Consider the following 120,093-nt stretch of genomic DNA (forward strand, 5'->3'; position numbering starts at 1 on the left):
TATTGATGAAGGCAGACAAGTTTTTTACAGCTAATTGAAGATGTCACCTTTATTAGTAGAAGAAAAAAAAAAGATATTGCTTTTCTATGTTTAAGCTTTACAAAATGAATGAAAATTGGCAGCATTCCTTTCTGCTGCTTCAGTTCTTCATTTCAACACCTGACAGCGGAGAGAGTGGTCAGGTGCTGTAACAGGTTGTCCACAGAGATTGTGGGTGCCCCAGCTCTGAAAGTGATTGAGGCCAGGATGGATGGAACGCTGGGCATCTGATCTAGGACTGGATCTAGCAGCTGGCAGCCCTGCCTGTGATAGGCAGGTTAGAACCTGGTGATCCTTGAGTCCCTTCTAACCTGAGCCATTCTGTGACTCTATTATTCGATTTAATAAAAGAAAACTTGAATCTGTTGAAACCAGCATTAATCCTGCCACTGCCTTCCAGAGGGATTACATTTCAGCACTGGGGTATATATTTTTAAGTGTAAGTTCAAAACAAGTAGGAGAACACATTTGGCATGCAGTAGACAGAAACTGTCTGTAAGCTGTGTTCCATGCACAGTATAATGTAATATATACTGCCTGTATGCATGCAAGTATGCAAGTCCAATTTTGTTGGTTTTTTTTCAGTAACTCATTAAATTACATGTGCTAATTAACAGAAATATAGTCTCTTCCTGACAGCTTCTACTTGCACTGCCTGAGGGAGCAAAAGCACCCCTTGGAAGTTCTAATTCTCCAAACTAAACTGAATCAAACACAAATTCTGGTCACACGACATTTGGGCCACCAGAAGCCAGGCAGGCCAGGTCTGTGTTACAGGCTGGGATCCTGCTCCAGGGCCTCTCCAAGCCTTGGACTTACTGCATCCCACTGAGGAACAAGTGCAGAATAGAGAGGGAAGGTGGTGTGCCTCGTGGAGAACTGAGCTTGTTCAACTCCCTGTGTCAGCTGTAGGTGCTGAGAACTCAGTACCAAACTCAGTAATGGAAAACGGCTGCTAATGATGGTCCAATTGCCTCTACTAGCCAATGCCTTGATTAAAGTTCCATTTTCTAAATTATAAACATTTGTGCTGAAGCTCAGAATTGGTATGCTCTTCAGAAACACTCATACTAACAAGCAGTTGAGGCTGTAATATATTTACAGAATCATCTTTCAATGGACAATAGTTAAACAGCAGAGACAGAACGCACACGGTTTTTAAAAATAACTGAAATCTAACCACACAGCCGTACACTCTTTTTCATCTCACACCAATAAGGTATGTGCGTCCAAATACGAGATCAGGGTGAGCAAAGCTACGGCATGCAAGGACCTTGCGAAGGCAGCAGAGGTGAGGCTGTCCCGCGTCTCCCACACGCACTTCTCGCAAAGACCTTTCGGCGAGTTTCGATGCGTGCGGCAGCCCTGGCCGTGGACGCGGCTGGGAGCAGCCCCTTCGCTCCGGGCCCGCTTTTTCCTTCGTTCCCTGCGGGCCATCGGGCGCAGATCCATCGGCCGGGCAGGAACGCGCCGCTCGAAGCCCGGAGGGGCCGGGCGGGAGGCGCGGCGCGGCGCGGTGCCGGACAGCGGGGCGAGGGCCTCGGGGACCGCGGGGCGGGCGCGCCGCCGCCGCCGTGAGCGGTGCCTCCGCTCGGGCGGCTCCTGGCGGCGGCGGCGCTGCGAGCCCCTCTCGGCCGGCGGGGACGGCGGCGGCGGGGCCCGATGGCGAGACCGGGTGCTGCCTGCCAGCCGCCCGCCCGCCGTGTGATGGTGGCCGCGCGGGCGCTGCTTTTCTGGGCGCTGGTGTACAGCTACTGCGGAGTATGCGCCTGCATCGCCGGGCTGCGGCTGCTATGGAGCATTGGCCGGCGACCGGGCGAGACCTTCCGCTGGGTGATGCGGGAGAACCCCCCCGCCTGCCTCAACGACCCCTCCCTGGGCACCCACTGCTACGTCCGGATCAAGGTGAAGGCTGGGGTCGGGGGGAGCGGGCCTCGCCGTGCGCACCCGTGCTCCCGTGCACGCGTCTCGGCTGCGTGCGCGCCCGCCCGCCGGTGCATGCCTGTACACGGGCACCCGTGCGTGCTCCCCTCCGGCGGTTCCCCTGCGGGTTCGCCCCGCCGCACGCACGCACAAGGAGCCGCTGCCCCGGGGGCGCCGCGGGAGGACCCCGGGCCGGGCAGCGCTGCCCGTGGGGTGCGGCCCCGCGGCCTCGCGGCGGAGCTGCAGGGGGAGCGCGGAGTGAGGCGCTTAGCCCCATCCCTGAGGCTGCGCGGTTACGGCCCGCAGGGTTGTTAAGAGACTGCTCTGGGTCTCTGCCTGCGATCTGCTCCTCCGGGAACTGCCCGGAAAGAAGTTGTTTTAGCTCGGTTTCTTCTGCAGCTGTAGGTGAGCGCTGCGATTTTCATAGCGCTATTTTTAATTGAATCAGTACTGAGAGCATTGTTCTGAGGGTTCTGTGCAGCCTTTTTTTGCCACACAGAGCTAACATAAATCGTTCAGCCTCCCAGTCCCTCACAATTTGCCTTCTTGCTTTTTTCCAACATCACCAGGAGACACGCACACACTGCTGCACTCACACGCTGTATTTGCCTCTCCCATAGCGCCAAGCAGTAATGCCGGGGTTGCTGGGAAGCGAGGGGATGGTGGGATTAAGGGAGCCTTTGGGGCAAAGCAGACTGCTTGCCAGGATGACGGTCTGCTGCTCGGTTCAGGCAGCATGAAACTCTCTGGCCGCTGGGTAACAGCAGGCTCATGTGTTACCTCCCAGACACATGCATCCTAGAGATCTGTGCAGGTTCCAGCAAAAGAAAGACAGAAGTGTGTTGCAGAGAAGATGGCAATATCTGATGCCATGTTGTTGCAGTAATAAAAAAGAGGAGACTGAAAGGAGCAGCTGAACTGGTGGAGGATGGGCTTAGTTTGGGGTATGTGACATTCAACTTGCTGCAGTACAAGAGATGATTGAATTTGCATGAGTAAAAGCCATATCCTTAAAAGCAATACATTGATTAAATAAAAACACTGAGGGTGAATCCCTAAAGGACACAAAGAGAAGCAGGATGGAGGAGGGCTAGATGACTGAAATAAGAGGAGAATCTCTGGAATAAAACTGAGAAACTTCTGTTGTGTTAAAGGGATCAAAGGCAGGGATGGTATGGAGAACAGTGGAGGTGATGTAACGGCCCTAAAATTTACTGGGAAGAGATCAGTAAATACCTAGAAACACAGAGATATTTCAACTTCACTGGCATCCCCAAAGAAAAGTATCAGTGTAATTTTTGATAGAATTGAGCAAAAATTCCTCCTGTATCTACAATGAGTACAAAAAGCAAGAAAACAGATGTGCCCTTTTCAGAGCCTTCTTAAACTCCAAGATATACGTTAATGGCTTTGTAGCTGGTTAATGACTTCACTGTGCAGAAGCATTTCAGACAGTATGAAGCACTGTGGGCAAGAAAAGCTTTCTGCACAGTTCTGACCCTTGAGGGCTCAATCGACAGCAAAGGCAGGAGTTTTGTCTTCCCTTTTTAAAATAGCAGAGACAGTTCAGGCTCTGACATTTGTTCAGGAGCAGAATGGCCTTCCATCCTGCAGTTTCCTTCAAATGACTCCTAAATAGCATGTTGTATTTTATGAGCTAAGTCCTTCCCAACTTCTGTATGCACATCTGTGTAAGAATTCAGTAAACCTGGAGGACATCATTTCAGTTTTAAATTCTGCCAGATTTGACCGAGTTAGCATAAGCTTGCACACATCCATTCATTTCAATGGCATTTCAGTATTAAGCCTCTGGACAGCTATCACTAACTTATCTGTTGGTGATAAGACTCATTTGTTTGACAGATGCAATCAGAAATAGTGACTATAGACAGGGTAGAAAGAAGATGATTATATGAAGGCTTTCTCTCCTGAAGTAAGTCTGAAGCCTTGGACAGTAAAAAAGCAAGCAGGAAGAACTTCCTTTGTAGTTAGTTACTTTTGATTGCTTTGTTGTTTGTTTGTTGTTGTTGTTGTTTTTTCCTAAGAATCCATGCAGTGCTTTATTGTGCAAGATTGTAACTTCATAGTTTTAAATAGTTGCTCAATCTTAGAAACTAAGTGAAAGATGAGAAGTGCATTAGAAGTACATTATGTCTGAAAGTCTTTCCATCAAGCACATGCTATGTCTGTAAGAAAGCAAGGTCCTTGCTTTTATAATGATCTTCATCCACCTCCTCATCCCCATGCCATGCGGTGGTCTCTCAGAACCCTGAGCATGCTCGTGGCTGAACTGCCACGCACTCGCATAGCTGGGCATGTGTCAAAGCTGGCTGTACAGGAAGGGGCTGTGGCTGCTGGGCTGTGGGATGCTCAGCATTGTCAGGGTGTAGCAGTACCTGACCTCAGCATTACAGAAGACTTCAGCTTTGAGAACTGACAGCTTGATGTGTTTTCAGGGGCAGTACCTTAGAAAGTTGTCTAAAATTACTTATTCTTGAATACCAGTACAGCAGTTATAATGCAGCAGTAAGAACACCAAACTTCTTTTTCTCTCCTTCTAGGATTCAGGATTAAGATTCCACTATGTGGCTGCTGGAGAAAGGGGTAAACCACTCATGCTGCTGCTTCATGGCTTTCCAGAATTCTGGTAAAAACTCCCTACATGCTTTTCTTGTATAAATGAGGCTGACCGAGAGAGATAATCAAAGCTTAAGTAATCTCAGAGTGAACTGTTCTGTAACCCTATGCATATTAACAGTATTAAGACCTAGTCAGGAACAAACTATTGACATTTCTAACTGCAGCAACCATAAAACATTCCTACAGGCTGACTCAACACAACTGTCTTTTTTGCACTGTCATTCTGTTCTTTCTCCAAGTATGTATTCTTTTCTTCAAACTTTGGGGAGGAACTGCTTGTTTTTAATGAACTTCCCTTTTGGAAAACATATAGCATTTTACTAACAAAGCTGAACTTCAGAACTACAGCAGGGGGTGCTGAAATGAGGATCCAATGTATGTTAAGAGCAGTATGGATCACATTGTTAAAAACACTATACATGAGTTTTAACTGGGGAAGGGAGAGAACTACAAGTTCTATAGGCTGCTTTGCAGCCTGATTTCAGAGTGCTACTTGGAGGGAAAAGGCTCTATTATTAGTTCATCATAAGATGAATGACGAATCAAAACCAAGCCTGCACATTAGTTAATAACAATGAAAAGCAGTCATGTGCCTGATGTTTAAACCAAATCGCTTGAGCTGTCGCAGCCTGGTTTAACTAGGAGGTGTGGCTTGCAGAACTTCCACATAAAAAACAATAAGTGAATAGAGGAAGTGGTGATGCCAGTAATTCAGCAAGTTCAATGATCCTTTTCCTTTCTAAACTCAGATATGGAACTGTAATCTTTCAAGCCACAGTCAAGTCATACCATGATAAATTGACCCAGGTCAATGAGAGGCCAGTTTTCTTCCCTCAGCAATATCCTGCAGATACAAAAGGCATTGAGGATGATGGTAAAGAGTCACATTTATTATTTTAAGATAAATTTTCAAATAAATATATTGTCCTAATACTAAATTGCTAATTAAAGTCTAAAAGCTGTACACACCAAATAAAAAGTCAGTTACATTGGGGGGAATGCATACCTAATGCAAACATTATGCATATCTTGCAGAATGGGTATTTAATGTGTATTCCAACACAGAAAGACAGCTGAGAATACAGCTAATTTCCACTACAGTGGAAATAATATGCAAAAATTAGCATTTCATGTATATATTCTACTGAAATTCAGTATATATCAAAATTCAGACAGCTGCTTTTACAATTTAGAATGGCGAGCCATGCTTTAAGTGACAGTTTATATATTATCTGACCATTCAAGTGGAATGGAATAATGATTAAAAAACTGCAATGTAGGTTACTGGGACCACCAATAGCACAGTTTACTATTTTTGGAAAGAAAAATACATGCTAACCATTTATAAAGCAGTCACACTACAAATATGATGCAGGCTTGTTAATTCAATCAGTGCAAAATTTTAATGCAAGGATAGAAAATGTTCTCAGAGCATGCAGTACAATAATCACAATTTAAGAGACAGTTAAATCTGCGTTAAATTTGTACTGTTCAAGTAGGAAAAAAAATGAATACAACTCACAGTTACAATTTTTAATTGCAGCAAATCCTTTGCTTTCCAATGTCTCAAGGTTATAAGTAGGACAACTATAACCAGAGAACACTGACCTTACCAAGTGACTCAGAATGTCTGAAGATGAAAGATCACTTAGGAATATAATGCACCCGACCCATTAAGAGCTTTAGATGCATAAGAACTTGATAATCAATATCAATTTCGTGGAAAGACAAAATATTTGAAAGTGAGCATGATGTGTTGAGACAGCTGGGATGTGTAAGCTGCTAAATTTTGTATAAGCTGCCTTTCAGAAATAACATGAATAAAAAGTCACAAAATAATTTCAGTTATTTAGCCTTATGATAACGAAGGCATTCACCAGCATTCCAATTCCTGCCTGCAAAGCAACTGTCTTCTGGTTATATTTCATACACAGTAAAAAGATTTCTTTGGATATGAAACGTGTTCAGTCAGACATTTGGTGGCGGATGGGCTGCTGTGGATAGCAGTTAGACATGCTCTGAAACAAACACAGATTATTTATTTATTTCTGGCCCTTTTTTCTTCTTACTGAAATATACATGATAGCTACAACAGTTACCATGGCAAATTCAGCTTCCAAATCACTGTACAATGCATTTAAAAATTTAATTCCTAGAGATCTGATAAATATTGCATTTGCATCATATAGCACTAAAATGGAAAGGTTCTGACTTCTGTTTACATGAATATAAATTTCTATAATTAATAAATATTACTGTGATATTACTTACGATATTCAGAATGCCTAGTAGGTTGGAGGCAAAGCTAAAAGTGGAATACCCAATGAACTGATATAGTTTGAATTCAGGTAGAATTCTGTGCATCTCTCATGATACCTGATGATTCTTATGCTTTGTATCATCTACCTGATGGACACAGTTGAAAAAAGAGCAGAAGAAAAAGCTAGATCCTAGCAATATGCAGTCAATGTTATCCATGTCCAGAAGGATGATGTTTTTCATGTATCTTTTTATTATAATCTTCTTGGTTCTGGCTATTCTGAAATGTAATTGGTGTGAGTAACACTCGAAGGCAGGTAGTTCTTTCAGGATCACCTCTGCCATTTTCTTGCTATTTTTGCATTACAAACATACTCATCCAGTCACTACATACTATTGCAGAATGAGGAATAGTTCAAGCCTTTGCCTTCTTCATTTTGTATGTCTTTTAAAGTATGTGATGCTCTCACTCTTTTCCACAGAAATGCAAGCAATGCAATGCTTTTTGGAGTACCAACACGCTGACAGATTGTTCTGGAACAATTCTAGCAGTAGAGTGACACAGACGAAAGTGTGCACAATATAAATCATATGGAATTCACCACATTCATTTGTTATTCATTGTATTTCTTTCTTTGGTTAATTTAGCATATGAATTGCCTGACATTCTTTTTCTGAAAAGGAAAAAAAAAATCTTTCCCTAGAGGCATATTTCCCTAGTCCATCAAAATTTGCATTTGAACAAGGGAGAAGAGAAAGCTTTTCAGACCTCACTTTTTGATGATGGAATGGTTACAAGGATAAGACAGAATACTCCAGTGTGTGCTCTGTTTTATGCCTGCTTCCTTTACAGCAAAGGGATCATGCCAGGCTCCAAGAACTGTTAAAATATCCAGGCTCTGGCCATGCTGCCTCTTCGGCAGCTGCATTTCCTTACTGTAGAATTCAAAAAGGGAGCACAGAATTGCCATAGCCACAAGGGATAAGCAACATACCATAGAAAGCAAAAAGAACCTAATTGCAAAGCCTTGTTAATGTATCCTCAACTATTTGGGAGCAAAACCATTGACTGCATTTTAGTATCATACTGCTTGACCTTATAACTCCAACTTTTTTTCCCTTTGTTAGGTACTCTTGGCGCCATCAATTGCGGGAATTTAAAAGTGAATATCGAGTGGTGGCCCTGGATTTGAGAGGTTATGGAGAAACAGATGCTCCTTCGCACAAAGAAAATTACAAATTGGATTTCCTGATAACAGATATAAAGGATATTTTGGAATCTCTAGGTGAGTTAGTAGAAGACAAACTACTCAGCTCACGGAAAAAAACCCATAAGTGTATAAATATTGATTTCAAAACAACTGCTTCTCTTTTAGATATACATATTCTAGATATGTAGAGATATAAAGCTAAGGATATTCCTAATATATGGACTATAACAGTACTAATGGAAAAGGTTTGCTTTCCACTCATGATGTATATACCAGTAGAAACAATGTATAAAGATGATTTTCCATCATGACTTTCAAAAACTCTTCTCCATGTGCTGTGAAATGCAGCAGAACAAACCTATGATATTTCCTCTAACTAAAAAGACCCTTCACTTACTCCTAACAGTTGCACTCAATAAATACTGTTATGGATTAGTCTAATAGCACTCGCAGACAAGAGAATTTCTATCACGTGAAATTCCTCTAGCACAAACAAGATAGAATAAATATTGTGGGCTTTATAGTGATGATGACAGTATATCTGATGCCTTAAGAAAAAATCCCAAAATACTACTCCTGCACATTAGTCATTTCTCAAGAGCTGAATCACTCTGTCTTACACAACAGTGAGAGGAGTGGAAGGGAGAGAAAAGGATGCATTGCTCTCTGTGGTAAAAAAAACGGTGTAGTAGATCCTGAACTGAAACATTCTGGTAAATTTTACCCCTTCAGTTCAGAAGGAAGCGCAGCTGTTCTGACAATGAAAAACATCACCTAGTGAGGGGTATTTCCTCTCTGTACAAATAGTAAGACAAAAGATTAGATTCATTTTAATTCATTAGATACTCTAGGCATAGTGAAACAACTGACTGCATTTCACATTAAAAAATAGTGCAGCAGTGGTGCCAGTTCTAAGGCTTGAATTTGGGATTTGCTTTGCTTGCAAAGCCTGAATATTGTTGAAAGGTTGGGCAGGCAGCCTCCACACTGTGCTTACATTTTCCAACCTTTGCTGGTTGTGTTAATCTCCATGGTAATGCCATGGTTATGTTTGTGAAGAGCTCTCACCATCATGTAATTTCATACAGATTTGAAAATTTCTGAAAAAAAGTATTTCTGAGACTTCCTACCTTTGTTCTAACCCTAAGTTAAATTCTTTTGGAGATGCTGATTATATCAAATGTACTTGATGAGATTTTTATTCAAGAGGGATTTTAAGATGCTTTGACAACTGCGTCCACATTTTTCAGAATTCAGAACAGTTGGGCTTTTATAAATTTTATTTGTAGCACACATGCTCAGTATTACAATCCTTAGTGAGGACTATGATAGTATCTGACACTGTAGTATGTATTTGAGGAATGGTTAAAGAAGGAATAGTTAAGCTTTCAAAAATAGGCATGACTTTTCCCCTGCCCCCCACCTTTTATTGCTGCAAAATTCCCATTTCCATCAATGAAATAGTAATTAGGTGAATGCTAAGAACTTTGAAAAATTGACATCAAAACAGCATATGGAGAAGTATTACTTCTATACTTCTAAATATTTAAATGTGCATATTCATCTATATATGTATATGGATCACCTATACGGATATTAAATATAATCTAGCACAGTGATGATACATAGTGCTTAGCTAACCTCCCATATTCAAAGCAATCAATTCAAAGCAATATTTGACTGTGCACTGGCTGATATGTGAACAGAGTGGCATTTGGATACCACATTACTTCAATTTGATATCAATGTTAAAGCGTAATTGAAGTCAAATTAACTCATTTTAATATGTATTATATTTTTAGCAATAAAAAGACATTTTTCCTGGCCATTAGTAATGGAAGCAGTGCAGTATTAAGTAGTTACATTACCTATTTTATCCAGCACTTACTGTATGTGATGATCTCTATGGAATTTCTCTGAAAAAAACTCACAAATTTGTGTTTGTGTGGTAGGATACAACAAGTGTGTGTTGATTGGCCATGACTGGGGAGGAATGATCGCTTGGTTAGTGGCTATATGTTACCCTGAAATGGTGACTAAACTAATTGTGGTTAATTTCCCTCATCCTTCAGTGTTTACAGGTGAGTTTTATCATGCTTACGATGTTCTGTATGTTAATCCAGAGTATTTGCATTAAGATTGTATTTGCGCTAAGCGATTAAAGGTGTTTGCTCTTTCAGATATTCTGTTACCTTTTACGCTTGGAATGTGTTTTATGAAGCAGTAAGGTATCCAGCATTATACTTTGGGAAATAATTTATTGTAGGGAGTGGGACTGTTTGTAAGCAAATTTACTGGGTTTTCCTCTTAATCCTTGAAGTCCAACAAACATTATTTTCATAAACATGAATCTGGCAGGATAGAATTCCCTGAACATGGCTGTATAATACCAAGATTAAGCTCTCACTGTATTATCAAAAATGCATAAGACAACCTGAGAATCAGACTTCTAGAATGTAATCCTGATTTAGGTGACAAGTGAAACTTCATCTTACACAATATTCATTGGAACAAGACAACCTTACCAGTCTATTTACCAAAAGCTCAGGAATGTGCTAGTAGTTACCACAAAAAGATATCTGGCGCACTAACAGAATTTATTGTGTGATAGGCTTCAAGCTTGCCTGCTACCCACAATTACAAAATTTCACAGGGATTGGATCTACATTCAGTAGTTACGATGAGAGTAATACCTCCCTCATTTTAGTTTCTCAAATAGCTGACCTTATGCTATTTTCATTTTTAAAGTCACCCCTAGAAATAGTTGAGAAAATTCAGCAAAGCTTTATTTTTCATCTTTGTTGAATGTAAATCTGACCTTATGACACCATGGAATCAGAACTCTTCACACATATTGTTCTCACAATGTACTTGACCACCCTTCCAAGGTATTAAAGAACATTTTGCAATGTAGTTAAGCTTCACTTACCCAAGGAAATGTCTGTTCTCCATTGGAGCAAGCAGGAGCTGCTGCAGTTCTTACATTGAGAGCAGGAGCCAGGCTGTATAGAGGCAAAATGCATATTACTATAGCCTTACTTAGTATTTGTTTGCATGTTTTTAAAGAACAAAATATGTTATGCAGCTTGATAAAGTCTCCCTGGATAAAATTTCTCCTACTGTGAATAAAATGAAAACAGAGAGCTTATACACTGAGCATTCTGCTTGCCTTTACTACTACAATCTTCACAATCATCAAAGTCTTATTTTTTAAATATTTTTGTTATTTGCACAATCAATGCCATAACAGCAGTTAAAACACTCCCAGGCACTCCTAAGGGATTTATGTATTTATGAATTCGGAATTGCTTGATCTTTGACGTTGTACCTTCCATGTCACTGCTTTAGGCACACTCTAATCACTTAGTTACTCAATGCATGCCATTCCTTGTTGCTAACTGATGGCAATTATGACACCAGATTTTTAAGAGTTCCATCTCAGGTTTCTTGACTTACCACTCACAGTGTAAGTGGATTATCATCTACAGATTTTTCTACACCTCATCTTTGATGAGAGAATTACAGGCAAAAGTAACATTTGTATTTATGCCTCTTATTCTACACCTGAAAAAATGCTTCGGACTAGCTGCACTGATAGAGCTCTTAAGTGAAAACCTCTCATGTGATTAAGCTCTTGAATGTCACTGCTCTCACCTAATCTTTGGCAGACTTCATTTTGCTGCCTGTTTCTACTAACGCACATAAAAGAAGAAATAAACTTTAATAACCACGTCATACACTTACTGCTGAAAAATTAATCATCTCTTGTCACATAATGCAGTATTTTAAAACATTCCTTTAAGTTTAACAAATAGTGATATTAACAGTAATTTTGTTTAAGTCATCAGTTTTCATTTTTAATTCATGGGCATTTTTGTTTCAGAATACATTCTACGACATCCATCACAATTGATTAAATCTGGTTACTACTTCTTTTTCCAAATGCCATGGTTTCCTGAATTCATGTTTACAGTAAATGATTTCAAGGTGAGCAAAATGAGTGCTCTTGTTTGTATATTTATCTGTGAGTGATGGAAGAATTACCATGTACATTGATCCCTTCTCATGTAGTGATAATTATTGGAAAAAATACAGAGCTTTCTGATTTTTCTTCAGTTTTATACATTTATACAAAGTAGAATAAAAGCATAAAGAATCTGTGCTTAGTTTGGGATCTCTGGCAGGCATTTGGGACACACTGTTAACCTCCAGCACTACAGTGTGTTACTCCACCTCAGAAGTCACATGCTGTGCTCTACCATAGACACATTTGGTGTCAGGGGAATTCCTGACTTAGCTGCAGCTCCTGAGAGTGGTGGGACATCCCCTCATCGTGCACTGACTGCTGCAGGATGGGCAGCCTGGCAGTTTGGATATTGCATTCTTTCAGGTGGTTAATTCTGCCTGAGAAACCAACAAGGCCAACATTTTATGTAATGTTAAACAATCAAAATGAATGTATAGAAAGAGAAAAAGCAGTATGCATTGACCCAGACCCACATATATGCAGCCCAGCACAGCACTGTCAGTGCTGCAGGCATACAGAAAAGCAAGCTGAGGGATGCTGCCTCCTTCTGCCTCCCACCTCTCAGCTGCTGGCTCCATCCTGAGGAAAAAAGTATGTGCCTACAGCCTGCCACTGCCTGTCACAGGCAAGATAACGTAACTGAGTACCTTGGCAATAGTGCCATTTGCGTGTACTCCAATTACTCTGGAGTGAGCTATGTATAAATAGGTTTTAGAAAGATGTGTCTTGTTGAAGGAAAGAAATAGCGTCTGTAGATATGTGATGGCTTTTTACTCTTCTTTTGGTAGGTTCTGAAAAGTTTGTTTACCAGCCAGACCACTGGAATCGGTAGGAAAGGATGCAGATTAACAGCAGAAGACATTGAAGCTTACCTCTATGTCTTTTCACAACCTGGAGCATTAACTGGACCTATCAACCATTACAGAAATATTTTCAGGTCAGTCTAACATTCTGAAACAAGGTAAAATATTCTAGAGCCCTCTAGAGTCCAATAGCGTTATTGTATCTTCTGCTGCTAAGGTAGTAGGGAAAAAATATATATATGTATTCCTAAAGTCCCAACAGTTAACAAAAACATTTGGTGTCAGGCAGCAAAATACATAGGAACAGGTATCCACGCAAAACAAAGTAACAACCAGAGTTTTCTCAAGCAGCCAGAATTGGCCTTAGAGGCTGACACCCTCTGCTTATCTACCAAAAACCTAACGGCCAGAATGTGTTTAAAACTTGTCATTCTCTACTCAGGACTGGTAGCCCCATGCTGCACGGATATATCAGGAGGTCTGAACTCTTTATTCCCTTAATTCCTGTTTCCAGTAGCGTTAAACCTCCTTCCCTGAACTCAGCAGAGTTTTGAAGCAGATTAACTTTCAGCTTTCCCTGTTCTAAACATAGTGCCACCCTTCCTGCTCCTCTTGTGCCTTCCTCATTGTCACTGTCAGGAAAGCAGTCAGCAGTGCAATGCTGGGAGGAAAACAGGTGTTCAAGCTAGGTGCTGTCTGCACAGCCTAAGACAAAACAGCATAGAGAGACGGCATGTTATCTTCTAAATAAACTAACACCAAGCACAGACACCAGCGGTGAATATGAGAAGCGGCTGTGCTTGTAGGAGTGTCCCTGTTTGCAGCCACACGGTGCGGCTGATAAGCAACAGCTGGGACATCCAAGGGCAACTGGAGCTGTGGAGTGTCACAGGATTCCCTGGTGCTAGAATGGCACGGCCGCAGCCTGCAGGGTATGGCTAATGAGCAGCTGGAGAGGCAGGAGGGCCCTGAGCCTTGCTCATTAGGTTTGCCACAGCACCTTGCATCAGTGAGTGCACATTAACCAGCTGCAGCAGCAGCAGTGAAGAGACTGTAGCAGCTGCATTGCTGTGGGATTTGCATGAGTAGAAGACTTGTATGTTTAAACTACCAGTTCAGGCCTTTTTCAGGCTCAAGGAGAAGAGAGGTATTAATTCCTCAGTGTGAATGTTCTTGTGCGCTGTTTGATTTACCTTTCTAATGAAAATACTCCTGCGATGAATTCACAGAATAACATTCTAGGTGGTATCAGCCACAACACAGCAGGATTTCCACTGGGGAAAAAAATATGGGTCTTCAGCTCTTTCTATTCTTGCCACCAATTCTGATGGTTACACCATCACACAAACAGGTGAATCACTAGCTATTATAACTGTATTGAAATTTTCACTTCCTCTCATATAAGCAGCACTTAGGTTCTACTGTCTTGAATTCACCATGATTCCCAACGGGCTGGCACTGGTCTCCTACATGTCAGAGGCTTCCATCTCATTGCTGTCACCCTGGAGCTCTGATTCTTAATTTTTCTGGAAGGTTATTTCCAAAGAGATGATTAAGATGAGCTACTTCCCACCCACTGTGAACACTTACTTGCATAAACAGATAAGCAAGGCAAAGAATCTTGAAAGGCTCTTAGAGATGAATCCAAACGCACTGAATTGGATCACCAGATTATCAGTTGTTAAAGATGCTACTACAAAAAATCTATGGTTCTGGGGGTTGGGCCACTTTGTTGGAAAAATGAAATCTAAATCCACTGCTACAAAAAGTCATTTTAAGAATTTTACTAGTTCATCAATTAAAATGAAATTATTATTTAACCTGATCTTTTGTTACTAATTCTCGGAATTATGTGTAAGTAGAAAGAAGGAATGTCTCCAAAGTCTCCACTTTTGTCTAACATTAAACTAATGCATAGCATCTTCCCTTTCCATTTTTAGAGTATAGTTTCTCACTTAACACCTAAGTTTGAACCTAGCAATAGATTTTTCATAAAAGCTAGTTGAGAACAAACTTTTTTTATACATGATTGGTACAGCATTATCATATTTGAGCGTTAGCATCATAATGATTTGTATCTGTGCGTATGGAATCTGTTCTGAATTGTTGCAGTTAGTCTTTTCCAAGATAGAGTCTGTTCTAAGATAAAGCAGTTCAGGAGTAAATACAGATACAATTTTCAACATCTCTGAAGTAGATAAATAATGAATTCTGATGTGTTAACATGACTCATGTTGAAACAGTCTTTCATTTCTGCCTGCTTGTCTTCTGTGTTCTAACATCTACCCTCAATGTAAGGAAACATTTATAAAATAATTACATTCAAAATAACTGTATTAAGAAAAAATAATGGAAAGTTTTTATAGAAAGTTTAAATGTGTCAATGTGGTGGTATAATTTTATTAACGTTTTACTTTCTAAGGGCTTTTCTTCAAAAAAATCAATGTCTTACAATGTGTAAATGCTTTTGAGTCTGTGTTGTGGTTCAACGCAGCGGCAGCTCAGCACCACTCAGCTGTTTTCTCACTGCCCTGCAGTGCAGTGAGGGAGAAAACTGGAGAAAGGTAAAACTTGTGGGCTGATATAAAGACAGTTTAAGTAGGACAGAAAAGGAAGGGAAAATAATAATGATAATAATGATAAAAGAATACATAAAACAAGTGATGCAGAGTGCAACCGCCTGATGAGTGATTCCAGGCAGACCCAGATCAGCTGCAGACACCACTGGCCAACTTCCCCCAGTTTTTATTGCTGAGCACAATGCTACATGGTATGGGACATGCCTGCCATTTGCTGGACAACCATTTTTGGTAACACAGTGTGGGTAGTCAGGTAGCTGGATGCTTTGAACACTATATTCCAAACATGATTCAAAGCATTGTATTTCATTGAAATCTACATACAGTAGATAAAACAGGTTCAGAAATCTGCCATATCATTCATCAACCCAGGGAAATCCATGGACAACCAGAATTCTGGGCATGTTGTTCCACATTCACTTTTATGGAGATTATGGAGCTCCTGGGCTACGCATTCTGAAGAAGCATCATTCATGCTCCAAAAATAAGACTTCTGTTGCAACCAGCTGCTGATTACAGACACGTAACTTCTCTATCCTTAACACTTTGAGCACTTTGAGTCACATGAGGGTTCTCTTCATATTGTAAAGATACCCTGGAACCTGAAAAGCTTGCAGTAAGATTATCTGTGTTGATTTAAAAAACTAAGTAAATTGAATGATGAAGTAAGTTGTTGATTATTATGAAACAAGACTAAAGTAAGCCTATTTTTTTTTTTAAAGCTGCCTACCTCTGCAGCACCATGAAGTCATCATGCCAACCCTGCTCTTATGGGGAGAAAGAGATGCATTTATGGAAGTTGAGATGGCAGAAATTACAAGGATTTATGTTAAAAATCATTTCAGATTAACTATTTTGTCTGAAGCCAGCCATTGGCTCCAGCAGGATCAACCTGACATAGTGAACAAGTTGATATGGACCTTTCTAAAGGAAGACACAACAAGAAAGAGAGAATGACTGTACATGTTCTAAGGAGTCTACGAAAAAGCTCTACAGATCTAAAAAGTAATTGTTATCAGGGCCATACTTCCAGCCTGCCTTCTATTTTGAGCTCTGTTAGAGAAAAGTGTTTTTGATGTACTGTACATTTGGACACCAATGTTTCTGCTAAAAGATGAAGTGAGTATGAGAATACCAACATTGATTTTACCTGTACACTTGTATTTTGCACATAAAACACCTGCCTTAAGATACATGTATTTGTATAGAAAGAAAATCATGGAAAATTGCTTGGTTTTGTTTTCTCCCTTGCTTTACAGTCTCTGTGTGTGGTGCCTTTATAAATTTATAATGAAATAATGGAGTGGTGCCATACAGAAGGAAGTCACAAGTTTTCATTCTCAATTTGCCTGAATTTTTTTAATGTATTTTACCATTAAAGTTATTAACTCTTTTTATTATGTATATTTTAGCATACTGGATGACTGAAAAAATTTTGGGCACATTTCTAGTCTTCAAGTGAATAATGATACATATCTTGTTGTATTGTTGAATGCAGCTGCTTTGTGCAATGTGTTTTTCTTGACTAAAAAATGGGAACCTGTACACTCAATGTCTGAACAAGAAGAGTGGGAAATCTAACATGTATCAAAACCACCTCTGTCTAATAAAATGCAACTTACATTACTCCCTTTACCTGGCTTCCCACGGAGAGGTTTCTTACGGATGCTCAGAACAAGGTTTGAACAGCTGAAGTGTCTGTGCACTTCCTCACATGATGATTTATTGGAAACAATGCCTCATTGCTGGCATCGTCCTTCCTATGTTAGCATCTACTGTTCTCATCTGTAAGAACTGCTGCCAAGTTTTTTTCCTAGTGTTTCAGATACTGATCCCACCTTTCCCACCTATGAATGGCACCTGATACTCAAGTATAATTTTCCCACCAACGTTTTCAACATTTATATACATCAGTAGTTACACGCCTTTTAAACTGAACTATAAATTGGGAAGATTCCTGTCTCAGAAGGACTGCAGCTGCAGAGCTGCTTTTACTGTTTACACAGCAGTCTTATCTCGGTACAAAAACCTTTGCCGGAAGTTGAGGACGCTCCCCCGGCTGGCTGCGCCCCTGCGCGCAGCGCTTTGCGGGAGGCTCCGCCAGGCGGCGGGGAGCGGCCGGGGCTCAGAGCCGGGACTGCGCTCCCGCCACGCCCCTCCGCGGAGGGTGGGGTCAGGCCGGAAAGCCCCGCCCCCTTCCCCGCCCCGCCCGCGGGAGGACGCTCGAGGCGCCGCGGGGAAGGGCGGGGCCGGGCGCCGCACCGCGAGCCCTCATTGGCGGAGGCGGGCGCCGGCCGCGGCCGAGCCGCGCCGAGGGGCAGCCGCATCCTATGGTGCGACGGTGCCTTGGTCCCAGTGGCGGGAAGGGCGCTGTTCTTTCTGCCTTAGGGCCAGCGGGCCGCGCTTCGGCGTCGTAGCGCGGGGCGCTGTGACTGCCGGCACATGGCGCGCTGCGGTAGCGGAGCTGCGCCAAAGGGCCCCAGCCCGGGGACGGCGGAGCGGCAGCGGCTGAAAGAGGCGCTGGCCGAGCAGCTGCGGCAGGACCTGAGCAGGTAGGTGCGGGCGGGCCGGGGCGGGCCGGCGGTGGCGGCGGTACGGGTAACGGTGCCGCTGCGCTCCCGCAGGTTGCTGGCGGAGGGGACGCACACCGACGTGACGATCCGCGTGGGCGACGCGTCGCTGCGGGCTCACCGAGCGGTGCTCCTGGCGCGGGCGCCGCGGCTGTTCAGCGGCCTGGGCGGGGGGCGGCCGCCCCGCGAGGCACTGCGACTGCACGGACCGGGGCCCGCCGAGCTCCGGCGCTTCCTGCGGTGAGTGCGCGGCTGCGGCGGGCGGGCAGTGGGCTGGAGGAGCTCCCGGGCCCTCGCCCGGCACTTCCCGGCACTAACACCTGTTGCGGAGCTTTCCCTTTCTAAGTGGTTCTTCCACAGCCTTCCCGCCTTGCAGAAGAGTTTGCTGCACCTATTTCCCACTGCACTGTCCCTCCTCTGACGGAACACAGCTACGTGCTGCTCGGTGTATTGGTATGGAATGTAGATGTTTGTGCAGTCGAAACAGAAAGGAAGCAGCGAAAGTGCTGAATGTATCCTTTAAAATTGTTTTTGGCTATCACTATGCTAATAGTAAGGCTAACTGTCAAAAGCAACAAGGAAGAATGTGCCAGTGGTATGCTGAAAAATGGTCAGTGCTGACTAGGGGAGCCAGGAGGACTTCGTGAGTGACGCACCAGGTCAGGAGCTGCATGGCCATTCCGAAAGCAGTTATGGCTGGGACTGAGCAGCACAGTTCCCTGGAGTGCTGGGTGAGGTGTGGGTGGTCTGGCAGCTGCTCAGGGACTACTGCAAGGGCCCAGCTGCCTTCCCATCACCAGCTGCTAGCAGCTCCGTGGCATCGCACTTGTCCACTCCAAGCTTTAGGCTAGTACACGAGGGTTGCTGACTGGGGTCACTACCAGGCCTCACAGTCCTCCCTGACCCATAGTACCTCCCCTCCTTCCCAAGAGCCGAGCAGTACTTGCTTTACCCTGACAAAGTCACAGTGATGCACCTACCTCCTTAGCAGTAGTGCTGACTGGCGACATGGGTGTGCATGGGAGCAGAGCAGCAGGCACTGTCACGCTTCCCAAAGAATTCCAAACGTGCCTAGAAGAGAAAATGCACTTTTAGGCTCTTGAGGGGTTGAGAGAAACGAGAAGGTGTTGCTATTCTGGAGTTAAATGCCTAAAAATAATATAGGCTGGCCTTTTGTTGTTCGTTTCACCCATTCTTTTCATAAACTTGTAAATAAGGCAGCATATGGCTGAAATATTTATTCAGGGTACAAAACTTTTAAGTATGAAATGATCTTTTTTCTATTGAGATTGATATCTAAAGCCATGTAATCAGTGTAGCTGAGCAGGCTGATAACTGGTGTTGGTCAGTTTTCTGTAGGTTTCAACCAAGCATCAGTGAAACAGTGAGAAACAGAATGCAGTTTTTGTCTCATTTTTGTCTTACATACGTTAGTGCACTTTCATTACTTTACTTTTCATTTAAGTGACAGTGCAAAAGACTTTCATGCAGAAACATGATACTGTACTTTGCTGTGCTTTGAGTTACAGTTTGTTGAGAGGAATGTATCCTAGTTCTTGGAGCACATGAATCACTGTGAGGAGTTGCATCCTAGACCTTACCAAAGATCTGGTGCTGCAATTGAGCTCCTGAGAGAAAATTATTTTCAATAAAAGTTCTAGATTTTCTGGTTATAAAATACTGTACCTCAGTAGAAGAGAAGCAGAATGCTAATATAATACTGAAGCCTTCATCAAAGCTACAAAAAATTTCGTTCCCTTTTCCTGTTTGCATTTAGCTTGTCTTTCAGCTTTCCTTGGGGATTTAGAATTTCTTTTTCTCATAAGCTATATTTGGCTTTCATCTCGGTGAGACTTCCTTTGGGCCTCTGCCCTTCTTGTGCAAGAGGGACATAGGCCACATGTTACTTGCGGACTGGAGCCTATGCAGCTCCCACAGCCAAACTTCTGTTCTTGAGCAGGTTGGAGGACATGGTGAGCTTTATGCTGGTCAGTGTGACCATACTTTTGCTTGAAATAGGTGAGCGCTGCTTTGTTTTCCCCTTTATACTTCAATGTCTCAGGACACCAGGGAGAAACTACTGGTCACAAAGAAGTGCAGCATCCATATTGCAGATGCTGATCACCCTATACATTAACACTTAAAAACACAACCAGAAATGGTCAACAGTTGCAAGCATGTCAGTGTCAGGAGATTACTGCTCACACAGGGTTCTGCAGTCTGCCTCGAGAAGTGAGAAACTCAGCATTCTGGAAGGACAACAATTTGTTGCAGGTAATTAGATCATTAATGTCTTACCCTCTGAGAGGTAAGCTGCTTTTTACCCTTTTTCCCATGAGGGGTCAGAAAGTATATGAAGTTCCATAGAATCCATACTGAATTTGACTGGTTCCTCCAGTAAGGATAGACTGTTTGTAATAAAAGATGTTCAGTGAATTTTGTTGCTGTGTATCATTATGGTGTGAGGAAAATTCTTTCTTGGATGGCCCCATCCAGCCTGGTCTCGAACTCCTCCAGGAATGGAGGCTGGGCAACCTGATCTAGTGGGAAGTGTCCCTGCCCACGGCAGGAGGTTGGAACCAGATGATCTTTGGCAAAAGCAAAATAAATTGAGTCTGCTTAGCCTTTAAGGTCCATTCCAACCCAAGCCATCTGTGATTCTACATTTTTTTTACGCAAACTGAACTATCAGAGTTTCTAAATGAGAAAATGATGCTTAGTAAATAACATGAAATCCTGAAAATCCTGATAACTGTGCTGATACATGTTAAAAATACAAATTAATTGATTGTATTTATATCATGCTTTGAGAAACAGCTGGGAAAAATATCACCTTTCCCAAAACAAATGAAATTAACAAATACTGTCCTCTAAATATGGGGAATGTGAAAAAGCTCATGCAACTACCTTTAACTTGATCAAGCAGCTAAATTTTGAATTGTGGAAGTTAAAATGTTCCATGAAGTCTCAACTTCGGTGATCAGTAAATGCTGAGAAAACTGGGAACAAATGCTTGTAAACCGAAGTGTTTTTCACCCAAATTAAGGGATTAAGGATTTTGCTCCTCTGACTCGTCTTCTAAAGACATTTGTCTATGTAACCATGTTCTGTGATCTGAGTTTGTTACTACAGCACATGAGCTTGGCTAGTCAGTGAGAATATTCAGAATTTGCTAAGCAGGGAATGTGGAATGGAGGGAAATAGGTCAGACACTACATGTGTTTTGTAGATTTTATGCCATGAATTTGTGTATCCTGTGTATTTTACACAGAAGTAAAATGTAATTCATAAGAAATAGGCAAAAACCTTTCACTTGGACATCGATTGCTTAAAAGGACAGATTGTTCTGCTGACATAATTAGCTTTCACATGGAATTGTAAAATTGAATCTGGCAGCAGTGAGGCAGCTGATGTCACATCTAATGAGAAGAAATTTACAGAAATACTGGTCACGATAAATCAATTAATTTAAAATTACCATCTCGGCTACAAAAAGCTAAGCACTATCAAGCAGATAATTCTTCTAGGAAATCTAAAGGGAAATGGAAGAATCTTAAGAGGTAAACTGAGGTTGCACATGCGACATGCCTAACCTGCGTTAACAAGGATTCGCTGCTATAGATGTACTCCTGAAATATCGTAGCAAGTCTCCCACTGTTAAGTGCAGTGCACAAAACTAGTTACTGCAGTTATGTTCACTGAAGTCTTTGTAAAAACTATGGGTGGGAAATTGTTGATGTGTTTTCTACATTCACTGTTATTTGATCACAGCAAAAGTTAATAGATCTTGATTATTTTGGCATTTCATTGTGATAATACATAGGTCTACTGTTTGAGTAACACTGTTTGATACAGTATTTTAGATATCTGCAGAGGATATTTGAGGTGAAACGAGTTACTGCTTGAAGTTCTAGCACGTTATACAAAGTTCCTATTGAAAACAACGCAAAGTTGTGTACAAGTTGTAAATAAAAAGAGAAACATAATTTGTGTCTGTGTCTGCTGATTGTATTATCCCTCACAATCCAAGTACCCCAGTTTGGCATCTACACTTGTCCTTCTTTTATAAAGTTAACATTACATTTAACTGATAATGTGCTGCCAAAAAGTAGACTTAACCCATTTCATACAGGTCAGGCTCCGGTGCTTCATGCTTACTGTGGTATTTATGATGGAGAGTTTTCTGATGGATTTTAGCATTAATATCTGTTCTGCATTGCTAACTGAACTTAGGAGGGAAAAAAAAAATCAAAATAGAAAAACAACCCTCTCTCCTACCATTGTTCTGTAATCTTTACAGATGTTCTAAGAGTCTGGACATATGTATAACATATCTGCAATGACATGTACCAGATTTTTTCTGCTTAAACACTAAGCATTTAAAAACTCAAAAGTGCTTACCTAGTGACACTTATGTATGTGTACATATAAGTATGCGTGTGTGTATACATGTTTGTAGAACTATTTATGTATCTGTATATATATTTACATACATATAAACATATATATAGGTGTATGTGTGTATATAAAAATAACTTAGTTTAAGGAGAGGGAGGCTGGTAGCTGTTTTCTCCAGAAGGGCTTTCAGTGAAGAACTCTCTCAGAGAAAGCAGAAGCTGTTGTAGGCAGGATTTAAAAGGCTGCTTCCTAAGTAGCTGAGAATATGGTTTTAGATTTGGTTAATATTTAAATCCAGTGTTCTTTCATGCAGGTTTGTAGCTGCTTTGGGACAGTAAGAGTGGCTGTCCTAATAGGTTTCAGTAAAGCTTGGTGCTAACGGTGACTTTAGGTATTCTTGGAAATAACAAAAATGAGTTCTGCATAATTTTAAATACAGATTGTTTGTTTTAAATCAAGTGTTTTTCCACCTTTTTGCTTAATTGTGTTCTTCCCATGGCTCTTAGTGGTTTGGACCATGTCACTTTGGGATTTTGTCCGTCTTGTGGACGGTGGCTGTGATTTGCAGTAAGGAGACATGCTTCCTAACTCAAAGGACAAAATAAGTAGAGCATAGAGTAACTTCTCAGATCCAGAAACCAGTTGTTTGGTTCTGGCTTAACAGCATGTCTGTTTACTTGTTTTATTTGTAGGTTTCCTAGTTGCAGCAACTGGTGCCATCTTTATTGACTTAAACTTACTGGTAATAGAACCATATTCCTGAGGTTTCCTATGTAAATTATCTGAAAATACTCTAAGGATTCCCTTTTGCCTAGTTTAGCAGATTGTCTATGGGTATGTTTTTCAGTTACTGGCAGAAAGAGAGCAAGAATATTAAAACAATTATTTTTATGACAAAGCAGTACATCTGTTAGAACCAATTCTCCCTCAGTCAAGTTGTACTGTCTTTATATGCTGAATATGCAGTGGCAACAGAATGGTGAGTACATAAGTTTGTGCTGAAACATTAACTCAACATGTTGAGAGTTAGGAATGAGGACTCAAGTCTTTTGAATACAGGAAGGTGATTTCTTTATATCTTTTCTCTGCCCCTTTAACAGCACAGTGTTGGAGCAGCATATTCCAATTACTGCTTTCACAGCGTTAACAATAAATCCTCTTCACCATGGAATGAGTGATTAACTGCAGATCTGCAAGTATCTATCCCTGGAATCCTAGGCAACTGTAGCTCTTCTGTTAAACTTTGTTAACTTCATCTATCTGGTATGAAACTGCAGATGAAACATCTTATCTGTTCACATTGACTATTTAAGGCTCTATTAAGTTGCTGAAGAGCAGCATCTTTCTTTAAACATGAGAGCTCTGCAGTCACAGACTGCAGGCTTTGTTAGCCTTTCCAGATCTTAAGCCAAAAATAAGTTGCTAAAACAGATGGGAAAGCGGGAAGCTGGAATTACTAAAGGAGAAAAATGAAAACTAGACTAATTTTAACTGAAAACTTTCATGCTTTCAAGAATTCCTTTTGAAATTATTTTTTTTTCTCTGTAAAGTTTCACATGCTTCTTGGGTTCTTGATGTTAGTAGGTTTTTTGTGTTTTTTTTTTAATTTGATATAAAGATAATGTCTTTTCTTGGTCATACTAAGATTTATAAACCTCTGATCCATCATTACTAATGCACTTCTACTTTTGACAGCACATGATGATGGCATATGAGTTACAAAGAGTAGGAAAAAATGCCTTTGTTCCTTGTAATTTACCGGTACAATTTTATTAGTAACGTTACTTGGTTCTTTTTATGGGAGGGGAGTGTTAAAGAAATGCATTTGTTTTCAGAGTTTTAAAAAGTTTTCTTGTTAATTGCTCTACAGCCCAGCCTTTTTTTTTCCTTTCAGTTCATGAACTTTGTTAAGCAAAAAATGACATTCTAGATTTTTTTTTGGGTGGTAAATTAAAAAATTGCAGGAATGAAATTCAGTATCATCTTTTAGGCTTGTATATTCATCTGATAAGAATCTTCAAGAATCTGAGGAACTGGCTATGATGAAAAAAGTTCTGGAGTCCAAATTAATACAAGAAAACAACAGTGCTGCTCTTCAGAACACTGCAACAGATGTAAGTTGTCTTGGAGATGACAGAAGTGCAGCAGCTGATCAGAATGCTCTAAGCAGAGCTGTTCAGAAAGAAACTGCTTCTTCACCTAGCAGTGAAGGTGAAATTCCCGAAGGCATTGATGCAAAAAGTAACAAAGCCATGGCAGGTAGGTTTGCTACTATATTCTCCTTGGTTTTGTTGTGTTTGTGTTTTGGTTGGTTTTTTTTTTTTTCCTTTTAATTAATTATCCAAAGGTCTCTATATACATATGTAAAAATGAGGGAAAAGATTAAAGTTTTTGTTGTAACACAACCTGCATGGATATTCTTTGCTATGGTATACCTCATTTTCACATACCCTGAAAAAATGAACTGCTGGAGAAATTTGGCAGGAACAGTTCCCTACCAGTCTGTAGTGGAAATCTGTTAGAATGTGCTAAGCACTACTCATGTACATCATCACTGTATCCTACTTTTTCTCTGTAGTGCAGCAAACTTCAGTCCTGAGCACACAACATCTCTCCCCCAAGTCCCCTACCTTTTCTTTTTTTTTTGTGATCCTACTAGTTCCACGTGTCTTATTTTATGAGGGCTTTGGAATCTCTCAGAGCTTTCCCTACTGCAGTTGTAACTGCATCCATGCTGGAGGTGGTTGCTGCTACAGCTGTGTCAGTGGGGTAGGGTCAAGCATCCCATCTGTTCAGACAAAAGCAAGTAGCTCTACGTAACCATGAACTTGTTGAAAGTCTGCTTCTCTTGAGTACTGAGGTACCAGAGCTTTGTAAAAGAAATGAACTGGCTACATGATCTTACAAAAGAGTCACTGTAGCACTCTTCTTGCATAGATACATAACGAGAAGCACTGGTCATTTTTCAGTACCTCTCCTCATGATGCCAAATAAAATGCACGTCCTACTGCTGGCTCTGAAAAACCTTTCAAGGAGAATTCTACTTTGAGTATGCAGTGTTAGAATCTGACATCTGAATTTTTTTTTCTTTCAAATATTTCAAATTGTATCCAGAAAATACTCCAGTGTACACCAGACAAAGTGAAAATGGCTACTTTTCTCCACCTGCAGGTAATTACAAGCTAGAAACAGCATCTGCATTAGGAGATGACTTATTGAGGCTGTACAAGAAACGCTGCTGTCCAGATATAAATATTTGCATAGAAGGCAAAGATTTTCAAGCTCACAGGTATATAAATGATGAGTTTCTTCTAAGTTTACCATTGTACACCCATATAATGACTATAACCTCATGAATAAATACTGTGTAAGTTTTCTTTGCTGACTTTTCAAAACTAACCTGTGTTCTCTATAGGAAAAGAAAAATCTATGAATAAACTAGTCAGCTATTGCTACTGAATAAAATTAGCATACAGATTAAAAAAAAAAACAAAACAAAACAACTGAGTTCTTTTTTCTACTCTTCAGAATCTGTGCATACAAAATTTGATTTCATGTTGATTACATCAGTCATGCCTATGTACAGACTGCTAATCTACATTCAGGAAGTCAGTGGCCTTTACTAGATCAAAAGTCCAAGACTATTTAAGAACTTTGGCCCACTTGCCTTCTGTAGGTTGGGAAAGTAAATTAAAGGGGCAGTACTATTCTTACCTTGTACATTTGATCAGTCTGTTTGCATGCAGTGTTTGCATCTGGAGTAGAAAAATGAAGAGCCTGTGTTTTGCTTGCTTTATGTACAAGTAAATAATGGGGAGATGCTCAAAAACCTCCACTACTTTCAGTATTTTCTCAACACAAAACTGGTGTACTGGTAATATAACTGGTGTTATATTACTGACACTGGAAATATTTTTACAGGAGATGTGTCGTAGTGGTGGTGGGTTGTTTGCTTGTTTGAGGTTTTCCATTTGGTTTGTTTGTTATAAGAGAATTAGGATATATACTAGATTTCCAGAATGGACTGTGGTAGGCATGTTTTTTAACTCTGGTCTATGCTGTAAGGCGTGTTCTCAGAGTGGCAACTGTTGAGAAATGAGTACTTTATTGCAAAAAAAATATTTTATTGTACAGAAGTATTCCATCATTCGAAATTCTTTAATTTAGGCCATCCACTGCCCAAAGCAATGGATCTAGTCTAACCAGCATTTAAAAAATGTGGCAGTAAATCATAGAGAAAGCAAGGAAATAGGCACAATAGTTAGTTGTTTTAACACCACATCATATGAACAGCAGGAATAAATAAAAGAAAGCTAACTTTGAGAACAATCATAATGAAAGTACCAGTGTGATTTAAATGGATTTGTTTGTTTGTTTTTAAATTCTAAGACTGAAGATAGTTGAATCATCTCAGTACTCCTTAATTTCTCACAAAGTCCGATGAACTGTTGTTAGACTTTAAACCAGAGCAGCACTCTGAGAGAGCTGAGAAGCTATACCTTACTGATGCTGTTGTATTAGAGTTCTGTGCAGCAACGCAATGTGACCAGTAATTGACTTGTGGCACAAACCACAACAGAAAAACAGATACTTTTATGTCAAGTTCATATGGTACACTGATATAGCTCATAAGGTACGCTTTTATCGATGCTGTATGTTTAGGTAGTAGGTAATTGTCAGTAGTCTGCTAATGACTAACATTCATCTGAAGCAGAACGACAAAATTAGATGTAGTGCATTTCATCTCTATGATGCTGTGAAGTGTCTTGCAATAGCAAGATAGCATGCTCAGAGCTGTGATATAATACCCATTTACAGGTGGGCATATTAAACTGCAATGTAATACATTCTGTAAAAGCTTAATTTTTGTTATTGCTCAGTATACCATTGGAGGAGTGCCCAAGAAGTTCCTAATTTTAAATATTGAGGCTCCCAAAGGAGAAAGAAGAGAGAGTTATGAGCGACTGCAGAATATCTGACTAGAAAAGAAAGCATAAATAGCATTCTTCTTACTACTTCTTCCTATGCAAAAATGAAAGTGCTATGAAACCTTTCAAGAGCCAACAAATGTTTGTTAAAAAAAAAAAAAAAAAAAAAAAAGTATTCTCATGCCAGACATAACACTTGGTTTTTCTGCCACAGGAAGTACATGACAAATAGGAGTTTTATAAATAACAGGAATCTTAGTAAGTGTTGGGGAAAGAAAACCCATACGTACAAGAATATCCTCTACTGATACCATAATCCAGATAGATACATAAAGGCCAGTGCTATAACTGGTATAAATCTGGAAGGCTGAAATCATAAAACAGTTCTCATCTATTATCTTCTCTTGCTTTCTGCCCTTTCGCTTCCACCATAAGAGGCTCCTGTTGCAAATGTTTCCTCATCTGTTCTCTGAACACCGATACAGGGAGAAATACTGCTGGCCTGGGGTTTCTTTATTGCCTTTGAAGTAGTGGTAAATTGGATGAGCCCTTTTATAGCCAGTTATGCCTTTTGAATATGCAATATGAGGTAGTAAGTCTAAACAGAACAGATAGCTCTTCACAAATAGTGCTGGAAGCACATGGCATATTGTTGGATTATGTTGTTATTAAGTTGTTTTTTTTTTTTTACTTCTAGGATGTGCTTGTAAGTGGCCAGACTATTTTGAGTAAAAAACCTTATACTTTTCATTTAAATGGAGAGACATGTTGTAGTGTAAAGAGAATTTTATGCAGAGGTTCAGGATATAATCATTTTGCCAAAATGATGCTGTACGAACAAGATAATTTACTTTATTTGGTCAATAAAACAGAAGAAATAAATGTGCAGCTTTGTATTACATAAAAGGAAAATATTTGTGACAATAGATGTCTTCTTAGTGGATGTCAATCATACTAGATGGAAGTTGTAGCAGAGAAATTTAGAGTGCTTTTGTTTTATTCTTCAGTATATTTTAAAATTCTAAATATACTGAGGGATAAGGCATGCAGTATACAGATGACACCTTAATACATAAAGGGCAAAGGTTAAAATCAGTGTTATCAAAGAGTCTCATAATAAGTATTTGTATCTAGTGAAATAATGCTTATTTTGTTCTCTCTCAGGGCCATTTTATGTGCCAGATCTAGTTACTTTGCTGCTATGCTGAGTGGAAGTTGGGCTGAAAGCTCCCAAGAGCGCATCACTCTTCAAGGGTAAGTGTTGTCTTTGCAAGCCATGTGAGAGCAAAGGTATGCAATTGAAAATCACTGCAAATATACAGCAAGTGTGGTGTGCACTGAAAGTTAATCTGCCCTGACATTTTTGTTCAACCTGATACATTTCCTGACTACTGTTTTGACTTAGGTATGAAAATGATGTATGTATATTTAACATGTCAGATGGCTCAGGGGAAGTCTTTTTTGTCAACAGAAGAGTACCAATACTTTTTTTTTTTGTAGTGTATTTTAGTATTCAGTCTATTTGTAGTACATGTCCTGAAAAGCATCACAGCTGGATGAACAGTGTATCTTCATAGCTGTTTGTACAAGCATATTTACGATGTAAAAACAAAAAATATCTATTTCTTAATTAATGTTTATTTGTTTATTAATGATATCATGTACAGTTTTGATACTGTGCTTGTTCATTGTGTGTAAGAGCTGAAAATAACTGAGCTGTCAGTGCAGGAGAAATAGTTCAGACTTTGTATCTGCAAACTGAGGGTTGCCACATTAGTTATGTTCCTATAAAGAAAGATTGAGAGATGATCTGCACTTGTTTAGCTTGGAGAAGACTCCAGGGAGACCTCATTGTGGCCTTCCAGTACTTAAAGCTTATTTCCAGGAGGGAGACCAACTTTTTACACGGGCAGATAATAACAGGACAAGGGGGAACGGTTTTAAACTAAAACAGGGAAGATGTAGGTTAGAAGTTAGGAAGAAATTTTTTTCTCAGAGGGTGGTGAGGCACAGGTTACTGAGAAAAGCTGTGGGTGCCCCACCTCTGAAATTAGTGCGTAGTAACACTGCTTGTGGCAGGGGACTGGAACTAGGTGATCCTTAAGGTCCTCTCCAACCCAATCTGTTCCATGATTTTGTGGCTACCGTGTGTGCTGCCATGTGTGTCAGTTTGTGCTTCCTAGTGTGTTACCACCATTTATATCTTTTCTTTTTAGTCAGCAATATCTGCTGCTTAAACATGTCTAACATTGTAAGGGATCTTAACTCAGTCTGCACTTCCAAGTTCCACTTACAGTAATGTACACAGCTTACAGGTTTTGAAAATTGCACACACACCTCTGTGAAGGACTTCCAGATTTCTTAATCTGAATCCAGCTGTAAAGACTTTGTCTAAATATTTTGAAATACAACATTCCTACCTCGTGTTGTAATAAAACTACTGACTCTATTTTTACTGCAGGAAAAGCTAAAATATATTTGTAAAAGTAATGAATTTAAAACATTATAAAACAATTGTGAAATGTATGCCTACTTAAAAACTGACTTATTACCACTAGTAAAGGACTTAGGAAAGATTTAAAAAAAAAATCCTTTCTGCATATTATCAGCAAAAATAATCTCAATATTTAGATAATTGTCAAATCTTACTTGTAGATAGTCTGCTTAAGACTAATAAAAAAAACTACTGAATATGAGTTCAACCAAAATATTGTCCATAGTTACACTGCAGTGATCTGGAAAATGTATGTAATATTAACAGGTGATTCCTGATAATTCCATTACCTTCCATTCACAGAATGGCTGGATGATGTATCACCCTTTTGATAAAAAAAAAAAATTTATGTGAAGAAATGTAGTTTTATCTATACTTGTTTTTCATCTCTATTTGTGTTTGGGTTTCTTCTTTATGTTTTCTCTTTGCAGCTTAAGCCATATAGAAATGAGTGTCATCTTGCATTTTATATATGGAGCTATTCTGGACTTCCCAGATGAAGTTGATGTTGGGTATATGTCAACCTTTATTACTTCCAACTGTGTTATGTGCTTGTTCCATAATTTCTCGTTTAAGAGTCTAAAGGAAATTTCCTCTTATAGAATAAATACAGAGATGTAAATATCTTGTAAATAAGACAAAGATGTCAAGGGCAAATGATTATTACACCTAAACATATTTGAGGAAATTCCTATAAAATAGCTGTTGAACAAATATTATTTATTCAGCAGCTACTGGAAAAGGTGGACCAGGTTATTACCAGGCTTTTGTAATAGTATGCAAAGACAGTGAAAAACAGGAGGATCTATAGCTGAATAATATGTGTTTGCTTGTACATTTCTTTTAGCTTTCAGAACAATACCTACAACATAGTAATAATAGCAAATATTTGGAATGTATTCTGAAACCATCACTTGATGTAACAGCTATGTAGTCTTAAATATGCCAATATAACTGTTGGCATTTTTTTCTGGTGTAATTTTTAAACCCAGTTTCATGTTGCTATTATATGATAATCCTGTTTTAGTGAAATAAATTCTGAAATGTATGAATTAGTTTCTGAAATGATTTGTTTGTTAGCTTTGGAACTCTGCCACTAAATATTAAAAAAAAAAAAAAAAAAAAAAAAAAAACCTAAAATAATATGCCCTGTAATGTCAAAATTTAGATAATTAATTGATTATTGAAAATAAAGTGCAGGCATTGATTATGATATGAAACTATTAATTTTGTAGGCACTATGGTTTTTACTATTTGGAAGGGACACAGTTTTCAGATACTGTGTAATCACTAACATTTTACGTAGTGCTTGGGAAAATTACGAAATGCCAGAACTCCACTGGCACAAGTACCTTCTTCACTTGTTACACTTCAGGTAGAGAAAACGTGAGTTCTTATAAACCGTCTCAGCCAGGAACTGAGAAATTCTGACTAAGCAAAGAGGTGAAATTAGTATGTAAATTGTCTTGTAAGCAGAATGCATATATCCCAACGATTGCTTGATTCCCATTGTTCTTACTTTCTCTTTAGTCGCATGTTGGGCATTGCAGATATGTATGGGCTAGATGGGTTGAAAGAAGTAGCTATCTACATTTTGAAGAGAGATTACTGCAATTTTTTCCAAAAGGTACGTCAGTTCTCATGCTACTTTGTCAACTACAAAGCCTAAAGGAAGAATTTTGATTCCATTACTTACAGATCATATTGATGAGATACTTAGCAGCCATGTGGTTTGTGTTTTGGCTGAAGTCAGCAGAACGTGTTCCTATGTGTGAATCTGTTAAACTCAGAAGGACTGATGATGGCAGTAAGGCCTGTGTTATCACCCACCTATTTATAGAAACTGCCGATAAAAAGCAGTATTCTACTCCACAAACTACATTAAATTACACGGAATAAAATGTAAAACATTCCATTGTATATGTAATTATTCTGAACAGTAGTAGGAATATGTAAATACCACATACTTGCGTATCAGATTTCGTCAACGTATAGTTAAAATTTATTCCTGTTCAGTAAAAGCAGTTTAAAAACAAACTGCTTAGAGTCGAGCATTTTCATGTGTTAGGCTCATTAAGCTGAGTGCTACTTTATTAACCTGCAGCAACTAACACTAGTTCCATTTGAATTTGTAGCTCTATACAGTTTCTCTACAATAACTGTGATAATTTTTTAACTTCAGCCTGTTCCTGGAAAACAGCAACCCGTATTAGAATGCATGGCTATTGCTCACTCACTGGGAGTGGAACACCTATATGCTGCCTGCATGAAGTAAGTTAAAATATGATAAATTATGATTTATGTTCTGTTTGTCTGTTTGCTTCTCTGCTTTCTATTGTACTTGAAGAGATTGGGTTTATTTTGACTTACAGAAGTTCACATTTTAAACACTTTTCCTCATAGGACTTTAGTGGAATCACTTGCACAAGAACACTTATTGTCAAGCTTACCTAAAGAAGACACTTTTTTTTTTTTTTTCAACAGATGGGTAGGAAAACATTTTGCAAAATGTTTGTCAGAAAGAAGTTTTGCCACTCTACCTACTGAACTGCAGAACAACTGTCTTGTTATGTTGATTAAGTCTTTGGTAAGTAGGGTACAGTGTGTTTTATATAAAACATAGTACTACTTTTTACAGTGTACTTAGCTTTACAATGTAATTCAAGAGAGAATTTCAGGAGTATTTTAGACCTATAGTACAGTTATACTGAGTAGAAGTTACCAGTAAAACAGCAGTGTAGGAAACAGCAGCTACATCTGCAGATTAAAATCTATGTTTGATGGAACTCAATCTAGAGAAAATCACACCCAGTATAATAATAAGAAAGAAGTCTGTGAAACACTGCTGTGACTTCAGCACAACACTGTATATTCAGAGGGTGAGCAACAGCAAATTGTTGAATCAAAGATTATGTTAGGTGGCAGCATGCACTGTCTGTGATTGCCTTCTCCTCTTTGCCTATATTCTAGTTTGGAAAACTGAACCTTTTTTTTTTCCCCCACATACTTCAGTCAATCACTGATTTTTCAAAAGTACAGTAACAGTACAGTATACCGACCTTCACAGGTGACAGTACAGAATTGGTCTCCTCAGCTCAGCATTCATGGTTTGTCATATATTTACGTTGTTCCAATTTTGATCTGCTTGATCTGATCAAACTTTATTATTGTTTATACATAAAACTACCCTCAGAGCTGTTTGAAATGGAGCTGTTATTTTAACAGGAATTTGGCCCAGTAATTAGCCTATAAATACACTGAATCGTAACACAGATGTGAAGAGTAAGTAGAGGAGCTACAGGTAAATTTGTACTGCTGTTGCCAGACATGATTGTGAACTAGCTGTGAACTAATGTGATCTAGCATACACAAAGCTGAATGTAGGCAGCTCAGATAACAGTCACAGCATGATTTTGTTTTGTGTTTGTAGTAGACAGCTGAGTATGTGAGGTCTTCAGAATGCTTTTATATCTCATGCTTAAGACTTTATTCTCGTGTCACTGGGCTGTTGTTGTCCAAGGTAACTAGCTTAGGTATGGCTACCCACACTGCCAAACATACTCCCTAATTCAAGAGATGTAAGCCAAATAATTCTGGCCAAGAACTGCCCCTCAATGAAAGGCTTCCCAGGACCTTTTTGGATGACTTAGCAAGAGAAAACTTACCTCTTCAAGTGCTGAGGCCAGTACATCAACTATAAGTGGTGACTGCTACTGCATATTCAGGTGAAAGCCTGAAAAGAGATTTCAAAACTGTATGGCTGTACTTGAAGAAGACTGTGAGTATCCACAGCTATAAAAAGCAGTCGTTCTACCAGCATGCTTTGATTTTAAACAGAATGAAGATAGTAGCTATAGCTTTCAAGATAGTACACGTGTTTTGGCACTGTATTAGATCAGTACACTCAGTTCTTCCTGCAATATTTAGGTGGCTTTGTGGTATGTCATACAATGTGTAAGTATCTGAGAAGCTTTGAGTATAGCTTTCTGGATCGTAGATCAGTGCATTGTGATCTGCACCCTTCCCTAAACTAGCTTAAATGTATTGCATAGACTAGAGTGTACTCTGACACAGCTCTAGGCTCCATTCCAGACAGTGAGACAGTAACAGGACAGCATGAAAGTGAACCCACACCACTACAGGTCTTTCTTCCCTTCTGTGCCTATTACAATAAGACAAGATGCTGTGGATGCAGTTTGTGCTGAAATTCATGATTTGTCTTTATCTATCAGCTTTTGCACAACAATTATAGACTGTGGTACTGGGTACCACTCTAGCAGTGTATCCAGCCCCTCCAGAAGATTTTGGAGTCTGGACTAAAGTGTATTTGGGTTCCTGTTCTAGAGAGTTAAATTTTGGTCAGTCTCTGCAAGACTCACCAATGTTTTATAAACTGAAGCCTATAGAACTTCTGTAATCACAAATTGGACAAACAAAAAATAAGCCTCATCTGCCCACAGAACAGTTCTGCTGAGTGATCATTTAATTCTGAGCAATTAAGACCCCATCCAAAAACTTGTATACCTCACTCTGAAGTTTTTAAGAACTCAAAATCTACAAAAATGCTTCAAGTTGCTTAAGGAAGAAAGAAGTCTAACGTGAATTTTGCAAGAACTATCCTGAGTGTTGCAATCCTCACAGTGCTCTGCTGTAGAACTTCTTAACAGTTATACTCAGTTAAACAGTATCACTTTTTTTATTCTTTCATTTATCAATATTGCGAACATAAAATCTTATAAATATGGGGCAGGCCTTAGAGAGGCAAAGAAAAGGTGAGTGAGTAGAAAATCTCTGGGAAGGCACTGCAATAAGTACAGAAATGTTAAAATGGGATTCCAACTAGATGTAAGAAAATTACCGATATTTTTTAGGTAAGTGAAGTGAATTTGATTTTAGAATGGTTAGAAAAACCATGACGAGAGAAGTCAAATTCAGCTGGAGCCCCTCCTGAGAAGCCCTGATTTGATTAGATGATTAAGCCACGTGTTAGCCAGTGGAAGCTGCCTTCAGTTAATAAATAAATGTGAATAAATACTTAATACAAGCATGAACAAAACAAAAGCACTGACCAGCAATAGATAGTAGGAAATTAATTTTCGTATTTTAAATGTATCATTTTCAGAGCTATCAAAATCAAATTTGTTTTCAAAAAGGAAATGAGCACATCACTGGATCCTTGTGCAGCATTCAGTAACTGAACAGAAGTTCTCTTACAAGCAGCAATTCTTTGGACAACAGGCTAATTTTTGCTTTTATTTTAAGAACCACAAGAACGTTGCTTCACTTTTGATGGAAAGTGACCGGCTGATCAATAGTCTTCCCCAGGTGAAGTGGACCGAGAGAGCTGTGGCCGTGGCCTCTAGGCTACAAGAAGAATGCTTAACTTTTATTGTGGCAAACTTTCTACATGTAGTACAAAGTGAAGGCTTCTATATTCTGCTGCAGGTAAAAGTGCCCTCAAGTTGCTCTGTTTCCAAATAAATTGTATGACATCACACTAGGCCAGGCTGCTAAATAATCAGAACAGGTTCAACTTTTGCTTCAACACACAATTATATGGGGAAAAAAATAGGCAATGCTAAGTTTAAGTGTCGTTAACCCATATTAAGGGTTAATACCTTTTTTGAGTGTGTGCCTCAGTTAGAGTAAGCGTTCACAGAAGAATTCAGTGAGACAATCTCTGTGTTGCATGGAGATAACTATGTACACAAGCTTCCTGAACTTCGAGCTCCTGGATTGACAGCTTGTACTTATAGGAATAACTATTGGTAGCATACTCAAACTTCCACTGATTTTTTTTGTTGCAAGAATTTGGCAATGCCACAGATCCTAGTTAGAAAATACCTGTTCATAGCAGGTAAATTCCTCCAATGGAAAAAAAAAATGTGTAAAGGGTTAAAAAAATAAATATGGAGATGTTAAAACATTTTGTCTTTGAATTTAGAGTTTTCTGTGGAGACAAATTCATCACGGCATGTTTGTTCCTAAACTCTGGATTAGCAGGAGGTCTCAACACTATTCATTAGATGCCCAGAGTGGAGCATGTATGTAATGGATGCATGGGAAAATGCTCAACTTTTGGAATGCTTCCTGCACTGACACAGCAGCAGATTCTCTCTGCTATGTAATGCTTTTGTGGATGCAAAGTACATTCTTTTGTTTTAAACATCTGCGTTCTGTTGTTTTCTCAGGCACAGGCAATGAGCAGCAAACCTGATCTCCTAGAACTAATTTTTAATGCAATTGAGAAAAATACAAATAATGAAAATAGCTGCTTTCTTCTTGTAGCTGTGGATACGTTGTTGGACTCCGCAGACGTGAAGGAGTTGGTAGGTTTTGCAACGTGCAGTGTTTGTAGAACAAAGTACTCAGGTATTTACACTTCAGAATTCCAGTTACATGATGTAGTTTGAGTTCAGGTGGCACAGTCCTGCAGTTGGGCAGAAAGGCATCTGCATAAATGCAAGGACCTGCTGGTCATCTGCCTAAGATATTGGCATTTATTTAGCGGACATCAATACTTTTTTCTTTTAAGGAGAAATACTATATATGGCAATAACAAGGTGTATTACTGAGAATGTAAGTCCCACGGGCACTACTGCTCTGCTGATCTTTACTGTTGCCTCAGATTTGTCATGAGGGAAATGTTATGAAAATGTTGCATTACGTGAAACTTACAGAGTAAGGGAGCATCATTTGACTGTGCATCTTTTACCTTTCTTTTTGTAAAAGTCCCAGCTATGATTTTTTTTGTTTCAGACTTCTGAAGCAAGGGGTGCCTGTCAACCAAGTGTGTGTTTTTTGGACTGGGGGGAGCTGTCAGTCTCTGTCTAACATGTCATGTATATTCCCACAATCTAAATAATGAACAAAGATATTTAAACTGTGGTTGGCTGGGGATAATTCATGAATAATATGACATACTGATTAAAATCCAGAATGATGCTACAAGCAAAGAATAAATGCAAAATGAATTACTGCAATCTGGTGCTATTATAGATCTTGGTAAAAGCAATGAAAATTTAATCAGATACATTATTTTTCCCTGGAGTATTTGACCTTGTTGTGACACAGCTGACAGTAAAGAACTATTAAGGGGTTCATTAAAAAAAAAAAAAAGGAAAAGAAAGAAGAAAAAAATAGGATGTAGTGTTTTCTAGTGTTTTAGTCTGCCTTGAAGAGATTTGATGTCAAAGTACTGTAAAAATTACCACGGTGGGCAACAATCCTTCAAAAACAGCATCTCTATCTACCAGGCCATTATAAAATAAAAGTGATGACATCATTGATCTAGCTTAGGGAGTAAGTAGATTCTGAAAGGAATAATGACTGGTTGCTATGACAATATGCCTCTCGCCAGCTGCTGATTTGTTACTTGAACACAGGGTTTTACGTGCAAGATCCAGGCTCTGCGTGATAAGCTCTGGGTCTTCCTGGTTCAGTCTTTTTATGCTGTTCGTCACACAGAAGGCTGGAAGCTGATGCGGCCAGACCATCAACAGAAAATACAAGCAGGTATGTCTGGCATCAACTGGCATTCGAATTTTTTTAGTAATCTGTATAGCAGATAAAATGTAGGTGATATTGTGGAGCCAGATACAAATTAAAGCACGGTTTGTCATCCTATGGGTTTCTGAAATGTTATGTTAGAATAGATGCATAACAGCACGCTTAGGTAGTTTCAAATGTAGAAATCAGAAAATCTTCCCTGCTTTTATTTTCAGGAGAGCATATGCTGGGAAGCAGAAATACCTAGATTGATTCTACTCTTGTTTACAGCTACTCTAAATCATTTAAAATACTGCAGTGGGATTAAAAGCCTTATCTGTCTCATTTTTAAGGAGATAAGCACCATGGAAATATTAAATGTACACAAAACAGAGGATCCATTCCATGAATTCTGTTTCTGTCCTTTATCTTATTCTACATAATGTATAAATTTTGCTTGTCTCTTGCATAATGCTTCTCTCGGGCTCTGGGAGTAAACGCAGCCAGCTTGCCTTCACAGTTGATTGGTATTGTGACATTGTGTGTGCTACTGCAGGGAGCCCCTAAGGAGCTGCACAGTGTTCACTAAAAATTGTAGCAGGCAGCACTCCCAACAAAAAGGAGTTTTTGTTCTGTGCGTTTCTTTGTTTTGAAGCCCACAAGTATCCTGAGGGTGCGGAACCAACCATGGAGTTTGGGCTGCGGCTGAATATTAGCTTTGACGGTACAATGCTGTAACAGGAAAGAATGTTTAAGAGCTCTTTAAAATCAAAGCATTTTTGATTCAAAGAAGGTAAACATTTCAGTGTTCTTTTTGTTAAAGACTTTAGGAGCTAGGCTGTGGGAGCTGCAGAGCTGTTCGTGCCGATAGGCTGATGAAAATTTTATTCCAGAATTACAACATGCTGAGAGAAAGATGCAGCGTCAGTCTTGGAGCGTGATTTTGGGGTGTAGTCAAATAAGAGCTCGCTGTTACTGGAGAAAACAGATTTGTGATTGTTTTTTTCTGGATTATGAAGTTCGTCTGAAGCTAAGGAGCTGGCTTCAGAAAACAGAAGGGTCTGTTTGCTTTGTTCATATGATTGTTCTCTTATTGTAAATAATGTTCAAACTGTTTTACACTAGAGCTTTCAATATGAAACAAAACACTTAAGATTGAGGTGTGCCTCAGTTGTCCAAACTCCATCTTGCCAGATACTGTTTTGCTTTCTTCTAGATTAAATTGTAATCCAGAGTTAGCATACATGTTATTTGTAAACAGCAGGGCTGCATGAATTATCTGGTTTTAATTACAGGCAAAAAAAATCACGTAATACTGGTAGACAAATTTTAATCTTCAAGTGAAATTGGGCTCAGATGATTTAAATAAACTTCTGTCTTAAAGATTTCTGGCAATGGAGGTGTGTCTTTTAGGATTTTAACCTAACCATTTATATAGAATGGGTGGGAACACTGTAACAGGAGGAAAAATGCCACAAGAAGACAGATGATATTGTGGGTTTTATCATTCACAACGTGTCTTGTGCTTTCTTAGGCACAGGTTTGCATGGATTTTATCTTAATATGTTAGTATGTATTAAAGTGCAGAGTCATTGCTGGAAAAGAATTAGGTCCCCGGGGTGCCATTTTCAGCATATCTTTTCTTCTATGATTTTTACAGCACTACAGTTAAAAATATTTTTGTTACCTTACATAAGAATTCAACAGAATTTTTGTTTCATTGTTACACATGGATACATTTTTGTGTATGTACAAATATACATCAGAGCACGAGGGACTGAATGATTAATTTTTAGTAACATTACTTAAAAGCTCTTTTTCAGCTGAAACATTTGGGAAGAAAAAAAAAGGAAACCGTATCGATTCTGGGTGCCTACATGACTATAAATATCCTTTTCTATTCTGTAAACTCAATTGATTTAAAAGCTTTATTGAAAAGCGCTTCTCTCCCAGAGTAGAACAGGCAAAAAAAAAAAAAAAAAGCATTCAATGCCTGCAAATTTCACATGACAATCACAGGGATTGCTCTCATGACATGCAGCTATATGCTATTTAGAGAGGCACCGTGACCTTACTGTGTACATTCAGATTTGACTTTGCCACTGTTGAAAATTAATATAATTTAGCTTACTGTAATCAATTTCCTATTTACATAGTATACTTTATAACTGTCAGTAAATCACTTAAAAGTCACTCTAATTCTGACAGTCTCTCTTTTTTGTAAATTTCTGTACACGTTTTGTAAGGCCTCAGTACACTTCAAGCGTTACATGAGGTCAGACTGGATCAACAAAAGTGTGTTTTCTGTTTCTCTATCTCCACAGTAAGGGTTAAACAACTTGCTTGTGGCCATGTGATGTTACAGAAATCACATTTCTCTTTCCAAACGGAAAACCATATTTTTCCATTTAACATTTTCCATGTCACCAAAATTAGCCTTCATAAAGTAAGGATGAATTGCTCTCTGATTTCAAGTGAGTGTAGTCTGAATTGTTCAGTTTTCTTTTCTGCTAAATGGTCAGTAAAGGGCTTTTCCTTCTTCCAGCCGCATTTGACAAGGGTGATGACAGAAGACTTGCCAAAAAACCTGTATTCACTAGTTCTCAGGTAAACTTCATCTCCAAATATCAGAAGTACTCAGAAGCTTGAAAACGTAACTCTTTTCATTATTTGTTTTACATTCAATATTATTTGTCTAACTTAATTAACAGATTTTCCTTTTGGAGAATTTGTATTCCATTGGTGAAATTCAGTTTCTGCACAATTAGTAATGTCCATTATTTTGAAACCTCTCAGGACTTGGCTTTATGCAGATAAGCTCAAATAAAAGATAGGAATTTGTGTTCAGAATCTCACATTCCCCTGTTGCTACGTAATGAAACTGATCTGTTTCCCAGGCCAAATGGTTTGCTCCTGAGCTAATGAATCTCTGCTGCTGTCACAGCCATGGCAGCACCGTGTCTGTTCACTCCCTGCCCTGAAAAAATGTTCCCCTGGTCTCAACAACGCTTCTGTTGAGATTTACACTCAAAGTTACATTACTGTTTATAGAAAACTAGCATGGGTTTCATATGATCTGATGGTCATGGATACAGTGTAATTACATGAAGATTCCATTTCATGTACTTAATTCTCCCATCTTTCAGAATGGCTTTGCCTGAGAGCGAGGATAATTACTGTCACTTCTCTAGTGGAGACACTGTTTGGTAATGGTTAAGAAAGAAACACATGAATTTTAAGTTAATTCTTATGTCTGTAGCAATGTATAGCCTTTATTCCTCTTTGGAAAATATGCATAAGTAGCTTCCATCATCAGGCACTGGTAATACACATAAAACAGACAAATTTGTATGAAGACTTTTTTTTTAACCTCTGAAAGGCAGCAACCTGATCTGAAAATATAGATCTTAAAAATTATTTCACTTTTGAAGCTTGTTTTAGATTCCTGTACTATTTATGAAATAGTTGATTCAGAAATTAAAGATTACCATTGCTTAGTGTGATAAATTTCTTCTGTTTTCTTTCGGATGCTTTTTCTCTAGCTAAATAAATCCATCACTGAATTTGCTGGTAAAAGGAATACTTCTTGGACAGAACACGGCAAGAAAGGTTGCTGGGGAGATTCTCCCACTAATCGGGATAAAATGAAATCTGATGGATTAGGAGCATCTGGACATGCATCGAGCACCAATAGAAACACCACTAGCAAGACTTCAAAGCATGAGGATGTAAAGGGAAAAGATGGCAAAAAAACAGTTTCCAAACTTAATAAAGATTCAAAACCTGGGGAAAAAACTACTTCACCAAAGGCTAGAGCTGTTATAAAAACAAAAATAGAAAATAATGGAAATGCAAAGGCTGAAAGCATGCTTGCCAAGCAAGATGCTGAAAAGACATCCACTTCAAGTGGACAAAAAAATTCAGGAAGTGTCAAAGGATTAAAGAACCATGAAGGAAAAACAGCAGGTGCCAGACCTAAAGTGCTGACGGTAACCTCAAGTGTGCCCAGCAAAACAAAGCCATTAAAAAAAAACACTGGGAAGGAATCTCCATCCACCGCAACTGCAGCAGGAACATCCAGCAAGTTAACAAACTCCAGCACAGATATCCAGGCTGCCAGTGAACAGACAGAAGAATCCAAAGAGGAAAAATTGGCAGAAGAAGGAAAAAAACATACTGGTAATTTTTATATATATATATATGTATAAAATTATATATTATATAAATTATATATTTATTTATTTCCCAAAAAAGTCTTCTGAGCTGTCCCAGGCCAGCCAGGCACTGAAAAACTCCCTGGGGAAACCTTAGAAGAAAACTATAGATTGATACAAGTCCCCTTTCTTTCCCTGTAAGCGAATATTAACTCTAGAAAACAGTATACTATTAAATACTTTACTAATTAGTATATTATTAGTATGCTAGTATAGTATTAAATTCATAGACTTTGTTTTTAAAAAGTCTGTCCTCTACTGATATCCATATGAAATGCTGTAAGTTTTACAGGTTTAGCATCGATCTGATTTTCAATTGCTGACCTTCATATGCTAGATATTTTTTTTAGTGATATGCACTGCATTTTATCTGATAATTAAGTTAGAATTTACTTCACAACAGTGATAACGAAGTCTTCTTTGAAGACGTCAAATGGAGTTGCCAACAAAAAAAAAAAAGCTGATCCTGAAGTTAATATCACAACAAGCAGGTTTGTTACAAATCAGCACGGTGGGTTTTGTTGGTGTGTGTGCACGCATGCTTGTGAAATGGTATTTTTTTCAGTTGAACTGTTACACTTGCTATTAAAAGTCAACCTGTCCTTTTTAACCTGAGAATATTTCAGAATGACTGTCTATCACATGTTATTAACAAAATATTGAGTTAGTGGTTGGAGCTATTTCGCAAATGAAAGATTGGCTTGTTTTTTCTATTGCTTTTTTTTAATGCTAATTGTTTGAATGTTGTTATAGGTCATTCAGAATTCTGCATACTGGAACATTTAATGTCTACCCAAGGTGTTGTAAAATTATCGTTTTGGGGATAGCTTAGACTGAGCTGCAAAAACACTGGACAGGAAGAAGTTCAAATCCTGTGAAATATTACAATGGTCATTTGTATTTTGATATATGAGTGTGTACGTGTGCCTGTATGCATATATGCACATATATAGGTGAATGTATATTTTCTTTCCAAAAGAAGTATACCTTTTAGGTTGGATTTTCAATGTTTTTATGTACGTGTATAGATTTAAACACATATACTGCTTGTTTAAATACAATCAAACATTGCTAATCTTGAAAATAATGCAAATGATTTATTTGCAGTCTAACAAAAAAAACGGCTGGAAAATTGTCCAGTGAACAGAATGCACAGGCTGTTCTAAAGAAGAAAGGGAATGGGAGTAGCAATGCTGCAGCACAGCAGAAGGCTCAGGACACACCTACCCATTCTCCTAAGAGCCAAGGTATAGTTTCACACTGCAATGAAACAGCCCTCTGTTATTTTTTTTTTTCCTTTTTACTGCAAGCATTGGCAAAATCTTGTGAGCAATTCTGTTTTCCGTATTTCACTTTTGGTGACAGCCCTAACCAGTGAAATGTATCCAAGTGTCAATTGTAAAATATTTGAAGAGACGGCCTACAGTTTCACTTGTTGTTTTCTTCTGCTTTGATCTGCTTTGCAGAGCCTTTTACTTGCAGTTACCTTGTGCCACTGCAACTACAACTAGCATTATGTTCAACCAAAATCTGTAGGTCAAGCATTTATAATCAGCACAGAAGATCAGGACTGCAGACAGCTTCTTGAAGCATCAGTTTATGCCACCCTTTTTATTGATGCCCAGAAATCACTGTACTGATGCTGACCTGCCTCAAACTAATTTCCACCACAAGTGTGGGAAATGACTTTATGAGCACAGAGAAGAAACTCAGCATTACAGAGATATAAAGCATTCAGGATGGAGCTGTTCTTAATCTCATTTGAAGCTGGCACTCACCAACAGTGGTAGGAAAGCGTGTTCAAGTTGCATTATCCTATATGTATTATACAGAAAACATAGATCCTGTCAGTTTATGGTCATTAGAGATCTTGCAGCATTGTCAGGCAGAGCAGGGATATTAATTCTGGTATTCTAATCACATTATAACTAATGTAATTATTTTCTGCCTTCTCTCATTTCCTCTACAATATAAATTACATGCAGTACTCATCACTTCCTGTGCTAAAATGCTGTGTGTGCAGTGTTTTCATCCCTATCAGATAGCTGCTGCTTTCTGCTCCAGTGATGGCTTCTTCAGCAACAGGTCAAATTCCTTTATGTCTACAAAGCGCTTTAGTTCCAAAGATGGTATGTTAAATACAAGATGCTGTTTTCATCTTGTGTTTATATTTAAGATCTCTGCTCTTTGTGCTTTAACAAGCTTTCCATTCTCTAGTTGCACAAAAACCTGAATAACCTGCTTCTCAACACAAACACACACAAATACAAATTCAGTGCATAAATGCTGACTACAATGTACAATCTTTATTTATTAACTTATTTTACTGTCTGCTAGGAACTATGGGGGAGTCACCAAATTCACTGAAATCAGGAGCGTCTCCAAAACATAATGAAGAAAGAAATGTAGCACAACATCTGGTTCAGACAACACCCCCAGAAAAACATCCTTCGGCCAAGAAGAAGAGTATTAAGCCATCACAAACACCTGTAGCAAAAGCCACTGCAAAAATCCTAACGCCCAAAGCTCAAGCTCTGTCAAAGCATGGTGAGATAACAAACAATAAAGACCCAAAACCAAAAACAGCTGGGCAATCTGTATTAAAATCTCAGTCCTCTACCCCAAAACATTCAAGGTGTGAATCTCCTGTTGTCCAGAAGAATATGCAGACCTCTGAGCACAGAAGTCCAGGACAGAAACTTGGAAAAAATGCAGCTGATGTGGCAACTGTTCAGCCTCATGACAACAACGAATGCAGTTCTGCAAAGCAAAGTGAATGTCTGAAATCTGTGATGGGAGGTAGCAGAGAAGATGAGCTCCTGGCATCTTGTCAGCCCGATAAACAAAAGTTATTGGTTCCTGAAGATGGAGAATACAAAATACAATCAAAATCTTCTTTAGTTATAGGAGAAACTGTTTCTAAATTGCATGTTTCACTGCAAAATGGAATAGAAGCAAGAGAAATCTGTGGGGATCAGGCTGAAATTAATCAGAATAAAGACAGAAATTTAGCTGATAATACTGCTGAATTTTGCTGTCACGTACAGTCTACCAGTGATGAATACTCAGACTTTTCCAAGGAAACAAATCAAAATGCTGCTACTTCAGAAGAATTGGTAGAACAGCCAAAAGCAAAAAAAGTCTGCATGGAACAAAGTGATCAATTAAGCACTGATACGGGTCTTAACCATAGTGAAAACATTTTACCAAGCTTTTCCAAAGGGATAACTAATAAAGAGGATGTAACATCACCTCCTCACACTCACATGGAGGGATTTCGTCCAGCTGATGAGTCATGTGGCGCATCAGCCTTGCCTGAATACAGATCAGGTACAGTAGATTTAGATGATGTTTCAAAACATTCCATAGAACAAACAAGAGACAAATGTTCACATAATTACACAGAGTCTATTGATCCCACAGAAATGCCAGAAAACCAGGAAAATGCAGAAATTCCCTTTGTGGACCACTGGAATACTGGTGCACTAGATCCAAAAGAGAGTCCTGAATCAGATACTGGCAGTGCAACCACATCCTCTGATGATATAAAACCAAGATCAGAAGATTATGATGCTGGAGGCTCTCAAGATGATGAAGGATCCAATGAGAGAGGGATTTCTAAATGCAGCACCATGTTATGCCATGATTTTCTTGGAAGAAGCAGCAGTGACACCAGTACACCTGAAGAATTAAAAATTTATGACAGCAGCCTTAGAATAGAAGTCAAAATGAAAAAAGAAGGCTCTGATCTCTTCCGTGTTAATTCAACAAGTGATGATGAAATACCAAGAAAAAAACCTGAAATTTGGTCTCATCAAGAAAGTGCAAGGAACAGAACCAGAGAAACTGAAAATTCTACTTTTGGCAATGCACCGTTTACTCAGGAAGCAGACCAAGTTTCTTCTTCTGCTGATGAAACAGAAGATGACAGATCTGAACCAGAAAATGTTGCAGGAAACATTCTTTCATCAAACGTTCCTGCTCAGCAGTTCCAAGGAATTGATAATTTAGCTTTCGAAGATGCAACAGAAAGTGCTACTGCAAGTCAAGAGTTTTCTAAAACTAAAAGTTTCAAACGATCTGTTTTACTTTCAGTAGATGAATGCGAAGAATTGGGATCTGATGACAGAGTGGAAACTCACACTTCATGTCAGCATTCAATAGATTCTCTTACTCCTTCAGACGTATTTGACAGTGTTTCCCAGGAGCACCATGGAAAGACTTTTTATTCAAGATACTCATTGGAAATTGAAGATGGATTCTTGGATTGCAAACAGCCTAAGGATCAAGACAACAGAATGGATGAAAGAGAAAGTTCTCTCCAACATCTTCATGGTACTGAAATCCCAGGGAAGGAGGATAAAGGTGCTTCAATGACTGAACAAAACTGTGCAGAGGAAGTACACTCAGTAGCTAGTCCTTGTCCAGGGGAAAAACTAAACACAAAGAATGAAGCGGCTACTGAATTTCAGCAGTGCAATAAATACTTAGACAATGATGCAAAATCTCAAGAAAGACCGTGTCATCTGAATCTTCATCAAAGAGAAACTAATGCTGATGTGCAAAAGAGCAACTCCGCAAAACCTGCAGAAGCCAGTAAGAATCAGATACTGACTCAGGAAGGCCAAGTGAGAGACAGTCAACCAGCACCTACAGAATACGCTAATACTGATTTACTTCCAGGTAATGTACAGAAATAGAAACATTCAGTCGTTCAAAAGCAAGTTACTAGGGAAGTCTTTGGCAATTTGTATGGGATTGAATCCTGAACTGAAGTAATTTTGGCTAAAATTACATTAAATTTAAATATTTTTAAGTATTTCACTTTGGTACAGAATGATTGTCTGAAATATCCGTAAATACTGTGCTGTTCAATGAGAAACGTTGAAAGAAATTTTAATGTAATGCTAAAAGAAAGATTGGATGCAGATTTCTGTACTTAAGTTATTTTTGATCCAATCTAACATTGACAGCATCTGATGGAAACTTAGTATTTGTTTTGTCTGCTTGACAACATATAGTATGTCTGAATGGGATGTGCAATAACTACAGTAATAACCTTAACTAAAGCGCACTGAACTGTTTACCTGCACAGCTATATGCATTACTGTTGTAATTTATTTATATATTTCACATAAATTTGGATCCTTCTCCCACTGAATAACTATTTGCCATATTCATCAGTGGGAACAGGTTTGAATTCTGACTTAGAGCTTTTGAGATGTCTACGATTCTAAATTTTACCAGTAAAAGCTTATTTCCTAAAATAGAGATTATACTTAGAACTGATGCTTACACATAGAAAAGTTCTAATTTGTTTCATGTGGCTAGATGGAATACTTGTCTAGTTGTTTTGTGTTTTGTCTTCTTTATACCAGTAACTCAGTCTGTTTATCTCATCAAAAATATACAATAGTGTTATCAACTATTGTGTATTCAAGAGTAATGAAAAACTGATGATGATCTATGTTCAGCCAGACTACATAAAAAGAAGACATTAAAAGCTGTACTTTTTTTTTTTGAAGTTTGCTTGCCCTTGCCTGCAGCTGCCCTTGCATGCGCAATGTGGAAATAAGCCTGTGGATAAACTATTTTGTTTTTAATTCTTTCCTAAGCTGACATAGCTTAAGTCACCATACAGTAATCATTCTCTATTAATTATCTCCATGCACCTCCTGGTCTAAATTTAATTTATGTAGTAAATGAGAAATTTCATGTGCATTAAGTGTGTATTTACATTGTCATTTTCTGTATCAGAAACTTAATTATGGAGGTTATTGTTAATTATCAGTGGTGATCGCTGCTTTAACTTAATTTATAAACCATACTTTGTTTTCTATATAGGAAATAAATGCCTAAAATTTTGTCAATTTTGTATAACCCTCCATCATTCCCTTTATAACCTGGTTGGATTATCTTTCCTCAATGAGTTAAGTTTTGCTCTACACAACCCTTGAGGGGAGGATCATCTGCAATTTTTACATTGTACAGTATTGTGAATTATTTCAGGAGACATAGATGATTATGACACAATGGCACAAACCTGCATGTATGAGCATCGGCCTTCAAAAACCCTTTCTCCAATATATGAGATGGATGTTGGAGAAGCAATTGAACAGAGGATGGATTCAGAAACAGCAGTTCTTGACGTGGATTTTGAAGATCAGCAGTTTGTAGAACAGGACTGGACTCTTCTCAGGCAACTGTTATCTGAACAGGACTCAAACATAGGTTTCAAAAACTCTGTTCCAGAAGACCTTAACTTAGCACAATGTCTAATCAATCAGACGCTGTTTCTGGCACGAGATGGTTCAAATCCTCAGGGTACATCACAAGTTGACACATTCAGTAGGTGGACTGAGCTTATGTCTCCACTTGATGATTCTTCAGCAAGCATTACAGTGGCAAGCTTTTCATCTGAAGACTGTTCTTCCCCTCAAGGGGAATGGACAATTCTTGAACTGGAAACTCATCATTAAGGTGATCAAATGTTTGCAACCTAACTCCAACCCGTTCCCCAAATCTATTTTTGATGTGTTGTTTCCATACAGTGAAATACTGCATCAGTCAAGAACAAGCAATTCTTGGTACTGAGGCAATCTTTCTGATATGAGGTAAATATGTTAATTTATAATCTAGATTTAATTGCAAGTACAGAAATTTTTCAAGTCTTAACCGTATGTCTTTTCTAAAATGAACTTTGAGCATGTATTTTCTAGACTTGTTAGAAAAATTAGATGACATGAAAGAAAGATCTTGGTCTCCTCTCTACTTTTATCTTCCTTTTGGCCACTTCATATGCTCATTGAGCAAGAGATTAAAGATAACTGCACCTTTAGTAGGGCTACTCCCTCCTTTTTTTCTTCTCCCTCTCTATATGGTGACTTCATTTTACAACAATAAAGATTCAGACTGGTTATGTCAAAAGGTCATGAGTGCCAACACTGCTTTTAATACTAGAAACATATTTTTGTTCACAGAAGAGGTTTCAATAGGAATCCTTTTTGGGCTTATGAATAAGAACAGATTTTCATCTGTTGCTGCCAGACTTCATATTTTACTACTTATTGTTTGCTTTGTTTACAAGTTTCTAATAATTTTTTAAATGTTATTCCCTTCAAATACTTCTATATAAAGGGTCTGTGCTAGAGGAAGGGCATCACTTCTTTCTTGAAAATGTACTTAAGTAAATATTTTTTTAATGGCATAGTACATTAATTGAGAGGAGTTGGGAGAATGCTGCTCGTGTTTGAAAAACAGCACGTCTGATATTTGTGAAAGTATACATTTCAAGACCTGGTAGAAGTTATCTAGTCTGGTGGCTCTTGTCTTTCACACAGTTGAAAACCTGAAGTATTCTATCTCCTCTTAGTCACCAAGAGGAAAAGTGCCTTCATAAGAGCCATATGGCAGTAAGAGGCTACTAATGGTTTGGGGTTTTTTTGTTAGAACTGTTTAAGATAAACATACAACGTGTGCTGACTATAACCATTGGTAATAAGGTCAGTTTTGCAAGCTTTTGTGTAACTCTGACAGTGCACCTTAATTTTGTTTAGGAACTTCATTTATTTTGTTCATGATCAGAAACTCAGCTGTGTCAAAATATGACTGAAGACAGACCTTGTCTTATCTTTGGATTTGACATAATAAAGAGCTCTGAGGCAAAACATCTACTCAAGAATGCTACTTTGTTGCATTTCTGATACAGAAGCAAAAGTGATGTTTTCCACAAAATAATTGGAAGAGGAAAATTAGGTCATTCTTTAACATCAAGAAAGCAGGGAGGAAAAAAAGTTAGTTTTCCTTTCTGTTTGACAATGATCTTAAAAACCCATGGAAGAAAGATATTCAACATGATAATTAAAAACCTTTCCCATACTACTGAATTGAAAAATAACTGACAACTAGCTCACAGAGCTTCACGTGTTGTACTGGAATACAATCATATTACAGGGTTGTGGGTGGGTTTTGTTTGTAGTTAATTTTCATACTACAGCTGAGAAAGCAAGACAGATTCTCTTCTCAAGTCCCCACTGATGCTGGTGCTATTTCTGCAATAGTTTTGTAGTAGACCAGTGCGGAGAACTTGGTGTATTATTCAGTTGATGTATACTGATGCAAGAACAGAATTCAGCCATGTAGTTTCTGTAGAAGTAGCAGGAAGAGAAAGTCGTATTGTTTTTAATTCATACTACCCGACTCCCTGTGAGCCTTAATCAGACCAATATCCCACTGGCTAGACACAGTACAAACACAGAATTAAAGCAAGAACTTCCACAGAGTGCTTATAATCCAAGTTAAGACAAAAGATTAAAAAAAAAAAAAAAAAAAAACATAGATGGAAAAGAATCAGAGTCAATATTTGCCCACCTGATTAGCAATGGTTTCAGTGCATCATCAGCTTGAATACTTTTTCTTGTCCTCTGTATTCATTATGGGAAGGGAAAGTGGGAGGGTAAGATTTGAAGACCAGATAATGAGGGACAAATCCTTGTTTGAAACCTTAATACACAGGCAATCAAAGCTAGCATCATGGGCCCCAAGTAAATTATAAGAGCTCCCACTGAGCTGCAAAGTGAAGACTGGGTATGTACAGCTGAGGAAAGGGCAGAGGGGAAATCAGTGATGATAATGAAGAGACAACATAGTCAAAGCTATTGCTAAGGACTTCTCTTGGCAGTAGTATTTTAAATGAAAAAGGGCAATACAATTGCTTTTGTCAAAACCTAAGGTGAGAAAGGTACAGACAAAAGGTAACAAGTTACATGAAATTCAGTTATGTGTGGATAAAGATGCCTGTACCCTACAGGTACAGCTGAGAAATTCAGAACAGGACTTAGACTTTACAGTGATGACCCTGCTCTTGCCTAACCTGAATGACATTTTACCAAGTGAAAAAAAACCTGTTTAACTGTTTTAAATGTTTAATGGATATGGATACATTAAGTTTAAAATAGGCTAGACCTTCAAAACATTATGTCAGTAGGTGTAATTACCATTCTTGCTTGGAAAAATAAGAGTATAGATGGCACTGGAGGAGTTGTTATGACCATTTTTACACTTTACTGCTAGCAAAATTGTATTTGTGCAGCAAATCACATATTGTGGAGAATAAAAGCAAAAGCTGAGGCTGAATACTGAAAGCATTGAGGAAAGCAGAGGTTCTTCTAAAGGATTTGCTGAAAACAGAATTAGGGAAGCTAAGGAAAGTATCAAAGATGGGGACAGGAGTCAAATGAGGAAGGAATAGCAGTGTTGAGGTTAGGTAAGAAAACGTTCCAAGATGCGATCAAAAGGAGATTCTGGCTTCTTTCAAAAGAATGGCCAGCAGATCCCATTGGGAAGAATATGAGAGAATATTAGTAAGGAAACTCTTAACATGAAGAGATACGTAATAGTTAGCAAAACTCTTCAGTTAATGTATTTACTTCGGGTTTTAAAGGCATGAGATATTATATTCATGAAGCACAGCAAAAGAATTCAGTAAACAAACTGCTCACAGGAAACAGTCACTTCAGATAAAAGTATGCACATTATAATAAAAATCTGAGTATTGTTGGAAAAGATTAGTAATAAAGTTCAAGAAATATGGCTTGCTGGCAATATTTTAATTTCTGGGTAATGTGTGACTTGAACGTACATGTTTAATGAACTTATTCCACATTTTTCTTTGCAAGGTATTAGATACATTTCAAAACAGTACTGAATTCTCAATTTTATTACTGGGAGGAGCCAGTGGGCAAGGAACTTCCCTTTTTCTCACACATACACTGTCCATGAGTTCCCCTAACACTGTCTGTCTTTCAGGAAACATATAACAAAAAATTAAATCACCTGTTCCAAGTACAGATTAAAGGAAAGTATTTTAAAATTGAGTTATGTCATCTGCAAAGTAATTGCTAGCATGCTCATCCTACTTTCAGTAATCTAAACCTTTGCATGAAGCAAGTAAGAACAGCTATTATGTCGTTCATCAGTTGCTCAGAACATTTGAATAGATATAGTTTTGCTACCACTAACATCAAAGGAAAAACTCCTGTTGACCTCAGCTGAAGCAGGTTCAGGACTTAGCTTGATTAAATGCATGTACTAGAAATGCTACTTTTCCAATATATGTATTTCACACTCCTCTGGTTTTTATTCTAACTTATAATATCTTACTATTGTAAATGTGACAAATGGCAGCTATAAAGACTTCAATTTAGGAGTCAGAATTGTATGTGTTCTGTTAATATTTCATGACTAGAGTGATTTAACATTTCTACATTGATAGATGACATTCTTGCCAGGACTGTGCAGGAACTGAGGACAAAAGACAGAAGCAGCAGCCCTGTTAGAACAGATGACTCCATGAAAATGGGCTTTTACATTTGAAAATGCAACATAGATAAAAGCTTTGATCTCTTGCAGCAAATTCATAGTGGTTTCCACCTGTATCTTTTGAACACAAGCTACAGAGACTGTTTTTCAAAAATAAGCTCTACTGTGCTCAGTTTTGGAAAAATCACAGCTCCAATCCATTCACTTAAAATGAAGCTTCCTATCAGCAGCTACTGCATATGTTTAAGAAAACAACGCTTGTTACAGAGGAAGATAATTTACATTAAAAGTGGCTCTCAATTTAAAAAAACCCTGGTTCCTATTTTTCTTAACTGTTGATAACTGTTAAGTGAATAAGCAATACAGGGCATGTATGCACATGCACACCTGTTTATTCTTGCATTTGACCTTCCCTTTATACTTGCTGTGTAATCATCTGCCCTGTATAGTCAATTAGGCTATAGTTCTGCAAATGTAAGTGAATGCACTTCAACGTTTGCAGACTGGCTTTCAGGTTAAAACCTTTTCAGGTTCACTTCTCAGAAAGGGTAATGGAACTGGCACCAGGGGCAGGCAATATGCATATTCATGTTATGTGTTACTCAACTTAATGAGGCTCTAATCTTGATCAGCCATCTGGAAGCAGTTAAAGTATGAGATAATTAACAATGCAAAACCATCAAGTTGCTTCCTTGATATATTGCTGGAGTTCCCAGCTCAGAAGTCCCTTCAGATAGAGAAATCAAAGTTCTGCAATACAGCATTTTGCATTACAAGCAACAAAAGACCTACTGCAATGTAATATCTTCAAGATCCAAATTCTCAGTTCTTGGGGCAGGAGGAGCAAGTGAATACTCTGGTCAATCTGAATAGACTCACATGTACAAACCCAGGGGCAATTCATCCAATCTTATGCACACAACTAAATGGGACATTGATGCTTTTTTCAGCTCCCACTGAGGTTAGCATGAACAGTATCATATCTGTATTTATAAGAATCAGGATATTTTAAAGTATTTGAACAGAAAGATTGATAATCAGAATAAAGTTCTGGCTTATATATCACCTTGAAACCAAGCTGAGTAAGAGTGTAACAAATGACTGAAGTTCACATCCTCATAGCTGCAATCTTTATGTAGTACTCTGGTACCACCCTGGGTTTACCCCAGTCAAGCACATGTGTGATTATCTCAAACTCATGCTTACTGAGATCACTTCAGTTCTTCACTTTTTTTATAATCCCCTCTGAACATGGCATCCTGCATCTCCATAGAATTGTAACAACGTGCTGAAGATTAACAGACAAACCAAATTCAGCGTAGGTAGCATCAAAACTTCATTACCTTCATAGAATGAGACAGTTTTCACACCTATGAACTTAAGTCCCACCTCTTAGTGAAGTTTCCTATCTGTAACAAAATTCTTGCCTGTGTCGCTGTGGTAGAGCAAGAAATTCAAATCCCTGTATTTTGGACTATTACACTCCAGTAATTTAGATGAGTCTATTTATATAAGAGTAATAGGATGCATTTAGAGAAGAGTTTTGAGTTGCTACCTGTAGTCCATGGCATTAAAATCCTTTTTATATTTTAACCATTTCATCTTTGGGAAAGTAAGGGGCATGTTAAGTTCTCAAACTGAATGCTTGCACGTTTTCAATTTGCTTGCTTTCCAAACATCAATTAGGACTGTAGCTGAGGCCCAAATAACCACATTTCCAAGTGATTCCTCATGAGCCCACTCTTCTGTTTCCAGAATCACTGTAGGGCTGTGTACTTCCACAAGCTTTCTTCCCCATGCTACATATTGGAAATTCTTAATTGATTTGTGTATGACAGATGGAAATAATAAATCCTATGTGTAACTTAAATGCTGAGTCATTGTACTTCATTGAGCATGTGGGCTGCTGCCAAGGTTAGTTTTCAGCTCTGTAAAAAATGTTACTTTTTATACCCATTCAGTGGACCTTTGGATCCTCCTTCCTCCCCTCCAACAGGGAAAAAAAATTACTTTTTCATGGATCATATCAGAAGAGAACAAAACAGGTGATGGGCAGGTGAGAAATGTTGCCCTGTCATAAATCAGTTAATCCAAACACTTAAGCCATTATCTTCATCATATGGGAGGTCTAATCCCTCTTAGGCAGTAATAGAAGGATTTGGAGGTTCTCTACCATGCACCTAAGGGTTATTTGATATGCTGCCAGACAGGGCCCTATTCTTCCTCCCTGCTGCTGCTTCACCTGTATGTGAAACACACCATGAACACATCTGCAAAAGGAATGCTCTTATGAATTAAAACAAGAGCTAGCAGAACATCACAGATGATCATAGCAGCAGTAACTGTAAGTCATTAAGTGAGATCAACTCCTCTACCATAGAAAAGCAGCATAAAGATCACAGAGTTGTAGGGATTGGAAAGGACCTCTAGCAATCATGTAGTCCAACCCCACCCCACAAAAGTAGGCAAATCCTTTCATTTAGAACTATTTTTGGTTGCTACTTGATTTGTTATTAGAATTCAAACAACATCCCTCAATGCACTGTTCAAACCCTCAAGAATAAGAGTCCAAAGCTGTAGAGAAACAGAAGGTCCTTCGTAACATCAGATACTTACAATGAGCACTGAATTGGCATAGGTATGATAGCAAAGCAGATTTTAGCTCTTAATATCAGGCAGCAAAGGATCCCTCAAAATCACTTTGTGGAAGAAATAACACTGTGGAAGGGGGGGGGGGGGGGGGAAGGGGAAGAATGCTCTGAAAAAATCTTTCAGACCCAGCTCCATTCAAACAGCCTGCTACTTAGATCGGGAGGAACCATCTGAGCAATAATACAAAGAATGAAACGAATCTACTCACCTGTTAAATATATTTTTACTATGAATTGTCATTTTATTCCATCTTATTCTTTTCTGTCAGCATTGATGTAGTTCACTTAATGCATGTACACATTAGACAAATTCAAAGATATTGATCTATAACACAGCAGGGCTTGTGAATTAAATACAACCACTTCAACAACAGCTCCTGCTCTGTACTCCAGGAATTTCTTCAGTACAATGAAATACAAACTCATTCACTGTGTGCATGAATTCAAACTACAGATCAGCAGATGAGGTTTGATCCAGCTGACATCACAAAACTGCCTTATTATAACTGCATCTGTAGAGAATTCCTGATGTTCTCAACACCCTGATTTTTGCACACAGTTGGGCAGTCTAAAAAGGATCCACAGTGTCACAGGAAATGATTTCACAGTTCACTGGCCATGTCACAACCATACAGAGACACCACAGTCCAGACACCCCGCATACTTGTTATTTTTCTTTAATGTGCTGACTTGCACATTTACGCTCGATAGAAATGTAAGAATTAGAAACATGACTTACCATCCAAAGCAGCACCACATCCCCACAGCCCTGCAGTAGGGGTAACTAACGCTGGGCGCAGGTGAGCAGCAGCGTGAATCCACTTCTCATTCGCCTGAAACAAGAGAGAGGAGTCATTTCTCAATCACTGCGACACTTAACTCAGCTCCTCAGCATCCCACACAGCTTGCTATTTAACATGGACATGTTTTAAGCATTCTATAGAGCTTTAGAAAGAAAGGTTTTCACTATTATCTCTGATGTCCATTAGAAGTACTGGTTTTAATACACAGCCACTGGCTGAAGAACACAGTTGAAAACCAAGGCTTTTTTTTTTTTTCTTAAAAGTACTTCTAAAAACTGCACTTCTCCTTCAGCGTAAGAAAGCAGCACTGTTCCCATTTATATAATGGAAACAGCAGCACCAATATTCAAACCCTTTCCTGGAAAAGCAGCGCTGCTCTTGCTTTTACACTTTAGTACTATTCCATATTTAGAGTACCACAGAAAACGACGCGGAACATTCCTCCCAGAAACAGGCGCAGCACCAACTGCTCACTGCAGACGCTGCCCTCAGAGCGGCCCAACGACGATGAACACAAAGCACCGCCATCACCGCTCGCGGCGCCCCTCGTTCTGCCCGCGATTTCCTCACACTTCCCTGTCCTTTATACAGTCTAAAGGTACCGCGCACGGCAGCAGGCTCTCGGCCAGCCCTGCAGCCACCGGGCCGCTCCCGACACGTCTGAGCTCTTAGCAGGTGCGGCTGGGAGACCTTCCTTTCTTTTCACTTAGAGCCCGCGAAGGAAGGCTGGTTCGGCAGCCACGCGCCAGCGCCTCGTGAGGGCCGCGAGGAAGCGGAGCCCCGGCCAGCAGCTCCGGGCTCAGCAGCGCCCTCAGGCCGGAGAGCGCCCCCCCGAGGGCGGGAAGCGCGAGATTTCCCCCCCCCTCCCCCGGAAGCGCCAGTGCTCCCTCTGCCTCAACTACTCACGGCCCTATGGGGCCTGCGGGTTTGCACCTGTGCTCAAGACCAGGTTTGTCAAACGAACGGAGAATCTCAGAACGGAAACCGGGAATGAGGCTTGGCACAAAGCAGCTTGCTGCTCAGCAGGCTGCACGCCTTGGGTGTGCAGCTGTGCCCTGCCAGCACGCGGCTAGGGGTCCTCAGGCACTGAATCTCCCCAGCAGTGCTTTTTTGAAGTTGTTCATTTGTTCTGAACCTCTGTCCCCATTATGGCCTCGCATAGTTACTTAATTGCCATATTACATAAGCAGTAGGTACCTACAGAGAGCTGGATTCTGCCTCGGGCTCCAATCAGACCCATAGGTATCAGTGCTTTTTTGTTTCATCTCCTCAACCTACAGATTACATTTACCACTTTTTTGTTGTTGTTGTTGTCGTCGTTAGTTTTTTGTTATTGTCATGGAGTATCCTTGTTTGCTTTGCTTTTTTTCTCCTAAGCTGTTCAGAGAATTTGTAATGCTACAGCATAAAGGAAAACACAGTAGCAATAGCAGCGATAGCAGCGTAGTAAAGTCCCAGCAAGCAAACTACAGCAAGAGAGGACGTGCCCAAATATAGCAGCCATAGACAAAGAGACAAAAAGAGGGGAGAAGGTGGCAGAAGAGTCTACTTACCTTTGGAAGGCCTCAGCTAGGCAAGGACCTCCTGCAAGAGATACTTTCACCTCCACTGCCAGCCCTTAAATAAGGTCTGGGAAGGACTGGATCCTGGCTCTACTCCTTCAGGTCACTCAGGGGCATTGCATGCAGCTGAGTTCTCCTGGGTTGGCCCTGCCTTCCACCAGGTGCTCAATCACTGTTTGAGGCTGTGACTTATCATTTCTGCTACAGGATTGCAGCTGACATTTCCTTAGAGAGCCATTAGAACCTTGAAGATGACAGATAACAGCAGGCAGGAGCAGTCAAAATGGATAACAACAGTTATTATGAGTACAGGTCTACAGGTATGATGCCGTTTGCCAAGAGCAGTGGCTACTGAAGAAGCACTGGAAACAGTGTTATGTTCTGTACATGCAAACACTATGCAATGTAACCAATATACTTTAAGGATAGAGCAATGACATTATCTGAAGCTTTTTCTACCATTGCATTCATTGTTTGTTTTTTGTTTGTTTTTTTGTGGGTTTTGTGTAGCTACTTCTGTACATATTTAACACTCTTGCCATTTGCTATTCCCATTTGCACTGCTCTAGGCTTGTCCTCCTGACTTTTTTTTTCGCTGCACTGATGCTGCTTTCAGTGACTACTATAAATAATTCTATCAGGGATGTTTTTTATTTTCTGAACTTCTTCCTAAATGCTTTATTTTCTTCGTTACTGTGTCAGTGTTGGGATAAATTATTACTCAGTAAATGTGCAGTTCAGCTTAAAATAGCCTTACAGATAGTGATTTATATTTGTATCTGTTAATTTCAATTCCCCAGTAAAGTGAAAGGGGCTGTCAAGGACCTGATAATTAGTTCCTGCAGCTGAGGCTAATTTCATGCCAGCTTGAGAGAATTTAGAGGCTGAGGGCTTTGGCTTGCTATCAAGGATAGCTTGCGTGAGCTTGGTTAATAGGGTCACTGCTCCATCTTTGCTGTACAAAGAGGTGAATGGTATTGAAATAATTCTTGAATCATCTCAGTTTAAAGCCTGTTTATTGTGGGACAACAATCTGTAAGCTGTTCCAGTTTAGGAACTGTTTCAAGACCAGTGTTACCTGTAACAGTGAGAGATATTCAAGGGTAGCAATCACATCAGCTACACCAGTGAAACTGGCTCTTACTCAAGTATTAGTATGGAGCAAAGATACAGAAATAGCTTAAGTACAAGTTGAAGATCTTTTAATGGAGATGCTGTTTTGTATCCATTTTAGTTAGTTCTGCATCATCAGCTTCCTTTTCTAGCCATGCAGCTTTTCTGTTCTTAAAGCTATTTCATATTTGTGTACTAAATAATTTCCTTTCAGCAGTGGCTCTGAAACAGAGAAATTTTCCAAAATCGTAGTTACATCTCACAAGCACTGCCACTGAGCATTCCCATTCCATACAAATGCAAAGCATCAATTCAGGATTCACTCACCATCCAGACTTTATTTTTGTATCTTCCACTAACTCATTAAAACTCTCTTTATGGCAGGTTGCCTACATTTTAAATGGGTCATCTAAAAAACATTTTATTAGCTAAAAAGGAGTTGGTGGTTCAATCTTTAAAATGCGTGGGTTTGAGCAGCTTTTGCAGAGCATACTGCAGAAGTGCTTTTTGCAGGCTGAAAAATACATGCAAATTCCTTCAATTCCTCAAATGATTACATTGCATAGTGCGATGTTCCAGTTTTCCTGACTGGATTGTGTTGTCAAAAACCTTTAATGAAAATCACTTCCTATACAAATCTCCTGAAATATCTTCCAAATGAAATGCAGACATCATTGAGAATAATGTAGTCTAATTAGCTGGAGCCTTAGAAGTGCACTATTGTACATTCCTCACTACTGCAAATTGTATTTTAGCATTTATTACAAAAATAGACTGTAAAATGTTTGAGCTTTTTTTATGTTTTGTGGAATGGTTTCCTGTGGCATACTGAACGTGTGCATACAAATTACAGTTCAATGATTTGATATCTTTCAATACAGACATTCTAAAATATAATTAAGTTTTTGAATTAACATTTAACTTTGAATTAACATTTTATTTCCTTTTTTAAAAGTAAGATATAAAAAAAAAATTCTTAAGCAACGATGCTAAAGTTCTCCAATAACTATTCAATGTTTAGAGGATATTTCATCTGATTTGTTGGCTGACAGTAACCTGTTGTAATTTATTTAGAACCACGAAATCTCCACAGTTCTACAGAGGCAACACCGAGTTCGATATTCAGAATCAGTGGAAATTGGCTCCGTGATTTTTTCTCTTTCTGGTACAGTACTTTGTTTTTAAATTCCTAAACTCTAATGAGGCACAAGATCAGGCTCTGTCATGAGCTGTGCTGAACTGAATAAAAGCTGCTGTGTTGGAGTGTCATACAGTAGTGGAAGGAGAAGTGATTGCACATAAGTCAGGGGCTGCAACAGAGAATTTCATGAATTAAATGCTGCCATTGGTCTCTACACTGTATTTGGTGACAATCAGTAAATTCTTCTTATAAATGAGCATGTTGAATGCCACTTAAACATAAAGTGGCCATCAAGATACTTAGTATTTGTGGCTGTAAATATAAGAGAGCTTTGGCTTTAATTGCCCAAGCTGAATTTGCAGAGCCGGTGGCAAAAAGGAAGATGAGAAAAGGATTCCTGGAGCTGTTTTGATTAGGAAATTACTGAAACTTCAAACATGAAACATCTACCCATTCTTTCCAGAGCAGAGGGTGCTTTAGACAGACAATCAGATGAGATTCTTAATCTGAAGCTTTCCTGAACTGTAAGGACTAACAAGGCACCGATTGGCCCAGCCTTTTGTGTCCTCTGCTGTTAAAACCTCCTACACTTATGCCTTAACTTTGAACTTAACTTTGTTGATGGGACCATAATTTAATTTCTCATGGTAGACATTCTAGTTCAATTTGAAGATGCTGCAGGTGTATTTGCTTATCTTATTTCTAAATCAGAATTGCTGAAGTCTTCAATCAGTCTGCATTTGTTTTAAGTTCATTCCATACAGCAGATTCTTGTTCCTGAAACATGTGCTTGCAAAGGCATTCAGATGTCTATAATTTAAGTGAATTGAACACTTTTTTTTTAATGTTATGGTAGAAAATAACATCTGAGTTATTTGTAGTTTTATCCTAAAATTACTAGTAATTACTGGCCAAATGTCATGATTGCATTAAACCATCAAGATGATCTAATTCATTCACAATTTTTTTCTGTACTACTCTTTTAAATTAATGCTTGAGTAAGAATTGCTTCCTGATTAGGGTATTTGTAGAGAGAAGGATTAATCACATTGCTGACACAAATCCATATCAATTTCTTCAACAGGTGTTGCATTTATACTGGTAGACATTCAAGACTTGTTTGTGAGAGGGGAAGAACAGTTTTTAGAAAGAATTCAGAAGTTTATAAACATACATCGGAATAGTTTTCTGGTTTTGTCAGCTGCTCTCCATGGACCACAAGAATGGAATGTAATGTTTAGGATTCAGAGAAGGTATTATTTCAACATCAAACCTTCTATTGCTAGGGAAAAACAAAGTTTAACTGTCTACTCAGCTGTGTTGGATTCAGTTGAATTTTATTTTGCTCATGCACTGCAAAATTAGCCAAGGAATATGTTTAATTAGTGGAAAATGAAAAGAATGTTAAGTGAATTGATCTGTGATAGTTAACAAAAGGACATGTTCCCCTCCTTCCCCCCATACACCCCCCCCCCCAAGAAAAGCCCCAAAATGAAAAACCTTCCCTCCCATCACTTTAGGCCTTTATAATCTTTTTCAGGTTTTTCTCTCACACTGGAAAACGAGGCTGTTTTCTTTCACTTTTTTGTCCTAGTTCTGGCAGCATGTTTTCATGGTAAATTCAAAACAGAACAAGTACGTCTCATTCATATGAAAAGACTTTGGTGTAAACGATAGATTCTTCACCAGGTTTTAAAATCTCTTCACTTGGAATAGTCTGTCATACTGAGCTAAAACAATGCAAACAAAGCCTGAAACATTCCACTTTTCAGTATATATCTGCTCATAATGGATATCAGACTCTTTTCTATACTTCCATTCAAAGCCATTTTCTGGTAGGTACAGTAATCTTTGCTGCAGCTGATTTTCACTCCCGACATCAAAGTGACTCTTCTAATGGAGTCTCTGATCTTTACCTCCTTGATTCTAACACCAGTTTTGTTACACCCAGGGCACGTTGCCAAATGCTGATGAATAGCTGAGTGTACGGGATGAAATGTAGGAAATCTATTATCCATTTGCAAAAATTCCATAAATTTTTATGAGAGTTCTTAAAAGCTCTGCCATCACTCAGCAAGAACATATTTCTCAGCTGATGGTAATGCTAATGTTCAATCTATATTTCAACTGATCTTGCATGTGCATTGATCACTAATAAATGTGATGTTTTGAAAACATGCTCCCTTCAGCAACTCAGTAATTTTATTTAAATAAAAATATCAGTTTTATCACTGCAGGCCACACCAACTTGATTACGGCAGGGCACAATTATACCTTAGACACATGTGCTTTATTACTAGCTGGCAGCTAGGAGTTCTGGCATTGTAGGTAAATCAGTGACTGAGCTTTTGCTCTGGTGTGATTGGAACATGTGCTACATTCTCAAACCATAGGTCATATGTTGGATTTGCTTGTTTTCTTTTTTTAATTCTCTGATTAAATTATGTAGACTTGGACATCCTAATGAAATTGTTAGAATTATCCCATTATCTAACCCTACAGATGGTTATATTTAGACAGCATGCTAAGATGTATTTCAAATTCGGAGGTATTTTTAGCACAGTATTTTTAGATCCTTTCCTGTGTTTTGTTTCTCATGGAAAAAATAAACACTTTTTACTGCCATTTTGAGAACAGTCTTCAACAACACAACAAAAGAGTGTTTTGTTCTCCCTGAACATAAGCACACTTAAGAAATTATGACTGACTGTCAAGGAGTCCTAGAAACAAAAAAAGCTCTTCAAAAATCCCACCTGAACAAATGCTGTAGAGATGGGATAGATAGGTATAAAAACAGCCAGAATTCGCCTCTTGCCTTCAAAGATAAAAGCAGTCTTGTTCAGCTGAAGATGAAAGCAACTTGCGGTGCAGACAAAGAAGTTGTTTACATTATGTGAGAATGTTTTTTGAGTTTCATGGCATAATTAAATGTGCACTCTGAAAGTAACCTTAATTTATTTTGATGTGTAGATTCCTGGGAAGCAATTTACGTATAATACCAGTTCATAATACTGCTGAAACTGTTAAGTTGATGCTAACTATAGCTAAGGTAAGCCTAGTTAAATATGATTAAAATGATTTACTCCTCAGAACTTCAGAGGTATTTTAACTTGGAAAACATTTGTTTTTCCTTAATGGATCTTTCTGCATCGTATTGATTACAGTCATAGAATCATTTGGGTTGGAAGAGAGACTTCAAGATGACCTAGTTCCAACACCCTGCTCTGGGGAGGGTTGTTACCCATTGCATCAGGCTGCCCAGGGCTCCATCCAACCTAGCCTTGAACACCTCCAGAGATGTAGTTAGGTTACAAAGCATGTTAGAAACTACATCTCATCTACTGCATGGTAAGAGTTGTATGGTAAGAGTTTCCTTCGAATATCTAACCTAAATCCCCCCTCTTTCAATTGAAAACCATTCCCCCTTATCCTATCACTATCTGCCCATGTATGAAGTCATATTACACAATCCGTGTTTCACCTTGAGGTGGAACTGCTGCTCAAATGTTTAAACTATTGTTAAAGGTAACTTTAAATCAACAGAATGCATGAAGACAAATGAAACACTTAAAAGTTAATTCAGCTCTTACTTATCTCTGTTAATTTAGGATGTCACCATGCTTAACCCAAAGAAGCTGTGGATGTTCCCTCTCTGGAGGGGTTCACGGACAGTGTGGATGGGGACCACAGCAACTTGATCTAATGGGTGGCAACCCTGCCCAATAGATGGATCTAGATGATCTTTAAGGACCCTTCCAAACAAAGCTGTTCTATGAAATACAAATATCTTCATTTCACTTACTAGCACTGAAGCAACACGAGATGAAAAAGATCTAAATATCTAACTGCTTCTAAAGTAAAGTGGTGATCTGAAAACACTAGCTATCTGCAGATTTTTAAGTGATGCACATAGTAATACATTATTTCTACAGCGTAATGAGTATGATTTAACCTATGTAACAGCAACATACCTTGTATGTATAAACATCCTCACTGAAGCCTGAACTGCTTTAAATAACATTTTCCATGAGAGTTCTAACTTAGATACTATCTACAACAATGCTAGGACCATCCCACCAAAAATAAAAGCAGCAGGTTAGAAAGCATGTTAGAAACTACATCTCATCTATTGTATGGTAAGAGTTGATGAATGCTTATTACAACATTGAACATTGTATTTTTCTAACTTTGTATTCTGCTGCTGTCTGGCCCAGTTTCTTAATGCAGCATTAACCTAAAACCTTTTGAGATTACTGTTGATCCTTTAAAATTGAATCTGTTCAGAATGAATACACTGGATTTTAACAATCAGCCCCATAAGAAGTCATTACATTACAGACCACAGATATCTCAGTTGCCTTTATGTTATTACTGATACAGTACAGAGTCAATCCAATGAGCTCTTGTAAGAGAGTCCCCAATTATATCTCCTAGAAAATAAACTTATTTTGACCTAGGATAAGGAACACGGGCAAGGGACCAATACCATCCATCTAGTCCAAAGCTACCACAGCAACTCCTGTAGAAATACTACCGAGATAATAAGCAGATGCAAAGCTGATAGGAGTAGTCATGTTAGGACTGGTCTTACATATTCAGATAGATTGAGTATTCATTTTTCAGGAAGTGAATATTTCTCGTAATATTCACTCATAATATTTTTCTTTCCTCTAAGATGAATTCCAAGCCACGCGCAGATGATGTTTCTCAGAAAATGGCAATGACAAAAACCCACATAATAGAAAACAGTCCAGTCTGGAAGGTGCTTCAGGAGTACCACAAGTTGCATAGTAATAACTGACTGAGAAGTTTTATTCATAAAGTAATTATAGCAGCTATACTTTAAACAATATATAGAAAGTTCTTAAATATCCTGTTACATTTTAAAAAACTATATACACAATTTACACATTTGAAACAAATTTATATTAAATGACTCTACGGTGAAAAATACTATACATTATACATATATATATGCCTTCTAACAAAATAAAAATGTAGTTTAACTGCACTAAAGAGGTGTTATCCTGTTATTTGGTTTGATTCTGAATGTGTGCATTCATCTGTTTATAATAATTTCTCAAATTATGTAATAAATCTTAAGGAAAACTTTATCGTTAGAGATAACGATGACCAAAACAATTTCAAAATACAGGTTTGCCATGTTAAAACAGCTGTGCATCCAGCCTCACACAGTGCATTTTTAAACACAAGTTTTATCTGTTCTTTTACTGAGTTTTAATATCTTGCTCGGTTCAAGGCTGCTGTGTTTTTCTTTAAACCTGCTTTGGTTTGCCTTTATCTGTTATCTATAGCTTATAGACCTGCTTGTAAATATAGAAGCTTGTTTGTCAATATTAAAAAGTACTAATAAAAATAACTACTCCTTTCGCAGTGCTTTTTAATTCACAGCTCTCCAGGTTACTTTATAAAAATCTTTATAATTCAGATCATAAGACAGCAAGTTACCTAAAATACTTCGAAAATGAATAGAACAAGAAATGCACAATCATACATTCTTACCACAGCACAACACAAAAACGTCCTGTAGATTTACATTCTATACTTCAGAAAAAACATCAAGTTCTGAAGGTGAACACTTTTCAGTCCATCTCTGTGATCACAGACAAAAATGGCAAAAGAAGTTTGTTTTTGCTTAAAAAAACAAAAACAAAATAAAACCAGCAACAGGCAAATGAAGAGCAGGACTTGCAATTTTTCCAGAGGCCACTCTAAGCTATTCTCTAAAGGTTGGTATAACCCTCTTTTTAACTCAAGTCTAATGATCAAAATGATCTTGCAAAAAGTATGTTAACTCAGATATTTCAGATGACCTATATATTTTCATCCATTACAGCTTTTACTTTCACTTCAATGAGCTCTTCTACTCGAGCTAGAACACTTTCTATTAAATCAAATGTGAAGAGAGCTGACTGTAAAACCTGAAATGACAAAAGAAATACTGTTATTTTTTTTAGAAAAATGGATTTCTTTATTGACTATATGTATACATTTGGCTCCAGATTAAAAAGAAAATTTAAATACTTCTGGAATTGCAAACTCACCTGAAGTTGCATTTCAGTAGTCATGGCAGGCATCTTTTCCCCACTGACAGTCAAAGAACAAATTGTGTTAGAACTGTGTGCCTCTGTAGAAGAAAAGAACCAGACATCAGGCTGCCATTCCACCCTATTTTTAGAATCAAAACAACTTTTAGTAAGTAAGTATTTATGGACAGTAATTGTTAAATCAGAAGCATAAAAGCTGAACAAATACCAAAAAGCAAAGGTATTGAACTTTGAGGATCTATCTCTGCTGTTTCTATATGATTTATGACGACATTAGCAAACAGGCAATATCTGTAAACTTAAAACAATTTTATATTGCTAAAATTCTCCTTAAAAGGAAATACATAATCTGGTTGGTTTTTTAGACACGATTTTAATACTTTCACATCCAGAGATTTCTACGACGACAGACTTAACTTCATCCAGAAAATGGCTGCAGGTTTCTCTGTTCCTGACAGACTACTTACAGCAGACAGAACTGCAAGGACAAATCTTGAAACTGAGGGGAAAATTTCAACATTCAGACTATGTACTTGAAAAGTAATGTAATGCTTACAAAGATTATACACTGGGGAGAAAGACTAAACCATTCATTTTAATGAGGTAGGTGTTTTCTCTTGAACTCAGATCTCTATGCTTTGTCAAAGGCCGAGACATGTACGAAACTAAAATGAACCAGGAAGCTTTTTCTTTAAATGGACTCCCTTTGGAAAGATATCCACAGGTTATCTTCAGAAAAAATCCCTTCCCCCTGCCTTGTACTGACGTAGTTTGTAACAACACTGGAGGATGGGAGTAGGAGCAAAAGCTGTACTGACATTTCTGGCAGCAGAAGTAATTTCCTTGGGCCATCTTAATTATACTAGAGACCACAAAGGGACAGAAGATCTGACATATAGAGTTGGCCTACAGCAGCTATAGCTTTCACTCCCTTTGGAATATATCTGCTTAACCCTGAGCAGAGTTTGATTCTAAAGTATCAGATTAAAAAAATCCAGAACCTAATCCTTTGGGCTTTAAGACACTACCTATTTGCTGTGTGAATTATTTCTTCTCTTGATAGCCTGCCCACACGTAGTATGAAACCTAAGGACTATATATTCACAGAGAGACTTAGATATTCCTGTCTATCCTTAAAATCAAAGTATAAATGTAGAACAAGGTTTGAACGTCTTCATGTGACATTCCTGTCGGCTCTCTGTAAGGTTTACAAATGCGATGAGAGATAAACAAGCTCAGATTTTCCTAGTTATGAAAAGTATTAATATCAAATGTAGCAACTGCTGAAATATTCTGTGAAACCTGGAATAAAATCAATACTTAAATAAAAATATGTATCTATAGAGCATTCACCAATTCCTTATTTCCAAGGTTTCTGAACATGAACAACGCTAAGAAGAAAAAATCCAACCTTTTCTGTTTTCTTTCTTATTCTTTATTTCTGCCTCATAGTGTGCTTTAGACATATTCAGTCCAACATGCAGTGGTTTTAAAAAATTTTTCTCAATCTTGGCAAGTGCAGTCCACACACCAGTCTATTCAAAGAGAAAGGCAAAGAGAACGTTGCAAATTATTTTTGATGAAGTATCATAATGCTAAGTTTTCAAGTATAATTTTTTTTACTAGTCTTCATTCGTAAAATTCTGTAGTGGGAAGGAAATAAAAAATTAGACTTATGCATGTAAGCACACACAGCATGTGATAGTTTAAGAATGTTTGAATTAACATTCCTGAATTAACACTGCATTGCAATGACAACTGAAAGCTGTGGTAAATGTCATGCATCTCAAATATAAAACTCTTGTCTATATATTGCAGTTAGTTTAAGCACTGATGGAATGTCACTAGATATGCTGCCAAACCCACCTCTGCATTCTCAACTGCCACAGTGAATTAGATCCTACTAGTATGTAGGAACCATACATAATTCTTTTAAGGTCTTTTTACCTATTGTTTTTAGAACATGTACCAAATTTGGACCATATTACAATCTCCCTTAAAACACACACTAAAGTATTAAATATTTGCTTACTGCAGAATCCAATTGTTTTTTAAGTTGTGCCTATGTTGCTACTACCCACTAACAAGAGTTCAGACTTGTCACGGTTCTGCTGCACCAGAAATATGGAATTTGCAAGCAAGTGATGACCCCATAAAGGCTTTATGATGTAGAGATACTGTCTTCCCAATCACCATCTTCACTACACACGTTTATATAAATTGCATATAGAAATATAGTTAAATAAATACATACATTTAATTGAAAACAAGCATTAAGCGTTTTATGAGTTAAAATTTTAATGAAACCCCTAATTAATCATATTTTTTAAAAAAAAAGCTGTTACACTGCTATGCTCTGTACTCATTTACACCCTTATGTGCAGCAGCCAAAGTGACACACGAACCAACTCTCCAGTTTGGGATGGCTGAAAAGAATTGATAACAATGGTGCTCAGGAAGCAAGTGAGATGAGGGAAAGTTGCTCAAAAGCAAGGCTGTTCAAGGTTACACAGCACGAGAGGAAAACTCTGCTCTGATGCCTCATAAGCTTGCAGTTACAAAACTGCTGTAGAAGGAAACATAAAGCAGTCATTGTGTCTTTCGATGGGGAAGCCATTTAAGTGACTCCTTTCCTCAAGGAGGATCACCAAAGGGCAGGGTAAAAGATGATGAAAATAAGAATTCTCAACGTTAAATGGTACTGGTGATCACAAGGCACAATTCAAGAAATTCTAATCAAATAAGACCAGTAATGACTTCCACATTAATGGTGCTAAAATGAAGAAATAACTATCCAGAAACATCTGATTTTCTACTTGATTCATGAAAGCACTTGTTATGCAGCAGTTAAAACATGTGAACTAAGATGAAAGGAATTATTATCTTTGTGTTCCACTTGCACTGTCTGAAGGGAGTCAAAGGGAAAGTCTGTAAGAACTGGCATGGTTTAAATTTAAGGAAAAACTTCAGAAAAGTTGATGTTATTTTCTCCTCAAACCATAATTATGTTCTGTACGTCAAATACTAGATAGTAGTTGCAGCAACTGTGTATGCTACTATGCATACAGTTTTAATAATTGAAGAGGATTCTTTCTTTGCTTACAAAGCTATGTGTGTATATGAAATACAGCACACTATAATGGGGATGTAAAATAAAATCCATACATCTGAGAAACTGATACTCTATATCTACTTAATTAAACAACATAAGAAATGCAAAATTGAAAGCTATTTTTACAGTTCATTTTCCTGATGCTTTTAGTAATCAGTACCAACCATATTACTATCTTTCCATTCAAACACCCCCAAGCACTTACAGAACATGTATTCACAGAACCAAATGCGCTCTAAAAGTGGATCAGAATTTTTCCAGTATTTTAGGAGAAAATGAGATGCCAAAGTCAATTAGCCCGAACCATAAAGTCAACAAACTGGGGAAATACAACAAATTACCTTGGGACAACTAAATGCTGGTTAGAATATTTGTTTGACCATGCCATTGCTTACTATGTTCAGGAAATGCTTTATCACACTTTAATAAAAGGATTAACTTCTTTACTGTAACAGTTGAGTATGAATGCAATCAAATTTCATCAGAATAAAACACAATATCACACATTTCCATATACAGCTAAAATACCACTTCTGGATTACTGACTATTTTGGAGAATAATGCAAAAACCATATCTGTGAACAGAGAATAACAGTGATCACATTAATTCTGCTCAGTCCATAGCTGATGAAAAATCAATAATTTTCACATCAATCAGTACTTACTTGATTATCACTTTCACAATCCATAATGACTAAATATCTCAGTAGATTTAGTGATGCCATAATCCTGTGAAAAAAAAATATACTACTGATCACTCAAAGTGCAGATATTTATTGCAGGGATAATAACTTAAATTGTCCCTTAGCCAGACACCATCAAATATCCATTTGTTCAAAATAAAGCCACTCATCTGTTGAGCAGTATGGCTTAATCAGGAGCACAGCAACTTCCCTGTTAAAAGAGAAGCTGACACTCTGCAAGTATGATTCAAACTAGCAGCAGACCGGAAGGTCAATAATTGTGAGGGAAGGAGTTTTCTCAAGAGACTACAAAATTACATTACAAAAAAACTGTAGTATTCATCACTGGTAATCCACAGTTGATTTGCACTAGTATGACAATAGGCTTTTTAAAAGTTATTTTATGAATTTTCACTTCTGCATGCTTTTTATATATGCTTTTTCTCTTACCATGCTTTTTAGCAAAAATCTTACTGTTTCTTCCACCTAAATATCATTTGCTGTAAGTTACATCGAATAATTTTTATACTCCTGAAGAGACAGACCATATTTCTTTTGCTCCTTATGTTGCTAAAGTTATTGTTCTGCTTGTGCAGAAAGCTGACAAACCATACATTCCTGACACAACGCTTTACCAATTAGTTCTGTAACCTGACATCAGACCTTATATTCTCAGGGAACACAGAAGGAATTCCTCTCTTATTGTCACCATCAATATAATAGCACTGTAACATTTTTCTACACAGAATTGGTTGAAATAGGTGATAGTCTAAATAGAAGATCATTTACATCTCTATTTCAAAAAATCTAAAATACATTGATGTTTTCACTTAATTAGTTACATGATGGTATACCTCATTGTAGTAAAGTGGTCTGAAGACTTGTAAGCGATTAAAAAACAGAAGCCTCTAGCCTCTGATTACAACTCACCTATCTGAGTTTTGGAGAAGATCTGTCTCAGCACCTTCAGGAAGCAAAAGCACTAAATCTAGAAGGGAGATCAGGTGATGTCCTGTAAACCAAATGTTGTCGTGTGCCTTCTGAAAACGATACAAAAAGTTCAGCTGAGTAAGTAATTTAAACCTTAAATTGAGATAATTAAATCTTACGTAATTTAACAGAGATAATTTAATGGTGAAGGGTCTAGAGGGTAAGACATAAAGGAACGGATGAGGTCCCTGGGTTTGCGTGGTCCAGAGCAGAGGAGCTGAGAGGAGCCCTTATGACAGATGCAGCTCCTCACAGCAAGCAGAGGAGTGGTGCTGAGCCCTGCTGACAGTGACAGAGTCTGAGGGAATGGCATGGAGCTTCAGGAGAGGGGCAGGTTGGGTGTTAGAACAGACTTTTCACCAGAGGGTGGCTGGGCATGGAACGGGCTGCCCAGAGCAGAGGTCACAGCCCCAGGCTGCCGGAGTTCAAGTAGCGTTTGGACAACGCTCAGAAATATGACTTTCTGGGTGGTTCTGTGCAATGCCAGAGGTTGGACTTCACGACCCTAGTGGATCTACCAGATCAAGGTACTCTATGAATCACATCAACAATTTGGGGAAAACAGAAATAAAAAAAAAAGAAAAATGCTGAAAGAAATACTTTATCATTATTATAATTATTATATGTGACCGAAGTACACAAATTTGTCCTTTCACAATTCTCTCCTGTGCCTCCCAGATTGTTCTTCTCAATTTCAGTAGAAAAGATTTTTATCAAGATATTTAAAGGGGGGTTTTTTTGGTATGTATTTTTAAAACACCAATTTCTAGCAATGTCTGCTGAAGGACAACTTCACCTCTTTGGTTCTTTGATGGAAGATGCATGATGTTATTTTGTTTTGAAAGGGGATAAAGGACAGAGAATAGGAAGGAGAATAATTCAAGCATAAGATGGAAAGCACCAGGTTTTGAAGTGACAAGACATAATAATCCTGATGCTGTCTGCATCACAGACAGACCATTTCTTATTTTCACAAAAATTCTGCTAAACTGCACCAAACTATGAAGTGAGTAAAGGAAGAAAGGCAAACAATCCAAACAACTTCTTGCACTTGCTTAGCAGAAGCTTGTGAAAGACTTGCAGCTATGCTAAGACCCTGCTCAGTGCAAACTGTTGAGCCTTCCTGCACAGCGCTGACTGAGAAGCGAGTTCATCTCTGAAATTTTCATGGCCTCTTTAAAAGGGTATTCCACATCAGTGCAACAGAGCTGAGAGCAGAGTTATTTTGCAAAGATCCCACCTTGGTGAAGTCTGAGACAGAGGTCGGACAAAGAAATATCACATACAGGACAAAACTTATCCAAGAGGGAAAAAAGACAAAGCCAGAAATGAATTGGAAGCGAAACAAGAAGGGTCGTCTGTGTTAAGTCAGGTCAAATGAGGAATATGGAAAGATGAACAATAGCTGGGCAGGGAAATAAGTTGGTAATGATTTTCTGTTCTTATCCATTTCTTTATATCTTCTCTGCAGCAAATTATTTGCAACAAATCTAAAATATTCAAGTCTATACAATGAAATTTGTAAATTATTTGCCTTTTTGACAGGGCACTCGACAGAGAAGAAATGTATTAATAGAGTTCTGAAGCTGCACAGTTAATAAATCCATCAGTAAAAGATTCCAGAACATGTTTTAGCTATTCAACTTTAGTGCAAGCCCTTTTTGGAAGGGTTTTCACAGTATTATTTTGTTTATCCCCTGCTGATTCATTGCACAGGGCAGGCTACAATCGAATAAAAGTAATTCTCTGTTATACATTATGATATGAATTATGAATAAATGTGTTATAAGATATAAATGTTAAGATGAAATATGCATGAGTTTACTGCATTATCTCATTTGACAAAAAGGAAGACCTTAGAGATCAAATTTGCTTTGAAAAATGCCCTAAGCAGTAAAAAGGAGAAGAGATGAAAAAACAAAAAAGTTAATAATTTACTTTTTATTAAGTTTTCCAATTTCCTTCCATAAATGATTATAAAATATGAGATTTCAATGGCTTTGATCTAGTTCAACTCTTTCTAATGAATTTAGCATTTGTGAAACACAGTGTAATGCTGAACGTGATATGATGATAAAACACAAGATAAAACATAACAGATCTTTCTGGACTGTAGCATTTAAATTATATTCAGAAAATGAGGAACTGTGAGAATGAAATAAAATACCACACAGATCTTTAAGGATCAATGTTTTCAAGTACAGAAAACATAATAATAACCTATTAAAAAATGCAGTGGGATCGTGTAATTTGAAAGTGCATATGAAGAGTCGTAATGTAAAAACACACAGGCACAAAGGAGCCAAATCAATCCTGTAACATTTCCCAATCTTATGCTTCTATTCAACATGTGGTTCTTTTGTTTTTCTTTTTTAAATGCACTGCTCAAATCCTAAGTTATACATGCTTTCTCAACTCAGATACAATTTTGAGAAGAAAAATTGTTTCTAATGGCAATAGGCTTACCGTTACCGACAAGTGAATCTGATCTTTTATATTTTTAATAATGTATCCTTCTACACCAGCATGGTTGCTTGTCGTCAGTAAACACCTTCAAACAAAAATAGATGTTATACCTTCAACACTGCCTACATCGTTAGCTGAAGAGTTGGATAACACTACGCCTTATTCACTGAGTGGCAGTTTTAACATTGGGTTACATCTGACAGCTCATTGTATAAGAGACAACTGACATTCATTATTTACTCACCAATTAACATAATAAAGTTAATGTGGTTTACCAGATAGACAAAAATGATTTCTGACAGTTTGCAAGCAATGAAGTTACAGTGAGGCTTGTATTATACTATCTACAGTAATTTGAATGCATACCTGAATAATGTATATTTTCCCTCTGCTTCAAATTTATCTATGAACAATTGCAAAATACTCAAACTCTTCTTTCTCTAAAAAAACAATCATATATGTATTAAATGCTAATAATAACAAAAATACATTCTCTGATTTATTCTAATTAAACTCAGTAGATAATCATTCTGTAGTTCACATTACATACCAGATGTTCTATGGGACAAAGGGTCATAATTTTCACCAAATCCTGCAGTTGGGCAAAGAAAACAAATTCTAATTACATGCACATTATTACATCACATTGAACAAAATCTGCTCAAGGTATTAACAAACAAGCCAGGCTATGAACAGTTGTCTCCAAATAAAAACGTAGCCAAAGTAATAAGAGCCATCTGAAGTACATTTTACTTGTCATTATAACTTCATGCTGCAGCACGTATCAGAGGACAAACAATTCAGTACAGCATGGAATTCAGTACAGCATGACACCACAGGTTTCAGTCTGACAACACAATTGCATGAAGGTTCAGTAGTATGACCTCCCTCCAACACTGAGAAAACAGCTGGGTGTGCTCTATAATCAACTACAGAGGCAGTTCTGTACACTGTTTCTTGTTACCTGAGGCACATTAATAAATTCCCTGAATTCCAAATACTCATGGAGAAGGCCATTATCGTCCACTCTCAATAAACAGCTCTGAAACAGATCCTGCAGGTGGGAAGGAAAAATAAACAACCGCCAACACTTTGCATATATACAAGACGTTGATCTATATGCTTAACATTTCATGGATAAAACAATCTTTTGTGCAATTCACATATTGGAGCTTCTAGGAGCTGCGAATTTAAGTAGTAATGGTAGTTTAAATGTATATGAATGTGTGTAATATTCAGTAAATTTATTTAAACGTTTGTAAGACTGAAGAACATCTAACTAAGCCTCAAAACATTTCTGAAACAGTTACCCAAACCATTCATCCCTTTCTAAGAAAGAGAAACTAAGGTCTTACAACTGCTAAAATTGAAAAGAATCAGCATTCTAACAATGAACATTTGATCAAAGGAAAAGTAAACTTACAAGTCCTTTAGATAACACAGATTCTTCTGTTCTGTAAAGAAAAAGACATCAAGTTGTAAATTAAGGAGACACTTAATGATGATGTTTCAGATGAAATAGTAGACGTCAAAAGGGAACTGGGCCATTAACAATTTTCATTCTGATTTCTAAGCATACCTTCATAATGTCTCTCAAAAATTTTTTTAGAATATATCGACACTATATAATAAATAAAAGCTGCAAACTGGAGTCCTCTCTTTAGGGTCAGAACTGCTTAGCTTTTTTTTCCCTCTTAATATCTGTAAGGGAGCAACTCATATCCCAGGTATCAAGATACTAATTAACAAAGAAAACAAATTATTCTATTATTCAGTTCTATGAACATACATAACTCTGCAAGATACTAATTAACAAAGAAAACAAATTATTCTATTATTCAGTTCTATGAACATACATAACTCTGCAAGCCAAAGAAAAATGCAGCAAATACTACAAAGAAGAGGCCAAGAGGTTTTGTTTTACTAGGAAATAACAAGGAGTCATAATCACGACTCCCTTCTACAACAATGCTAGAAACTATTTGGTCAACACTGCTGCTAATGGAAGGCAAAATAAACATACAGAGAAGCCTGGTTTCCTCTAGAACAGACCTCTAGTCAGATTGTGCAGCATATCAGAATACATTCACTTAAGCACTATCTTATAGTCCTTCTTAAAAGTAAACTGATACAGAATTACAAATAAATGTACACTAATTATTCTGCCTTAATTCTGAGTTCTTGAATAAATTTTCTAAAAACAATAGATGAGTGTTTTAGACAATTTGCTAAAGCTCTTAGAAAAAGAGAGTATCATCTTGTCATACAGCTTGAAATTTTAACTGACAGCTTTAAGGATCTCCTTGGAACTTACTTGGCATAATCAGAATTTGATTCTATGAATTATTATAAAAGACCAGAAATAAAACATAGGACAAAAAGTTCCCTCTATCATCATCTGGAGTTCCAAATATCATATAATCCTACCTTTTCAGTAGCACTTCAATATGTGTCATATTGCATTGGAGAAGGTATGATGAACTAAAAAAGAAAATTAGGTTTATATTAAACTGCATAAGCCACATACATTTTCACAACTAATCCATTTGAAAGCATTAGTCCTTTTGGAAAAATCTGAAGGATATTTACAAAATTAATAATTCTGAAATACATGCAAAGCACTACATCCAATTCCATTTATAATTCATATGTGACATCTGTCTATATAATTTTAGTATGCATTAGCTTTCAGCATAAGACTAATTCTATCAGTTTCTTTAAAAGGTCAGCTCATCTACAATCAAACTGCAATAATTTGCAGGACTGTTAAGCTACATAAAGTTGTCACAAAACTGATGAAATAGTTTTCTTTAATAGCTGTTAAAAACAAAATAGTTTTATTTTGCTCAGAACTTTCTAAGTACAAACTTAATGTAAGTGAGGAAGAAGAGCTCTTACCTGAATACCATTGGAAAGCAATTGATACCAAAATGCTGAACAAACACCAGGTATGACAGACATGCCAAAGAATCCGCAGAATTCTTTCGCTCTATATCCTCAAACTCCTGATCCTCCCAGTATGATCTTCTGCTTTTATGATGTAAGAACACTAGTGGCATTAGTTCTCCTATATCCAGCAAAATGTCCTAAAAAAGAAAGTTAGATTTCATTTCACTGCCTTTAAAAATCTGTATGCTTAATAAATTACATAGCTTAAGCAGTATTTACAGTAAAATATCCTAGGTGGGGTATGTAGAAATTACTGTAAATATTTAGTGAATATTTATGATACATACTTCTGGGAAAAACAAATACTGTCAGAAAAATGCTACTAAGATAGCAAAGTCAAGCACTCAAAAGTTAGCAAAAGACTTCATATAAGTCACCCTGCAAAACCTAATTAGTCTCCATTATCTACAGATGCTATGAATAAGAATGGCTTCCTGACCAAGTTATGCCACAAGACTTGTGTTTTTCACAGAGTACTCAGTATTTTGCTCTCTGATCACTAAACACCATGCAGTGCAATGTTTACCCACCAAAGGCAAGCCCTGTTTTAAAGTTAGAATTGTTCTGTATGGCCTTTCCATTCACAGCAAGAAGACACCTGAGAACTTCACAACTATTATATGTGTGTTCTTTACCCCAACACATCTATGTGCATTAAGAGCTAGTGCAATTTCTACTGTATGAATTACAAAGAATCAGAGGTTAATCCACTCTGCCAGTGTTGTCCAAACCAAATATCCAAGACCTGACATTTTGGAGAATTAGGATTACATCAAACCTCACATACTTAAATGTGTCTTTACTGACCTTAGCTGCAGTACTTGTTACCCAATTCCACAAACAGCAGAAGTGGATTTCTTGAGAAAATGAAGAAAAACTGATTCATAATTAGCATAAAAAAAGGTTTCAGACTGTGCCCAACAGGAAAGGCAGGGATAAAAGCCCGTTTTTTAGAGCAGCCTCAACTATTTTAACCTTTATATCATCTTCTGGCAATCTCTGCCACCATCACTGCACATCTTAAAAGTTCTGCAATAAGAGAAGCAAAGATCTCACAGGCAAGCTTCTCTTTCATTGCACAGCTCTAATTAATCCATGCAGCAGTTCCATCCTACACTGACTGAGATATGCTGTGGGGAAAAAAAAACGAAGTGAACATGATAGAAAAACTAATTGTGGTTGAAAACAACCAAAAGTTTTGCTAACTTCATAGTGTGCTTGACTTAACAATCTTTAACACTGGGAGCCATATCCAGCTATCGCAGCAACAGCAGTCAAGCAATAATTTTTATTCCTTACCTGCCAGCTGGCACTGCACTTCAGGCAAGGAAGAGATTTCTGAATGCAAAATTTGGATTAATACTCAGATTTTACCTTCACTAAGCAGCAAAGACAGATATTTTTAAAAAATCATACTTAACCAGGGAAAAAGAAGGAGCTAAAACAAAGTAGCAGCTACTGATTCAGACAACAGTCCAAACTGGCTCATCAAGGAGCATCTGTATCTGTAAGGTTTATCATTTCCAAGGATGGAACCTGAGCCTACTGCAGACCTTTCTAAACCTGCATTATCTTATGGGGCCTGGTCAGCCACCACTCTAAGCAGTAACAGAAATGAAATGACCTTCCTATTGGTAGTTCTGAACCACATGACTGCTTTGGCAAACACTTCACTTCACAGTGACTGCACTTACTATAATTTCAGCTGCAAGATGCCGAAATGGATGTTCTTCAATGCCTTCCAGTTGTTCAAGCTGAGCTGTCAATAATGGGTATTTCAGGCTTTTCATACAGCTGAAGAAAAACAAGTGAAAGTTATAAAATCTCACAAATAGAGACCACAGCAACGTCATCAATGGCCAACAACAAGGTCTATATTCATTTTGACTGCTGCTGTTCCTGATATTCCAAGAATAGAAGAAAAAAATGTCTCCCATCAGAGCATTTCTTAGAATTTACCTCCAGAATAGGATTATCCTCGCTTTTGCACGTTTGAGTTGAAGCACCAGGACTACCAAATCAGCTCCATATCACAGAGACTTATACTTCTTAATTTCCTTGTACTAAAAATTTTTACTGTTCTTCTTTCACTTCATAAAAAAGCAAAGGGTTTTTTTTTCTTTTTGAAATACAGCATTAGTTTACATGTTGGCAGCACTATAAAACCTTTAGTAAGATTATTTATCTACTGCATGCGTAATAAATGTTTACTGTTCATTTTGTTTCTTTACAGGAATATATTAAGCTAATACTAAATGCTCACAACTTCAATAATTCTTCTTTCAGCTCCGTGTCATTGTATTCTGATGACTTTTCCACGTTTTTAACAACTTCATTCACAAAAGGTTTAGCAAAGTCCACCACTGCATTACAACACTGGCAGAGACCAAGTTCATCTTCTTGTATTTGTTGCTTCGTATAAGGAACAGGCAAGGCAGTAAGCTGATTCATAATCATGGCCAAAGATAAGCCCACCGAGTAGGCCTTCTTGTTCTGAAGCTTCAAAAGCACTGAAACAAAAAGAACATTTTGAGACATTAAGTTAATATTTGCTGGAGGAATGTGTGAAGAACTATGATGTCACTGTATTAGAAAGTCTTCACTTTCAGGGGAGCAAAAGAAGTAATATCTCAATTCAGATGGACAAATCCAGCAAGACTTATCAGCTTATCACCATTATTAGTTAATCTATTTCACTGTACCATAGAGTTGAGAACGATGTATTAAAGGAGTCTTGAATTTCCACACATTCCTCTTTGTTGCAAAGTCACAAAGACTGAAAAATTTGTCTTTCTAGAACTAGCCTAAACGAAATAATGTCCATTTCTCTGGCCTGGAAAACTTCTTTCGTATGGCCTTCTTGCTTTACTCTTTCTCGTTTGACAAAACTTTCTGCTGAGGTCTGACTCTTCATTAAGGAGCTCAGAGCTGCTCTGTAGTCTGTAGCAAAAACAACATGGGGTCCCCCAGCCTGAGGAAGCAGCACAAGTCACTTTCCATTTAAACTGATCTCAGTGCACACCAGCTGCAGATTGATATGCAACAAAATACATATTTCTCATTATCAAAGTGCTTCTCTTGTTAAATTCTAACTTAATTCAGTAACAGAGCTCAGAGACTGCTATAATTGGACTTAAACTTGATAAGAAGTGTGATTCATTTTCACATACCAAGAGAGAAACTACTACTTGTTACCTACTTAACTAGTATCTCAATCTGTATTTTTAATTTTTGCACATAAAACAGAAGAAAGCAGTTTTTCAATTCATATTTTTCAACCCGTTTCAATTACAAGTAGAAGTTTTATAATTTTAAAGTTTTAAATGTTTAATAATGAATTCTCCACATCTATGAGTCCATGTAACCCCATTTCTGCAACAAGGATACGAGCAGTTTACAACTACAAATAATAACCAAATTTCATGAATGAAGAAAAATGTTGCTTTTTCAACTGAGGTTATCAATCTTATTTAAAATCTTCTTAAATTACTTCACCAAAGGTTAAGCTAATCTGATAGATAAATAAATAAACATATACATATATAAATAAATTAATTAATTTTGTTGTCAGAAATCACACGAGACAGTCAGTGTTACCTGTCTGCAAAGGTTGAAGCAGTAACATGATAGTCTGGCACACCTGCTCTCCTGATGTCTGTTCAATCTGCTCAAGTAAACCCAAAAAAAGTTCCTTTGGATTGCACAGCTACAAGAGATGAACAATATGCATGTTTTATCACCACAGTTATAAAATATAAACCAAACAAACAGGAGAAAAAAAACACATCACAAACAAACCACAACCGAAACTCCTGAACATTAAGAAAACAGATTAGAACATCCCAAATTATCTTTAAAGAATCAAATATAAAACAATAAATATATCCCTATAGTAAATGTACTGAGTGTAAATGCAAGTACACTTTCACATAAGCTGAAAACACAGAAATCAAGTTTAGTGCCATTAGATTTGCTATTCTGTATGGGCACTTCATAGTACTTCAGCAAGAAGTTATTCCTTAGTAGTAGAGAGAAAAGAAAAACTTCAGTGTGAATTTGGTTTAATTTGCAAATTGTTTTCCCAGTAGATAATTGAAAAGGAACTGAAAGGGAATTTCCTGCAGATTAAATCTTATTTCCCTATGGCTTCACCAGAACAGTCAGCTATCCACTGTCACAGCCCAAATCCTGCCAGAGTCTACTAAGTTTCTGGAGCACACCCTCAGACACAGGGCTTGAATTTTGGGTGGCCCTGTGTGTAGGCAGTAGTTGGACTCAATAAAACTTCTGGGTGCTTTCAAATCATTCGATGACCTGCCACAGACAAGAGGTAGCCTTGCTGTGGCTACACTAACTGCAAAAGTTGGTTGCAAAGGACTTTGTATTGGATGATGTCTAGCTTGGTTTTGTCTAAAATTGTTGAAATTTATTAAAAAGTTCACTACCTCTGAGAATGCTGTTGCTGCGTCTATTTCAGATAAAACTGGACCATGAGTTTAACAGTGATGTGGAATGGACAGAAGAACTCAGAAGCGCTCATGTCCTATTTTCTCTTCAAGTCAGAAAGAATTTCTGCACCTTCCTTAAAAGTATGTTGTTACAATCATGTATTTCAAAAACATACCTGCACCAATTGATCTAGTATCTTCAGGCAGAGTTCTCGCTTCTCATCTTCCTTTTTATATGCTAAAATACATCTAACAAGAGGAGAGATGAGATTCCAACCCATATTCTTGATGATAACCTACGAATCAGATTTTCAGAGAATCAACAAAAACTGCACGTTTTCTAAACCCAGAAGGATCGTATTTATGGAAGTCAAACTTCAACTCACCTTATTTTTCACATTTTGAATCACTTCTAATAACTGAGCAGCATACCCATCTTCTAAACATTTCTGACCTGCTACCTGAAACAGATCATAATCTTCTCCTCTAAAATCAGCTTCTTCCAGAATTTGCTATAAAGAAAATTAGCATGCTTAACTCCTTATTTTAAAAAAGGTAAATACAAAAATAGGTAAACGTAAGCTTCCTTTTCAAAAGTAGATGTAGTGTCACCGTAACTTTTCTTTTAATACATAAAGGATAATACGTAAGAGGTTACCAAGAGCTACCACAGAAGATAAAGCAGTATTTCAGTAGCTATTTCTAAGTCTAAACTGCGGTTGGCTATCTAGAAGATGCCCGTGATATGGAGTACTGCATCCACTTTGAGTACTGGATCCAGTTCTGAGTACTGGATCCACTTCTGGGCTTCCCGTTGCAAAAAAGACAGCGAGTCCAATGGAGGGACACAAAAATGATAAAGGGCCACATTTCCCCTGTGAGGAAAGGCTGAGCGAACTGAGTCTGTTCAGCCTTTAGAAAAGAAGACTCAGAGGTGATCTTATTAATGCCTATAAATATCTTAAGTGTGGGAGTCCAAGGGACGTGACCAACCTCTTTTCAGCAGTCTGTGGGGACAGGACAAAGGGAAACAGATATAAACTGAAGCACAGGAAGCTCTGCACCAATATGCAAAGGAACTTCTTTATGGTAATGGTGACAGAGCGCTGGAACAGGCTACCCAGGGAGGTTCTCCTTCTCTGGAGACGTTCAAGACTACTCCTGGACACCCACCTATGCAGCCTACCATAAGAGGCCTGCTTTGCAGGGGGGCTGGACTCAATGATCTCTGGAGGTCCCTTCCAACCCCTGCAGTTCTGTGATTCTGTGAGAGAAACAAGAACACTTCTTTCTCCAAGAGGGAGAACCTGGGATAAGTGTCACGGAGAAGTCAATGAAACATGGAGTCTGAATCCAGATAACAGGGAGGAGATCTGCTAACAAGCGTCTTGTGTTTTGAAGTCATAAAGTGAAACTTACACTGCTTGCATTTGTGACTTTTAAGGGAAGTACTTACGCATCTTTCTATTATGGCTTGAAGTTCATCAACTGCCATTACAGTTTCAGTTTGTTCTTCAGGCATTGAAAACTATTATGAATTAAAAGGTACAGTATTAAAACGCATGAAGTAAACACAGAAATTTTTGAAAACCATGTTAATAAAAAGACATCAAATAGAGAAATGAGAACAATCTCTTAGCTACTGCACAGCCATGTTCATTGACAACTGCAGCCAACACGGAGCACATCCAAGCTCGCTGCACGCCACCAGATCCCCATGCGGTGCTTTCTGGGGGTGCCCTCACTGGTGAGCACTCTGCTTGTTGCCTGGGAGAGGCACAGTGCATGCAGGTGCCTGCTGCCTTGTACCAACAGTGTTTCAGTCCAGTCAAGACTACATATGCAACATCATTTACTTTTTTGCAACGTCTGGGTTGGCTGATTAAGCGGTCTTTTATCTCCAGATCCTTTATCTCTGAAAACTTCAAGCTTGGGGATTTCTGTTTGCTTACTTTCACAGTTTTGAGTACTTTCTTCTGCCTAAGTCTGGTTATACAACCACTGTGCCTATCCATCACCTCTGCCCTTGGATAATTAGCAAACCGTTCATCAAAGCACCCAGACTTTACATTCTTACAACATGCCATCCTCCATCCTTCCTTTTGAGCTTGACCTCGGCTACCTAACACAAAACCCAGCCAACTCACAACAGCATAAAAACACACGTGTGCAAACTTTAATGCTCAGAGAATACAGCCGCCTGTTCTAACACCTGTACCTCCCTGCAGTGCGGCAGCGTCCCCAGCCTGATCTTTCAATTCCGCAACACCACGCGCTCCATTCGCGCACGCCGCGCTCCCAGCCGCCCGTTTGCGAGGACGTCACGCGCCCTCAGACCAACACCAACACGCCGCCGTTTCTCCTTCCCCGCCGCGGACACGTGACGGCACGCACGGCGCAGCAGGACCTGCCGCTCAGCTCCCACACGCTCTCGGGCCTCAAGACTTAACTCGGTTTTTAATCACATCTTTCCAGTGGTTCCAGCGGCAAACGCACGGCATCGAAACAATCAGGAGCTTTCTGCCGCTGACACCCAGCGCTCTCGCTCCTCTATTAAACACATTCCTCGGCAGCTTCCCGGGGCGAGGCGCAGCACACGCCCGCACGAGGCGCCGCTAACGTAAGCCTTTAACCCAGGGCTGAATTAAAAACAAACAAAGCCCGTGAGAAGCGCTCACCGCTCGCAGCTTCCACCGCAGCCGCGCCGCTCTCCAGCCCCTCCTCGCTCCCGGCCCGGGCCGACGCGGCTCCGCCTCCGGTGAGAGGTCAGAGGGAGGGAGCCGGCAGCACCGTGATGGCGGACGGGAAGCCGCAGGGCAGCTCGAAGGGGAGGCCCGGCCGGCGGCGCGCAGGTGAATTCCGCGCCGCGCAGCGTCCGCAGGCTGGCATAGCGGGCTCGCGCTCCTCGTTGCGCCGGGCGGCAGGACGGCCTCGGCTGGCGGTACACGATGATGCCGCGAGTTCGGGGCGGCTCGGCTCGTCCAGGCAGGCTGCACGGCGGGGGTCAGAGAGCGGCTGCCTGGGGCCGGGCTCACGGCAAGCGGTCGGATGAGGCGGGCCCGAGCCCCATCGGGCTCTGCGGGGACTGCGGCAGCGCGTCAGGCTGCCGGCGGCCGGTGTCTCCGCGTCTCCGGTTGCAGAGAGCTTTCACCTAAAAATACATATTCTAGGCGTATCGGCTCCGCGTCCAGGTTAGGGCAGGCCGTGCTTACCCCAGGAGCGGTACAAAAGCTGTGCCTGACGTTGCTGAGTGGTTATTGCCTTGCTGAAGGCATAGGCACCAAAAGTGAGGTTCTGTGCATTCCACTGTGCTTGCAGAAGTCTTCATATTTTTTAAAAGTACCAATGTTTTCCATTGCTACAGGAAGAAAAGTCACTTATATGGGTCCATGTTTTTGATTTCTAGGAAATAAACGGTCAGCTGCTCCAAAAAATGAAGATGCTGCTCAGAGGTACCATTTCTAGCAAGCAACGTATGGTGGTCTTTGTAACTCTTCCTCCCGTGTTTTTGGCTTTCTTAGAGATAACTGACTTCCAGAGACCACCAGCATCCACCTCCTGCAGGTTTTTGGCGTGATGCTGCGCGTCTTTTAACTGAACATCAGTTTAGCATTGCTGATAATAGGCACAGCCATCCTGTTTGGCCAGAGCTGCACATAACATCTTAACAGGGCTGAAAGCTGCGTCCCCTTTAACCAGCACAGAATGCAATAGTACAGCTGCCTCTGCCACCTGCTCCCCACAGAGATGTCAGACAGCCGCCCATTGGGGAAAGCTGCCCAAAGGAATTCAGACTCACAGTGGTGACACAGGTGGCAGGAGAACTTCTTTCCTGCAGGAGGCAGAGCTACAAGAATTGTCTCCATTCTATCACTTAGCTGCTGTAGTTTAATCACCCTGTATTGCAGAATCAGAATAACATTTAGCAAAGGCTAAAATCTATGTATATTAAGAGAATATGTTAAAATATGCCTCACTGCAGATACATGGAAGATACAAGAAAATACACGACCAATGGGTGTGTGCAAAACTGAAATAATTCTGTTGTGGTTTGGCAACTTTTCCAGACTGGGGAGAAAATAAAGCAAAATTACAAAATTTATAGTCCACTTGTTGCTTTGTTTGGCCAACTTCATGAGATACAGAAAATGCAAGCTACTGTATTTTAGAAAAGAAGACAAATATTCACTTTGGGAATTGCTTATAGGAGCTGCTGTTTCATTTAACATCTCTTATGTTACAGGAAAGCAGCGCTGGAGGCTTCTACTAGAAAAAAGATTGAACTTGAGAAAAAGGCACTGCATATTGTTGAGCAACTCCTAGAAGAGAACATTACTGAAGAGTTCCTTCTGAATTCTGTAGGTGTTGTAAGTTTTGGTATTATTTTGTATCTTAATCTCCAACTGTTTTTTAAAGTTCTTAGAACAGTTTGCTGGAGTTCAGAGCGGACAAGTCCATTCTCTCTTGTCAGCTCTGTTGATGGTTACCTTATTTTCAAGGGTTCTGCAATAAAAAAAATATGCTCCAGTTTTGTAGGATGAGATAAAACTATGAATCTCTGTCTGTAAGCATACTTTGTTTATGCCTCTGGGAAGTACAAAAAGTTAGGTCTGTGTCATGCCCTCTATGAATTTAGACAATGGTACTCTTTTCCACACGATTCATCTGGCAGCAGTTTTACTGGGAAGATATGAGGATTATTCCTGTTAAGGTTGTAAATATGATGGCAGGTAGGTGTATGTAACATGTAAAGAGAGGAAAATTGAGAGAATAGCTGCACTAGAGGTATATGATGAAGTGCTTGTATATGCAAAAATAAGTATGTGTGTGTTTTTTTAAAACTTTTTACTATTTTTTACTGGGTGGGTTCTCAGTGCTGTTTATTAACCTATTTATTATTTTATAACCCGCTGTTATAAAATGGAAAGTTTGTATTTGCTTATTCTCATTTGAGTATGAAAAATGACAGATCTTTCAGTATCTGTTTTTGAACTATTTTCTTCTTATTGCAGGGAAAATGTATTACTCCATCTCACTATAAAGACATTGTTGATGAACGGTCTATCATCAAACTATGTGGTTACCCTGTATGTCGAAATAAACTGGAAAATGTAAGATGCTTTTTTATGAGTAGTGTCATCGTAAGAATCTATTAGCATTTTTTATTCTCTTGCTTATTTTTTTCATTTTAAACTTGGAATGTTAATCATAGATTTGGTCAGGTATCATTTCAGTACAATGCTTCTGAAGTAAAAAGTTAAATCTGACTGGTTGACAACCATTGCTGTATAAGAGAATCAATTATAATCTATTTTGATAGTAATAAAGGTGAATAAGGTATGGTTTCATAGCCATCCTTCATGCACGCAGAAGCACTCTAATCTTGTCCTTCTGCACCTCGGTAAGATGGGCTGAAATGAAAAAAGGTAAAACACGTGGGCATTACTTTGTGACTGCAAATCCCCTCCAAAAACGGATGTTACTTGTGTCAAAATCAGTCACACTTAAATGCAATATATCAGAGCTGAGTTCAGGTACATAACCTATGGTGTAATACCAGTCGCGATACAAGAAGTTATCTGGGAAAAAAAATCATGAAAGAAAAAATATGTACAGTTTTGCAATTGATTCACTCCCAGCAGAGGCTTTTTTGTACACCTGAAGATGCCTACTAAGCTGTAAATAATGAGAAATTGCAGTTCTTATGTCTAAGGAGATAAAATACCAAGAGAGTTGAGCGAAAAGGTTGGTGTAGTATGTAATTCAACTAACTGAGAGCATTCCGTGTACTGAAAATGTGAATTAGGAGGAAAGTTTTATGTAACAATGTGACAATCTTGCTGATGAAAGCAACATATCATTTTAGGTGCCAAAACAGAAGTACAGGATTTCAACAAAAACTAACAGAGTTTATGACATTACTGAAAGAAAGGTATGGTAACAAGCTGTTTTTTAAGTGTATTTAATACTGTCTCCACATTACAAATACATTTTGTAACAGCACTCATATAGTGGGTTGAATCAGAACCAATGCATTTGGATCTCATGAAAATCATTTTCATAAACTATTTGACTATGAAGTTCCTAAGTAGTGCATTTCCATCTCCAAGCTACCAAGCTTGAGTCTGAGAAGTGCTAGGATGTTCTGTCGTCTTATCTGACACAACTGTGCAAAATAATTTTTTTTTCTTAGGATGCTGCAAAATTCTAGGAGCCATATTGAAAAATGTGACAAAAAAAACCAGGATTTACATTGTTAAACACCTACATATTATTGCACATCTTTTAAACTATATGGACATTTTACAGGGTTCAGGATTGCTCTTGAGAGTTTTGGTGTTTTTTTTTTTTAAAGTTGTCATTATTACTAATGATGTTTTCAGTCACGTTTTCCATACTGTATTTCCAGTGCTTTTGCAGCAACTTTTGCTATAAAGCATCTAAATATTTTGAAGCTCAAATTTCGAAGAGTCCAGTATGGATGCGAGAAGAAGAAATGTAAGTGTGACCTTATATAGTTGTAGCTCATCTCAAGGATACTGTTTTTTGTCCAAGCTGCAATGCTAATTAATTAGTTGCAATACATCCAAGTGGTTAGACTGGAGCAGACACAAGTGATGTTAACGTGTCAACTTAGCATGGTGCTCATGTTAAGTGCTGTTGCCATATGGATTACTGTAATTGACATGGCCCAGTTCTAGTAATGACCACTCAGACTTGATTGTGTTAGTTTAGAGGGCAGACTAGTTATAAATAATAAACTCCTATTAATTTTAAAATGTATTTGGATTTTTACAAGCCATGTAAGGTAAAGGAATAATTTGTTTTACTCTGTGACAAGAGATTTTCTCATTTTAACAGAGCACTTGCATTGGGCTTAAGGTTAGACTGAAAGTCTGTGGAATGAAGAACTTCCTTATCCTTCATAAAACTGTCATTTCAGATTGCTTATTTTCTGTTATTAATGCAGCATACATTTTGGAAGTGTTACGTAGTCTGTGCTTTAATATATTAAAAGCTAAGAAACATAGGTGTGCAAGCAATGAATCAAGCCACTGGGTGTCACTGCTCAGCAGTAAATACTCACCCAGAGAAGGTTCAGCTCATTTATTCAATTTTCATTGTCTAAGCAAGTACCCTGGCTTTCAACAGAGAAAACAATCTGAAATTATGTGTGAGTTCAGTTTCACAGTGGGAGGAGTTGTATGAAATATGGGCCAGTGAGAGAAGAGGCTGAGAACAGCCTGACCTGAAGAATTAGGTAAAACTGTAAAATAGTTAAGTAAGCTTACCAGTGTTTTCATGGTTTTGCTCTCTGTAAAGAAACTGTTTTTAATATCTCTTTGTTAACATAAAGAGCAGAGTTCTGATGTTTGACATAATTATTTATGCTGAGGTGGGTATGTTTTCCAAAACAAACCAAGCAAACACAAACAACAAGCAGTGCACGGCTAGTAATATCTGTTTGCATAAGACAACTAAAAACTTCTATTTAAAACTTAAACTAGCACCACATAATTACTCTTAAATCACTATCTTATCACCTTCACTTTTCAGACTCAGTTCATTTATATGGAAAGTGCAGCTGTCATCCTTTTAAATCTGTTGTATGGATGTGTTGTTTTTTTTTATATATACTGTCTGAGTTTCAGGTGTTATTTCATTGACTTACATTCAAGGCATGCTTAAAAGGTTCCTTGTCATTCATAAGGCAGGTGTGGATTTCAATATTCAGTGCTGAATAAATTAGCATTGTGATGCTACCTTATAACTGAAATGAAGCAGAACAGCAGCTAGAAACCTGGCAAGAAATCCTTCAGAATCTGTTCAGTAACAGTTCTTAGTGTTTCCAGAAACCTTGGGACTCCATTATCTTAGATCACTATAACTTAATAGCCTATTTTTTTAAAAACAATTTCAAAGGAAGATATTGTGAATATTCCTATTTCCTGTATCAATTTGGAGCATTTTTCCTGCAAACTACTCAGGATTGTTTTTCCTATAGGGACCTTGTGACTTATAAGGATCTGATCACGTTTAGTTTGATGAAGAGAAAACCAAGGGATGATCTGAAAACAGTCTACAACTTTTTGAAGAAAAAAAAAAAAGTCACATAGGTTACAGACCTAAACTTGGTCTTGGTTATTATCAGAAAACTTAATAAGGAGTGTCGGCCATAAATATCAGTTGTTTACATTAACATTGGGGAAAAAGATGCTCTAAGAGAGTGGTGGAACAAATCGGCCTACACAGAAAGGTTCCAAAATCTCAATCCTCAAGATTTTCAAGATTGAAATTTACATAAGGTGTGACTGACCTAATCTGCTGCTGGTGACAAGCTCACTGTCTCAGGACATCAGATTAAACCTCCAGAGGTCCTTTCTGACTTAACGTTTTCATGATTTGATTAGTTGTTGTTAAATGTATCATGCTACTGGCCCACACAAATTTGGCTAGTGAATGCGTATGTATGAGCCCGTTCCAGCTAATCCTGCTGTGAACAAAGGATGTTGGACTAAGAGATCATTAGAGGTTCTTTCCATCCTCAACTATGTGTTTTCGGCGTATGTGTATTTCAAGAGCACTGATTTAGCAGAATAATTAGTCTTCATTCCTTGTATTCTTTTTGCAGACCATCAGACATAGAGCTGCTGAAGAGGGGACAGAGGTACATTGAACAGTAATTTGTTACGTGCATTTATAGTTAGAAATATAAACATTATATTAGGTAAAAGGCAAATCTTTGAAGAGACCTTGTTAGACAAAGGATTATTTGTCTTATTTCTTTTCCTTTGTGATTCTAAACTAGCATGTTTGACCTGTATGATTTAGTGTACAGCTGCTCTTGGCCTTCGTGTCATAATTGAGCCTGCTGAAATCTGAAACAAATAACACTGTTTGTAGTTTAAACATTTTATACCATCTATTCTTTATAAAGAAAGTGGTACCAATTATAGGTGACGAAAACTTCTGTACTTCCTATTCTGAAACATCAGTATCAGCTCAATTGAAGTCATGTTACTCTGTCATCTCTCTGTACTTGCTGTGTATTGTGACTTTGTTTTCTTTTGGAACATCCAGCCATTAGATGGCAAACATATATGCCAAAAACAAGCTCTAGTGGCCTACTGTTTTCAGGTACTACATTCATATGTATACTGAGATACTGATCTTCATTTTAAAAATGGAAGTACTTTAAAATTCTTCATATTAAATTGGAACTTTAGTTTGTTGTCTTTAATAACAACTTGTTTGCTGTTCTAACTGCCAATAAGCATTTGGGAACTAATTTCTCTAAACAGCATTTAAACTATCTTAATTGCAAAACATTAGAACAAGTTTAAATATAATTTCTAGGGCAAAAATTACACATCTACTGTAAGCAAACAAGGTTCCATTTTTCCTAATTATATATAATAATTTTTCAGTCTCATGTAACATGCATTTCTTATTTTGATGACTTGTGTTTTCTGTTACAGTGGTCAATCTGGAGAAGAGGTGAAACTATGTGATGAAGTAATCAAATCTTCTGACATTGAAAATCCTAGGGTATCTTCAAATCCATGTGAATCTGCTTCTTATGGCACAGCCAGTGATAGCAGTAGTGATACCGAACAGGAATTTGTTTCTTCTGTTCTACCAGGAAGTCAGTCAAGTTCAGTCAATCTTGCACAGCAACTGCACAGAAACAGCATCCTCAAAAAGAAGCACGTTCAGAAAGTTTATTCCAGCTCTAAATCTGAAGGCTCAGATGTGGTAGAAATCACTGAACGACTCTCTAACTGTAAATTAAATGCTCAGGAAGAAATGCATGCTTGCACTGTTCAAGAGAAAATAACTGCAATGCCCTCAAAAAATACTACTCTAGGAAAATCAAATGCTTCTGAGAACTGTGAAGATACCTGTAGCAATTCACAGATAGTCTTCCTAGGTGTGAGTAAAAAAGGAGCAGAATACCTTAAAACACTAGCTAACTCAAAACAACATGAGAAAATTGAACTGAGGGATTCAGTTTCTTCCTCAGCTGCCAAATGCAGTTTATTAGAACTGCTTAAGCAAACACTTACAGAATGGAGAACTGAGGAAACCTTAAGATTTTTGTATGGTCCAAACTACACTTTATGGTCATCAGAATGCCTATCGTCTGCCAACCAAGAAGATGAAGAACTCGATGAGGATGACTTAGATACACCTGAAGATCTTGACAGCGCTGCTGTAGGGAAGTTTGAAAACAGTCTGAACTATTCCTTACCTTTTATGGGCTCAGGTGAAACAGTTAAGCCTGTGCCTAGTTATGAAGAGTTAAAAGAAGAAACAGAGTTCCTACAACTCCGAGTAAGAGAGTTCTATAAAGGAAAGTACATCTTGGCTGAAGAGGAGTTAGCACATACACAAGCAGATGAACATTCAAGTACAGACAAAGTAAGTGCCTGATGGAACAGTGTCTGGGCTGTTGAAATCCTGCTTCTGCACAGACATTATGAGCTCTTTGTTGCTGCCTTTGTAAGCAGATATGGTCATGGTATCATCAAGCTATTAATGTAAAATACTAAGAAGGTTGGATAGATTCAAAACAATCCCTTAAGATTGAAGAAAATTATTTTAAGTTGATAAGAATGAATTTGACTGTTTGGGAAGCATTCAGTTCTGGTAGGTTCCTTGCAGTTTTTGAAACATGAAAGATGACTTGGTTGCTTGAGCACGATCTGAACATGGGCTGAAACAAGAGGGAAGTACTGGCAACGGGAACAGGAAAGAAGTTAAGATCTATATAGGCCCTATGTAGCTTTTGTAGCAAATGAGAATAGGTAGAACTATTTCTACTGTAATCTTAGTAGAAAAATGAAGTACAACACTGTCACCACTTCCCAGGCCCATCCTTTTCATCATCTCTACAACTCTGCAACTGTAGCATTGCATAATTGCAATGAGAAGCAGCTGTTAAAGAGCCTTGTGTGAGAATAGCTTACTGGCAAGAAAAACTGGTGATTTCTGTGAGCTGGAGAGATAGGACTTCTATAACAAAGGCTTTCTGTAAAACCGCTGCCTTGCAGGGTAAATAAGGTTTACTTAGAAACAAACCCATTAGACAGAGTAGATCTTGGGTGAAAGAGGAACTGGATTTCTTTTCTTCCACCTTTTATTCATTATATAAAATCTATATTAACTTCTTTTTTTGCCTTTAATTCAGAGTACTTGAGATTGGATTTATTTCTTTTGAGTAAGATTAGATCTCTGGCATTACTTATAGTTAAAATTCTCCAAGCTGGTGTCTGCTGATTTATTTGGATATGTTGCTGCAACACAGACAATTTGGGGGAAAAAAGTCTGGAGGATTTGGAGAACTGAAAATACAGAGTGGTCTGAATTTTTATCAGGGTAGGCAGACCATCTGACAGCAACCAGGTCTTCTTGTCATTATAGTAAAACAGTACATTAACTATCCTAGGTAGGCTGTACAGTTTGTACAAGCATGTGAAATTGCTTTTGCTTTTAAAGGTCAAGTATATTATGAGCATAAGAGGGTGTAACTTTTGTAATATTGCTTCTTCTAAAATAAAGAAGTTACATTGCTTTTTGTAAAAAAGTTTAGACAGTTTGTGAATAAATTTGCCATTAGTTGAATTAAAGTATCTAGCATATGGCTTTGCAAGGAAAGGGGAAAAGCAGGTTAGCTGCAAACTCTATGTTGGGTGAAATTAACCAGAGTTCTGTCCATTAAGACACTACTGGCTGTTTTTTCTGTTCAGAGATGAGAGCTTCCTATGTTTAAACATGAGTTGATAAGCTGTGACTATTCTGGTGCATTGACTGCAATTAAATATTAGATTGTAATTAAAGGTTTTAATATTATAATACAGAATGATCAACAGGAAGACCTCATGTTCCCACTTGTTGATTCAAATGCACAAATGCAAATTAGGAAGCGAATTGTCCTCGAGAAACTGAGAAGAGCGTAAGTATTCCTTACTTCAGTAATCATCAAGCTGACATCGGTGATCTTTCATCATCATTTTAAGTAATGAACACACTGTGCAAGGACATTCTTCACCTTTTTCTGGGTGGCATTATTCAAAACCAGTATTGCCCTAAATAAATTATTTTTGACTTTTTGACACCATCATGCTATGATGGAGCAGCAGATAACAGTTTGCACAACCTGCTGAGATAAGTGTCAGAATCTTGCTACTAAGATAGTCTCTAAGATAAACTTGTCCATTCTTGCATGCACCAGAGCTTGTAGATGATAAGTTGTAGCATTCAAAGCTGGCAGGACAGCATGTTCCTGCTGGTCAGTAGTTGTTAGAACTCAGCTGTGCCCCTACTGAAAATATCTATATTTTCTTGCTCTAAATGTTGCTATAACACGTGGAGCTTAAAATGAAAATGTGCTTCCAAAAATCTGCAGAAAGCACTTCATTTATCATCCTCCTTTCCCTCAGATTCCTGGAAACATCTGAAGCGTCTAAATTAAGTTCTTTAAAAGCAGGTTCAGAGGGATGTAAAATAGCAACTGAAAATCAGCAATAAATACATATATGTTAATATTAACAATATATAGCTGTGTGCACTTCATGTACATACTACTTGTAATTTCAACTGTAGTTTTAATTGATTTTTTGGTTCAGATGAGATTGGTGGGAATACACAGTTCTAGTAAAAGGTACAGTGATATAAATACAACTAGAAATATTGACTATTCCAACAGTATCAGCACAGTGCCCACACATATAAGTAAGTGTAAATAATTGGATATTCAAATGCAAGAAGTTGTTAACAAGCAAAGAGGCAGACATTTTAGCTGAAATCTACATCTAATATGTGAAAAGCAATAGATGTTATTGCTAGCATTTGGGGATACCAAGAACTTGTTCAGCAGTTTGTACAGTTTGCAGCATTCTCAAGTTTTATACATTCAAGCAGGAAAGCAATCTGTTACTGAAATTTTCTGATTGCCCTGCTAACATCTTTGTTCCAATAATCAGACTTCCAATGGAGTGTTATTTCTGTTGCATCCTTTTTTATCATATGTAAGTCTAAGATTAGCAGATATATTCTTTGTGTGAATGACAGTTAGGCATGCAATTTTCTTTTTGCAATTGTTATTTTTTAACCAATATAAACTTTTAAAGCATTTATGAAGACTGAAATTCCAATACTTATAATGAAAAACATTTGTTTTTACCATAAAAATGTCTGAACTGACATGGAATTTAATAGAAAATGTGTGTAAAATGATATCCAATTTCTACTTCACATTTACAATAAATTAGAGCTTCTTATTTTTATAATCAAAATGTTGTGAAAGTAAAGATATTGCCCAAAAAGCACCGAGAGGAATCAGAAATGTAAACTATCTGCCAAATCTATTGCACAAACACTTTCTTCCCTTTTCATTACCTTTAACGAGCTCTGATGGAAGCCTTATTTCAGGAGAAATTAAGACACAGAAACATTAACCAGTGTCTCTTGCTTTCTAGATTACCTGCAGTTTTGGGCCCTCTTCAGATTATGCTGGGGGATGTTTACACAGAGCTAAAAAATCTTGTCAAAACTTTCCGGTAAGTATTAGTCTTTATTTAGCAATTCTTGATTGATTAAACATCCTATGATTTGTATTTGTGATTTGGGCACAGAGAGGCTGTGTGTTCATGTAGGAAATGTCATATTCCCTGTGGACTAACAAGTCAACCCCTTCCTTGCTCTTGACAGTGGCTAGGTCACCAGGAGTAGATTCTTAAAAACTAGGCCAGTGGTCTCTGGAGGATGATGGTGAGTCTTTTAAAGGATCTGCTACCTCATCACCTCCTATTAAGTGTGAGTTTCTGACATCTGTCACTTTCTTTTGCTCTGGCTCCCTGTAGCTGGGCTAACAGGATTTAATATAATTAATAATTATTATCACTAATATTCAAAATGGAAAGAAGGTCCAGCTTGACCTTTCTTGCTTCTAATTTCAAGGGGAAGTAGGTCTAGGGTATGTTTCTTTACCACAGATAGTCACAGAAGCACTGAGGAGGATACTTAAAGACACTGGGACTAAAGGAAGAGGGATATTAGAATGGTAGCAACTTCTCAAGATGTTTGTTCTTTTTGGGGGAGCCACCACTCATGTCTTGGACCTCGATTACACTGTGCATCTTGACATGTTGTTAGGAAAGGAGCAACAAGAGCTGCTAACTGTGTAGGCTGTTACTCTTGAAACAATTTCCTCTCCACCACCTCCCATCATGCATAATGTTTACACGTAGATTTACCAAAGCTCATTCTTGTGGCATTTGACACAAGAAATTTAGTCTTTGGTGAATAGAAACCCAACTCTTCCTGTTTCCTTATGATTTGTCTGATAGCCAGAGAAATGCCACTGAAACCCACTGAAACGTGGATCTCAATATATGCCAGATTTTTTTTTTTTTTAAACTATGCAAGATACATTTTCTTTTTATTTCTGCTGATTCTGGGCATGATGTTTTTTGAATATAAGAATTTTTGTGTTTGGACCTCATTCTGCAACTGTAGTCATTTAACTGTTATTAAGATTTTAACAACATTGCAACCATGGAAGATATTTTTTGTTGTACTGAAATAGCATCTATATGATGTGTATACGTCTGCTCTTCTAATTAAATCTTTGTGTCTTAAAAATGCATTTCCGTTGCATTTCCGGTATAAATGCTTAGTGGTCACTTTAGCTGAAAAACCTCAAAAGCAGAACTTATATTTTAAATTATTTTTGCTATTCAAAGATAACATGGCTTGAATATCAGGTTTCAAAAGCAGTTTGCTGCAAAGGAGCTTTGCTGTAGGAGGGCAAAGTAGCCTTTTAAAAACATAAAAGCAAAGATAAATTGCTTGGAAATACAGCATTTTGGGAAGAGTGGTTGATAGCAATTGTGAATGCTACACAAGAATTTATTACTGTTTTATATGCATCTCGCAACAGCTAGACTTGTTAGTGTTGCTGAAAGTAAAGTAAGATGAACATACTGGAAATAGAGAAGTAATAAAAACATTTGCACCCTTTCTCCTTGTATTTCTGGTATAAAACTGTCTGATACAGAAAAAATCTAGCTCTCTGGCAGAAGGCACAGGTTTGAATCTCTAGTGCCATACTTAAATTTAATCAATACGAGTTCTCTGACTCATAAGTTGATTGCTATTGCAGATGCCCTAGGATAAATTATACCGTGTTTATGTTTGTAGGGTTTAGAAATTTGTTACTTCCTTTGTTAATATGGTTAAAATGCTTGATGACTACAGAGGCAGCACTGCTACTGAACTTCCTTACTTTTCTTACTAGAAATATTTCAGGCTGCAGAACTTGCTGAAGAAGGAAGTAAAATACATCGCAGTAGTAAAGCTTAGCTGAAGAAGGGTAAAAGAGCATGTTGTGAACTAAGCAACAACAATTTTCAGCTCCATTGGTTTTTAAAGGAACACTTGCAGTTCAGCCTCCTTTGGGCAACATATTATTCAATCACCACTGCTGGGAAACGCACAGAGGCATCTCAAGAGACATTTTAGAATGGTTAAAGCTCTTCCCAAACAAAGTCCCACAGCGCCTGTAAGCTTTTGTTACGAAAACTGAGATGTCAAATATTCTCCAGAGTGTATAAGGGCATTTTGTTAAAAGATGAAGACAAAATTAGCTATTTATATAGAAACTGAGGCTAAATTATTACATTTGTGAATGTATGATTCTATTTTTTAAAGTTTAGTATCGCACGTTGAAAAGAGGATTTCTGCTGTACCTTAAGGTTACATATATTTCAGCTGATTCTATGGCACTTGTCATTTACAGATTCTCAAAATGAATGGGATATTGCTGTTTCTTAAATGTGTGTTCAAAATTCTGTTATTACAACTTTGTCTTATCTACCTGCTATTATGTTGGACTGTTTTCCTGTATCAGATTGTTTCCTAGAAATCAGAAGATGCTGAGGTGGTGAGCACCTGCAGCACTGAGAGTTTCTTTCCTTTAGTTCAGGAGTATTGATGTTCTGTTCAAGTTCTAGCACAGGGCTCATAGGGAAGTACTTAACTTTGCTTCCACGGCAGGCATTGGTTACAATTCAGGCCAGCATTTGCTAATGGTAGTAAACCACTAGTAAAATCAGTGTCTAAGTAACTGAATGGGAAGATGACTGAAGGAAAAGGACCAACTGTGTGTGCTCTTTGTGTCATTATTGGGTTTAGTTTTCCATTTACTGGTTACCTCAAGCTAGGACTTCTCTGTATTCCCAGAACTTCCATATTAGAGTTCACATTTTTTTGCAGGCTGAGCTCCAGTCGGTTACTGGAAGGTGGTTTGCAATGGAATTTGTCTGTACCTTACTCTTTATTCCTTTTCCTGTCAATTTCTGTCACTGTGATGCATCTACTCATTCTCATCTTCTTTGTGGGAGCTTTTTTGGTCCTTTTGTCTAATGGCTGAGGGAAGAAGTTAGTCCAGTCATAGCACATCCTTCCTGCAAGCTGTGCTGGCATGAACCGCAATACTCACGAGCAACTAAGAAACCCATGCAGCATTCATGGCTTACCTGTCCATTTTTAGGGAATAAGTAAGTAGAGACGCTCACTTTTGAAAAGTTGCACATTCTTTTCTTTCTTTAGGTAGGTGTGAGAAAGTTTAACTAAACTCTTTAATAGAAAATATTTCTCTGCCCAAAATCACATCTTAAAACTTCTGCTGTATTTAAACATTTCCATAATGTGAGACAAATGTGGTGACCTTTTTATCCTGTCTTTCACAAGTTGTTCTGAAGTACTAGTTATGGCCAAAGGCAAGACAAAGAATTAATGAACCATTTTTGCAGAGGATTTGCACTTCCCTGTTTCCTGAAAGCTTTACTCTTTAGAGGCCTTTGTATTGACACACTGCTTGTTCTTGAAAGTGACTGCCCTTCCACTGTTCCATATTACTTAAGGCTTCACACCTGTAGGTTGCTAGCTTTAGTCTGATCAGCCTAAAATGTTTTCTTTTCCAGTTGCACAAGCGCTTTAGGACAGGTGTTGTACTGAAAGGTTGTGGGAGCCTCACTTCATCCAGTCCAGTGACAGCAGTACATCAGCAAATCCATACTGGCATATCCTGCTGGTTATCTGCATCTTATGACTGCCTCCTTCATAAATAGCATATTGATGGCAGTGACTAGTGTTGAGAGCTTGCCAATCAATACTAACATTGAATAAGAGTTAATTGACACAAATAACTGTATCTCTCAGTTTGTGTACAAGAATGACACCTTCCTGTGCTCTAATCAATAATAACTCCTTGTAGAGCAATGAAATAAAGATGCTTTCACTATTTGACAGTGTTTTCCCAGGTGTTTTGGATCTGTCTCTTCCACTGTGTTTTATCATAGCAGATTAACTGGAATGTTACATATGAATTGTCTGTCAAGATGATTCCATCAGACATTTCTTAGTGTTTATCACTGTCATCAGTATTGAGTCAAGACCTTCAGCCTTTGTTTTGTTTCTTTTTCTACAACCAGAAAAATGAAACAGTTTATCAGTTACTAGCTTTGCTGCCAGCTGCTGCCATTGGCTATTTTAATAGTGGTTGGTAAATGTGCATCTTTTTAAAAAAATAATTTGTATTTATCAATACTATCATTCTAGTTTGACATAATTCCTATACACAGTATTATATGTTGACTTTTCTTTCATTGTTTAACAAAAGTAGGGCTGTTGAAATACTACTTTAGTAATTACAGCTTAAAAAAAAATCTTACATTGATAGCAGCCTTGAGAAAGAAAATGGAATAATATTGCTATAATCATTAGTATCCTTTTAAAAAAAAAAAATAAAAAATTAAGTGCATTTCTAAAATAAGGGAAGCAATCCTATAAAATGTCTTATTTACAACTGTATTTTTTATAGTAATTTTGAAAAGAATTGTGTAATTTTCCCAAACTGAGAAAAGAGAAGTTGAGTTTTAACAAGGGCAAGTACTAACACTTTTCCAGTGTTCTTGGGTATTTTTGTTATCTAATTTCCTAAAGAAATTAAAAGCCTTACTGAGTGAAGAAAACCAGGGAATTCAATTTGTTAAGAGCTATTTCATTTTAAAACTGCCCTTTGAAGGAGGAAAAGTAAGAAGACTATATTGGAAACTTCAATGTTTAACTGATCATCATAGATCATTACACTTTGGGATCCCTTGAGCATGGTTCCGTTCTGAAGCTGGATTTATTGTACTCAATCAGGAAAAACAGTATGCCTACACACAGCTGTGTTTTAGTAATGAATTAGAGGTAGATTAGCTTTTGATTTTTTTGGAGCTTCCATTAATTGTGTTACAAGCATCTGTCATGCTACCCTGATCATGCTCAGTTGGTACTATTTTGATAAAATCAGAGCTGATAAGGTGAAGGGATTCAGTGATAAAGCTTCTGTGACTAGGCTAGCAGTTATAGAAAACTCCCAGGTATTAAATCTTCTTTTGAGATGCTCAAAACAGATTTAAGTCTTTTCTCCGAGAATGAGCCTTGAACATGGTATAGAAGTCTTTTGCTTTACCTCTGCGGTGGTTGATGTCCGCTATCTCCTCTTCTAATGAGGAAGAATCTAAAGCCCCTGATAGAGCAGGTGAAATTTGTACTTTTAGTAAGTGTCTCCTTCTAGACAAAAGGGTTTATTTTCAGACCTGTTAACAACCTTCCGTCTTCTCCAGCGCCAGTAGTGAGTGACAGAATAGCTTCATTCTGTGTCTGATTTATGTAAGACTACAGAGAAGGCAAGCAGAGTGGAAGAAGGAAGCAAACATACTAAGGCGCTCCCCCTTCAGCATGTCTATTACATGGCAGCATCTGTCTAAATAAAATTAGTTCTGCTAGGGTTTTTTTGGGGGTTCCCATAAAGCTACACATTCTTTTTGAGCTGTGGCTTTTCCATAAAATTGCTCATCACAAACAGCACCAGTCATGCTTAAATTCATCCATAAAACAATATGTGAATTGTTAAGTCACATTAACATTTGAGTTTAAGTCAAACTGTATTACTACTGAATTAAATCACAGGGACCAGAGGATATAAGATGTAGCAATCCTGTTGTTGAGCATCTTTGTGGTTCTTCACACTTCATTTTCCTGCTCTGATGCCCATTGCTTAAGTTAGAATTGTAGGTTTCCATTTTACTAACACAAATCATCAGAGGACTTTCTCTAGTATCTTAAAGTCCCATATGTTCACGTATGTATTGCTGCAACGTGATGGGAAATATAGCAATAGCAGCAGAGTAGCACAATCCCAGGCTGCAGCAAATAAACCCAAGTGCAGCATCTGTAGATCGAGAAATAAAGGAATAAAACCTGCTTACCTTTGGAAGGCCTCCCATAGGCAAGGAACTTCAGCAAGATACCCTCACCTCCACTGCCAGCCCTTAAATGAGGTCTGGGAAGGACTGGATCCACCCCTTATGGTTACTCAGGTGCATCACATGCAGCTGAGCTCCCCTGGGTTGTCCCTGCCTTCCCATCAGGTGCTCAATCACTGTTTCAAGCTGTGATTTACTATTTTTACTACAATGCAAAATTAGCTTTTACAGCAAATCTAGATCTGAAACCAGTAAGGAAGAAGGCCTATCTTTACAGAAAGCATATATGTGGATCTTGGAATTTCCTATTGGGTGTCAGGGAGAGTTGAGCCTTCATAGCAGCCAAGGCTATGAATTCAAAGAATTGGCTTCTGTTCTATCTTCCTCATCCCACTTCTTTCCGGAACAAAAACACATACTGGCAATTTTGTAATTGCTCTGAGGCCAGCTAAGAGGAGAGAGACAGAAAGTTGGCTGACTGCTCACATGGGACTGTGAATGCCACACTGTACTGTGGCATACTAAGTCTTTAAAGGGCTGACTTGAATTCAGCAGTTAAAATCTGTTTACTTTCACTATGAAATGAATTTTTTTGATTGATGAATTGATTTTTCTAATTGCTATTTTTCAGGTTAACAAACACAAATATTATTCACAAAATGCCTGAATGGACTCTAATTGCTATTGTTCTATTATCTGTGTAAGTACCCTTTTATTCTCATACACAATTGTCCTAACTAGCCTGTCAACAGAATGTTTAATTTTCAGATAAAACAGAGGAAAGACTTCTTGAAATTGACTGGAGGAATCAACAGAAATATTTTTAATGCAAATGAAATAAAATATTTGAAACAAAATGTTAGCAATGGACAGTGTTATTTTTAAGAGCTAACTAAGTTTTAGATATTTTTAAAGAAGGATGGAAGAAAGGGGTTGTTTCAGTCTCTTCTATTCACTAGTCTGCCCTTCTCTAATAGTGGGACAAAATGACATGTATTATTTGAATTTTGTTTTCTTGTTTTAATGTCACTTTCACCATTAAAGTCAATTTATTTCCCTAAAGGTAAGTCTTTTTCAGTCAGATTCTATGCATAAGCATGAATTATAAAAGTTGTAGTCACATGCATCATTAATTTATATTTTCCAAATTAAGAATATAAACTTTGCAATGCATAAAACAGACAGTTCTCTATGAAATTCACATTAAACATTATTTAAAATTAGTTCATCTTTTAAGAAATCACTGGTGGTTTCACATAGTGTCAGGCCCTGCTTTTTAATAGGGTTAAACCATCAAGCAATCTTTGTATGTCTTTCAGCTTGAATTACAAGATTGCAGAAATCTTATTTCAGAGGCCGTTTATTACCGCACTGCTGCTTCTTCTTTTGCGTTTCCTGGGTCACTGGAGCCAGTAGGACAGAGAAGTACTTACAGATATTCACAGGTCAAGAGATGTTGTGGGCCAACCTCATAGCATCCCCAGTACTGCATTTACTTTCTTTGATATTACTTCAGTCTGACACATTGTTCTGGCTTTACTGTCCCAAGGAAGGCTATACCAGTAGGCATTAGAGTAGGCTTCAGCGAGCCTTGCATCTCTGTCACCCAGCCAGATACCGCTCAAATGATTCATTAAATCAGAACACAGAAAGTAACTTTACTTGAATGCCTTGGCATACATTTTTTATCAACTATAAGAACAAATCTTTTGTCATTTTTACTATATATTCTTATGGTTGAATTGGTAATTTGTGAAACAGATCTTATGAATTTTTCAAGTAGCTTCTGTACATTTAAGGAAATTGTGACTCTTCTGAACGGAAGCTAAAATATATAGCTGGTCTGTGCTGCATTATGATGAGGTCTAAATGTTGTCATAGCTAATGGTTGTTTTACAATTGCTTTTAAATGTTCTACAAGTAGCAGGCAGTCTTGGAAGCAATCAGTAGAAGCAGAGAACCAAGGTTTTTTTTTTTTTTACCTTTGCTTTCTAGGGGTCCATGCCTAAATAAATGAGTTATTCCAGTAATGTATTCCAATGTCTTGACCCAGCCCAACACAGGATGACTTTTTTGTCGTAATGCTCAGGAGTGCAGTAGCATAAGCAAGACCCTGAAACTTCCTCTTTCCAGCAGGAAGACCAACCACATTACATATACCCTGTGCTGCATGAGGCGTAAGAACACAAACTAAAGAAGGCAGGGTGAGCATGGGATTTCAGGGTATATATGAAAAGAAACTTCTAAGACCTCAAGTATTTTTGTTTTGTTTGGAAGGAGGCAAACTTTGTTTAAAGTAGCAACTGTTGGACTTGCACTCGACTTTGTGCATCGATATTGTGGTTCACCACTTCCTTCTCCTAGGGACATACGGTGTGCTTAAGTTCACAGTGCACTTTCAGAGTACAATGACACTTTCTGTGCTATTGGGAGACTCAATATTATCATTACAGCTATACTGACCTAAAGACTTATCACTGCTTAATAGTTTGTACTATGATAATGTCATCCTTTCTTCATTAAAAGTTTGTGAATTGAATCTTTGTAGAATCTACATGTAGGATAGTGTCAACGCCCAATCTTACACCTAATTTTAGTGCTTAGATAAGATCTGGGCTCCCTTTGTATTCTGCTGGCTTTCCTTCCAAAAATCATTCTAAGCACTTAAATGCCCTCGAATTTTTTGACTGTTAAAGAAACTTGGACTTCTAATTCATTGTTCTGAAGTAAAGTACCTGACAGTAAGTGGTCTGACGATCTTTCTAGAATTATAAAATGTTGGAGATCCCAGTGGTGAAGCATTTCCTCTTTCTAGTGAACAGCTGGATTTATTCAATCAAATTGAAAATCTAGCCTGAGGCACTCCTGTCTTTGTGACTGTATTGACTTTCTTAGAATACACTTCGACAGCCAGAGAATTTTGTGTGAATGCTTGCATTCATGCCTATTGTGGAGTGGCTGACTCTGAAATGTTCCGTAGATCAAATTTCTGATTTTTTTGCCCATTAGGTGTTGTAAATTTTTGTATCTCCCTGTCATATTTAATATCAATGTTAAGTAGAATTTTGTGTTACACCAGTAACTACTTTGTAATGTAAACCAGCAAACAGAAGTTGCATCCTTTTTCTCCCAAAGTACTTTACAAGATGTTAAAGTGAAGCAGATAAATAGATACACAGACAGTAATCAAGACGGAATGGAGAAAGCAGTGGGAAGATTGGTTGCTATATAAGCATGGGCACTTGCTGTTTTTACTGTATACCCCTGGTACAGTCTAATGGAAAGCTTTCAAGATATTTTCAGGAAATGTCTGCTTTCATCTTATTTATCTGAGCTGGCTGGTTCCAGTGAACTGTGGTCAGCTTCATCTACAAAGCCTATGCAAGAGGTTCCTCCCGCTAAAAGCTTTGAAACGTTTCAGAATGTTCTGGGATTAGCGTATAGGCATTGGGCTGCAGTATTTAAACAAACTCAAAATGACCACGATCACAAAACAAAAGCCATCGTTACGTGTGTGCAGCCACTTTAGATAAATGTGTCATGTGGAGATGTACTCTAGAGGTTTACTCTCTTGGAGATAACAGTTCAGGAACTGGAGAATCTTACGTTCAAGTATTCAGTTTTACTTCTTTGCACAACAGAGCATTTGTATTATTCAACACTGAAATTCCTAAGATATTTTCAGACAAATTTAGATGCTTGTGATATCCCTGCTTTGTTCTTGCCTGGAAATGTCTACATGTGTGAAATGCACAAATACATATTAGATATGAATCAGATTTGCAGAGTGACTATAAAAACGGCACCTGAACTCAAGATAGCAGTTTTTTTCCCAAAGAAACCATTTAAAAATCAGGGGGATGATCTTTTATTCCACATCTGATGACAGAAAGTAGGTTTCAGCTAAGAAGAGTTGTTCATAATTGAGCTAGAAATGCAATTTTTTTTCCCCCTTCTGAAACAGTTTGCAGGGACAAAAGCCCCCAAACCTTCCTTTTTGTAAAAGCATTCGAAATGAAGGCCGAGTCTTTGTCTGTCCTCTTGCTCTCAACTTGTAGTTTTTTGTGAAATAAAGAAAATGCAAGGTTTTTCAGCATGGTTAAAAAATGAATGTATGTGTTCTTCCTTTTTTCATTCTTAATAGTTTTTGATTGTCATTTGGTAAGTGTGAACTCAAATGTGTTTTCTGTTAAGCAGTTCTTACTTATCAGCATTTCCTAAGCAAACGCAATCTGCTTATTTGGCATAATGTGCAGGAGATCAGTATTACTTCACTTCCTCCCAGCATGTTCCAGTATTACTTAGGAAATAGAAATACATAGAACAGTATTTTGAAGGATTGCAGTGTTGTTCATTGGGATATTAATCAGTGCCAACTTTAAAATTAATTAAGCATCTTGTTCATTTGTAAAGGAGAAAGAAGAAGAAATCTTAGGAGTTTGAAAGAATCTCATAATTAAAACAAAAGAAAAGAGAAAAGAAAAAACACTGTGTTGCTAGTTGCTGGTACAAGAAAGTGGCAGTTTGTACTTCAGTGCAGCACAGACAGCTGCAGTCCTTTTCCATTCTGGTACTTCTTGTGGACAGCCTTTTGAATGGGATACTTGGGCGTGCTCTGCCCAGCACAAACTCTCAGATAGGATGATTTGTTTCCCTTTACAGTTCTGGTCCTTGGTCTCAGCAGCAGCAGTGATATCTTAGCACACACTGTCTCCTAGACTTCTTTTGCTTGGAACCAGGGTGTTGGGTGCAATACGATCTCTGTGCCTGTCAGTTTTTCTGCCCATCACAAGGGAGGAGCAGGGTCATGTCTTTCTGCCAGGTGTACTGGCAATCCCTCAAAGAGACAGAAATCTGTGTGCTCCTAGCAGATGTGTGTGGGGGCATGCAGAAGATTGAAGTCATCCCCAGCTGTGCAAAGATGCTGTACAGGAGCGCCTCACCAGTTGCAAATGGACATTCATGGCGGTGTTTTCCTGACTAATCCCTTTGTTACAGGAGGAACATAAATCTAGAAATAATTTTATGCAGAGTATAATTTTGGAGCTTCTTCTTTAAATGCTCTTGTCAACTTTATATTCCAAAGGTACTTGTAGTTTATGGATTGAAAGTATGGTAGTAGAAAAAGTACTTTCCTCTGCCAGTTCATTTTTTTTGTTCTGTATAAGTAAACATGTTTTTTGTTGCAAATTCTGTTTCAACCCAGTTCTGGAAGACATTTTTATCATGTTGACTCTTTGGGAAGCTATTGCAGTTTGTGTCCTATTGAACTTCATGCCACAAATCTGTGATGATCAAGCAGATGGAAAAAATGTCCAGCACTATTAGAGAGCGAACTCTTTTAAATTTATGCTCATTGAAAATGTATATATTAAGCAGACTTTTTTTGGAGTCATATTTTCCCCTCCTTCTATAATTGCTTCATACATCCTTGCTTGTTCAGACTCATGCCATAACAGAGTAGGTTGTACAGTCAAACTGTAATATAGACAGTTCTGAAGTAAAGCTTCAAAAGACATGGTTAATGCTGTTAACAGTTGCCCTAAACTTAGTTTTAAATATATTTTAACTTCAACCACTGAGCAAACTGAACTGTAAATTTTGCAACTGAGTCTCAAAGCTCTAACCTTACGAAAATATACTTGTTTCCTTATTAATAATTAATCTTAATACATTCAATGCAAACATTTTTTATCATGAAACACAACCCATCTGTTATAAGAAAAACATGACTGACACACAAATGTGTCCTTTATTTTCAAAGTTTTAACTTTATCTTGGTAAACTTTCTGAAGAACAGCCTACATTTGCTGGGGACACGACCCATAGAAGGAGTTCCTGACTTAGAGGAAATTTGATTTTAAGATGCGAATCAGAGTTGATTTGGCTTTTTTTCTGAAGGAAAAAAAAAAGAAAGAATTAAATGCATACGTCATTGGAAAAGTTGCTACAGCTTCCTAGAATGTGATCTGCTGTTATTCTGTACGAGTTTCTAGCTTGGGTTCTGCATTAATTTTTTTGTTCTGTGCAGAGATTGAATGATACCACTAGTAGCCTAAGATGAGTTCTCTTCTTTCAGCTCTGAAATAAATTTTGCCCAAAGTAGAAGTGGTATGACTGAGCTCTTCTGGAACCACTATAATATAAGAACTCTTGATTGTGGAAATCCCTGTAAGTGCAGTATTTTTATGAAAGACCTGATCAGTCCTTTCCTTACAGTGCTTGTCACAGATTATGAAATTTAAAACTTGATAATGCCAGGCAGTAAGATGGGCTGTTTAGAAAAGACAGTACTTCATTCTGGAGATTCTGTTTTCTTTTGTCTTACTCCTGTTGAAAGTGTCAGAACTGACAAGACAGACAGTATTTTTGCTATGAAATAAATAACTTCTTTTAAGCAGTCAGGAAGAATCTTGAAAGGTACTAAAAACCATGAAGATCTTCAAAACCTGGCTTTATGAAACTCAGCTAAGTTACAATTTGCTTGACTTAGAGCAGTAGTCCACAGGATTTCTCAGAGATCCATGCAACAAAGATCTGTGTGACGGGGAAATAAACAGAGATTTCATACAGGTGATGTTATGCTGGAGAATGTTGCTGTTTCTCTAATACCCTACAGTGACTGGAGATAAACTGAAAATTAATTAGAAGCATGAAAAATTAATTCAGAAAGCTAACAAACAATTTTTGATGTGATAAATGATAGTGAGTAGTAAACTGATGAACAGGAGACTTGTCTTCACTTCCTGATAAGGCAGGAATCAAGTGCAAAGGAAGTCTGTACTTCTCCTTTGTATGTTACTTCTTGAAACATAAAAGCATTTTGACTCTGAGAGTCCAGATCCACTCTGGCAATTAATTAAGTTTTAATCCTAATATGGGACGTTAACACTGAAGGGAAAAAATTAATTTCAGTATTTTCTGAAATGTGTTCCTTTCATACTCATGAAAACAATCAGAAAATGCAGCCTCTTTTGGAAGTCCTTATGTTTATCTTCTGGGGAAAAAAAAATTGGACACAGTTGAAGCAAATCTATTCCTAGCATGTCTCTTTACTCAGCTGCATTATTCCAGGTGTTTGATCTGTATATCAGAGTGAAAGGCAGGTAATCAAATTACAATGTTAGAAAGTTGTGCAACTAAACTATAATCAATTTTATGATCATTGTTTCCATAGTATTTGAGTGCAGGTGAGTACATTTTACGAAGTGAAGTATTGACAAATTATTTACCTAAGCTTATTATATTGTAGCTGTTCCACCTGTATGACAGTATAGTTCTGATTTAATATTTATTGAAGGGGTGGTTGTTTTGTTTTGTCAGGGCTTTTTTGCATACCACTGAGATAATGACTTCTCAGCAATAGATTGCCAGTATATGACAGGAAAAAAAAGAAAGACAACAACACTGACAACAAAAAACTGCAAAAAATGGATGTGGTTGAAATATAGGTGCATCTTTGCATCTTTTAGATATTAAATGGTCTCACTGAGTGTTTACAATAATTTATACAACAGTGTATATTTTACACAGCATTAGTAAGCATTACAGAGACTGAAATGTTTATCTCAGCATTTCTGAATCTCCCAGTGTCTTCTATCTGTGCATAATTTCTTGTGACTAAGTAACCCAAGGATTCCAATATTTGGGAAGTGTCACGGGAAAACTTTGAGGAACAAGAAAAGCTAAGGAATAAAAGACTGAAAAAGATGAAAGAATGAATTTTAAAATAAATTTTAAATCTATCTAAACTTAAATTTTTACTAAGTTGAAAAAGAGGGTAAAGTGGGAGCAAATGCTAAGAGTGAGAAGTACCTTTGATCTGTCAGCTGGATAGCAGGAAAGAGACTTCAAATAAATTGAGCTCTTTAAACAAGGCCTGTCCTTGAAATGTGTACCTAAGAAACCTAGATTTGTTAGAGGGAAACAGCTGATAGTGATTTCTTCTGGGCTTACATTGTGAACTTTTTATTGCCTTGGATTTATGTAGATAAGTGAGCTAATTTGAAACTGTTTGGAACAACTCCCAGTATGAATGTAAGTGCTTTAATTGCCACATTTTAATATGAAAGTTCTGATACTGTATGTCTGTGAACAGGCATTATCATAACTTGGAATGTGGTGGTGTAAAGGTGGTAATATACTTGAGTTGGTATTTGAAAATCAACCTGCAGTCATATCTGTTAGCAAAAATGATGAAACAGTCTTTGATGTGGCTAAACTAAGAAGAACTTAGGATAAGAAACCACAGTCATCTCTGAGATGGTCGGTGCTTCCCTAGTGGTCTCGTTTGGCTAGAGGCTTTTCTAATCCACTATTAAATCTTTGGGAAGCTCTATGCTGTATAGCACTGCCCAAATAACTAGGTGTTTTTACTAGACCTGTGTGGTATTTTGTGTTTATAGTCATTTTCAAACAAATATTTGAAAATAGATTCAGATTTTCTGAATTGCCAATTGCCTGTTTGGATTTGGAAAAAAAATAAAAAAGGAGGGGGGAAAATAGGAGGGGAGAGATGGGAAATCCACTGATTCTTTTTCAGTTCTTTGTAAGCAGTTTTACCAGGTGGTTGGATCAGAGAATCCCAACAGGGCTAAGGCTGGCAGACACCTCTGGATCCATCTGATCCAACCCCTGCTCGAGCGGGGATACCCACAGCATGGTGCCAGGCCGTGTCTGGCACCTCTTGAAAGCCTCTGAAGAGGAGACCCCACAGCCCCTGTGGGCAGCCTTTGCTGTCACCCACATAGTAAAGCAGAGCTTCCTGCGTCCCTGTTTGTGCTAATTGCCTCCTGTATGAAATCCTGGTTACTGCAGGTATGCTTTCTCTTGACTGTTAGTTGTATTCACTTGGCTCCACCGAGAGTGAAATTTGGTCTTGTTCAAAGGCAATGAAGTTAACTTGTATCTGGAAACCAGCTAAATGCTAAGGTGTGAATTTTTGAAGACGAGATGTATATAATTATTCAGAGTGTATTCATAAATATGTATTTAAATGTATATATATATTTAAATATATATATATATATAGAATAGTTTTGTAGAAGCTGCATATGAAAAACCAAAGGCAGTGGAAATAGTGACCAAAGTTTACTTTTGAACAAACCATAAATTTTGCATGTATCTGTATTATGTAGGAATGCCAGTCAATTTTGAATCTGTGTCTGTAGCATTGATTTAAATGTAGTGGACAAAAAAAAATTAAATATGAATAATTTAGTTTCTGTTGCCATCAGAGGATTAAAGTGTCTGGGCTGGATGCTGTGGACAATAATGAAAGGAAAGTTAAATAATGAATAAAACATAAATTGCACTTTAGCTACAAAATTCTTGTCTTTAGGATATTTAGGCTGGTTTCAAACTAGACCAGAAGTAGCTTTTTACCCTTTCTACCCTCAGTAGGAAAATTACTTGCTTATTTGTCAGTTATTATCATTCAACAGTGCTGTTTTTAGAGCATTTATCTTTCACTGAAGAAAAAAGAAAAATGTGAATAAATGTATGGATACTGACAAAAAATGTGTCTGAAAACTGACTTCTGTCTTTGATCGTAAGGATATGCTTACAGAGGGCTCCAAATTAAGGGCTACTTTACTTCTGGACTGGTAAATGACACTAATCATAATCACATTTTTCCTCAGTAGTATCATCATTTAATTAAACAGAAGACTTAACTCTAGAGATGTCTTTAAATACCTCTGCATATTGTTTGTAAGTTAAATGCTTCCAGTTCAAGATTTTCTGTCAAATATTAATGTGTTCTAATGGAACGTGCTCACTCTGGAGACAGCCTCTGCTTTTAACAAGGTTTAAAAAAAAAAAAAAAATTGAGCTTTTTAAATCATGTTCAAAAGAAAGTAATCAGAAAACTGTCTTTTTTTTTTTTTTTTAATGATACTGAGCATAACAGCTAAATTACGTAAGTTGAGGGTGTAACGTTTTTATTTTCTGAGTGTCTTTTAACACAGGATGCCTGTGTAAGCATTTAAATATATAGCCAAAAATATTTTCTAAGTTCCCCGGCATTGCAGCTTTAGCTTACAATTACAGACACATTGTGCTGCTTTGACACATTGATCAGCTTTCTGAACAATATTAACTTTTGCCTGATGGAAAGCATAGCTTTAAGGTTGTGGAAATCCCTGCTGTGATTTCAGATACTTCACTAACAAGGCTGCTTATCTCTAAACAAGTGTACTGTATCCGGTGGTACACCAGTTAATCAGGGACTCTACCTCAAGTTAATGTTCTGAGTTGTTCTGTCAGAATGCCTGAACACCCTTCAGTAGGGATTTATGCAATGAGTAAATGCTGCCAGTTTTTCAATTCAGCCCATTGACTGAAGCAGTAATTTTAAGTGATTGATACATGGCTACACTCCAGTTGCACGTACAGGCAGATGGTCTACAGGCTGCAATGCACAACTACTTCAATGTTTTACTGCTGATCTGGAACACTCGTTGTATTGACTCGGTCATTTGTCTTAAACAAAACAATTACTTTTTGTTTAATCAGTTGCACCGCAGACTTCTGCCATAGGAACATAACTAAAATGGAAAACAAGATTGTAATCTGTAAAGTTGTGCTATATTAAATGTCATTTCTGAGTAATAACGTTTTTATTGCATTGCTAAGCCCATCAAATCTTTAACACGAGTAGTGCAATATCTGAATATATATATCTCTCTCTCTGAAATACTTACAATTTTAAAAAAAAATCCTTGTGTGATGATGGAGTAGAACAAATTACAATGGAAGGGCTACACCTACTGAACAAGGCTCTGTATATTTTTAGAGGATTTTTAACACTACATGAGATGAACTATTACTGAGAATGATTTGCAAAACGATACTACTATTTAGTATTTGTAAATCTGTTCAAAAGCTTATTTGAAGGTATGGATGAGGTTTTATGCTATCCTTTCCGGTTGCAGTGCAAGGAATGGGAAATTCATTGTAAAGAGCTGCTGAAGGAGTCTTGAGCTGTTGATGAAATTAAAGTATCTTGTAATATGGAAACAACGTAGGGGCTCCTGTCAAAGTGATGGCAGCCTCCTTGGTACTGTTCTGTGATCTACTGTTGGTCAATGTGATTGATGTGGCCAGCAGCCTGCCTAGTGCAAGCTTTGTTCTGGCCCTCAGTGACTTGCCCTTTGACTGGCCTTCCACAGGGTCAGACTGCAGACAATTCCCGCTCCTGCCACTTGCCAGCTGGCACTGCTGCATATATATTTTGGTCCACTCAGTAGTGTTGCAGTCCTTTATATCTCACAGAAGCAATCAGAGATGATTTCACCTCAAAATGGAAGGTTGTTGGCAACCTCTGTTGCCAGCAGAGTTGGCAAAAGGCACTCTTCTTATGAATACTCCTTGTAAATCTCCAATCAGAAAATTTTTAGGTAATACTGTCCCAAACAGTATTTTTGAGGATAAAACATTCAGAAGGAGAAAAGAAGGAAATGCTGTTTTTATGCCCTTGTAGTTTAGTTCCTTTAACTGTTGATTCATTATTCATAAAGATGGTAACTGCTGTCCTACATTCATGACTTCATTTTTCCAAATACAGAAGTGACATGTAATAGACCTGCAAGTGTGAGTTTTGAATGGAAATTAGACAGACTTCCAAGTTAATTTCCATTATTTGTGATCCATGTGACAGTGGCATTTCCTGCCTTTGATTTAAAGACTTACATCCACAAGACAGCAAAAGTGACTCATGGGCATCCAACTATTAAGGTGTTAAATGATATCTGATAAAGAAAACCAATCAGTATCTAATTGATGAGAAAGAGTCTTCTTTTTTGTAATAGAAATTAATTTATATTTTTGCATAGTGAGAGTAATTCAACCCAGTGTGGAAAAGTAGAGATGATTATGGTCAGGAAAAATCAAAGTGTAGAAAAGACAAAATGGTGCGTTTAGCTTTTAGCACCCTGCTCAGTGAGGAAGTCCTTAGCTAAGGACTGAGATCAGCTCTGCTTTCAGAGCCATTTGCTCACACACAAAAAGCCATGGATCATTCACCAGTCATGCCAAACCTCAGCAACACAGTTCAGTGTAGAGCTGCCATTAAAATATTGTTCATGTGCATCTGAACATTGGCAATAACTGTGAAGATCTTAGTAATCAGGAGTTTTCTGTTCACACGGGGATTTGTTTAATGCTTTATTGCCATAGTAACGGAGCAGATATGCTTTGGCCTAGTACATGCTAATAGCATACTGCTGGAATGGCTGCTTGATATTTCTGGACTATTAATAGCTATGTTAGTAACACCTAAAGTGATGCAAGAGGTTTGTAAACATTTTAATTCTTTGTTATGTATAAATAACATGTTTTTCCAGACTTCGAGCTAAAATTCATGTGGGATGAGAGGACTAGATTGCTCATAGCCACAGTCCAATTGATGGCTTAAATGTATGAAGCTACAAGGAAACTGAGAGAAGAACTTCTATGTTGTGATGACTTTTAAGAATCATTCACAGTGTTTAAACAATGTCATTAATTGGTAAAAATGTTTATAATTGATTTTGCAAAGCATACTATAGAAAGGCAGGATGTGCCTGTTCCTTCATTCTACTGTATAATTCCATCTTTGTGTCACTTCCAAGCATGCCAAAACAGAGTAAAGAGCTGAAATAAGTAAGTTTGGATCCATGGCTTCTGCTACAGTGACTGGCTTTTAGCTTTTAAGCTTTTAGAAGAAGTTAGAAACACTGGCAATACTTACATTTTTCTAAGAGGAATTAAATATTAACTGTTTCGAGAAGAATAATATGGCTTTTCTTTATGAATATACAAAAGCTTTGCATGATACTGGGTACATTTCTGTGCACCCATATTCTTTCATTCTTTGTGTAATTTTAAGTGACCAAATTTAGATACTGGAAAGGAACTTGACTTTTCTTAGGTGGCTGTGTTCTTACCGTTGTCTTCAGGTGCCTGTTTCAGAGGCCACTATCTGGATGATATCACACTGGTGGCATTGAATGTGGGGACTTTCAAAGGGGACCACAGAGTTCATTTTAAAACAAAAGGCCAGAAAGGTTTTCTTGAAGCATGCGAGGGAGAATGGTATTATACAAGTAGATCACATTTTTTTAGGAAGTGCCAATTAGTTACTTAACTACACAGAATATATTACTCCACCATCAACTTTTCTGATTGTCTTCAGTCTTAGGGGTTAGTGTAGGCATTGATAAGTGAAGAAACTGCAAACAATATTGGTCTATTACATTTAATTTACACAATGTAACTAACTTCTAAATACGTTTTCATTTATAAAAGTACTTGTCAAATGTTTTTTTAAAGAGACTAATTCATAGAAAGCTTGAATCTTGAGTTGAAGCACTCAACTAGGTAAACGTTTTTCAGCAGCCAGATGTCACTTAATAGCTTGATAGTAATACCTTCGGCTTCACATTAATTTTTCTTCTTTTTTTTTCTAGCAGGTAGCATATGTGGAATAGTCAGTGAACACAAATTTTATCAGTCAGATGCAGTTTGACATTCTTAACACTTTTTAAACTGTACAAAGCCCTGTTTACCATATGGTGTAAGTGGGTGTGCAGGAAACGACACTGTTTCACGAACTCTGATACACACTTTACAACTTTTCCATGAAGCGAACATGAAAGTTTCCTTTTAACAGTGTGCTGAGGGCAGTCTTTTGATGCACGGGTGTGTAATGTTGGACAACATTACGTACGTTTCTGTAGGTGATAGGGTTTTTTCAATCACTTAACTCTGTAGCTTTTCTCACTTCAGTTTTTCACGAAAGTTTTTTCAGCATTAATGTTGCAATATGCAGAAGAGCTAACCAAATAGCAGGCTTTGTATTTCTTGTTTTGTTGTTGTAGTAACCAAATACTATTACGGTGATTCAAATCTTATTTCCTGTTTACACTCTGATTTTTCTAAAGATGCTTCAGGGTTTCAAGTCAATTCCATGATCTTTAAATTGAAATCTTGCATATCATTAAATTGGGCATGATAGTTTCTTCAGAGATAGAGTCAGCGTAGCTGTCAAGATACCGATCCCAAAGACTGCAAAGGTTTATTTGCATGAAACTATGGTTTGGTTCAGTTAGCATTTCATGCAAGGATGAGAGCACAAGCCATGATGCTCCTTTGTGCAGTACATTTAATTTAGGTGCGACCAGTGTTACTAAGACTATCAAATCTATTAGTGCAAACCAGCAACTTGTCAGACAGCCACTACAAAAACCATTACAGAAGTGGAAAGGTACCTGAGAACAACAATTTTTCAAATGAGATGTTAAAACATCATTTAAATGCCTACGGACAGGTTTCCAAGATTAAAGTGTTTGTACGTGTGTATACATAAGTGTTCCATCTAGGCACAATTTTTAAATAATTGCTAGAAGCTTACACGTGTGTCTCTGAAATTATTTCTTGATTTTTGTCTCCCACTTAGGAGATAATTAGTAGCTTAATGACTTTTCAAACAAAGATCTGGTAAAAAAATAAATCCAAAGCTATTTTCATTTGTAAGTTTGTTCTATAGAATTTAAGGCCTGGCCACTACTTGAGAATAAGAATGGTTTTTTCTTTCTTAGCATGGGCTACAACAGCTACTCTGTAAACAGAATGTCTTAAACTGGGCATAATAGTGAGAAATATTTGTAATTTATGAAACTGTGTAATTTCACAAACCCTAGTTTTAAAAATATACATAGAGAGAAATACTGTTTAGCATGTGAGCTGGGTAGCATTGCTGTTTCACTATGTTACTTAAAATTGCACAATCTGTTTGCTTTTTTCTTAATAGTATTTTTCTTATTCTCTTAAGCACAAGGTAGAAAAAAGAAAATTCAGTTAAAACGCTCGTAGATTTACAACACTGCAGAGAATATTTTGCAGCCTCCTGGCACCAGTATTTAGGAAGTCATGACTATTTATGCCACCCATCTCTTTTCATATATAATCTACTAAATCCTGTGAAAAATAGCTTGAAGAGTAGTAATAATGCATCTCCTAATCTTTCTCCCACTATCCTCATCTCCAGACCAACACTCAGAAATTGTCACTGATCTTCTATCAGCACTTCCTCTGTTTCCCTGCTGATAAAGCATCACGATGCAAAAGCCTCCAGCTTGTCAGCCCTGGTTGGAGACACTGTTTTACCAGATTAAATACTAACTACTGTACTTCCCACCAGGAGAGACAGCTCCATCCTGCCTGTCTTAAATACAGAACAAAGCCTAGTGGCTGCAGTCCAAAAATCACAAGTCTAACTCTGAATACTTCACTTTTGTTCAAAGGTTTACAAAGTGAGGTTTATGCATCAGTTTAATTGCACATCACATCGTTACTTTGAGCATCCCCTAAAATCTTAATAAATGTCAGTGCTGAGTAGTTAAAGTATTTAATTAGATGGACATACTGAAATAGAGTTCCCAAGTAAATGGAAGATAATTTAACCTGTAAAAAATCTATTTACTGATGAAGAAATTTTGGAAACTTATTTCTATGTCAGGGAACTGTATTTACTGTGCCTTGTAAGATCTTCTGCTTGTGTTCCAGCACTGTTTTAGCTTAGATTAAGAGTCTATATGCAGAATTAGAGTTTATATAGATTGAGAGTTTATATGCAGCTTTTCTACAGGGAAGGTGGTCTTCATACAAATGACTACAGGAGACTGATCTCAGTTGTTACATATTTACAGGTTCTCTGGGCTGTGAAGTTTTCAATAAGCTGTAGAATACCTTGAGCAGCTTCTTCACAGCACATCAATTCTCAAAAATTTTGAAATATTCCCCAGTGTCTATTTCTCTGTAGCACTATTTATCTAAATACAGTAACTGAGACCAAGCAACTGTTGCTGGGATGTGAGCTCCTGCCAAGTAACATTGGGATAAGTCTGTCACTTATTCAAATGAACATACTTTATTCTCTCAGTTGGCAACTACTTTCAGCTTCCATTCATTGTAAATATTAAAATCACTGGAAACTGGATGGACTCCATCCTACTTAACAGTTTAGCAAATCAGGCCCAAATGTTCGAATTTCTGTAAAATGTTGCTACTAGCAAACGTAGAAAGTCCAAGTACCGTTTGAAATTTAAAGCTGAGCTCTACTAGCTAAATTCAGAAATATAATTTTACCCCCTTTGATTCTATTTATTTTTTGAAGCATTCACTTGACAACTCTGGGCACTTGGAGTTTTAAGCACTTCACTGCATTACCAAAACAAAAAAATAGCTTGACTACGATGCTGTATTTTGATATAGCATCAGTTGTAAAACTGAATTTTAGTATCTCGTATAAAAACTTCTCAAGCTTAAATCAGCTGTGTTCTCTTTGCCAAAGGCTCAGTTCTTTCTAATAGCATCTGATTTTGACTGTCTTTCCTAAAGCCTAAGTTCATAGCACTTCAGTGTGTAAAGATTAACTTACACTGCTTTAAGGTCCAGACTGTCAAAGCTGAGGAATCATATTCTGATTACAGTCAGACTGGCCCTCATTTTGGGAATTTAACTGATGTTTTGTGTGTCTGTTTGCATCAAGTAAAATTAATAATAATCCAGAATGCCTCTGTAGGAGGGTTCTCCGTAATAGGAGAAATCTTCCTTAAAGCAAAATGAGCTCGCTGTGTGGTGTGCTACGCGTTTTGTGACATACTGCAGGGGGCAGTCCTCCAATCAAATGCATCCAACTGTATGTGTGTGTGATGGCAGTTACCCACAGCTTCTGTCCAGGAGCCCTACTAAGAATTTGCAGAAGAATGTTCTTCTTTAAGATGAATTTCACTGCTCTTTCACATTATATTCATAGAAGGAACTATACAAATTTTATGAGATGAATGTGTAAGAGCTTTCAGTTAAGAAATTTTACATTGATATTTTTTCTCTCTTACAAGTAATCTGGCATTTTATTCCAATTTTTTTTCCTGAATTAAGTAATGCATGCAATTTATTAAAGGCATACAAACTACTGGCCCATTTTCTTTTAATTTTTTGTTTCCGTTTCACTACATCTTAATAAATTTTTGTATTTCAGTACAGGTCAAACAGTGTGTAACGTATACAGTCATAGGCTGTACTGTAATGAATCAAGTGGGACATTACAAACTTTTCTTCACTACAGTTGTCTGAACTCACAGACCTGCATCTTTATAGCTGATGTTGAAAAGTCCTTTTCTGTATCACACGTATACAGTGTTTGTTATTGTTTGTTTGTTTTTTTCTTGCCAGGTTGTCACAAAATATTCCAGTTTTTAAAGATACTCAGAGAAGCCCAGCATACACACAGTTCCTGACCACGTTACTTGAAGAGCTCCATTTCAAAAATGAAGATTTGGAAAGTTTAACAAGAATATTTAGAGCAAACAGCCCACCTGAATGGTCAGTTAATTTTAAGCTATTCTGCATTTCATAAAACTAATCCAGTTAACAATTTTTATTTCCAACATTTTGTAGGTATGCATAATAACTATAGATTGTATCGGCCAGAGCAGAAAGCGTGTAAAGTACATTTTAAAGTAAAAAAGATGTATGTTGCGTGGAAATGAGTGTCATGATTTTGTCATTGACAGTAAATGCTGACTGCTTATCACTTTAATCTTTTGAGAACATACGGTTGGTTTACTGCAATTTTGGGAGGAATTTTTTTCAAGTTCTTTTGGGATTTATTAAAAAAAATAATAATCTGAGTGATTATAGTGACTGTCTTAGCAGTGGGGTTTTTGTGTATGTTATATCTAGTCTAGGTAATATGAAATTAAACTAAAAGCATTAAAGCTGAGACTGCATTTTGCATTCTAGTTAGGCAGAAATAAAGAAGAGTAAATATCTTACATCTACTGATTAAACTCAAATGATTTAACCAGTCTAGCATTATAATATTTAAGAAATTTGTGTATTGACAATTACTCATTTCAGACTTTGTTCCCCACAGAAATCGTAACGTCTCTCACTACCTGAAATGGCTGCATGGAGAAAAACAAACACCTTCAGTTGTTGGAATGTCTCTTTTTTAATGAAAAATAAAATGAAGCATTCATTGTACTTCTTGCACTTTTGCTCTCTTGTTTATTTCTTAGAATAAGGATTGTGAAGTCTTTGCAGAAGCTGACTCTGTAATGGCAGCTGCTGAAGGTATGCATGAAAACTAGTTAAAATGGGGATGGTCTGAAGATGGTCTTCTATTTAAAGGCAATAGAAAGGAATCCAGATTATTGGCTTGGTTTTAGTTTGTTTTGGACATTTTCAGCCAAAATTTACCTGCAGGAATCGGGGGGTGGGGGGAGGAAATTAGTCTGGGGAGTTAGAAACACTGCTGCTGACATTTTTCCATTTGACTCAGTGCTTGGAGCCGTATTCTTTAAGAATGATGAAGATGGTACACAAAGATACCTGATCTGCAGCCTGTTTGTCTTGCTACTTCTAAGGAAAAGGCAGGCCGGGGGGGGGGGGGGGGGGGGGGGGAGAAGGGTGTCTCTGAACATTATGTACAACTTCTTTTTAAACATTTTCTAATTGTTACCAATTTCAAAATAGATTTTAAGATTCTGTAGCAATTTCATTTTAACTAGCTGTGTTGTTTAGAATGAGTACTTTTAAACTTGCTCCTATCACTAAATAATTGCAAAATGCAATTTAAAACTAATGCAGTAGTAATTCTTAATAATGCCATAAGTTGTTGGTACATTGCGTATTCCCAGTTCACAGGACATCTCTTTTGAGAAACTTGGACATAAAGTTGTATCTGACAGTGCTTAGGCTGCAGCAAATGCCAGCACCGAAGCAGGTCATACCAGAACTGCTGCACAGCAATTCCATTTAAAAAACAGAATTTATTCCTCTATCTTGTTTCTGTAATTAGTTACCTAAAAAATCTCTGTATTTAGATTATTGCCTGGTAGTTCTTTCATGACAATCAGCATATTTATGTTGATTGCCCCTGACACATAGATGCTCGTGCCTTGGAAAGCTCCATTTGCAGCAGAGTTTATTTAGGTGATGTTTAGTTTTCCTAACTTACCTCATAACGGACAGTTACGTCAAATTTAGCTCATAAAAGCAGTGATTTAGAATAAGGAAAACTTTAATGCACTTAAAGCTATACATTTTTCTACATCTGCAATAGGAAAAAAGTACTCCATCAGAGAGTGCCTGGTCTCAAATTCAGAAGAATGCATGATGTAATTTAGATAGCAGATACTTTTTTTTTTTTCATACCATGATGGAAAACTTTTTAGTGGGTACATAAGCAAAGAAAGAAAAAGACCTTACCAAAAGATAAGTTTACAGAAGATTAGTAGACAAGATACACTGAGGAAAATTTGATTGCATATCTATCTTGTTCTGATTTAGAAAATTAAACATATTTCTGTTTTATAGTTCTATTTTTCTAGGTATTGCTTCCCTGTAGATTCTGAACAAGCCATTGTTCTGTTCCATGGATGCTTAACATAGAGATTACAATTACCTCAAGACGATGTTGCTATTTGGTATTAAACTGGGAATATAACCGTTTCAATGGGTTTTCTGTCTCTTATTTGAAAAGTTTTTACATTTCCTGTCAGTTTAGTGGTGTAATTTTCTTTGCTATTTTTAGGCTTGGTCTTCAGCACTTACAGTGTTGAAAACATTACATTGTAATAAGACTGAATAGGTCGTAAGTCCAAAGACCTCTTCATTAACATTTGCTGTAGGTGCTTTTATGGTCTGCCGGAATTTTTGCACCTCCTCCTTAGTAGCAAGCTTACTCTTTCTTTTCTTGTGCTGAGAGAACAGAATAACCTTTCTCCCTCCATGACCTTCTTGCCCAGCTCAGAAGACTTCTCTAAGTTGAAAATACCCGAAGCGATATTCTTCACCTACTTTTAATGACCTCATTGCCTTCAGACTTGAGTAAAACACGTGTAAATAAATACAAAAAGCGTACATGTAGCCATTGCTTTGCAGCAGTGGGAAGGCTGCAGACAACTCAAAAGGATCTTCTGTACTACCAGCCTTACCAAGTTCTACAAAGAGCAGAACTCAAGCACCAAATGCTAAGCTCATTTTTGTTGTCTTATGATCATGTTTTGTAATAGCTTAACTACTCAGAAACATTCAAATCTAGACCTTATTTTTTAGCTTAAAGCTAGTTTCTGCTACAGTTGTCTGTCATTTCACAGATCTAATTTTTTCAGCTCACTTTTCTTTTCCCCTTCTCATTTTGATTATGTTTTTAGTTTCTTTGTGACCTTGCTGCTGTGCTTACTGCTTTTCTTTCCCATTTGTTGAGCAGATAAGAACAGGGGACCCCCAGCAGAGAGCAGTGGGTTTCAGCCTCATCTCAGATGCACACAATTTCAGTGGCTTGCCTGTAAACTACAGGAGCATAGGTACCTTACAAATCCTGGGCTTAGCGTAGCTGGGACACAAACCTCTATTTCCAAGTTGAACTACAAAGTAGGCATAAGCTTAGTAATGCCATCACTCAGATCATAAGGCTCATGAAATCCTAGTAGTTCATTACAGTGACTGTAAATCCTCCAAGCCTATCTGGCAAGGTACCTTCAGTAGAGCAAACACAATCATGATGTGGGTTTTTCTAATCTTGATACTAGGGAGAGGTCAATTTCTACTTTTTTGTTTGTTTGTTTTATACATATAGAGTGGTTATAGTTAAGAACAGAAGCACACTGTCTTAAACTTTAAAGCAAAGCCTCCTTCATTGCTGTTGCAGCAAGTGTGAAATATTTCTTTGTGGTGCAAGGATGGATTCTTACCAATTTGTTGGTTGTTTTTTTGTTTGTTTGTTTGTTTTTTGTAGATGTAATGAAGTAATTTCAGAGAAAGGAGTTAATACAGAGAAAGTCAGTGGTTGCTCAGAGTTACTCAACAGTGGTCTCCATGGCCAGAGAGGATGGAGGAAAA

General features: G+C 37.8%; 5 protein-coding genes across 8 annotated transcripts; 4 read left to right on the plus strand and 1 right to left on the minus strand.

Annotated features, from left to right (window-relative positions):
- The first annotated feature begins 1,657 nt into the window (after positions 1-1,657).
- Positions 1,658-17,116, plus strand: EPHX4 (epoxide hydrolase 4). The gene is made up of 7 exons (XM_052666553.1): positions 1,658-1,944; positions 4,524-4,609; positions 7,990-8,147; positions 10,025-10,153; positions 11,956-12,059; positions 12,888-13,036; positions 16,204-17,116. The coding sequence occupies exons 1-7, from the start codon at positions 1,702-1,704 to the stop codon at positions 16,436-16,438; spliced, it is 1,104 nt and encodes a 367-aa protein (XP_052522513.1). The 5' UTR covers positions 1,658-1,701; the 3' UTR covers positions 16,439-17,116.
- Positions 17,117-17,787: 671 nt separating this feature from the next.
- BTBD8 (BTB domain containing 8) lies at positions 17,788-52,203 on the plus strand. The gene is made up of 18 exons (XM_052666524.1): positions 17,788-18,033; positions 18,106-18,291; positions 24,440-24,708; positions 25,621-25,738; positions 28,542-28,631; positions 30,303-30,383; positions 31,402-31,498; positions 32,054-32,142; positions 32,356-32,458; positions 35,134-35,316; positions 36,063-36,200; positions 37,257-37,386; positions 39,905-39,966; positions 40,902-41,538; positions 41,977-42,064; positions 42,681-42,820; positions 43,911-46,256; positions 47,583-52,203. Exons 1-18 carry the CDS (start codon positions 17,924-17,926, stop codon positions 48,050-48,052), a joined length of 5,337 nt encoding a protein of 1,778 aa, XP_052522484.1. The 5' UTR covers positions 17,788-17,923; the 3' UTR covers positions 48,053-52,203.
- A 4,922-nt stretch (positions 52,204-57,125) lies between these two features.
- CUNH1orf146 (chromosome unknown C1orf146 homolog) lies at positions 57,126-64,005 on the plus strand. The gene is made up of 5 exons (XM_052666555.1): positions 57,126-57,229; positions 59,097-59,187; positions 60,248-60,416; positions 62,134-62,212; positions 63,839-64,005. Exons 1-5 carry the CDS (start codon positions 57,161-57,163, stop codon positions 63,962-63,964), a joined length of 534 nt encoding a protein of 177 aa, XP_052522515.1. The 5' UTR covers positions 57,126-57,160; the 3' UTR covers positions 63,965-64,005.
- Positions 63,958-82,664, minus strand: GLMN (glomulin, FKBP associated protein). Of its 3 annotated transcripts, none has more exons than XM_052666544.1 (19): positions 82,558-82,664; positions 81,336-81,407; positions 80,266-80,391; positions 80,056-80,175; positions 79,029-79,137; positions 77,695-77,941; positions 77,126-77,225; positions 75,381-75,568; positions 74,910-74,963; positions 73,906-73,936; positions 73,447-73,536; positions 73,033-73,074; positions 72,849-72,922; positions 72,483-72,567; positions 69,957-70,066; positions 69,009-69,072; positions 66,643-66,766; positions 65,229-65,311; positions 63,958-65,105 (listed from the first exon to the last, which is right to left on the minus strand). In XM_052666544.1, exons 2-19 carry the CDS (start codon positions 81,399-81,401, stop codon positions 64,998-65,000), a joined length of 1,821 nt encoding a protein of 606 aa, XP_052522504.1. In that variant the 5' UTR covers positions 81,402-81,407; positions 82,558-82,664; the 3' UTR covers positions 63,958-64,997. The 3 variants fall into 3 exon arrangements, with proteins under 3 accessions (XP_052522504.1, XP_052522506.1, XP_052522505.1); XM_052666546.1 differs by having other exon boundaries at positions 63,958-65,125; XM_052666545.1 differs by lacking the exon at positions 82,558-82,664 and adding an exon at positions 82,098-82,453.
- On the plus strand, positions 82,594-117,231 carry RPAP2 (RNA polymerase II associated protein 2). 2 transcript variants are annotated; one of them, XM_052666542.1, is made up of 12 exons: positions 82,597-82,731; positions 83,286-83,331; positions 84,123-84,237; positions 84,892-84,990; positions 85,746-85,811; positions 86,289-86,377; positions 88,512-88,547; positions 89,359-90,301; positions 91,741-91,835; positions 93,361-93,441; positions 99,833-99,901; positions 116,419-117,231. In XM_052666542.1, exons 1-12 carry the CDS (start codon positions 82,674-82,676, stop codon positions 116,600-116,602), a joined length of 1,881 nt encoding a protein of 626 aa, XP_052522502.1. In that variant the 5' UTR covers positions 82,597-82,673; the 3' UTR covers positions 116,603-117,231. The 2 variants fall into 2 exon arrangements, with proteins under 2 accessions (XP_052522503.1, XP_052522502.1); XM_052666543.1 differs by lacking the exon at positions 99,833-99,901 and having other exon boundaries at positions 82,594-82,731.
- The last annotated feature ends 2,862 nt before the right edge of the window (positions 117,232-120,093 follow it).

This window comes from Tympanuchus pallidicinctus, unplaced genomic scaffold, assembly GCF_026119805.1.
Source record: "Tympanuchus pallidicinctus isolate F22 unplaced genomic scaffold, pur_lepc_1.0 scaffold7, whole genome shotgun sequence".
NCBI lineage: Eukaryota > Metazoa > Chordata > Aves > Galliformes > Phasianidae > Tympanuchus > Tympanuchus pallidicinctus.

Coding starts and splice junctions, on each gene's coding strand:
- EPHX4 (XM_052666553.1), top strand. CDS start 1,702: ATGGCGAGACCGGGTGCTGCCTGCCAGCCGCCCGCCCGCCGTGTGATG. Junction 4,610..7,989: donor CATGGCTTTCCAGAATTCTG/GTAAAAACTCCC, acceptor TCCCTTTGTTAG/GTACTCTTGGCGCCATCAAT. Junction 8,148..10,024: donor GGATATTTTGGAATCTCTAG/GTGAGTTAGTAG, acceptor TTTGTGTGGTAG/GATACAACAAGTGTGTGTTG.
- BTBD8 (XM_052666524.1), top strand. CDS start 17,924: ATGGCGCGCTGCGGTAGCGGAGCTGCGCCAAAGGGCCCCAGCCCGGGG. Junction 18,034..18,105: donor CTGCGGCAGGACCTGAGCAG/GTAGGTGCGGGC, acceptor GCGCTCCCGCAG/GTTGCTGGCGGAGGGGACGC. Junction 25,739..28,541: donor AAAGATTTTCAAGCTCACAG/GTATATAAATGA, acceptor GTTCTCTCTCAG/GGCCATTTTATGTGCCAGAT.
- CUNH1orf146 (XM_052666555.1), top strand. CDS start 57,161: ATGACAGATAACAGCAGGCAGGAGCAGTCAAAATGGATAACAACAGTT. Junction 57,230..59,096: donor TTATGAGTACAGGTCTACAG/GTATGATGCCGT, acceptor TAATTTATTTAG/AACCACGAAATCTCCACAGT. Junction 60,417..62,133: donor ATGTTTAGGATTCAGAGAAG/GTATTATTTCAA, acceptor TTTGATGTGTAG/ATTCCTGGGAAGCAATTTAC.
- RPAP2 (XM_052666542.1), top strand. CDS start 82,674: ATGGCGGACGGGAAGCCGCAGGGCAGCTCGAAGGGGAGGCCCGGCCGG. Junction 83,332..84,122: donor AATGAAGATGCTGCTCAGAG/GTACCATTTCTA, acceptor CTTATGTTACAG/GAAAGCAGCGCTGGAGGCTT. Junction 85,812..86,288: donor ATGACATTACTGAAAGAAAG/GTATGGTAACAA, acceptor CTGTATTTCCAG/TGCTTTTGCAGCAACTTTTG.
- GLMN (XM_052666544.1), bottom strand. CDS start 81,401: ATGCCTGAAGAACAAACTGAAACTGTAATGGCAGTTGATGAACTTCAA. Junction 77,226..77,694: donor AAAGAAGAATTATTGAAGTT/GTGAGCATTTAG, acceptor GTTTTTCTTCAG/CTGTATGAAAAGCCTGAAAT. Junction 66,767..69,008: donor ATTGTGAAAGTGATAATCAA/GTAAGTACTGAT, acceptor CTCTTTGAATAG/ACTGGTGTGTGGACTGCACT.